The following is a 144,179-nucleotide window of genomic DNA, read 5'->3' as shown; positions in this document are numbered from 1 at the left end:
ACCTGGGCTTGCCCACGCAGAACACTGTTGCTCAAGCTGATTCCACCTCCTGGATTTCCATCCTCACTCTCTTTGGTGCCTTGAGCAGTAAGAAAGCTTCCAACACAATCCCAGGGCTAAGTTAACGCCAGTTAGGTTGTCAAACCATGATTAATTTGTTCTAAAGTAGTGGGACCACAGAATTGGAGTTATTAATTTAGTTAACAGTTCTGTGTTGGGTAGTGTTATGAAAAACACTAAAAGTATAAAGAGTATGAGAATGTATTGGAACACCCAATGAAATTAGAATATATTAGACCAAAAGGGAGAGTAAAAATGTAATATTTCTATGTAGAAAAAAATATACATCAAATGTTACACCTCTCCAGTTTTATCAGAGTTAAGGAGCAGCGTGAATACACTTTAAGTAGGTAAAGAGGAAAGGTGTATCACACACTATAAAATATTATTAAACACAAAAGGAATAGAACCTTTTACAGCTTCCCCATTTATAAATTTGACCAACCCTTTTTGAACCCATTTCTATTTCCTGCCTATACTTCTCCTGTGGGTAATGAATTCAACAAATTTATTGCCTGCTGTGTGAAATAATACTCCCATCAGGTGCAAGGGAAGCCGTTTTTCCAGCATAGAAGGTGACTGAACTTTCTGCCAGTTATTTCTGCTCATTAAATGTGGCAGGACCATTTGTGAGGTGGAGGAATTTTCTGACAAATTGTGTCATTGTGATGCATCATTTTCATAAATTATGTTACCATGCAGATTTAGGGAGCTTATGCAATTGGTATAATTTCATCTTACGGACACTGAATTGTGTTTCCATCTTTGGAATGACTTGGAGGGAGTGTGGAGAGAAATTTATGTCCCTCCTGGCTTTGTGAATAGGACTTCCTACTGTGCATATTTCTGTTGGTCTCACTGCTGCCCTTTGTGTCTTTCCTTGGTTTTCCTTTCCTTTCTTGCCTACTAGGCATCTACATTCTTTTGTTATCCTGTATAAACATCTGGGAGGGAGATGAGGAACAATGATGAAGAGACAGAGCCTAATCAAGGTACATGGTATGCGTAGGTGGGTATGTCAAAAATGAAATTCCCTTGTAAAACTAATGGGTGCTAATAACAATGTGGGGCACCCAGCTATAAGATGGAATAAGCCTTTTTGAATATGAGAGGATGAATTGGTAAAGAAGAAATGGGCATACAAGAATACATTCACACACACACAGGGAAACCCACACAGAAATGACACTAGGAGTCAGGTAGAGATGGAAAGGAATCCGGGAATAACTAATACAGTGCAACTTCCCTTGGAGGCTTATGGAATTCCTGTAACTACCAACCTCATAAGCCTCCTTAGCATAGCAGTCTTTAATTGGTCCAAAGTTTCAAGTTTCAATAAATCTATCTCCAAGTAATGGCCACAGCAAGCAATTAAATGCATTCATTACTCAATGAAATGGCAAAGCCTGTGGTTAGAAGCAGAATGTATGTTCAGATTCTTTTAAAACGAAGTCACATTTACATGGGCCCTGCTTTTAGTTGGAATCCATTTTAGCAAATAATAGCAAATCTTATCAAAAAGCTGTTTTGCTGGTTAGAGGTAAGAGACTCAGAGACTTTTTCTGCCCAGGGCTGGTTTTGAACTGTGACCCTCAGATGTCAGTCTTCTGAATAGCTCAGATTGCAGGTGAGGGCCACCTATTCCCAGCTTCTAAAAAATCACATAGAAGGATTGCAAAAATAATTTTGATTTTTTAAATTAGTATAGAGGGATTTCAACATGCCAGTGTCTGAGTACAATGTATCTTGTCCCATTTCACCCCCTCTCATAATTCTCCCCCATCTCTCCCAACCCTATCCGTGCTAGTCTACCCTACCTGTTTTCAAGTTGAAAATAATTTCTTTTTTGGTTGGTCATGGATGGAGCTTGTACTCGGGGCCTGAGCGCTGTTCCTCAAGCTCAAGGCGAGCGCACTACCACTTGAGCCACAGCGCCACTTCCGGTTTTCTGGTGGTTTATTGGAGATAAGAGTCTCACGGATTTTTCTGCCTGGGATGGCTTTGAACTACAATCCTCAGATCTCAGCCTCCTGAGTAGCTAGGATTATAGGTGTGAGCCACTGGCACTGGCTTGAAAATAATTTTGATGACCTAAAAACGACAGCTATAGGAACAGTTTTCATGAGTCAAAACAGGCCTCTGGGTACCCATCCTGGGAACAAAGCCATTTCTGTCAGCCTCAGAGTGATGCCTCATGGTGGGCACTCAATAAATCATTGCTATGTGTTGAGGACAACAGAGACGGCCTATCTCCCATGGAAAACCACGTTTACAAATAAAGTCATCTCTTCCCTTCAGGTGATAGTAAGGGGTATTCATTCACCTTCTCCTACGCGTTACCCTCTTGTAGCGACAACTGTGCTTTTCTCTGCAGATAACAACCATTTATTCACACTATCTCCCCTCACCCTTTAAAGCCGGCATCATCTCTACCGTGGATGATTGCAGTCGCCCGCCTGCTATCTTCCTTGTTCCTAGTCTTGCTTACCCCTTCACTCCATTAGTCAGAGTAATCTTAAAATGTATAGATTAGATAATGTCATCCTCTGGTTTAAAAATCCTCCAGTGGCTCTCCATGTCCCATCTGCTAGAGAAAGAAACAGACATTTCCTCCTGCAGCCGATCAGCCTCGCCTGGTGTGTTCCTCTCTGCCCCCTCTTCTCTGTGCCTCTTTTCTGCTCAGCTCAGGAGCCTCTCTCAGGGTTAGGTCTACCAAGTTCCTGTCTATTTCAGGGACTTGGCACTTGGGTTCCTCTGCCAGGAATCTTCTTCTCCCACCTCGGTGTGGCTGATTCCTTTCCAGCTTTTAGGTCTCAGATTAACTCCTTACAGTCTTCTCTGACTTTGTTTCAGAGAACCTGCTCTGTCTGTTCCGGATCTATGTTCTCTATACTGTACTTAGCCATTATTTTGCTTATTTATCTGTCACTTCATTTTCTACTTCCTATGAGGCCGTAACAAGGCGAACTAGCTTGTAAAGAGTACTTTCTATGTGCCAGGTAATGGTGTTTCACACGATTTAGCATGTGAAGTAGCTACTGCATCATGATTGGTTTACAGATGGAAAGACTAGGGATGAAACCATAAAGTACCTTGTTCATGGTAACGCAGCTACAAAGTGGCAGAGCCAGGATGTAAACCAACTCTTTTAGCTCTCGCGCCCTGGCTTTCCCCTTCTTGGTCATTTGTTCCATGGTGATGCACTCATCTTGTGCATCCTTGTGTGCCCACCATTCTTTCTGCTGGGTGTAGGTGAAAATAACTGGATGCAGTGAAACACCAGGGAAAGCCAGGCAGGGTGGGGTGCTGAGCACTAGGACAGAAGGAGAAAGGAGCAGGCAGACCAGCTTCACTTGGAAGAATACTGTGATTGTTGAAAAGAAAATGAATTGAGTGAGCTCGCTCTCCATCATTACCATTTCTCTTATCTCTTCCAGGACCCCATGTTGAGCAAAGATATATACGTTTATCAGATCTAAGAGGTGTGTGTGTGTGTGTGTGTGTGTGTGTGTGTGTGTGTGTGTGTGTGTGTGTGTGTGTGTGTGTGATTCCTGGGGCTTGAACTCTGGGCCTGAGTGATGTCTCTCAGCTCTTCAGCTCAAGGCAGGTGCTCTACCACTTGAACCACAGTGCCACTTCCGGTTTTCTGAGTGGTTTATTAGAAATAAGTCTCCTATGAGACTCTTCCCTGCTCAGGCTGGGTTTGAACCATGATCCTCAGATCTCAGCCTCCTGAGTAGCGAGGATTACAGGCCTGAGTCATCAGGGCTGACTTCTTTTTTCTTTTTGATGGATTCTTGACAGTGAAGTATAGGATCCTATCATCTGCAAAGAGGGACAGTTTGACTTGAACTTCCTTTCCTATTTGTAGGAATAAACATCATTTTTTAACTTGCCATATTGTTCTGGCTGAGCATTCAAGCACTATACTGAATGAGAGTGGGGAGAGTAGACACCTTTGCGATTACTTTCCTTCTACTATGAGTTCCCCCAACTGGGGATATGAGGGTGGAGGAATCCCGCGTGCCACACCTGCAGCCATTTAGATTCCTAACTGCCAGGATAACCCTGTGCCTTACGGGTCTCGTATAGTTTTCCTGCGTACAGTACATACGGTGGAAGAGGATGAAGGCTCAGATTGAGGCAGAGGTGGTAGACCTCAGAAGAAAGGGCAACTCTAGAGAATTCTAGAGAATTGGAGAGCTAGCATCTATTGGGTTTTCAAAATCTTAAGATGGTTACTACATTTATGAATTGGCCCAGTTGGTAGATAAGTATTATTATTTGCTTAAGAAAAAAAGAATGTGTGTTTGTGTGTAAGTGTGCCGGGAAATAACTTAAATTTTAGACAAGCTGAGTTTCGATGATTGTGGATCATTTCCTTGGAGCCGTCCAGTGAGGTGGAATAGAACTGGCACATAGTAGGAACTCACAGTGTAGTTGTGACTTAGCTAGTACATGCTAGGAACCAGTTAAGAAACTCTGCAAGCTCTTTGGGCAATTGGGGTAGGGATTTATGATTTCATGACTTTAATGCTATTCTGGGCTATGTGTTGTATTTCATCACCTCATTTAATGGGAGTATACACTGACTTAACATTTTAGAGCTGGAAGGGGTCTATGTGCATTTGTATGCCAGGGTATGAGCGGAAGACAGCTTCATTTGCATTTTGTTGCATTTGGGGCCTGACTGCTGATCCCTCATCAAACTTCCTGTCAGTAATTGGTGGAACCCCTTGGTGAGCCTGTCTGACTCACCAGGTCTCATTGCTTTCTAGCAACCAGACTGAGCTTAAACTATTCTGCCTTGCCTGGAATGTACAAATGTCTCCTTCCTGCAGCATGGGAGATCACCTTATGTGTAGCGGCAATGTGTTCCTCACCCAGGCGTGAATTTCCATGTCAGATAAAGGATGAAAATAAGATTTCCTCCAGGGGAGTGGGTAAGAGTTTGAAGAAGTAGCAGCAGCAAACACCAAAAGGACCAGAAGGCTTAGAGCTAGCATTTCTAGTTTTTCTAACTCTGCACTCCTCAACAGAGAATTGAGCAGATGATGTCGGTTTCTCTTATAAATGCCAAGAAACTGACACTTGTATCTGACTCTCTAGTAAAATGACTTCCATCAATCATTAACCTCGACTAATAGCATTACATTGTTAATAACAAATAGTTCTCACCAAAGGCTTGGGAATCTTAATAGAGTTAAGTGTTGGCCTGTGGCCAGAAGTTCTTGTCCTTCCAACTCCCAGCTGAAATCTTGTTGATTCTCACAAACTGGCTTGAGCCAGAGCAATCAAGTGGAAGGCATCTGGGGAGGCCCAGAGCTCTGTCAGGTCTGGGTGGCCTGGCGGTAGATGGCGCTCTTTCCCTCTGACTCTGAGTCCTTCCTCATTCCATCTGCAAGAGCAAAATGTCACATTCCGGGCAGCGGCATTCAAAAGCAAGAGATGAAATGAGGGCCGCCTTCTCATCTATCAAAAAGCCAGATTTCACCTCCAGCCCCATCATATGGATATTTGAGTTTCAAGGAATGATTAGATGTGTGGGGAGATTAAAATAAGATCTAGGTAGCTTCTACATGCATAATTTCAAGCTTCAATTTTGGCCAGAGTGAAAGTTTAGTTCCTTCGTTCTTCTTTTCTTTCATTATTCTTTTCTTTTTTTGGTGGGTGGGGGAATGTAAGACAATTTATTTAATAAATATATAAATTTGCTTGCTTTGTTACCATCCCTTACTAATGGGTATTTAGGTTCTAGTTTTTTTTTTTTTTTTAAAGAAACTCCGTAATTCTTGATAGCAGTGTAATCCCTTTCTCTATTTTTTAATTTTGACTGTGTGTACCTCAGGGTCTCTAGCTCTCTCTTAGCTTTTGCACTTAAGGCTTCTTTTTTTTTTTTTTTTTTTTTTTTACCACATCTCCACTTCTGGTTTTTTGCTGGTTAATTGGATATAGCAATATATTGGATTTGGCTTCCCATGCTAGCTTTGAACCATGATCCTCAGATCTCAGCCTCCTGAGTAGCTAGGATTACAGGCATGAGCCTCCAGCACCAAGTTTTCATTGTTAAAAAGATGATTTTTTTTATTGTAAAGATATTGTACAGAGGGGTTACAGTTATGTGAGTAGGTAATGAGTACATTTCCTATCGAGCATTGTTACCTCCTCCTTTGTTATCTGTTTTTAACCTTTTTAAGTTCGAGTTTTTACTTCTATATACATGAAGCATATAATATAACATAGGGTTTTTTTTTGTTTTTTTTTTGGTCCGGTGGTGGGGCCTGAACTCTGGGCCTGGGCACTGTCCCTCAGCTCTTCAGCTCAAGGCTAGTGTTCTACCACTTGAGCCACAGCGCCACTTCCGGCTTTTTTCTTTTTGCTTATGTGGTGCTGAGGAATCGAACCCAGGGCCTCATGCATGCAAGGCAAGCGCTCTACCACTGAGCCACCTTCCCAGCCCTAACATAGGTTTTATAGACATTTTTAGTACCTTTCATGGGCCTGAATGCCAGCCCTATAAACCTGGCCATGCATTATTTAGGTGATTATATTTTACTGAGATTAAACAAGGATACACACACATACACAAACAAAACAAAACAAAAACCTTCCTTATGATTCACTATTGACAAACCATTGCCAAAGGCCTGCTTTGATTTATGCTTCTACTTCATACATCAGGCAGGGATTCTGGTTAGTAATGATGCTAGCCAGTCTAACAGTGAATGGATTAATTAGGAATTCATGATATATTTTTTTTTTTTGGTCCAGTCATGGGGCCTGAACTCTGGGCCTGGGCGCTGTCCCTCAGATCTTCAGCTCAAGGCGAGTGCTCTACCACTTGAGCCACAGCACCACTTCTGGTTGTTTTCCTTTTTTTTTTTTGCTTATGTGGTGCTGAGGAATTGAACCCATGGCCTAATGCATGCAAGGCAAGCGCCCTACCACTGAGCCACCTTCCCAGCCCAGTGTGCAGATATCTTTATTGTTATTGTGCCTTCTATTCTTGTGGATATGGGTCTAGGAATGATATAGCTGGATTATATGGCAATTCTACTTTTAGTTTTTTGAGGACTCTCCATGCTATGTCTCAAGTAGGCATTGACCCTGGGCTCCTGAAAAATCAATAAATTTGCTCATTTGTTCTGTTTTGTAATACATTTAGAATAGGATCAGAAGTGCTTTGCCAATACCTCTAGAAGAAACCGATGTAGTAAAAAATGCTTGGGTTTGTTTACTTTTTTCTCTACCCTAAAACTACTCAAGACTGATAGTCAAATATGATGTCCTTATAATAATAGTTTATTTTGTTTTTTCCTTCATTGTATTTAGAATAGTCACTTAAAATATAATTGAATAATTTGGTTTAGTTTGTTTTAGGCTTTTTCTTTTACTCTTCTTTTTTATTTTTATTTTTTATTTTTATTTTTTTTTGGGGGTCCGGTTGTGGGGCCTGAACTCTGGGCCTGGGCGCTGTCCCTCAGCTCTTCAGCTCAAGGCTAGCGCTCTACCACTTGAGCCACAGCGCCACTTCCAGCTTTTTTCTTTTTTCTTATGTGGTGCTGAGGAATCGAACCTAGGGCCTTGAGCATGCAAGGCAAGCACTCTACCACTGAGCCACCTTCCCAGCACCTCTTTTACTCTTTTTGCCATTGTTACTTTTCTTTTTAGAAAAACTATATTGGACTGGGAAGGTGGCTTAGTGGTAGAGTGCTTGCCTAGCATGCATGAAGCCTTGGGTTCCATTCCTCAGTACCACATACACAGAAAAATCCAGAAGTGATGTGCCTTACATGATAGAACGCTAGCCTTGAGCAAAAGAAGCTCAGGGACAGTGTCCTGGCCTGGAGTTCAAGCCCTAGCACTGACAAAATAATAATAATAACAACAACAACAACAACAACAATAATATCAACTTTAACATGTCTTCATAAGTCAAAATGCACTAATAGGAGAAGTATGAGCTGATTCCTGTTTTTCTTCTGCCCATTCTTTTTTTTTTTTTGTCAGTTCTGGGGCTGAACTCTAGGCCTGGGTGCTGTCCCTCAGCTTTTCAGCTCAAGGCTAGCATCTTACCACTCGAGACAGTGCCACTTCTGGCTTTTTTTCTGCTTATGTGGTGCTGAGCAATTGAACCCAGGGCCTCATGCATGTAAGGCAAGCACTCCACCACTGAGCCACCTTCCCAGCCCTCTGCCCATTCTTCACTCATACAAGTAATCAGATTTATCACTTCCTTGTTTACCCGCTCTGTATTTCTTTATTTAAAAGAAATACTGAGCAGCTAGGCACTGGTGGCTCATGCCTTTAATCCTAGCTGCTCAGGAGGCTGAGATCTGAGGATCACAGTTCAAAGCCAGTCCAAGCAGGAAACTTTGTGAGACTTTTATCTCCAATAAACCACCAGAAAACGGGAAGTGGCACTGTGGCTCAAGTGATAGAGGGCTAGCCTTGAGCTGAAGAGCTCAGGGGCAAGCGCCCAGGCCCAGAGTTCAAGCCCCACGAGTGAGGAAAAAAAATGCTGACCAAACATCTGTATGCTTTTTAATTTCTATTCATTTTTAAAATTCTATTTATTTCTATGCATGATACGTTCTTTTGTATTCTTGAGAAGATTCTTTCTTGATGGCAAAGCAAGATGTGGAGGGAGCAACGACACTTTTACTACTCTGGGGATTTTTCTGTCTTAAGTTCTCCCTGTTTCTCTTTCTTAGTTCTTTTAAGGGGTGAGGACGGTTCATCTGAGTTTGGTGTGAATCATTCAGATCCTATATGAATCACTAGCACAAGGCAGATGTAGCGGGCCTTGGGTGTGGCCTGAGGATTGCTATTTGCTGATCTGAGACCACGCTGAGAACTGGACCTCACATGACTACTGTACGTGTGTGAGCAGCACAATGGACAGCGCCAAGGCTTCCTTGGTTCTGAATGAAAGAACTTTCCAACCTTGGTTGAAAAAAAATACCTACTCTTGTCTAAACTGGTCTGCTTAGTTCATAAAAAAAGAGCTGTCTCCATGCGACTGATGCTTTATTTCAGGATGATGACGATGGTATGCTAGAGGAGATAGATAAACATGAAGTTCTGTTGTCTCCTCCTGACCCCTCCTCCCCCCGCTTTACTTCTCTCCACAGCTGCTTCATAGAATGTTTGCAAAGATATTCAAGTCATTTGAGCAGAGATGTTACGTAGAGAGCAAACACACCGACTTTGCCCCAAAGGGCATGGCCTGCCTTTTAAAAAAAAGTCATGCTAAGAATCAGGTACTTTTTCCCCCCAAGTCTTGGGCTTTGAACTCAGGGCCTGGGCACTGTCCCTGAACGTCTTTTGCTCAAGGCTAGCACTCTACCACTTGAGCCACAGCACCACTTCTGGCTTTTTCTGTTTATGTGGTACTGAGGAATGGAAGACAGGGCTTCACACATGCTAGGCAAGCACTCTACCACATTCCCAGCCCATGAACCAGCATTTATGCTAACCTGTTTCCCCAGCCTTCTAGTCCTTGAGTAAAACATGGTAATATTCTCACACCACCCTTTCCACATATCACTCTTCTTCTCATACACATACCCAGTTTTTCCTCAGTCTCATTTTTGGGCTTCCTAGAATCCTTTCAATTGTGCTCAGTTCACGTCTGTCCTTGCTTTTCTGCTCTATTTCTTTGAGGACTGACACCTGCATCCCTTCCATTGTTTTCCTTTTTCCTGGGCAGGCTCACGCAAATTCTACTCCCCCACAAACTGAACAAAACCCAAATCAGGCCTATAAATTAATATCTGCAGGAGGTCAGTTGCTCACTGGTCCTACATAGAGTAAAAATTTCAGATGCTAATTTGAGTTTCATCTATGTAAAAATTTGCGATCACAATATTGAAAGAAATGAGCATTTCATTTGTTAGGAGCTTAAAATTGGAGAAGAATCATATTTAAAACTCTTGAGCCTTGTCAGTTTCACTTCAGGAATGAATGGCAGTGGATACTGTGGACCTGCAGTTTCTAATTAGCTAAATTACTCTGCTACTTAACCACATTCCCCCCCTCTCCCCAATGAAAAGGTCAAGTTGTAATAAGACCAGCTTATTCCTTTTTACTCTGGAATGAAGATAACCAAACAGAGCCCCTTCCTACTACATGGGGCTCTTGAGTCCCCAGAGGACAATAGTCATAATCTAAAATCTATTACATGTAATTTCAACATCATTTAGCACAGCTGTCAGTCTGCCAAAGCAGATTCCACAAACTGAGCTTCCATGGGAGCCCAAACATCTTCTTTCAAACATGTCACCTGCATCGTGGGCTGGAGGTCATTTGGAAGAAAGCAGAGGTGAACTCTGCTTTGTGTCCTGTTGTTCCCAACTACTTTACCTTCTCACAAGAAATATATGTATATATTCAATTTACAGACACATCAGCATAAGCTCCTCCAGCAAGTGCAAATATTTACTCCGGAGAGGAAAACAAAACAATGTTTGAACCACTGCTTTCATTTTCTGTTAGACTTTGATGCTGCCTTTTTTTTTTCTTTAAAAATGTGAAGTCTAAGGAGAATAATAAATGGGATTCTTTTGTAAAAGTGAGGCATGGCAAATGTTGGATAAAAATTCAAGCTCGGTTTGTACGTTAGTCAAGAGGGGGGGGAATGCTGCCTTTCACTAAAACACATGTGATCGAGACATTATTTCCTCCACATCATCTTTAAGGGTATTTTATTTGGAGGGGGCATTGGGGAGAAAGTGCTTTATGTATTTATAGAGTGAGTTGCGGACTGACAGAGTTCATGGATGGCTCTTTTGAAGTGAGAACAATTTCATCCTGGACCCACAGAACCACCCACAGATGTCACACAGGATCTCAGCTGTCAATAAGCCACTTTATTTTATTGCTCTTTTCTTTCGCTCTTGACTTTCACCCGCCATTGTTCCTTAAATAGTTGGACCAAACTGTAGCATGTGGTGATGAATATATATATACATATATATATATATATATACACACACATATATATATATCTCCTTTCACCACAATTAAAGGCTAAGGACGGACATTGTATGTCCATTTAAGTTTCTTTTTTTTTTAAAGGGAAATTAGCCTTTTGAAAATATGCCTGGTAAAACTCCTTGCTCATGATGCACAGGCCTTGGAAGAATAAGAACAAAACATTAGGGAATGCCATGACTAAAAGCTACTAAGGACATCTGGTCGGATTTTATTGTATAGCAAAACAAATGCACACACACACACACACACACACACACACACACACACACAGAGCAACCTTGGGAGCTTTTGAGGGTCAATAGTGTGCATCCTTGAGGCTCTCAGCCACATGCACCCCTCAGTAGCCTGGAGGAACTCAGACTGGGCCTGCTGTGGGCTTGCGTGTACTGCTGGGATGGACAGTGAGCTGCTGCCTTTGTTTGTTTGTTTGTTCATTTGCATGAAGGTGTAGATTTTTGTTTAGAGGAGGAAGGAGCTCCTGGGACTAGGGTTGAAGCTGAAGGGGCTGTGGTCATGGCTGTGTCTGTGTTCACAAGTAGGCTACTTGTCTGCTCTCTGGTAAAACTGACCTGGGGGGACAGACTATTCCCCCTGTGAGCCAACAGAATGGCTCTAGTGTAGGAAAATGAAAAGAAATGTATCGTCTGGGCACTGGGCCTGGAGGTTGTTGACTTTGGGAGCAAGGTGAGCCTGGGCCTCAGAGGCCTCATTCAGTGGGAGAGGAAGGACACGATGGTGTGTTTGAGGCGCCCCCTGGAGGTCTGTCTGGAGATGTAACTGGAAAAGCTTGCAAGACACTCAGAAGAGAAGACCTTGGCAAGTAATTCGGAAGAGACTTAGAGAGAATTTGCAAACACGTTGGAAGAGAAGTTTGCAAGGAATTTGGCGGAGACCCAAACTGAAGAGCCAGTGCCACTGAAATGTGAGCGTTTATACCCATAGGTTTCCCAGGCTTGGGGAAAACACTAGTCCTATTACTGACATTTTCTTTTTTCTTTTCTTTATTTATGTCTTTTTGCTAACAGGTTAACAATTATAATCCTAAGAGTAGTGGGGTTTATTCTCGAAGGTGTATAAAAAATTCACAGGAGGCTGATAAAATGTATAGTTCGGTGTGTGTACCGGATCCTTCTTATGCCCCATCCCATATTCCCTTGGTCGACCTTTCTCATCTAGTTTTGTAGCATGCAGCTGAGCTCAGCTATAACCTGATGGCACCTTAACCCCTCTGCACCGTTTGTTACTTGCTTTCTGTCTTGGAGCATCTCTGCCACCGTCACCAGCGATACCCGCAGGAAATTTCAATGGCTATTCATAATAGTTCTCACCTCAAATTGAGAAAGGGAAGAACGGCAGGAATCCTTCACCAATGGATAAGCCAAGCAGATGAACAAATTCTCATCTCATAATTTTTGTGCTCAGAGTCCCCAGTGAGAGGGAATTTCAGTTTTCCATCATGGGACTGGTTTGATACCAGCCCATAATCATTTCTCTCTCTCTTTTTCTTCTTTCATACTGTTCAACACCATTCTTACTCCTATGCCCAGGATCCCTCAGGCTCAACGATTTCTTTTTCTTTTCACAAGCCAGGTTAGGACAAGGTAAAACAAGTTATACATTCACTGCAGACTCTTATTTCCTTACCGGCATTGCATTTGGACAAATTGAAGGGTTGTGTAGGGGAAAGGGGCTGTCCACTGTCTGGCTGATAGCTACCATCTGTCACTGACAAACTCAGAGAACATTTAATACTGTGCTTGGATCCAGGCCCTCTTTTTCTTTGGAAATCACTAAGACAGATCCTTTCCGATGGTAAGCTCACATGTCGTTTCGGGGAAGCAAAGGTACACATATCTCACAAAGCCTGAAATATAAAAGTATGGGTTAACATCCTTTAAGAGTGTAGAGAAAGGAACAGTTAATTTTTCCCCCCCTGGGAGAGAGAATCCTCCACAGAGCACAAGGTATTTGATCTGGACCTGGAGAGATGAAAAAGGCTATTGAAGGCAGTGAATTGAAGAGTTGGAGAAGCTTAAAAAGAGTCTTACTGAATTGGAATCGGGGTGAGCTTTACTGTTCTTCCTGCTTAAGGGCCAGAAGCCTGCAGCCCTAATTCCTCTTCCTTTTGTTCCACTAAATAGTGTTTGATTGCTCACCTCGCAGCCTGTCCCCTCAGAGGGATCCGGCCGTGCCATTCTCTCTGGGTGTTTCATCATCTTCTTTTGTGCGGGAGAGGGTCAGTGCTGGAGTTCTGCACTCGGCTTATTCTAACGATGGAGTCCAGATCCCTGGACACTGGTCACTGGTGTTGAGAGGTCTTCCTCCCGCCAGGAAGTGAGGGTTTGCAGGTGTGTTATCGAGCACAAGATCCACTAGGTCACTGGAAGAAACACTCACAACCAGGCTCTGTGATGCGGAAGGTGGAGATCACATTTCCAGGCTCACCTCTCATTTCTTGACTATGTTTAAACTGCTGACCACGTTAGGTGGGGGTTCTTTATTAGGTCACAGGAGAGGTGGTGAACAAGGGTGTACCCTTTTTTAAAAACAACAACAACAACAGTCAGTGTATTATTAGCTGTACAGGGGAGTTTCATTTTGATGTTTTTTATATATGCATAGAATATGCCCTGATCAACCTTAACCTCCATTGCTTTCCCCTAGCCTTCTCCTCCTCTTAAAACAGTCAGAAGTTTTTTTTTGTTTTTTTCAGTCATGAGACTTGAACTCTGGGCCTGAGCACTGACCATCAGCTCTTCAGCTCAAGGCTGGCGCTCTACCACTTGAGCCACAGCGCCACTTCCTGCTTTTTTTCTTTTTGCTTATGTGGTGCTGAGGAATGGAACCCAGGGCCTCATGCATGCAAGGCAAGCGCTCTACCAGAGCCACCTTTCCAGCCCCTCTCTTGCGACACTTCTGGTTTTCTGGTGGTTTATTGGAGATAAGAGTTTCACGGACTTTCCTGCCCAGGCTGGCTTTGAATCGCAATCCTCAGATCTCAGTCTCCTGAGTAGCTAGGATTACAGGCGTGAGCCACTAGTGCCTGGCTAGTCAGAAGTTTTTATGCTCTATTTCCTCCCTCCCTCCCTCCCTCCCTCCCTCCCTCCCTCCCTCCCTCCCTCCCTCCCTCCCTCCCTCCCTCCCTTCCTCCCTTCCTTCTTCCTCTCTCTCCTTTCTCTCCTTTCCTCACCCCCCACCCCTTGCCTTACGCCTTGAATTCTAGGTGCTGTCTCTAAGCTCCTGGTGTTACCCCTGAGTTCTTTTGCTCAAGGCTACTGCTTTACTACTTTATGCCACAGCGCTACTTCCGGTTTTCAGGTGAAGATGAGAGTCTCATGGACTTTCCTGTCAGGGCTGGCTTTGAGCCTGGATCCTCAGATCTCAGCCTCCTGAGTAGTTAGGATTACAGGCGTGAGCCTCTATACAGGCTTATTGCTCTGTTTTCACACATGTATATAAAATTCCTTTGACCGCCTCCATGGCTCTCTTTCTTCATCTGCTCCCTCCCTGTTACGCAATGGTGTTCAGTGAGATTCCGTATACCATCTCCATCCATTAGTGACAATGTGTGCAATATTTTTCATTTTCCATTCTCTTTTCCTCTTCTGCCTTCCCTTTGTCTCCCTAAATGGCCCCATGTTACAATCATGTCTGTGTGTGTCTTTTAGGTGTAGATTCCACAAATTAATATTTTTTAAAAAGCACTATTTGGCTTTTTAAGCCTAGCTTAACCTTCCTTAGCAGTATGATGTCTCAGTTCCGTTCATTTTCCAGCAAAGGACACAATTTCATCTTTCTTTAGGGCTGAGTAATATTCCATAAGATATATTCACCATATTTTCTTAATCTATTCATCATTGTTGGGCATCTTTGCTAACCCCACAGTTTAGCTAGTGTGAACAGGGCTGAATTAACTATGGGTATGTACTTTATGTTTCTGGTCTATTGATTCATACTCCTTCAGATATATGTTCAAAAATGATATGGTAGGGTTGTAAGATATGCTTCTTTTAAAAAATAAGGTTCAGTATGGAGACCTAGAATGATCTGTGCAGGAAGGGATGCTTGGTGGGACAGGTGTGCCACGGGAAGCATTAGACCATGTTGTTCACACCCTTCTTTGCGGTTTTCCTAGCCCAGACTCCTTTTGCATGCCTACATTTCTGTGTCTCACTGACACACAGATGATGAAATTTTGAGTTTGAGTTTTCTTATCAAGAAAAAAACAGAACTGTCCCACAGGTCAAACCAGATTGCTAATGTCTGGACCTATCTGTGCTCAACCAGTCAGCCAAGAAGGGCCCTGATTATGGATGGGCAGTTTTACAGTGGTTAAGGAAGTGGGCGTGGTATACATCCTTTTGCTACCTCCCATCTATTTCACCCCTTGTTGCTATGGATACACCCCTCTTCCCGTGTGTGCAAAGATTCCTACCTGGCATGTCCTAGCATGAACAAGTCTATGGATATTCACTTCCAACATAGAACCAATACAAAGGCCCAGTATATCAGGGTTCTAACAAGAAGTAGTTGATCCTTTCAAAACAATATAGCTTGATGAAGCTCATTTAATAAAGGGTGGTCAAAGAAGCTCATTTATTAAAAGAAAGTGTGGTCAAAAGAAGCCACTAGGGATAGTGCAGCACCTCTCTTTTCCAAAGAGATGGGAAGAAGGGAATTTTTTTGGGGGGAGGGGGTAACATAGAACAGAGAAATGACAATAGAAGCAGCCACATTTGACAAGATCAAACAATCTTTAATCAAGGGACACAGTCAGCCTGAGGCAGCCCTGCGGGAAGATCTTGAGAGAAAGACTTCCTTTGCTCTCTCTCCTCACACATATTACCTGTAGGGGAATTTCCACTGGTGAAAGCCGGAGCCAGAGGGGCACAGAAGCCAGGCCAATAAATAGAGGAGGCCAGGAGGAGGGCCGAGGAGGCTACAGCAGGTAGAGGCAAGTGGCAGGGACACACTTCAACTGGGTGGAACAGCAGGCGTTAAGTCTCTGCTCCTATAGTCTGCCATTGCTGGCCATCCCATCTTTCATTCAGTTATGAATGAAAAAGATTCCACCATAAAAGGTGAGACTTAGGTTTGGTTGGCTGGTGTGGGAGGATAAGAATGAGAGGAAATTAGTAATGCAACCTGCCTTATAACCAACCATCTGGTAGAAGTCTGGGGAATCCTGGGCTATTTATTATTCCAGAACTCATCAACTGTGGGAATGATTTGGCACAGATTAAGTTAGGGTTTTTATTTATTATATACTTCTTTGGGGAATAACTAGGCATCCATTAATTTTATAAGACTCACCCTTGAATATTTTCTACAATTAGCTATTTGCCTCTTAGATGCTTATTTTCCATTCTGTCTTTACTGTGGCCCTATGGCTATTAAATTTTTGCCTTCCAGGTATATTCCTAACACATTTTGTTTCTGTGTACTATTTAGGTATTGGGGAATTCTAAAGTTTTATGGTTTTAACTTATGTCTTTGTTGTTACATTGACCAGACAAGCAATTATTTCAATTAATTGGTTATCTTAATTTGGGCATATCTATCTATCTATCTATCTATCTATCTATCTATCTATCTATCTATCTATCTATCTATCTATCTATCTATCTATCTATCTATCTATCTGGGTTGTGCGGCTTGAACTCAAGGCCTGGGTGTTGTCCCTGAGCTCTTTTGCTCAAGGCTAGCCCTGTACCTCTTTGAGCCACAGCACCACTTCTGGTTTTTGAGTGGTTAAATGGAGATAAGAGTCTCATGAACTTCCCTGACTGGACTGGCTTTGAACCTTGATTATCAGATCTCAGATACTCAGATCCTGAGTAGCTAGGATTATAGTCGTGAACCACCAGTGCCTGGCTTTTTTTTTTTTAATTAGGGAAATTTGGACTTATTTTGCGCTGATAATGATGTTTTAAAATTAATAGTTAAGATATTGAGGGATTAAGCTTTGCTTGGAGATTTAACAGTTGTGTTTATTTTCCTATTATTTTTGTTCCTTGTGCTATGGGTACTGGAACTTTGACTGTTTATATGAACTTGGGGAGAAAAAAGGGAAAACCTCATAAGACTTACTTTTGTTAACCAAGGAATTAATGTGCCATGAGAAGACCTTTGCTCCTAGACTGTATTCACGTTGAGCCAATTCTTTTTTATTTTTTTTAATGCAAGACAATTCACTAGAACCAAGCACTGAATATATACTATTAAATTGCAGATGAAAAGAAAGTTGCTCAGCTATCAATGCAAGGAGAACTGGACATTCTTAAGCTGTGATTTCCAGTGATAAATTCTGAGAATTGCTCCATGAACAAGCAGTGTTCTAGACTATGATACAGGGACAGAATCCATGCTATTGCTAAAAAATGATTTTCAAAATGCTGGACAAAACTGAAAGGGGGAAGTGTAGCTGTGACTCAAGTGGTAGAGTACTAGCCTTGAGTAGAAAGCCCCAAGTTTAAGCCCCAGTTTTTTTTTAAATCAAAAGAAGAGTAATATTTTATGAGATGTGAAAATTATATAAAATCTATATTTCTTTTTTCTTTTTTAATGACATGTTTATAATATGAGGTGTTTCACTGTGATATTTCCAAATTTCAGTGTCCATAAAACATTTATTGAAACATGATCACCTGTATTCCTTTCCACATTGTCTACCACAGGATAGAGCTGAGCAGTTGGATAAGAAACCTTATTATTCCTGGTCTATGTAATAGCATTGCATAAGAACAAGTTTACAAAAAAATCTCTTAGTCTATAATCCTACCTACTTGCGAGGCAGAGAAGTTGGGATCATGATTTGAGGCCAATCTGATTAAAACACTCACAAAATATCTCAACCATTGGTTAGGGATGGTGGCAGGGCATTATGCCATGTATCTGTCATCTCCAACAAGAGGAAACACAAATAGGATGAGACTCTGGACTGGCCTGGCCATAAGGTGAGATTCTATATATGTTTGGCAGTAACTAGGGATTAAACTCAGGGCTTTGTGCTTGTTGGGCAGGTCTTCTCTGGCTGAGTCATAACTCCAGCCCTGTTTTACACTGGTTATTTTGAGATGGGTATTGCTTTCCCCCCCCAAGTGTATGCCTAGATTGCAGTCTTGCCATAGCTGTAATGAACCACCATGCACCACCACCATGCAGAGCTTCTTTTAATCAAATGGAGTCTCACAAATGTTTACTCAGAGCCTGAAATGGAATTACAGCTCCTCCTGCTCCCAGCCTCTCATGTAGTTGGGATGGTAGGCTCCAGTTAGTGGTTGAGAAAGGATCTTTCAAACTTCTCTTCTTAGCTGGGTGTTAGACCATGATCCTCCTGACCTAAACCTCCAACTAGCTAGGATTTGTTCTAATTTTGTGTTGGAGAGTATTTTTGATATATTTTGTTTTATAGATCAGCCCAGAGAAGACTTGACACATTGAATAGTTTTTGTTGATGTTGTTTAAGAGGTACATTTTCCATTTGTGATATTGCTCTTTGCTGCTTTTATGAAAAAAAAATCGTATTCTGAATCCCTGTCATCCATTTTCTTCCTCTCCATTGTTTTGCACATAACCAGGTTTATGTGCAATTTAGCTCTTAGGTTTCTGGGAAGTGAGTATTTTTTGGATTAAAGATATTGATGTTCAGGGATGTACAGGGATGTACAGGGAGAAAAGGAAGATGGGATAGAAATGCAAAGGTCTAAAGGGCAAGAGAAAGGAGGTAGAAGTCCTTAATAGAGTCATGGTGATTTTTTTTTGTTTTTGTTGTTGGCAAGTGCAGACCAGCAAAATGCTGCTATTTGAAATTTCAAGGAAGTGCTTGGGTTGCAGTTTACATTGCAGTAGGGAGAGAAGCTAAAGTAACCAAGCAGAAAATACCTCATTTTTTTCCTCTCCATTTCTTAGGTCACTGACAGAATGAATTAATCTTTGGTTCCGGGTAGACTCAAAGAAGAGAATCTGAGTTCTGGAGAAGCAATGTTTGTTTCCTTGTTTGCTGCAAGAGATCAAGAATTCACAAGAAGACAACTCAATTTCCAGATGAAAGCCCTCCCCAGGGACAAGAATTCTAAGTGAAGGGGTATATTTTACATTAGCTGGCTCATTCCATCTGTCCTTTCTAATCATGCTTATTATTTCCTGTGGAATATGTGTGGTGATGGTAATAGGAGAACAGGAACCATCTGCCTCATGGAATCTTAGCAAACTTATGGACCCCATAATGCTGGTTATAATCGAGGAAGAACCATCAGAAGACCAGCTCAATAATCCACATGTGGAACGAGATTTATGGAAACTATCCTAACCTCCTCACGGATTTTTCACTTTCCTCTTGGTTTCACCCTGTCATACCACTCCTAAAAACCCCACTGAATAAGACACATCTGGTTATCTACCACAAGCCTCAGAGCCATTGTGCTGCTATTATTTCCCAAATCCTGCTTTCTTATGCTCACTCTGGTCTGTCAGTTTTGAACATTTGTTGATCGAGTGAAGATGGAACATTGTATGTGATTGACTTTATGGTCAGTAGGCTTCATATTTCTGGTGAAAATAGGTGATCACACTCAGTTCTCCTTCACAGAGGCGTGGGCTGAAATCGAGTGCACGCTGAGAATGTTGCTGCATTTTTCTTGTGATACGTTCTGATTGTCGTCATGAAGATACCGTTGGCCTGTTTCATGAATTTAGAAAGTTTCCTCATTTCTCGGCCATTAACAATGGCTTTCTTGTTACTGAAGATGTCTAAAGAAAATAAAACATAACAATTCAATCACAGAAACAGAAGATAAGATGGGACAATATTTCTGTCATCATTTTCTAAGCAAACCTGCAAAGGATGGGAGAGTCAAAAATCATGTACCTGAGAACACCGTTTTCTAACTATGCACGTTTTGGGGGCAAAACAATTGCTTGTTGTGTAAGGCTGAGCACTCTAGAAGGTTTAGGATTATCCCTGGCCTCTGCTTAGATACTAGTGGTATCTAGTGCTAGATACTACTCTGTTAGGTACTGGTGGTAATCTTCTATTCCTGTCCCCAAAGCGTTTCTAGACATTGTCAAATGTTCTCTGGGGAGGTGAAGGGAAAAATTAAAACAATCACCATTGCTCTAGTATTTTTGTTTGGAAGGTACAAAATATGTTTTGAATTGACCACTTTTCTTGTATTGGGAGCTCATGTGTTTCCAGGAGGCCTGACAAGCAGACACAGGGACTGACTAGCTTTGAACTCTCCGTTCTATGGCAGAGTTTCTGGGGTGTCACTCAGGGCAGTGCTGGCTTAATCCAATGCCTGTCCTCTGTCTTCTTTTTCCTGTTAGATTTCCTGTTGACTTTGTTTCTTATCCTACCTCCTTCAGCTGCCCCATCCCATTGTTTTGCTGTCTTCTTGTAATTTTCTTCTTTCAGACCCTGTCTTGAGGCTGTGAGATGGGAATTGAGCCCTGTTAATAATCTGCGGCTCTTCTGTTATGTTGTGGTCTATTGTAGGCCTAGGCTGTACATCAGCCTCTAGAGCAGCGTTCTCTGGGTCAGTTGTATACCCCTTGATCCAAAGGTGAGACTGAGTGGAAGGAGAGGCTCAGTTGATGTAAAATACAGGTGCTAAGCAGTAGGAGACATGGCATGCTGATTTACTCAAAATCTGGCACACAGGTTCTGATTGAAATCTCTAGTCTAAAGGGAAAACTTAACATTTCGTCGACTCTCTCCACATTTCCGTAAGCATAACTAATGTGCATGAGATAAACAGAGAAGAAAATTCAATGTGCCTCCTGAGATTAACATAAAAATGATGCTGGAAATCACATAAAAATGAGGAACATTGTCGGGCACTGGTGGCTCACACTTGTAATCCTAGCTACTCAGGAGGCTGAGATCTGAGAATCGCTGTTCAAAGCTAACCCAGGCAGGAAAGTCTGTGAGACTCTTATCTCACCAGAAAACCAGAAGTGGCACTGTGGCTCAAACAGTAGAGCACTCACCTTGAGCTGAAGAGCACAGGGACAGTGCCCAAGCCCAGAGTTCAAGCCCCATGACCGACAAAAAAATAAAAATTGAGGAACACTCCAAGAAGGCAACGTGCAAATATTAGGAATGAACAAAAGTCAAGACACAAGAACTACAATGACCACAAACATTTGAAAATGTAGGCATACTCACCAAACATCAAAGAAGTGCGAATCATCACAAAACAAATGTAGAGATTTGTCTTTTCAAGTACCAAAGGAAAATTGCTGATGTTCCTATGAATCAGTTCAGCACCAAAGCTGTTCGTGTTTTTGAGCTGGTCTTTTCTTTCTAGGAATTTACCCAAAGTAAATATTCAGAGATGTGAGTCAAGAATTACATATGAAGATGAAATGTTCATCAGAGTATGTTTTATTCTAACAAAAATATAGGAATTAAGCATCTAGAAAGGGATTGATTAAAGTATTTTCAAAACATATTTAACGACACAGGAATGCTAAGAATGTTATGCTTGGTGAAATTAACAGATTACAAAGCGATTTCTAGTATGATTCAAATTTTTCATATCTTTACAGAGACATACAGAATTAAAAGTAGAAGGAAATGTTTAACTGTACTTATCTAAAGTTGGTCGCATGGCTGATTTTTCTCTCCATTTAGCATCTTCTAAACTTCCTGTAAAAGGCTAAAAATGCATCTTTGCAAATGTGAAGTTTTGAAATGGCTTGTAGGCTGTTTTCCAAGAAGTCCCACCAAGTGAGAACTCATCAGTTCAGGGTCTAGCCTGTATGTTTGTTTGTTTTTACAGATTATTATTGCTTCTCAGGAGGCATGTGCATATTAACTAAGAGAGTGATATATAAAATCAGAAGGCCAGTGAGTTAATTCGCAGTAAGAATGCATCTGTGGGCAACCTTATTTTCTCTTTTGTTCAATGTATGGGAAACTACGTTACAACAAATTATGGTTTGGTGGGTAGGAGAATTACAAACAAATAATGTGTTAATTGTACAGTGTTGGTGTTTCATCACATGAAGTTTTAATTGCTTGCACAAGGCAGCCTGATCCATCCAGGGCATAGATTTCTTCCTGTTGCATTGGGCTTGAACAATGTTGCCAAAGTTTGCCTTGATTGACTGCATTCCTTTGTGATGCTCACTTTTCTTTATGTCATTGTTTCAGGTGGACTTCCTGTTGGTGGATGCCAGGACACACACACACACACACACACACACACACACACACACACACACACACACACACACACACACACACACACACACACACACACACACACACACACACACACACACACACACACACACACACACACACACACACACACACACACACACACACACACACACACACACACACACACACCCCTGCAAAAATTTTCAGGTAAGGTTGTTATAGGTTTACTTAGTGAAGGATTTAGAAAAAAGTTGAAGAAAGAAAGAAGGAAAAAGGAAGAGGAAAGAAGAAAGGAAGAAGGGAAGGAAGGAAGAAATCAAGAGTATCCCTGTTCTAGAGTCTCTACTAATCTCCAGTTTGGTGGGTTTTTACCCCAATGTTGTGTAAGTGTCAGGCACCAGAGTCCACAAGCCAGAGCCTGTGGATTATACAGAATGTTCATGTCTAGAACTTGGAGTGCATGGCACAAGTATGTGTTTTGAGTATTAGCTCAGTCACCCTCAGAAGAGCAATTGTAATTTTCAAGTGCCCTGCCTCGGGACTTATTCCTACAATACACATGTATTTTCCATATTCTCTCAGGTAGATGAAAGTGGTTTCCTCAAGTGTACCTAGATAACCATGGAGAGCCAACCTACCGGTCTCCTCTCTGGACAATATTCTTTGCACAGAGCCTATTCAAACTTCAAGCCGAGGGAGAGCGGCGTAACACAACCCAGAGAAGTTTCTTTTTAATATCAGTGGTAGAACTCAGGCATTTATTTTTTCAATTATAGGTGTGGGAGGAAAAAGAAAAAAGGAAAATTACCAGACCAGAGAGATGAAAGAGATTCCCCACAAGACACCTTTATTTATTTATTCAAGCTTTTCTCATCTCCTTTCTCCGCCTAGCTCTCCCTCCATACCACCACTTCAGCCCGGAAAGTAATTATAGACAACACCACAGAGCATATAAACAGTTCCAAAGCCAATTCCTATTATAAACGAGCCTTTAGGAAGTAAAGAGCCTTGTAGCAGTTTAAACATTTTCTGAGTCTGGCTGGGATGTCAGGAGGAAGGATTGGATCCATAAAAAATGTCCTAAACAGCTCCACAGAAATTGTAACCATATGTTTACAACTTGAAAACGCAGAGCTGAATTGAGGCAGGCCTGGCACCCAATGTATATGATGTTGATGCAAATAAAGCACTTGTTCACAACTACCATTTACCTTAACGAGGAAAGCAAGCGAGGCACAGCGCAGCTTCCATGTTTCATCCCCGCAAATTGCCTTGAAGAGATGCGATGATTTGCAAATCGGCTTGCCTGTCCTGCTGAGCCCTGTTTCTGCATGAAAGCGGCCGTTTCAATGACTGTCACCCAGTGGGAGCATCTTCCTTCTTTTGTCCCTTTGACTCTTTTAATTACCGGGTGATATCTATTTTCCAGACATCTAGGGTGAAAGATCAGGTGTGGTCTCCAATAGAATGAATACACGGTTGCATTATCTTGCGATTGGATCTTCTCTGTGGGAGAATGCATCCTGTGATGTGTTTCTCTGAGTTCAGAACTTGGCTTATGTACTTCGGAGCTCATGGGCTGGTGTGAATACTGATGTCCACACTGGAGGTTTTTGTCCACAGCCCATTGTGGTACCCTGAACCTCGATGGGGGCCATCATATGGCACCTCAGGGGGGAAGAGCTTTTCTAAGTAACAGCTTCTGATGATCTAACAATGTTTACTTTTTTCTTCCTCCCTTCCCCCAACCATTCTCTTTGTTCCCCAATGCCTTTTGGGAATGAAAGATAAGCTTGTTTCCTGGGCATTTTCCTTGCTTCTCAAATGAAACATGAATACATCATTCTGACTACCTGACCACTGACATTCTACTTCAGAATTGTTGGGATTGGACAGTTGGGTTCAATGGGAGAAAGAAATGATCACAAGGATGGTATTTTCAGAAGGAACAGCTGGCTGGGTATGGTGGTATACACCTGTGATCCCAGTACTTGGGGGGGGGTGCGGGCTGAGAAAGAAGTTTGCCAAGTGAAGGCCAAGCTGGGATACATAGCTAAGTATACACATAGTGAACACTTCCTTTTCTCAAAAGAGAAAGAAGGAAAGAAAGAAAGAGAGAGAGAAAGAAAAAGAAAGAACAAAAGAAAGAAAGAAAGGAAGGAAGAAAGAAAGAAAGAAAGGAAGAAAGAAAGAAAGAAAGAAAGAAGGAAAGAAAGAAAGACCAGACAGGACAGAACAGCTGTGGCACTTTGACAAACTTGTTTTTCAGTGTTCTAACAGTATAGGCTCCTCCTCTGCGCATGCTCAGGAGTAACTGCTTTGGGATTACAATGTTTCACTGATCTGATTACAAGGAATTCACCTCAGTGAATAATCAGGACAATAGACCTTGTTTCCAATAACTACATATTCAGTAATCACTCTTCCTGATGAGAGTACCAGATTGTTTTGAAAACTAGTGAGCTCAGCTCTGTAGACACAGAACATACATTTAAAACAGCTAGTATCCCTCTCAATTTCATTTTCTATATAGTAATACTTTTTTAAACAAGGGTTAAGGAATCCCTCCTCCCCCCACCTCCTAGTTTCTGGAGAGGACTTCTTTAACCTAGTTCTTCAGAAGGCATAAAAAAAAAAAAAATCAATGAGCCAAAACCAGACCAGCGTCCTCTCTATAAGGAGAACAAGAAATGATCTTGGCACCTAGCATTTGAATTTATCCCTGACGATGAGGCCGTTAGTTCTGAGAGGTGGTGTGTGAAGAGCCCTTGGGATATGGAAAGGTGCTTTCTTGTCTTGCTAGAATGGAAACATTTGAAAACCCCTTGCCCATGACTACAGATCTAATCTCTTTTAAGGTTCACAAGTCAGTATTAAAGCCCACTTTTTTTTTTGCTTTCGCTAAGGGGGTGAATTGTAGCGAACAATGATTGCCTATGGAAGCCCACTTCCTTCATCAAGCATCAGCGTAGCTTAGAAATTCAAAATAGGACATTTGTTTTGGCAAAATCAGGAAAGCTAAGGAGTCAAAAGGAATGGAAAATTAATCCGTTTTTTGCCTCTCAGGAAAGAAAAAAAAAAACTACTCTTGGCAGTTGATGCCTTCCTCTTTTTTTTTTTTTTTTTTCTTTTTGTTAGTCATGGGGCTTGAACTCTGGGCCTGGGCGCTGTCCCTCAGCTCTTTAGCTCAAGGCGAGAGCTCTACCGCTTGAGCCACAGCGCCACTTCTGGTTTTCTGGTGGTTTATTGAAGATAAGAGTCTTATAGATTTTCCAGCCTGGTCTGGCTTTGAACCATGATCCTCAGATCTCAGCCTCCTGAGTAGCTAGGATTACAGGGTGAGCCACTGTTGCCCGGCCTCCTTTTTCTATTTTTGTTCCATCCATCCACCCATCCAAGCTGACCATATGTCCAGTTTTCCACCCACCATCTGCTCTTCGCTCACTCATTGGTCCATCCTTCCACCCACCCATCCACCTAGCTAGTCACCTACTCACACCTTCAGAATGGTCACACAACTACGCACAGAGTTGTGTAATTTACTGTTGTGTCACTGCTGTGCGTTGCCTTGCTGTTGTCCTTATAGAGAAGTTGATCTGGGCACCTTAGTATATACCTCAATTCTCCACTGCTTTTTAAATTAGCTCAGAGATACTTTCAGATATAAAACCTTTATATTTGACATTCTAGCATTTGTTTTCCTCCTGATCCTTATTAATTCATTCATTCATTTTAAATTTCAGTACTGAAGTTTGACCTCAGGGCACTGGATTTCCAGGTAGGTGCTTCGACCACTTGAGCTATCCCATGTTAATTTCTAAATAAGATCTCCCTCACATTTACGCCCAGGCCATCCTGGCACATGATCTATTTGCACTTTCTATAGCGCTGGGTAGGATGTCTAGCTTTTTATTAGTTGAGATGGTGGTGGGATGGGGGATGTCTCATGAGCTTTTTTGCTCCAGCTGGCTTTGAACCACAATCCTCCTGATACCCAGAATCGGTAATCTTATCTATCCTTCTGGGTTTAAAGGGAAATAGTCCACAACCGTTTTTATTCAAATTCCACACAATCATTCACTCTCTCAAGTTGATGGAGGAACTAGGCTACCTCCCATAGCATGGAATTCTGTGTCTGAAATCCAGGCTATCGTGGAAAACTACAGCAACAAACGCACACTTTTCAGGATACCATTATTATCCCTGCAAACTGTCCTCAGACATGGATGCTATTTAGAAGTGGCAGCCAACATTGGTTCTTGTCTCTATCTTTATTTGGATTCATAAAATGTGACATTATAAATTCAGGAATTAAACAGCATTGCTAATACAGAACTACTTCTGGAGGTGGTGCATGAATGCTAATTACCATCCTTAAAATAATCCCCTAGACACCAAACATTTTCAGAAATAGCTCTGTTACAATAAATACACCTGCAAATCATCCTTCATGAGCATGATTCATGTGGGTATACTTTTTTTTTTTTGACACTGTGGTAAGATGTAGGAACTTATTTCACTCTTCCAAAACTTTCCTGGCCTTAGTCAGAACTTAGGCAGGCATGGTGAAGGTTAGTTTGCCTACATCTTTTGTATTTTATTGTAGAAAAGAAGTAGGTTTGGGATGGAGTAACTTTATTTCTCTAAAGCATACAGTGTTTTCCCCTGACCAAAAAAAATATAGATACACTGGATTTATTTAGGGCATGGATATGATATATATCTAAACATAGCTTTGTAGAGAAGGCCATATTCTACCTTTTGTTGTACTTCCTATGTTAGCATATTAAGATTACTTTTTTTTTTTTTGTCATGCATTGAGCTTGACCTCTAGGCTTGGTCACTGCCCCTGAGCTCTTCAGCTCAAGACTAGTGCTCTACTACTTGAGCCACAGCACCATTTCTGGCTTTTTCTGCTTATGTGGTGCTGAGGAATCGAACCCATGGCCTCATGCATGCAAAGCAAGCACTCTACCACTGAGCCACCTTCCCAGCCCAAGATTATTTCTCTTAAATAGCTGCATGGAACTTCATTGTTTATGCTGAAATTCATTCAATTGACCCTCAAGTGGTTGGCATTTGAGTTTCTTCCAATCTTTGACTCACCTCATAGTGGCTGAGGGAAGGGGCTAGAGGCCCAGAGCCACCTTTAAGGCCATGCCCCCATGACTCAACTTCCTTCTTTGAGGCTCCACCTCTTAAATGTTCAACTACTCCCTAATAGCACTACAGGCTGGGGAATCAATCCTCCAATAAGTTTTGGGGGGACATTTAGGATTCAGATTATAGCACCATGAAATTCCTTCACACATGGATATCCTTTTGTGTTTACATACTGTTTTTCTTTTGTTCTCCTCCCTTCCTCCCTCCCTCCCTGTACTGGGACTTGAAATCAGGGCCTTATACTCTTACTCAGCTTTTATACTCATGTTTGGTACTCTACCACTTGAGCTACCTTTCTAGTCCTGTTCCCTGCCTCTCCCCATATAATTGGAGACAGAGTCTCTTGTACTTTTCTACTTATACTGTTTTTGAACCAAGATCCTTATATCTCAACCTCTGGAGTAGCTAGGATTTTTATAGCATGAGCCACCTGGTGCTCAGAACATAGCTTCTTAAAAAGGGTAAATTATTATCACTGTAATTGCTCAAAGGGCATGACATCTTAAACTTCTGATAGACACTGCCAAATTACCACTTAAAATGGTTCTACCAATTTGTTCTTCCACAAAGAGCACACGACAGTGCGCATACCCCCAGTGCTGTACCGACCCTGGGCATTGTCATTCTCCCGTCATTTTGACAATCAGATGAGTGAAAAATAGCACGTAGGCTTTAAATAACACACCCCGGAAGGAGAAGTTCTAATATCCACACTTCTTGAGAGCTTTCTCTTGGCAGTACATGTACTAATCTCCCCCTCCCCCTCCCCACGTATCTACAGCCTCTTTTGTGGTTCTCTTGGATTTCGAACTTTCAGCTCTGAAGACAGAAAGCAAACTGATGTGAATTCCTCACCAAATATCAACCACAAACTCTAAAAAGATGACAGAATATCTTTTGAAATATGAGAAAGCTTCAAAATCCAGAGACTTCTATTAAAGTGAAAATACACTTTTTGACCCCCTAGATATAACCAGGCAGCTGTGTTTTAGAGATGTAAAAACTAAATTCATTCCTAGAGTTTGCTCCGCCAGGTAATGACAGATTTCAGACTAAGACCAGGTTTTCTGACTTCTAGTCCTCACAGTATCAGAGGATAAATAGCAGTTAGTTTATTATTATAGTCAGAAATGCTGGTGTTAGCAAACCTCATGAAATGATCAAGGTCCAAGGAAAATGAAATCTAAAAGCATCAACAATATCTAAGGAAAATCAAATTTATGTATTCACATCACCATCTAGCATGATATTGAATCAAATCTTGTGGCTACAGTAAAAAGAGGAATATGTTTATAACTTATTTTTTTTTTAGGAAATACCTATGATACTTTGACTTTCTGACAAGTAACATTTCATGTAGTTATTGTACTTATGGAAGTGTATAATAATGGCAATTTTCTTGGTACAGACAATTTAAGTCATTGTCCACAGACCTTCATAATTTCCAGTTTAACTCAATAATGTGAATCCCTAGTAGTCACTCTGAGCAGGGTGGCAATCCTCTCAGAGCTGGCTGATAGCATTGCTTTAACTTGAGATGTAATTTATTTATAAATGGAAATCTGAACTCTTAGGGAATAAGTACTATCTCTGAATTGTGTGTGTGTGTGTGTGTGTGTGTGTGTGTGTGTGTGTGTGTGTGTGTGTGTGTGTGTGTGTGTGTGTGTGTGTGTGTGTGTGTGTGTGTGTGTGTGCTGATCCTGGGGCTTGAAATCAGAGCTTGGGCACTGTCCCTAAGTGTTTTTGCTCAGGTTAGCTCTCTACCACTTGAGTTCTGTCTTCTTTGGTAGTTGAGTGGAGATAAAAGTCTCACAGACTTTCTTGCATTGGCTGACTTTGAACCAGGATCCTCAGATCTCAGCCTTCTGGGTAGCTAGGATTATAAGCCTGAGCCACCAGCACTGGGCTGTACTTGTGATTTTTTTTTTATTAACAGTTTTGAAACAAGCTAAAAAGAAGGACCAGTTCTGGTCAAGAAGAATGAAAGATGGCATTCATTAAGTGAAGGTAGACATCTCTCACCCTGCTATCCTAGGAACCTGTAATCATTAATCTTTCTGCCTTAAGTGGTCATCCATTTTTTTCTTCTTTATATTTTAATTTATTCTGAGCTCTCCTTCGGGACTTTTTTGTTAAGACCTACTTTTGGTCAAGCCTCCATTTTCCTGCTTGTATATTCTTTTCATTTTGAGTGTTGAGATTTGAGACCACCTTGATTTTTTAAAAATTAAAATGAAAATATAGGTGTTCTGCTTTTGGTAGAAAGTGACTTTTAAGAAAGCAGATTTGGTGTGAGATAGATGGGGTTTAAAACCTTGGCAATCTGTTTTTCTTTTAGCAATTTAATTAATAGGAGTCTCAGTTCTACTATCTAAGAAATAGAGGCAATTACATCTATTCATTTTTCAGCAAATATGGTGAGAAGGAAATATTTACTGAATGATTTTAAATTTGTAGGCATTGTTCTAGGTGCTAGGAATACAAATGGACTAAAACTTAGTCTTTGAGGAACTTGCATTCCACACTCTCATCAAGGACCCTGAAAGTTAAATAACATCTAACATAAAACACTTAGTTCAGAGCTGGGAAATGGTAATTGTGCTATAAATGTTGATTACTTCCTGCCTCCTTGTAATAGATGTTTTCTATCACTTTGAAAATTGATACTTTTAATTTTTTGTAGCTCTCCAGCATTGTCATTTCAGTAGTCAGTGGTTTCCTAAGCAACAATAGCCTAAGCAATATAATTGAGGCATAAATCATTGTTAACAATTTTTTTTTCCTGATGCACAGCAGTTACCAATACAGGCTCTATGGTCATTGTTCCCGGCTATCACCCCGAGATCCTTTTATGCCTGATTTACCAGACTGGCTCATGGTACTGTTGATACTGGTGGTTTTTTCCATGGGGTGGTGTCATTCTTCCGTCTCTCACATGCTTCACACTTGACATTATCCGTAGTGGGATGGCGGAAACCTTGATCTACTCTCAAATTCCCTGAGTACCAATTTTTCACCTTATACCTTCATTTATTTTTATTTTTTTTGTCGGTCGTGGGGCTTGAATTCTGGGCCTGGGCACTGTCCCTCAGCTCTTCAGCTCAAGGCTAGTCTGCTACCACATGAGCCACAGCGCCACTTCTGGTTTTCTGGTGGTTTATTGGAGATAAGAGTTTCATGGACTTTCCTGCCCCGGCTGGCTTTGAACCATGATCTTCCCATCTCAGCCTCCTGAGTAGCTAGGATTCCAGGCCTGAGCCACCAGTGCCCGACCCACCTTACACCTTTCTCAACTAGGACACAAGGTGCCATTATTTTATGCATTTAGTTCCTTCAATGACCTCCACTTTTTATTTTGCTGAAGATTTCATTTTTTCCCCCCTACACAGTACAACTATTGTTTTACTTGTCTGAAATTCCTTCTGTCCTCTTCTCAGATATGTAGAGACTTCTTCCTTTGGAAATGCTCATCTCCTCCTTTCCTATGGCCTGATTTATGCTGGCAGGGTCAACTTTGTCCTTATATGTCTCAGGCTCCTGGGCTTGAATCACAGCCTCACAGGGCATAGGTCCAGCTGTGTCTGTAAGAGTCAGGATTCTGGAGTTTTTGCCCAGGATTTTGAAGGTATAACTGACAAAAAGAGGGAAGAGGGACCTACTGAAAGGGAAACTATGGGATTGATTGGAAATGTTACTTTCTCCCATTCAATGCATTGCCTGAGGGCTTAAGTGACTCTTCAGGAGGTATTAACTCCTAAAGTGAAAAAAGAAAATTTCCTACAGATTTAGAAAGACATTTACCGATCTTTCAGCTTCATTGGAGATATGTCAATTAGGTTCTTGTTACATCTTACTTGCTGTTGAGAAAATTAGGACAGATTCTCTCTCTCTTGCACATGCGTGCACGCGCGCGTGCGCACACACACACACACACACACACACACACACACACACACTGTCTTACTCTTTTTTTTTTCTTTTTCCAATCTTTGGGCTTGGACTCAGGGCTTGGGTGCTGTCCCTGAGCTTTTTTTACTCAAGGTTAGCACTCTACCACTTGAGCCACAGCACCACTTCTGGCTTTTTCTGTTTTGTTTTTTGTTTTTTGTTTTTGGTAGTGGGGCCTGAACTCTGGGCCTGGGTGCCGTCCCTCAGCTCTTCAGCTCAAGGCTAGTGCTCTACCACTTGAGCCACAGTGCCACTTCCATTTTCTATTGGTATTAATTGCAAGCAAGAGTCTCAGACTTTCTTGCCCAGGTTGGCTTCTAACCTTGATCTAAAAATCTCAGCTTCAGTGGAACTTCTGGTTTTCTGGTGGTTTATTGGAGATAGGAGTCTCACGGTCTTTCCTGCCCAGGCTGGCTTTGAACCGCGATCCTTAGATCTCAGCCTCCTGAATAGCTAGGATTACAGGCCTGAGCCACCAGCGCCCATCGGGTCTTTCCTTTGACTTGTAGATTTTTCCAGTAGATTTTTCAATCCATTGCTCTGCCTCTCACCAATCCTTGATGATACCATGGAAGTTCTGTTTTCTGTGTGTGTGTGTGTGTGTGTGTGTGTGTGTGTGTAATATATATAATATATAACATAATATATATTTTATATATGTATATATATATTTATTTACAGGTTTTTATTGGCCATAGGCCTTGCTTCATAGATGCCTGAGGTGTTCAGGTTATTCTTGGGCTGCTTCAAGTTAAGTTTCCTTATAGGAAGTCATATTCAGTGAAAACAATTTAGGCCTCCATGGAATGGGAAACAGTACAGAAAAGGAAACTGGGAAGTTGACAGTACAATCTACTGTTAGAAAGAAGATAGCTCTAGTCACTGCCTGTGCTTTACCTGCTCACTGGTTGGTTGGTCCTGCTGGTCTAGGCTATTCATAAAGTCAAGTTGCAAATAGAATTCCTACATCATAGCCACATAGCCATCTTCTCTGTGTCTCAAGGTCATAGACACTTACCCTGACTGGCCAGACCCAGACTTGGCTAAGTAAAGGTAGAATAGCGTTAGTGATAGAACCTGAGTGTTGTGTCACACTAGGGCTTTGGGATCCTCTCTCTGTCTACTGCTTTTTATACTACTGTTCTTTGCACCATGGAGAATAATATTCTTATAGGAAAGTATTCTTGAGTGAAATAATGCCCTGTAAAGACGACTGTCTTGGTAATGTGAGGGTCTTAAAAATATATCTTCGCATTGTTTGATGCGAGGTCCAATGTTGTGAATGGCAACAAAGCAAATATGGCAGAAGTGATGGTCTGAGACTGGAGCATGAAAGGCACTGTGACTCCCTCCTGTTTTCTTTCTTGAATCATTTACTCAGGGGAGATTCCCCCTCTTTCCCCCCTTCAGGTAGCTCTATGGAAAGACCCATGTGGCCTCTTATCGATAGCCAAGAAGCAATGGAGGCCTCCTTCCAAGGTTGCTGTGAGGAGCTCACGTGGGGAGTGGATTGTTGGATTGTGTGGTTGCTGCCAGGCCCTACTGCCATCTTGACAAGACTTTCCAAGCTAGAGCTGCCCAGCTCAGCGGCTCCTGAATTCCTTCCTCACTGCTGAAACTAGAGTGATGAATGCTGTTAGTTTTAAGTCACTGAAATGTGAGGGCACTTTGTCCTTCAGCAGTAGAGAGTTAAACAGATTTTTTTTTTTTTTTGGTCATAGACATTTGGATTTGGCTTCCATGTCAAGATTCTGGATTTCAAATCGGTGATATCAAGGGATGAGACCTTTGGAAGGTCCGGCGAGGAGAATCCATTTGGCATCTGGGAGGAATAGAAATAATTTATGACAGGAGGCCACTGTGGAAGTTTTAAAATATGTCTGCAAATCTTTAATGCTCCCTTCTGTTGATGTGGGGTCTTATGAACTTTTGTTTCAGCCTGGACTGGCAGGGAACAATGATCCTTTTGGTCTCAGCAGCCTGAGTCAATGTAACGTCAGGCCTAGGCCACAGTACTCAGCTGTTGGTAGAGATAGAGTCTTGTGAACTTTGTTTCCCTGGGCTGACCTTGAACCTAGATTCTCCTGATCTCAGATCCCAAAGTAGCTAGGATTATAGGCATGAGCCACTGGTGCCTGGCTTAAGTTCTTAATCATTTTTAATGAGGAGCATCATCATTTTGCACCCTTACTATGGTTAGTCCTGATTGGCATCTGCCATAGCCTTGGGGTCACTGCCTTTTGGGATAGATAGGCTTATTTCTATTCCCAGTGCCCCCAAGAGCTCTCTCTGCATGGCTCACAAGAATGCTGGTAACAACTATGCATTCTGTGTCTCCTCAGAACAAAGCTAATGCTCTCCCGATCCTTTGAACCATCAGCTTAGTTGGTGACTCAGAGTTCTGAGGTAAACAGATGGTGGTGGTCAGTGCTGTGCCCAGTTCTCGGCACATTCGGATTCTCTTCTGGTCCTTTATGGGGCCATAACAAATACAAAAATTTTCTGTGTTTATGCTTTTGTCCAGTTCATCTTCTTTTCTGGGGATTACTGTACCTTCTTTCCTTCCTTCCTTCCTTCCTTCCTTCCTTCCTTCCTTCCTTCCTTCCTTCCTTCCTTCCTTCCTTCCTTCCTTTCTCCTTTTTTTAAATTTTTGGTCATTTGTGGGTCTTGAACTCTAGGCCTGGGTGCTGTCCCTGAGCTCTTCAGCTCAAGGCTAGTGCTCTACCATTTAAGCCAGAGCTCCACTTCCAGTTTTCTGGAGTGGTTTATTGGAGACAAGAGTGTGGTGGATGTTGCTGCCTGGGCTGGCTTTCAACTATGATGCTCAGATCTCAGTTTCTTGAGTAGCTAGGATTATAGGCATGAGCCATTGGCGCCCGGCTTGTATTTTTTTTTCTTCCTAGTTTGGGAAGCTTCTGTACTAGTTCATTCTTTGATAATATCAGGTTTTAATTTAATTACTATTTAGCACTTTCTATCCAGATTGAGCACTTTTTTTGGGTGGGGGGGACATGGGATTTATGTAGTCTAGGTTGTCCTTGAACTTGTAATCCTTCGTCCTTAGCTTCCTGATTGGATTACAGGTATGCATCATCATCCAAGGACCAAACTCATCCTACATCAACAGCAGTTCTCCTTGAGAAGAGACTGAAGTGTGCAGACTAGAAATTTATTCTTTTTGAAAATGTCCATCCATACCTTCTTTAAAATGGCAACAAATGGGGTGGTTCTTGGAAATTATATTCTTTTTTTTTTCTTTTTCTTAAATCTAAGGAGCTGCTCCAACAAGCAATAGATCTCAAGCAAGGACTTGGATGAATTTGTCCTCTCTATTTTGGTCTCAGTATTGTAGTATTTTCTATACACTCTTAGAAATCCTGGAAACATGATAAAGGTAGAGCTTACACTGTTATTTTATCTTGAGCGCTTTCTGCTAAGACAAATGTGTACCTTGCAAGATGTTTGCTTGAGAAGCTCTTGAATGTGATTGGAGAGCTTTTGGCCATGGTTGGTTTCTTTGGTTGACTGAGGTATAGGTTTGTATAGTTGACTCAACTGACATCCTTTTCAGAGAAACTAATTAGAAAATAAGAGAGTTTCAAAGGCAAGTGTGCTGATTTTTTTTTCTTTTTTAAGGTTATGCCCAATCTGTTTTAAGATGGAGATTTTGAAGATATATTTGGACACATACTAAGAAACAAGATGAGCTGAGAGGAGTGAAAGTTGAAGGACTCATTAAATCATGCAGAATTTGTCCAGCTACTCAGTAGGGGCAGCTAGGCTTCAAGTGTGTGTGTGTGTGTGTGTGTGTGTGTGTGTGTGTGTGTGTGTGTGTGTGTGTGTGTGTGTGTGTGTGTGTGTGTGTGTGTGTGTGTGTGTGTGTGTGTGTGTGTGTGTGTGTGTGTTCATGTCCACATATAAGATAAAATCTTATTCATTTAAATCACAATGGCAGACACAGAGATGTGTTACTCAGACTTCCCTTCCATGAAGGGCTTCTTATGTGTTTGCAATGAGTGTGTTTCCCTGGCAGCTTTCTGTGCTTTCTTCAAGTCTACCTCAGCTCCCGAGCGGGGTTTTCCCTAATGAGCAATCTTTGCTCTCAAGTTTCCAGGGCTGTAGAAACTTGGTCCACTGGCATAGAGTTTGCCATATCTCCCACTCAGCTCTACTTCCTCTCTTTTTTCTTCACAGGTGTTACTTTTCAATCTGCTATTTGTTCTCTTAACTGTGTCTCAACATCTGCTTCCCAGGGGATCCAACTGACAGTGGTTCAGTTCCAGGAATGCTTGGAGGAAACAGGTGGTAAGATGAGGTCTGGGGCCTGGATCACTCACAGGCTGGCTGGCAATCAGAGCTCGATCCCAGGTGGCTTGTGGGGTGGGCACAGATAGTCTTTGGCACGAAGTATTGGACATATTGCACACAACTTTCACTGGTGACTTGAGAGAATATTTCAAAGCAATAATTTAGGCACTTGAAAATATAGAGGAAACAGTGCATACAAGAAAAAGGGAATTAGTTATTATTAAGTCGTATTATTAACTGCTAGAAGAATAATGAAAACCTGAAGACAGATTAAGAATTAAAAACGAAGGTCACAAGTCCTCTTTGGTAGTTTACAAAGAGGTCTTCATCTTCAGCATTTGATAATAGGAGGGAAAAACCCTGAAGTTTGTATTAAATACAGTCCTGAGCTTCAAAGACAGTTGCTTATGCAGATGCTGTGGCATGAGAGTCTGGGTATTTCCATCTAGCAGATAACTTCGGATCTCCTCACTAGATGGGCTATTGTGGATCGTAGGGTGCCATGACTACGCAAGCGATCTTGCTTCAGCTGTTTTTCCCTCCACTTGTGTTATTCCCTACTAACAAACTTTCACATTCCTGACTCCAGCTCTGTTCCAGCTTCCCAGAGGAACTACCTTCCACTGACTTGGAAGTTAGGAAGATAGACTGAAATGTATTATTTTAATGGTTTCTTTCAAAAGTGAGAAGATTAAATGAAGCAAATTAATGGCTAAAAATGACATGTTGAAGCTCTTGTAGAGCATCTTGAATGCTTCCCAAATAGAGAAATAATAAATACTTAAGGTATGCTCATTACTTAGACCTGAGCATTGCAGATTGTATATATATGTATTGAAATACGCTGGGTTGCAATTACATTTTTAAAAAAGTGACTGTTTATGATATATTCCTGGTATCACTGGAGTACTACATTTGCATATATATCTTTTTTTCATGCTTGGTCATGGGGCTTGAACTCAGGGCCTGGGCGCTGTCCCTGAGCTGTTTTGCTCAAGGCTGGCACGCTATCATTTTGAGCCACAGTGTCACTTCCAGTTTTCTGGTGGTTAATTGGAGATGGGAGTCTCATGTACTTTCTTCCCGCTGGGCTTGCCTTGAACTGTGATCCTCAGAACTCAGCCTCCTGAGTAGCTAGGATTACCAGTGTGAGCCACCGGTGCCTGTTACATACATATCTTTTATAATGTTTTAGGATGTTAAGGAATCACTTGTAAGGATCTCTTTTCATGTTCTCTCAGTGGTGCAAGCCTTTAATCATTTTTATATATTTATATATGAGCTCCCAAGAAAAAGTGCTCATTTTTGAGAAAAATTTAAGTATCATCTGTTTTTACCCTCAATAATTTGAACCTCACTGTGGTCTTTTTTCCAGTATTTGGCCAAATGTAAGTACTCTTAAGAGACTCCCAAGAGACTGTTGCTTCATCTCTGGATGAAGTTTCTCACGAAGAGGAACACTGACATTAAACTTCTCTATAGCACTTTTTGGTACAGCCTCAACAATATCATCTCCACACAAATGGTGACAGAAAATAATCGCCACAGAAGCAGGTATGTGGGATTCGTAATCAGCACTAATAATATATATATTTTTTAGCTGCTCTCAGGTTAAGGAAAAACCTTGTTTGTCAGTGAAAATTCCAAGTATTGTCAACTGTGCAATGAAACGTAAATCTAGTCTTGGTAATTTAGGGTTTTCTCTTTTTGTCTTGCTTCAGGGTGCTTTTTCTAGACTTGGAGAAGTGAGAGGTCAAAATCAGCACAACACTAAATTGGGGTGAAGGGTAGTGGGAAGAGGGGAAGGACAGGTACCCAGTCCAGTTCACACCAGAGTTTTCCCATTTAGTTTCCAGAATGGATGCTATAGTTTCTGACATATATTTGCTTAAAGTTAGCTATTGGAACCATGGAAAAAGTAGTCACTCTCTCTCTTGAATAGTTTTTAGTTTGTTAACAAAAGCAAAGCTTTTTCAAACTCAAATCTAAATGGCTAAAGAAATTTTCCTTGGGTTAGCTGTCGGGAACTTTTGATTTTTGGTATGTAGTTCCTTTTTTTTTTTTAAATTACTTTTTGTGTCATTCCTGGGGCTGGAACTCAGGGTCAGGACACTGTCTCTGAGCTTTTTTGATCAAGGCTAGTAGTGTTCTACCACTTGAGCAAAAGCTCTAGTTCTGGCTTTTGTGTAATTTAATTGGAAATGAAAGTCTCATGGACTTTCCTGTCTGGGCTGGCTTTGAACTGAGATCTTCAGATCCTCAGCCTCTGTAGGCTAGGATTACAGTCATGAGCCACCAGTACCTGGCTTAAAGTTGCTTGTTTAATTGTTTTTTTTTCCCCCAACTTTCCTGATGGGGTGGAAGGGATTCCTTTTCTGTTTTAACCTGGCTGCTGCTTCTTGCTGTCATCTTTGCTTCCTTTCTGGCTTTTCTCTCGTCTTCATGTTTCTTTCTTCTTCCTCTGCCTTCACCTTTTTTTTTTCTAATTGGGATCCTTGTCACCTTTTCTTTCTTTTATCTCCCATAGCTTCTTTTTGTCTTCAGGAATTTTACTGATCCTTGGTAGTGATTTGGAGACCTCTTTGTTTCTTTTTGCTGCTCTCTGGTGCTTTACAGAGCAGACCTTTTTGTTAAATGAAGATTCTTTCTCATTGAGAAATGTGGAATGCTCAGTTGGAATGATGTGAGCAGGAACAGTTTTGAACTGTTTTCAACATCAGCCCTGGGTTTGCTAACATTGACACTAGCACTTGGCCAGGTCCTTCCCTCCTGCTCCTCATCGCCCTGCGCACAGCACCCCTTCCTGCAGCTCCCTGTCTTCTCTTCCAAGCAAGAAAACATTTAGCCCACACCAGCACAGGCTTAGTCTGATTGCAGCTGTAGGAGGGTTATTCAAGACCCTCAGACTAGGCAGGAAGACAATACATACTTACATGTGCACATGTATTATGTATCTATATGCTTCTGTACAAATAAGTGAAATATCCTAGTGTTCCATAAAGCCAGTTTTTGACAATTAATGAAATATGAGTTCTGAACAGAGTGACATTAATAAGATTCAGGACATCCTGAGTACTTAGGCCAACCATCCCAGTTCTTAGCTATTTCTCTTGGCATTTCTAGCACCTTCTTCTTCTTCCTGCACCCTGCAGGGTTAGAAGGAGCAGAAACACTTGGCACATTTCCTCTTAGGAAAACCTAATTTTTTGTGCAATATAAAGTTTCAGTGAAATAGGCATGGTAGCTGGGGAAGAACCAAAATGATAATGGCAATGCTGAGATTAGCTAATGTTTAGGCATTGCTTCTGAGCAGTTTAAATGCATTAGTAATTATAGTATTTCTAACAAATCTATGAGGTGGTAATCACAACAACAATAAAATCAACAATGACTGTCTCAGCCTTTCTTAGTTCCCAAGGAAACAGCTCCCATGCTATTATTTTATTAGAAAGTACCATCTCACTACATCAAGTGAGTTATTGAGGTACATGAGAGAGAGAGAGAGAGAGAGAGAGAGAGAGAGAGAGAGAGAGAGAGAGAGAGAGAGAGAGAGATTGGTCACATCAAATTCTTAAATCATGGATCTACATCTTAAAAGTTTTAAAATTGTGTCTCAGTACTGTCCATAGGAAAGTGGACATAGAGGAAGAATTTAGCTACTGATGATTACCTCCTATTAGTATTTACCCCATGGGGTGCTAACTTCCCAAAATTTTTTTTTAATTTGCCAGTCCTGGGGCTTGAACTCAGGGCCTGAGCTTCTTTTGCTCAAGGCAAGCACTCTATCATTTGAGCCACAGCACCACTTCTGGGGTTTTCTGTGTATGTGGTACTGAGGAATCAAACCCAGGGCTTCATGCATGCTAGGCAAGCACTCTACCACTGAGCCACATTCCCAGCCCCCCCCCCCACCTCCCACTCCCATTCTAATTGTGCATTTGTGTAGCAGATCTGAGAGAGCAGCAGTTATTTTATCTGAGATGGCAGAGGTGTGAGGCTAGAGATTTGTAAAGGAGGCACCGGCAGAGGGTAGCTCAGACTTCTTGAGTAAGGCAACTTGTGTCACAATCTGCAGTTCATTCAAGCCAAGTCACTTGATCTAAGGGGCAGGTATGAAATACACAACTACTATTTTCCAGTATGACATATATGACCTTCACAAATCCAAAGAGACCATGAAGTATTAGAGGAGGAAGCAAGTATGGAAACAATCTGCTCTCTTACTTTAGATATCATGGCTTATCTCAGGCTACTCGTAGTCCTTACGTATCAGTGATGTAGAAGGTCCCTGCATCCCCACAATGTTTTTCTTGCGTTTTCCACCATAATTGTGTCTTTATAGGGCATCCATACCACATTAGTCCAATCAGTAGGATGTCATCAATTTAGAGGAACACTAACATGTTCTGTATAATGTTAGGATGTTTATTATATTCTGTCAGAGAACAGGAAAGTTAACTTGGTCATTGGTCAGGGCAGTTAAAATATATTGCTGTTCCTGCCATATGAAGTCAAGTAATGTTTTATCCTAGCTCTTGAAGTGGACAACAAAGAACATATTAGTTCTGCAGGTGTATAGCAAGGGCTTCAGGCTGTATTGTTTTGATCCAATAGGGACATCACATCTGGAAATAGCATCTGTGCTTGGGGGTTCCCACCTGGTTGAGTGAATGGCAGTTTACTGTCATCAACCATGTTTCATTTGCCAAAACAGTGAAAAAACATGACAGAGAATCTCAACCCTGCTTCTTTGTAGAATTACAGGGCAGTGTTGATCTCTGAATGTTTTAGGATATAATAGTGTTTCTGACATTATTTTTACTGTAACTGGATCCATTTTAGATGCTTCCACTTAGAACCAGAATGCTTCTCATTCCGCAAGCTAGCAACAACTATGAGGATTCTTCTAGCTATTAAGTGTTATTTATACAGTTAAATGTTTGGGATTCTATCTGAAATAGTCTTGTGGCAAAACCATATTTATCCTTTGTTTTCTATTGACATTCACTTTATTCAGACTCACGGTGACAGTTTGTATTATTTCTTATCATTAGTGTCAGCTCAGTTTCTGTATCTTACGATCCTCAAAAAATAGCTTTCAGCCCACCGATTGGGAGAAGATCTTTACTAGCCATACAACGGACAAGGGTCTCATATCTAAAATATACTTGGAACTCAAAAAATTAAACCACCCAACAACAAATCCTCAAACAAACAACTGCCCAATAAATAAGTGGGCGAAAGACTTAAAGAGAAGCTTCTCTGAAGAAGAAAGAAGGATGGCCAATAGACACATGAAGAAATGTTCAACATCCCTAGCCATAAAAGAAATGCAAATCAAAACAACATTGAGATATCACCTCACTCCAGTTAGAACAGCAAAAATCAAGAACTCTAACAACAACAGATGCTGGAGGGGATGTGGACAGAAAGGAAGCTTACTTCATTGTTGGTGGGAATGTAAACTTGTTCAACCACTTTGGAAAGCAGTATGGAGGTTCCTCAAAAGACTTCACATAGATCTCCCCTATGACCCAGCAATCCCACTTTTGGGCATTTACCCAAATGTTTACAAACAAGACCACACTAAAGCTACCAGCACAACTATGTTTATTGCAGCATTATTTACCATAGCTAAGATATGGAACCAACCCAGATGCCCCTCAGTAGATGAATGGATCAAGAAAATGTGGTATATATACACAATGGAATTCTATGCCTCCATCAGAAAGAATGACATTTCCCCATTTGTTAGGAAATGGAAAGGCTTGGAAAAAATTATATTAAGTGAAGTAAGCCAGGCCCAAAGAAGCATAGGTCCCATGGTTTCCCTTATTTGCAATATCTAGTATAGGTATGAGTCAAGCAGAAAAGGTCAGATAATGTGATGTTAGGAAAATGAACCCTTAAATATGTATTTTAATGTTTTCGTTTCTTTCATGCATATGTTTCTAACGCATTTATAAGATTATTTCTTTGTTGCTTTGTATGTCCCTCCCCCACGGTGTAACCCCCGCTTTCACTATATTTGATGTCAGTATAACATGTGGAGGAGATGGGGGCAAACAAGTCGTTTAAGGATTCAGGTGGACCTGTTGCAACAATGAGAAGTACAAAATGTCATGTCAAAACCAGCTTTACAATGTCGGTGGGGGGGGGGGAGGGGGGTATAATTGGGTGGGGGGAGGGGGGAGGCTGGGAAGGGAGGTGAAGAGTAAACAAAGGAGGAGGCTGCAATGCTTGGTAAGAAATGTATGCATTATCCTGCCCATGTAATTGTAGCCCCTCTGTACAGTATGTTCTCAAATAAAATAAAATAATATTAAAAAAATAGCTTTCAGATCTTTTCTTGGGGAAGAATTGGGAAATATTAATTGAATTAAATTGTGTGTGTGTGTGTGTGTGTGTGTGTGTGTGTGTGTGTGTTTGTGTGTGTGTGTGTGCGTGTGTGCGCGCTGGCAGTGGGGCTTGAACTCAGGGCCAGGGTGCAGTCCTTTTTTTTCCCCTCAAGGCTTAGCATTCAATGTCTTTGAGCTCTACTTCTGGATTTTTGGTGGTTAATTGGAGATCAAAGTTCCATGGACTTTCCTGTCAGGGCTGGCTTTAAACTGCAATCGTAAGTTCTCAACCTCCTGAGTAGCTAGATTTATAGGTGTGAGTCACCAGTGCCTAGCTGAGTTACATGGTTTTTAACCTAGGAAAAAGCATTTCTCCTTAATGAATGGTAGAAATGAGATAACAAGAAAATAAAAATATGACAAAAGCCAAAGGGCTGGAAACTTTCAGACTATGATTTTGCCCCAACAGATTTCCTTTGCTTCCTCATGCTATAGCTAAGAATTTTCCTGTGGTAATTACATGAGGCTCATGTAACTGAGTTTTGACCAATAGAACACAGACAGCAAATTGTACACCACTGCAACACTTCATTCCACAGAGTCCTCCAACATTTCATCATTTTCCTGGTTAGAGGGAACAGAAGAGAAGCGCGAATACTTAAGACATTTTTTCCCCTGATTTCTTTTTCTCCTCTTCTCTCAGATATTAGTGGTTCACTCTCTTTAAATGAAGAAGGATTGAACTTGGAGTTAGAAACACTGGGTCTGTTCCCTGGTTCTATAACGTGCTAGCAAATTAGCCCCAGACAAGGCATATAATTTCTCAGAGCTTAGTTTCTCTATCAAATAATACATTGAGTAAAGGGATCTCTTTAGAACTTTTTATTTCCCCAAGATTGTATGGCTACTGAGTATATAGTTAACCCTCTCTACCTGTAGATACCATATCCTCAGGTTCAACCAACTACTGGGAAAATTGCATCTGTTCTGAACATTTTTATCATTATTCCATAAACAATACAGCCTAACAGCTACTTGCATAGCATGTCATTGAATTAGCTATTAAAAAAAGTAGAGTTCAAGGTATACAGGAGCATGTATGTAGCTGATTTAAAATACTTTTGGATATTCATAGATTTCGGTCTCTGCTGGGGTCTAATAATCAATGGCCTAAAAAGCAACAAGGGACAACTGGAATCTGAAACTGATTTATGCTAAGGATGCAATGTCTCACTTGGGAACTTATCCATCCCAGGGGTCTTTTAACAAATGCAAGAGCCACTTTTTGGCTTGACTGGTTTGTCTGGGATATTAGAACAGTCATAGCCCTGACTGTAATAAATCCTACCCCTTTTTGAACTTTAAATTCTACAGATTGATGTTGGTAGTGAAGATTTGCTTGGGCCCTTGTATCCCTAGGGAACTACAGCAAGGCAGCATGCTAGGATGTTCTTAATCTGTTCGAGAGCACACAGCAGGCTCTGTGTACTTCGGCTCTCCAGAGAATATGGTTCAACCCTCAACTAAAATTTCCATGAATGGAACTTCTGCACTTAATATCTACCAAAATAACATTTTCTTCTCTGCTCTTAAAAGAAATTCTCTGAGGAACAAGTGTTCACACCAAGGAAGAACATTTTATAATTATAATTGTTACGCTAAAAGGCTATAATAAACTTTAAGCAAGTGCTTCCTATTTTATTTTTGCTGCAAACAATTTATAACCAGAACTGTCCTCTTGACATGATAATGAAGGTGCAGTCACACATGTCAGCTGGGGCAATTATGTTCTTCAGATGTCTGCTGGTAAGTATTATATGATCTCTTCCTGCTGACACCTTATCAACGGAGACATGAATATTAAAAAGAACACCCAAGAGAGCTAACTTAAAATCCAAGTACTTTCAAGAAGTTCCATATGTGTTGAAAAGCCTGTACGTCATCTTCAAGATAATCTTCATTTTGCTACCCATTTTTCTTTGGCTTCAAGTAGAAAGAAAGCCCAAGGATATGTAAGTTAGTAGTCAACACAGGATAATGAGTAACGTCCTTAAAAATATACCCAAATGGCCCGGCACTGGTGGCTCAACCCTGTAATCCTAGCTACTCAGGAGGCTGAGATCTGAGGATCTTGGTTCAAAGCCAGCCAGGGCAGGAGAGTCCATGAGACTCTAATCTCCAATTAACCATCAGAAAACAGAAAGTGGCTCTGTGGCTCAAGTGTAGATTGCCCACCTTGAGCTAAAGAGCTGAGGGACGGTGCCCAGGCCGAGTTCAAGCCCCATAACTGATGGGGGGGGGAATACACACACACACACACACACACACACACACACACACACACACACACACACACACACACACGCAATGTATCTTAGTGAGTATAGATATGGCTGCAGATTTTTGCTCTATTATGTTTTAGCTTTTGACTTTGGTCATAGGAGAAACTTAGAGTGCCAAGTATAAAAAGGTAAAAATGCAGATGATATTTCTGGGATCGTAGGGAGACAAGAAATGCTGGAGCACTAAGCTTAGGGTCTGTCATAAGAGCAGAAACAGATGTTCCTCCTCCTCCCCATCTGATTCAGCTGGATCCATAGGGCACGTGTTCTGAGTGTGCCTTGGAAGTTACTTGCGTGAGCTCCAAGATCCATGATTATCCCCTTGAGGAGGGTTGAGAAGTTTGCCCCCATTTACTCTAAAACTTCTTGGCTTGTCTGCTATACATCTGCCTGTTCTTCTTTCCCCTTCTATCTCTCCTCTCACAGGACCCAAGCTGTTGTCAGCATTACCTGCTCATTGCTTTCTGAGATGTTTGTCCTTATCAGATACTTTCTTCCTAGAAGGGCAGCTCAACTGACCATTCTGTGTGATTCTTCACTGGTGACCAATTCCTTGGGTGTCTCAGGAAATACCAGCTAGACTTTCTCTTTTCCAGCCCGTACAAGTCCTGTAATATTGTACTTGAAGATGCTAGGGCTCATCTGCAGGCCTTCCCAGAGCATTGTTTCTGGATGGTCAAGGTGCTTTGTTGTAAATAACCCAATTCTTGTTGACATCCCAGATCTTGCCTCTCCTCATTCAGCTCACTTTTGGCACCAAAATCTATCAGTTACTGAAGCCATGCTTTCCCTAGCTTTGATGTAGTTTTACAGGAAGGAAAGTCGATCTTACATGAAAGGTTAATCATTTCTGTTATTCTATTGAGTTCTCTCAAGCTTGACTGCCTCTTCTTTTTAAAGCTTGAGGAATAAAATACAATCTTCTAAGGAGGATTTTGCTGTATGAAGGAAAGAAAAAATGTATTTGGGTCTGTTCACCATATTACTTGGTGGTATTTCTGAAACTTGATTTTTTTTTTTACCTTTTTCTACTGCCAAAGCATTGTCCTATTGATAGGTATTCAAAAATCTCTTGGCTAACAGCTAATAATCTCATTAGTAATCGTGATATTATTGTGAGTTTATTAATTTTTATTCATTGTGTAAGAGAGAGTCAGAAAAAGGGGGAATGAAGGTGGTAATACAAACACTATGTATGTACTATTTTCCCTAAAGTATTTTTCTTATCCCTTGGGTACAATAAAGAAAGCATTAAGTTATCAACAATAATGTAGAGTACTGGGATCCTTGTTCTGATTAAATTTAATTTCCTGTGTGATCTTGGGCAAATAGTGACTCTGTCTCTTGGGGTGCGGAATCTTTACCTGAAAAATTAAAAGGTAGCATTAGATCCACAGATCCCTTCTAATGTTACTATTCTAGGAGGCTACTCTGTTTTTCATTTTATAAGTTTACCAAGGCTTCTGTATCAGGACCTTCCCCTGGATATGACAAATGGGAATGTGGGTCTCAGAGTGTGTGTGTGTGTGTGCGCGCGCGCGCGCGCGCGTGTGTGTGTGTGTGTGTGTGTGTGTGTGTGTGTGTGTTGGTTAATCACTGGAGAAACAGGAGGTGAGAATACAAGTGCCATTCATATTCCCTGAAATTGGTACGTAAGCTTTCTTGCATCCTACCCTTCTGCCCTCTCACCACTGAAAGATGAGGACATCATGACACATACAATCCCCTTCCTTATGTGTAGGCTGCATATTTTTTTCTTTAAGCCATTGCCCTTCTTTAAGGTTGACGGTGCCTGTCATCTTAAATGAATTTCTGTAAAGCATGAGAATAAGTACACTATTGAGCTTTACTCTTCCAGGGAAGGCACTCAGGATTACTGGATATCAATTGTGGTTCTGACTATTTGTATTGGCCCAGGTTTGGAGACTAAAACTTGGCTATGTCTGATTCTTAGCAGAACTTCTTACATCTATAAAACGAGCTTCAGTAACTCCATTCTTCTCTCAAGACATGTTTTTACGTTTGACAGGTGAAGGAAATAGCTACTTTAAAGTGTTGTTGAAGAAGTGGGGAAGGGAGGAAATTATAGCCTCTGTGTGTGTGTGTGTGTGTGTGTGTGTGTGTGTGTGTGTGTGTGTAATTACCAGTTTGCAGTGGCTACTACTCTGTTATTCTTATTCTTTTGTTCAGCTATACCTATAAAGGATGAAAATAGGCTTTAAGGCTCTTCCTAGAAATGATCCAAGAAGTCACCTCTGCCAATTCTGTAGTCTATACCAAGTTTGGAAGTTTGTCTCTAAAAATCTCCAGACATTCAGAAGTTAAAGCTGCACTGAGCTCAAGGAGAGCTGGCTTTCCCATCCCTGCTGTCCTTGTTTAGATAACCAGCCTTTCTGTCAAATGAACTCGGCATGAGTTGTAGCTCTTGAGGATATTTGATTACACTTGCTAGCTCTTAATTGTCTCAGTGATTATAAATTGGTCATTTGATCTATTTTAGAACCATGCAGGGTTAGCGATATTAAGCTAAGTTACCTGTCATTTTTTTTAACCTGTCATTTTTAAAGACAGTCATCCTCCTTTTGTTCTTTCTGAGTTGGTCCTAATGTATGCTTTTTTCTAAAATGTGGAAACTTTTCTACTAGATATCTTATTTAAAAACTCATAAAGTGGGGGGAGGGAAAGAGGGAGAAAAAATGAGGGAGGGGTAACAATTTCAACAAGAAACGTACTCACTACCTTACATACCTGTAACCCTTCTGTACATCACTTTGACAATAAAATTAAGACTCCTAAAATGTAAAATACGTATACATATCTCAATGCTAAGATCTAAATTTAAGTAAATACTCCCATTATTAATAAAATAAAAACAAATAAATAATAAAAACAAAAACTCCCATTATTACTGGCTTGTTTCTTGGAGAGACCTGGCATGTAGGAACACCACCTTTCCTTGCCAATCTGAAGGCTTGCAGCAAGCTGGGGAGAAACTCAACCATCTCTTATTGATTCAGCAATGGCTAGTATTTACCAAGCATTCCTCTGTGTCACTGTGCTAGGCATTTTATGTGGGTGATTTCATTAGATGCCAAAGCACTGATAAGAGGTAAGGTTTTATTGTTAAGAATATTTTACTCTTGAGGGCTGGGAAGGTGGCTCAGTGGTAGAGTGCTGGCCTTGCATGCATGAGGCTCTGGGTTCAATTCCTAAGCACCACATAATCAGAAAACCAGAAGTAGCACTTGTGGCTCAAGTGGTAGAGTCCTCGCCTTGAGCTGAAGAGCTGAGGGAGTGTGCCCAGGCCCAGAGTTCAAGCCCCACAACCGACAAAAAAAAAAAAAAAGAGAATATTTTTATCTTGAACCTGGAATCAGCACCAGGTTTCATGTAGACCCCAAACATCACCGAGATAAGATGACTTTATTGTACTACCACCAATTGTTATAATTTCTGGAAGTGGCCCCAAAAGTTATTGATGGAGTCAGAGAATCAGTGTCTTGGGTATTGACGTTACTTCTAGAGTTCACTTTGGTGTAAGGTGCATTTGACAGTATTAACCTGTTTAAGACTTCCAGATCCTCATTTGTAGGAGCCCTGTGGTTGGTCAGTCAAGGTAGGACCAGTAGGACATCAAGAGAAGCCAGGGTGGAGTAGCTTCAGATCTTGGGTAGGCTGTGATCAGTGTCAAGCAGCATTTAAGGTTTTATCTTATTTCGTCTGGGGCTGCCTCACATGTGAACATGCTTCACATGCATGAACATAAAAAGTATCCCAAGAAGGATGTAAATAAGGGAGATGGCACACGAAGATCCAATTAACATGGGAACCTAGAATTCAAAGGTAGGGACAAGGAAGATAGCATGGGGATACTTTGGTAAGAATTGACTCACTATCGTTAACTCAGAAAAGCAGATACCAGTGACTACAATACTGACACATTTGCAATCTACTGATAACACATAATATTCAAGTCAAACCTGTGTGTATAAATAAACATTTTTAATCCTCTTACATATTACCAAGTCTGGTATTCTTATTAGATGCTTTTCCTGTCAACATACAACTTGTCCTTCCTCTTAAGAGTTTCCATGAGTTCCTTTGTTTCTAGTTGATGATTCTCCTTGGTAAGTCCCAATAGTTTTTGTCTCCTGACTATAAAATATAACATCATAAACTAATAAATACTAACTCTATTTTCCCCATTGCCATTTTGGTTCTTGGTATGAAGAAGGTTTGGGGTTATAAATATTAAATAAAGAATTTAATTTTTAAGACACATATACTCACCGATTCTTTTTTTTTAAAAAGTCTTTATTGTTATTGTAAAGGTGATGTACAGAGGGGTTTTAGTTTCATAAGTGAGATAAAGTAGACTCACTAACTCTTTTTAACAAAAAATGGGCAGTTATGTGGACACACAAACTCAACTTAGGAGATTTTAATGTGTAATATTTTTATTTTTGTTTTATGATATGCTAGTGAATTCTTTAAAATAACTTAAACTCTATTTCCCACTATGCTATATTGAAAATTTATTTAATTACTAGAGAATGGCAATGAAGTTCTAGAACCTAGAATCTAGTGAGTTGAAAACCTAAAATTTACATTTATTTTTCTTTGTCAGTCATGGGGCCTGAACTCTGGACTTAGGTGCTGTCCCTCAGCTCTTCAGCGCAAGGCTAGTGCTCTACCACTTGAGCCACAGCATCACCTCTGACTTTTTCTGCTTATGTGGTGCTGAGGAATTGAACCCAGGGCTTCATGCATGAGAGGCGAGCATTCTACCACTGAGCCTCCTTCCCAGCCCCTGAAACTTACATTTTAAGCAATACTTGGGTCTAAAAGTTCAATATTTATGACCTTGGCCCAGGAAAGACTTGATTCTGAAAACAACTGAAAGAGATAAGGTACAAAGAGGATTCAGAAAATACTGGAGTTCATATGTGAGCCAAGAGCTTGGAGATATAGTCTGTGCAGACATGCTCTTTCTCTAAAGTGCCTCAAGTTAATGGGGCTGTTAAGATTTATTTATAGAAGTTAAATTAATTCCCTGTCTACCAAATACTTTTTCATGACTTTATACTCTCACAGATATTTGGCTCCAAGTCTTCTTTATAATTGTAAATTGACAAATTGTAGTCTTATATGTTTACAATGTACATAAAATGATTTCATGATTTATGAATACCAGGGGAATAATGAAAGCTAACATATATCACCTCAAATACTTACCATTTTTATAGTGAAAATATTTGAAATTTACTGTGAACAATTTTAAATGGGGCTGGGAATGTGGCTCACTGGTAGGGTGCTTGCCTTGCATGCATGAGGCCCTGGGTTCGATTCCTCAGCACCACATAAGCAGAAAAAGCCAGAAGTGGTGCTGTGGCTCAAGTGGTAGAGTGCTAGCCTTGAGCTGAAGAACTCAGGGTCAGTGGCCAGGCCAACATCTGACAAAAAAACAAACAAATCAAACAATTTAAAATGTACAATTCATTATTATTAACTATGCTTACCATATTGTAAAATATATCAACACAAAAGTAAATTTATTCTTCCTAACCAGTTTTTTTTTTTTTTTGTGGTGAACTCAAGGCCTCCTTCTTGATAGGTAAGCACTAAACCACTTGAGCCACACCCTAATATTATACAGTCTCCTATTCTTTTGGTATTTATTTTAGTATGACAGAGTTAAAGTAGGGAAGATGGAAACAAGAGATAAACATTTCTTTCTCCCCAGTGCAGGAAATGGGAGTTTTTGCTTGGCCAGGCAGGATTCTATCTTCCAAATTGATGAAGTTACAGGTATGCTTACTATGCTCAGGCAAGGGAATTGCAAAAAACCATTAATTACAAAAAAAATGTCCAATGTAAGTACTGAATTTGAGTTAATAATTTTAAGTCTGTCCTATGTATAAGTAAATATTTTGGGTGGCACACTAGTGTATTAACTGAAATGAGCAGATTCAAGAGAGAACTCAAATAATGTAACCCCATAGGCTAAATCAAAGTTGAAAGTAAATGCGTATTTCAAAGGGGTATTTGGTGGGAATCAAGGGGAGACAGTAGGTGAATGAAGAGAACAGAGGAAGATGAAGTAAAAATAAAAATCCAGTGCATATCATACACAATTAGAAAAGCGAGGGGAAGGGTAGAATGTTGAAAGGGGTGACACTGGTTAGGAGATATCGTACTCATAAACTGCTTTGTTGAATGGCAACTCCTCTGTATAACTACTTAAAGATTAAAGCAGCAACAAAACTACAAGCTGGGCGCTGGTGGCTCATGCCTATGATCTTAGCTACTCAGGAGGCTGATATCTGAGAATCACGGTTCGAAGTCAGGGAAGCCCAGGAGACTCTCATCGCCAATAAACTTCCCAGAAAAAGCTGGAAGTGGTGATGTCACTCAAGTGGTAGAGTGCCAGCCTTGAACACCAAGGGGCTCTGGGACAGCGCCCAGGCCCTGAGTTCAAGCCCTGCGTGGAACTAACAATAACAACCCCCCCAAAAGAAAACCCTATAGAAACATTCCAAGTTACTCCTTGAACCCTCTGTTAGGAATGATTCTCCCAAGGTGGAGATCTCCTTGAGTTGGGTTAAAAAAAAAATCAGGTCTTGCTGATGAAAAACACTGAACCTTAAAGGAGACGGAGGTGGGAAGAGTTTGGGGCGAACAGAGAGAAACCCATCCCCCGGAATAAACAAAATACAACGGAACAAGGAAAAGACAAGGAGAGGCAGGCGCTGGTGCGCACACCTGGAGTCCCAGCTACCCGAGGAGGCTGAGATCTGAGGATGGGGGTTCGAAGCCAGCCCGGGCAGGAGAGGCCGTGAGACTCTCATCTCCAATGAACCACCAAGGGGAGGGGAAGGACTCAGCATCACTTTTAGGACACCAAAGTCTTCCGCCTCGGCTTCCCACCGCCGGTCCTCCAGGGCTTCCCGCCGCCTCTCGGTGGTCTTCCAAATCTGCCTAGAGTGGCTCACCGGCATTGCAGGCGTCTCCGTGTCCTCTTCCGGGTGGCCCGCTTTCCGCACTTGACCTCAGAAGCTTTGAGAAGGAACCATGCCCGCGGTTGTCTCGCGAGACTGGCAGGCCAGACACGTGTTGTGGGAATGAGGCCAGCTCACGTGCGGGCGTGCCTAAGTGCGCATGCGTTTGGGTGTGTGTGTGTGGGGGGGGGGGAGGTGTTACGTGTGCATAAGTGCGCATGCGCTGTGCGCGTTTTGTATCCCGTGCGTGCGGGCGCGCCCTCCCAGGGAAGGCCTGCTAATTCGAGGAGCCCTGAGGTAACGCTCTGCGGCTGTCTTCTCTCCGTCTTCCACTTCGCTGTATAGTATCGCCCCCAACTCTATGTGCAGGAAGTCATGTCATCAGCGAAGGGTGACAATTGGAAAGAAAACACCTTTTCTCCTCTTAATGTGAACACGGCTTTGACTGAGGTAAGGAGCGCGGGCCTCCTCCGCGTCTTGCTCCAGAGCTTGGACGCCAGGCCCAGGCCCAGCCCCAGGCTCAGCCCCAGGCCCCAGGCCCCAGCCCCAGGCCCCAGCCCCAGGCCCCGCCCCCAGGCCACGGCCCCACCCCCAGGCCCCAGGTCCCGGCCCCGGGCCCCGCCCCAGGCCACGGCCCCGGGCCCAGGCCCCAGGCCCCGCCCCAGGCCCCAGCCCCGGCCCCAGGCCCAGCCCCAGGCCCCAGGCGCGCGTCTTCCACCAGCAATGCTGGCAAGGCAAAAGCCAGGCTGTAAAGGAAGGGAAGACTTGTTGTTTGCAACAAGGCCCAAGCATGTCTTTTCATTTGGTTCCTTTATATCATGGTAGGGGTAATGGAGATTATAGTAATATAACCAGCTGTGTGTGAGTGTGCGTGTGCGTGCGTGCGTGTGCTGGTGATGACACTTGAGCTCGGGGCCTTGCACTCCTGCTTTGACCTTTCTTTGTTCAAGGCTAGCTCTTTGGCCCTTGAGCCACAGCTCCATTCCTCAGTGTTTGCTGGTTCATTGGAGATAAAAAGTCTCACAGACTTTTCTTCCTGATATGGCTATCAACTGCAATGATCAGCCTCTGGGAGTAGTTAGGGTTACAGGCTAACCCTAATTTGTGTGTGGGGAGTAGGACCGGTTGGTTTGGGTGAGGGGGAGGGGGGTGTTAGTCCTGGAGCTTGAACTCAGGTCAGGGCCTGGGAACTGTCCCTGAGGCTTTTTATTTATTTATTTATTTATTTATTTATTGTTGAAGGTTGGTGTTCTACTCCTTGAAACACGCTCCATCTAAGGCGTTTGCTGGTTAATTGGAGATAAGAGTCTCATGGATTTTCCTACCTGGTCTGGTTTGAACTGGGAACCTCAGACCTCAATCCTGAGTTGCTAGGGTGGCAGTCTTAGCTTTCTTTAGCTGAAAGTTTGTCATGTGGAAGAGGTTTGGAGTTTTATTTAGTCTGAGACTGTGACAGTTAAGATTTGTGGGTAGAAATGGAAGACAGCAAGTCCTCTAATCTATGAGTTTCCTCTTCTAAATTTGAGGCCACTAAGGAATAGCTTGTCTTTACAGCCATAATCACATGACTTCATATGGCTTACTGCTTGTCTACAGAGGTCTTCTTGAGGGGCCAAAAATAGATATAAATTTCAAGCTTTTCTTTACATAATGATTACCGAGAAAACTTAATTGCACTGTTTATCTTTGTTAGGAACAGAAGGAGTATGAACTAAGGATTATATTTCTATATAAATTAAAATATTTCTATTTACTAGTTTTACAAGTAGTAGAACATTAACAAATGGTAAAATCCCTACTGTGCATACTTATAGGTAGAGATGAGGAGCTCACAGGAAAGGTCCAGATACATTGCTTCATGATGAATTGCTGCCTTTCTTTACAAATGATAACTTGGTTTATGAAGTATTTATGACAAGACTTAATTAGAATTATTATTTTAATATCATTGTTATATATTTACTTAACTGTGGATCACTACATTAACTGTAGACTTGTGGGGTTTATTTGTTTAAAAAGCATTTGACAGCTATAATTTTCCAGTAACTAGCCTTTGAAACCATATATTTAGCTCAAATGAAAGTTATTCTTAATCTCTTGATCTCTCTCTCTCTTTCTATCAAGATTCCATCTTACTACATGTGCCTCCCACTTCCAAATTGCTTTGCTTTGCTTATTCAATAGTTTAGTATCATTATTATTATTATTACCAAGTACTTCTCCAACTCTCTCCCCTCATAAAAGAGGGTAGATTCTGAGCATTTTGGTTCTCTAGTGTCTTCCATGTATGCACCTGATAAAAACGGCTACCTAATGTATTTTTTGTAGTGAAGGTTCAGATCATTCAGATGGATGGTACAATGATATGGGCTTTATTCATTCTCTTGATTCTGACGTTTTTGCAGCCTTCTCCAGTGAAACCTGTGACCATTTACCCCTCTATGGCTGTGTCATATTTCTCAGTATTTCTATGGTTTTCTTTCCACTCAATGAAGCTACACTGTAATTAGGAAGTGCATTAGATAGGGGTTCTGACAATCATCATGCTAAAAGGGTATCTCTTAGATACAAAGCACTGCAAATAAAGTTTCAAACAGAAGGAAGAAAAGGATGTGTACTTTGTTCTGTAAAAATCAATTTAATTTTTTGTTGTTATTAGCAATTATCTTTTACAAACAGTCCCTCAAGATCAACTCATGCTGTGACAGAGTAGTTTCTAAAAGGAATGACTACGGATGCAGATAGCAAAGAGGTATTCCAACAGAGATTTATTTCCTACTATTATAGGCTTTCCCTAAAAGAAACAGTAATCTTTGTGATGGGCAAGGGGAACAGTTTCTTCAATACAAATCCAATTTATTATGGCCAACTGATTGGTGCTTGCAGCCAGATCATTGAACATGATATTAATTATTCATTAAGATACTTGGAAGAAGAGAATTTGTATTCTCATGCCATTAGAATTGATGAGGTTTTGCAACTGTGTTATAGGAATAGCTTACAACTTAGCACTAAAACTCAATATAACGTTAATAAAAATTTTGAAAAAGGTAGGAATAATTTGGACTTTTTCCCATTTTCAGAATATTTATTTTATTGGGCCCTCATGTCCTATTAAAAGTGTATTAAAATATTCTTTTTACATTTAATCATATGGATATGGCTTTTCGAAAACTCTCAGAAATGTTTTCAATGAAAGGTCATAATCACTAAAATGGAGATTTAAAAACTTGTGATTTGGAGAACAAAATTGCAACTCATAATCTTTATGAGACATTTATTCTAGCACATCTTCAGCATTTTGTGTCTCAGATAAGAAAATATTGAGACTGTAACCATTTTTAGTAGAGAGGCAAGTACTATTCCCTTAGATAAGTAATACTGAGCACAAAACAGAATTGCCTTAAATCTAGAATGTGGTTAGAGATGTAGCATAAAACCAGGCTTCATGAGATAGACTTAGACTGAGATTGTGTCTGTAAATACAAGTAGATTCACGAAGAATATACTTCCTTCACTTCATTTGTGTCATCCACAGAAACATAAGGTCAAGTTTGTATTTTACCTACTGAAAATGGAGATTAATGTCAAGTGCTGGTAGCTCATGCCTGTAATCTTAACTACTCTGAAGGCTGAGATCTGAGGATCTTAGTTGGAAGCCAGCCCAGGCAGACAAATCCAAGAGACTCTTATTTCCAACTAGCAAACAAAAAGCCAGAAGTAGAGATATGATTTAAGTGGTAGAGCACCAATCTTGAGCACAAAAGGGCTAGTGAATTCAGGCCTCAGTACTGGTACCAAAAAAAAAGTGCTTACAAAAGTGAAGTTTTGAAAAAAAAAATCGATCACTGGTTAAGTGGTGGGTCTCATTTTGCACCCCATAGAGCCCACGAGGTGCTGAGGCCAAGAAGTGTCTCAGGAAGTATCACAGAGGAGATCATTGCTAGTCAGAGCAGGCTGATCCTTCCCTCCTGAATCTTACCAAGGCCATGGATGATGCATTGGGAGGAGTTAGTGGGTATTTGTGAGAGAATTAGAGGGCTCGGCCAACCAGTAAGCAGCCTGAATATAACCCGGAGAGTATTACCAAAGGGAATGCTTTAGGAGCTTTGCATAGCTCTGGTGTCAGAAGCATTAATTTTTAAAGAAAATAAGTGATAAAATAATTTTCCTCCATCATCTGAAATTGGTGTCAGAATCCTATTAAAAAATCTGAGGATGCTTGAAGACTGGGCACTCAAGAGGAAACATAGTTTCTAGCTTTTGTATTGCACATGTCAAGTATTTACTTTCCATTGCAGTGATAATGGTATTCTACTATATCTCATAGTTAGTTGAGAGGGGGAAGAAGAAGCACTTGTATAATTTTAATAAAATAAATTATGATGCCAAATATTTCTTACAACAATTTTGAGTCAGTTCCTGAGCAGGTCTATAGAGGCTGTTAAAATGGGAGATTACAGCAGAAAACCAATTTCAGATAATCCTATGGAGATCCCATTACAATATAAAATTGAAGCATTGCCAATATATGTAGCACTCTATACCCAGAAATATCTAGCAAGCAATAAAAACTCCTCACGCTTGTGTTAGATTTTTGGTTCAGACATAGAACCATTGAATAAACAGCATTTTCTGAAAGGAAGCTGACATAGCTTCTTTACCTTAGAGTCGTTACTATACTGCAGATAATTTTTTTTAAAAAATAGATTTGCTTCAAGTCACCTGGGTAAATTTCAAAGAAGCTGAATTCAATGTATAGGTCTGTATCTAGACAATTCATAACTAGACATTAATTGAGAGATTCAGACACTCATGGTATTTAGTATACTAAGCATTCCCAGATCACATGCGAATCTTAAAAGATGCACCTTCCAAGTTTTATCCCACAAAGTCTAATTTAATCTATGTGCTGTGGTTCAGTGGCATCAGTATTCTAATGTGCAGTGCTGATTTACATAAACCCCCGAAGCTGGATTCAGAAAGGGTCTGTTATGTGTACCACCCCCAAAATTGAAGGAGCTCTGCCAACTACAAGTAGAAATCACATGCAGTTGGCCCAATGACAGTATGTCAGTTTTTTCCTCACTCCAGCTGCTCTATTATTTTGGATGTTTGAGGGAGAAAATGTGAGACAGGAGTGAGGTAGAGGTGAGAGCATTTACAGAGAACTTAGGATAGCTTAGATTTTTGGCTGACCCAGAAATCAAGGTAAGTCCATTACCCAATCGTAGGTAGATAATAGCTATCTGAATTATGATATATTATCCTTCCCATGTTGAAACAGGGATATTTATTGATTATGTTTGAAACCATTCAAATTGTGACATTTTCCTGTGTGCTGTAATTGGTACAGGATCAAGAAAGCATAAGATCTAAGTTTAACAAATTGGCAAACTTGTATTTTTATTTCTGTCTCCCAAAATGTCAATAATTAAACAGGCAATTATCATGTTCCCTTAAAATCCTGAAGGGATCTGACTTAGAAGAAAATTACCTAGAAGAGGGAGTGGAAAAAATGGAAAGAACCTAGGTCCTTAATGATATTATTATTGCTCATCTTGTGTACCTGAAGATACCCTGCCTCTGAACGTGCTATAGAAACACAGTTCTTCGTTTTTATCAGCTAGAGTAAGGGAGTTCAGTTACCTCCTGCGAAGAGCACACTAATGAATATAAATCTACAGCATAATATCTACCAGCAAATAGTCTCTATGACTGTGGAATATATGAAAAGTTGATGAGAGAAAAAGAGATAAGCACTACAGAGTGAAATTAGGTTTCCAAAGAACAAAACATGTTTTCAAGGGAGAAAATAGAGTTAAGGATCTTTTTTCCTTGCGTTTCTTTTTAATTAAATTTGTTTGGTCTCTTCTTAATGTTTTTGAAATCTCAAGTGGATCTTGTTTGTGCTGTTGCTCTCATTAAACAAGAGATGTTAGTAAATAAGAGTCAGTCATGAAAATCACTACTTCTCCTTTATTCTTAAGAAGCAACTTTTAAATTATCAGAGGATGAAGAGATAATTATGTTTCAAGTGGTTTGTTATTTAACTAAAATTTTAAAAGTCCAAAAGGTTACTCATAGAACATCAGATACTAATGAATCTGACAATTGTACATAGCTTTGTAATGTTAAAATAATGATGGATGTTACCTATTATTGGCTTTTAGAATAACTACATCTAATAAATTCAATATTTTATGTCAAAAATGGAAACATTCATAAGGTTGGCTTACAAGATCATTATGTTTAGTTCAATTCATTTTATAAACAACATAATTTCATTCCTCTTTGTGGCAGAATAATACTCCGAAGTATATATAAACCACATTTTCTTTATCCATTCATCAGTTGATAGGCACCTACATTGACTTCATAACTTGACTAGTGTGAATAGTACTTCAGTGAGCATGGTTATACAGGTATCTCTAGTATATGTTGACCTACATTTCTTCAGATACATGCCCAAGAGTGGTATAGTGGGATCATATGGTAACTTTATTTTTAGGTTTTAGAGGAGCCATCATGCTGATTTCTGTAATGGCTGGACTGATTTATTTTCTGACCAGTAAGTGTATAAAGATTCCTCTCCTCTTGCCTTCCCACCAGCTTTTGTAGGTGTTTATTGATGATAGTCGTTCTAACTGGGATGAGACAGAATCTTGTTATTTTGATTTACATCTTCTTTATAGCTAAGGCTGTTGAACCTTTCTCTGTGTGTTCATTGGCTAGTTGTACTTTTTCTCTTGAAAACTGTTCAATTCACTTGCTCATTTATTAATTTGATTATTCTTTTCTGAGCTCTTTATACATTCAGAGCTCTTTATATAGTTTGGGCATTAATTTCCTGTCAGATGAATAGCTAGCAAAGACTTTGTCCCAGTCTGATGAAAAAGGATGAACATAGTCAAAGCAGATCATTTGTATCAAGATGGTGTATATTCATAATTTATCCCTGTTTGGTGAAGGAAACACATATTTCTGAATAGAATGTAATGCTCTCCATATAAAAGGAAAGAAAATAACACTTTTTTTTTTGGTCGGTCATGGGGCTTGAACTCGGCCTGGGTGCTGTCCCTCAGCTCGTCAGCTCAAGGCGAGCACTCTACCACTTGAGCCAGAGCACCAGTTCTGGTTTTCTAGTGGTTTATTGGAGATAAAGTCTTATGGACTTCTTGCCCTGGCTGGCTTTGAACCGCAGTCCTCAGATCTTAGCCTCCTGAATAGCTAGGATTACAGGTGTGAGCCACTGGTGCCTGGAGAAAATACACTTCTTTAAAGCTGTGTTCCACACTTGTGAAACCTTTCAGAATGGTCCTGGCAAATCTAAAAACATATCTGGAGGTCTCTACCAGGATACCTAATCTGTGTTTACATGTGACAACTTGACCCTTCACTTTATCCCTAAGGTACTTCTTGTTTATAAGATCTGAACAAAGTTCATTTGTAACAGTCCTGTCTTGCTTCTCTCTCTCACCCTACAAGCATCTCTCAACCACCAAACAATGAACCAATCAGAATCTACAACCTTTCAGTCTAGAAAAGATACTTTTTTTTCTTTTTATAGACTTTTTTTGAAACTGAACAATTGATGGTTCTTGCATTAGCAACTCTTACTCACTTTTAAGCATATGGTCTTTATGGTAGGATGCCCAGCTATTTAAGTTTGCCCAAAATGGATTCTAATTATGTAATAGATGTACAGATGGTGCTGGAACGAACCACTGGCGGACCCTGAAGTTATCTTCCATACTTCTCCATTGCATTTTAATTTGTTTTGTGACTTATTTACAATGGATTTGATTAGAAATACACTAGGCAGTTTTCAGATCTCATGTGTTATTTTAGGGTTTAAAGTCTTGTCTTTAATGCTTTAGCAAGTGTGAAAATTTTCCATGTCAAATAACTGAATAAAATGGTAGCTGATGCTCAGTCAAGAAACAGATAGCCAACACATAGACCTTTTTGTTCTGATAGAAATAACTACAGATATTATTCACTTCACACAAAGCATTTTGTATGTAGGATTTACATACTTATGGTTTTGGATCTTAATTACTTGGGCAAACTCATCTAATCTAATTAGCATCATGTACCTCATGTGTAAAATAAGATCTTCTTGGTGGTACTAAACATTGAACTCAGGGCCTCATGTTTGCTAGGCAGGTGCTCTGTCACTTGACATCCCCCAGCTCATGTGTGAAATAAGAATTACACTAAGTCAGAATGCTTTTTTCGGTTAATAAATTTGGAAGTATGCTTTTAAAAAAAACTATAGGGGAAAATAAATTATATAAAAGAGACACAGCTGGATCTGTATTTGAAACAGGAATGTCCAAGAACTATAAATGAAACATTGCAGAGAAACCTCACAGAGTAGCAGCTTCCAGGCAGTAAATGATTTCTCTTTTGTACTGGTGATAAAATCTTCAGTATAGAATAATGTGATATGCAGACTATGAAGCTTCTGAAATGTCAAATCAGGGGACTTGGTGTACAGGTGTGTTGTCTATATAATGTTTGAAAAAAATCTGTTCTCACAGAATTTTTTGGATAGCTCCTTTAATATTCAACATTGTGCCACCTTCAAACTATGAAATTAGATTTTAATTCTTTTAAGTACAGAAAGATGCATCACAAGGAAACATCATCCTCTGAGATAATCAGTTTTTTTCTCAAGTGATGGCAAATTTGAAAAAAAATCACTGAAATCCAGAAGCTGGTTTTTTGTAATTTAGGGGGGATAACAGTATTAGTTTCTGAACTTGGGGACTTGCCCTTGATAGGCAGACACGCTACCAGTTGAGCCATCCCTCCAGCCAGCATTTTGTATTTTCAAGCAGAGGTGTCAATGTAATTCCTGGTTGGTTTCATTTAGCACTTACAGGGCTTTTCTTGACCCAGAAGTGATTTCCATTCAAACTGGGGAGTCCCCCCATCCTTTCAGAGAAGAAAACTCGGTATTCCCAAAACTAAGGAGCAGAGAGGGAGATGGCTTCCAAGGCAACAATTCCAGTACTGAATCCTACTGAGGACCGATGGGGAGCTAATAGAAGAATAAGTGAACAAACAGCCCAGGGGGGTCTTAGGCGAAGACTAAGCTGAGGCAGAGATAGGAGGAGGTAAACACAATGGATGAAAACAGCATGGGGGAAATAGAGCAACAAGAAGCAGTAACAAGAATTGAAGATCTTCTGAGTAGTGTAGCCTGGAAAAAGGAAAGGTGAGGTGGGAAGAATCTTTTTCATGTGTTCTGATCATGAGTTCCCTATTTAGTCTGACACCTATGGGAAATCTCTAATGGAGTGTAAGTAGAGGAACTACAAAATATAGATGGATGTGTTAGGAAGTTCACTCTGTTAACAAAGTGATAGAGGCTGTTGGGAGAGACTGGGGAGAATGAACTTAGAACATAGGGGATCTACTACACTGATCTAGAACTGACATGATCAGTATCAGATGGATGGCCATGCCCTTCAATTATTGTTGAAACAACAATCCATTTCTCTCACAGTAAGTTGCATTTAGTCATTATATAGGATACCATATGCACATATACATACACATAAACAGTTTTCAGTTGTAGGACTTGAACGCAGGGCCTGGGTGCTGTCCATGAACTTTTTTTTTTTTGTCGGTTGTGGGGCTTGAACTCTGGGCTTGGGCGCTGTCCCTCAGCTCTTCAGCTCAAGGCAAGCACTCTACCTCTTGAGCCACAGCACCACTTACGATTCTAGTGGTTTATTGGAGATAAGAGTCTCATAGACTTTCCTGCCCTGGCTGGCTTTGAACCATGATCCTCAGATCTCAGCCTCCTGAGTAGCTAGGATTACAGGCGTGAGCCACCGGCACCCGGCCTATCCATGAACTCTTTTTGTTCAAAGCTAGCACTCTGCCACTTGAGCCACAGTGCCACTTCTGGTTTTCTGGTGGTTAATTGGAGATAAGAGTCTCATGGATTTTCCTGCCCTGGCTGACTTTGAACCACGATCCTCAGATCTCAGCCTCCTGAGTAGCTAGGATTACAGGCATGAGCCACCAACACCCGGAACATACATTTTTTTTACATTTTGTATTTACTTATATTAACTTAGAGCTGTTTGCATTGGCATTAATTGGTAAGACTGATTTAAACTAGAAAGCTGATTTCTCTGCATGGAAAGGTTTTTGAGATAGAGGCACATGATTTGTTCCCATAAGGTTAGGAAAAATAGGTTTATGCAACTCTTTTGATCTCGTTTTTTTCTTTTAGGTGGTAGGTGGATGAGTAGTTGATTCCAGAAGGGACTGATGATAAATATATAATTATAAAATGCTTTTAATTTTGATAATGTATTACTTCTTAGAAAATATCTATGCCATCTAGGGATTTAAAATGTTTTCATATATATTTTTTAAAGTACCCATAAGTATTTTTAATGCCTTATCCATATGAGCTTTATTTTCCTTATTGTTAGTTACCTGTGTTTCTGCTTTTTGTAATTTAAACTAGTTCCTAATTTATATTACTCTCAGAATTATTGACTTATTTTATGATGTATCAATTTCTACATTTTGTTTTAGAAAACTTGTTCCTTCTGGTCTTTTTTTTTTTCTTTTAATGTATTTGAGCTGGATTCTTATTCAGCAATGCAAATATATAGAATTTCATGTTTTCACCAGTTTACTGCTTTAGATGTCTCTCATGGGTTTTATTACTGTAGTGTTTCCAATATTATTAGTTCCTAGATAGGCTCCTACTTTGAGGCTAATAATAGGCTCATGATCTGAACTACTAAAGGATGTGCTATAACATTTTCAATAGTTGGTTGTATTTCTCATTTCTGCACTTATTGCAGTATAGGCAGAAATATTATGATAGCTGCTATTTATTTTTAGCCTTTTCTTGTGCCTATTATGTGGTCAGTTTTTACAATTTTTTTACAAGTATTTAAAAACTGGTGTGTATTTTCAGGGTAAGGAACTATGAAATTTTTAATGAATGAAGCCTAGATTCTTTATATTCCCACTTATTTTTGATTACCTGACCTGCTTTGGATTGAAGAAGTAATAAAATCCTTCATTATTTGGATATTTCCCCTTAAATTTCTTGCATTTTAAACTTTATGTGTTCTTATGCTATGATTATTGGATTATTAAATAATAGAAATTATTGTACATTGTACATTGTTTTATGATGACAAATTGTTATTTTTGCCTAGTTTTAATGCCTTTTGTCTTGAATTTAAATGCAAAAACAATCAGAATGACTCTTAATGTCAACCATTTTTACTTTTAATATTTATTTATACAAAGTCTTGCTCCCTTCTTGCCTCCACTTCTGACTTTTTCCTGGTTTATTGGAGAAAGAAGTATCTTTTTCCTTCTAGACAGTCTCTCTTTTACATTTATGTTTTGTCATGATTATTGTCATCATCATTAGTGATTAATTTCATTCAACAAGTGAGCAAGAGCATGTCCTATATGGCTTTTTGAGTTTGTCTTATCTTGTTTGACAGATATCCAATCTCATCCATTTTCCTACAAATTGTAATTTTTTATGGCTGAGTAGTATTCAGTTTTATTTATAGATATGCTTTTGTTTATCTGTTCATTGGTTGTTGGGCACTATGGTTACCAGTTCAGTTATTCCACATTTTGATTGTTGTGAACAGAGCTTTTATAAGCATAGTTATATTTCTTGTTAATTGATTTACTCTCCATCAGATATATGCCTGAGTGTTATGCCAGAGTCATAAAACATATTTTTTGGTTTTTGAATAACCTTCATGTTAATTTCCATTGTGGATGTACTAATTTATTTATTTATTTTTTAAATTTTATTTTATTTTATTTGAGAACATACTGTACAGAGGGGTTACAATTACATGGGCAGGATAATGCATACATTTCTTACCAAGCATTGCAGCCTCCTCCTTTGTTTACCCTTCACCTCCCTTCCCAGCCTCCCCCCTCCCCCCCACCCAATCATACCCCCCTCCCCCCCCCCCCACACTGACATTGTAAAGCTGGTTTTGAGATGACATTTTGTACTTCTCATTGTTGCAACAGGTCCACCTGAATCCTTAAACCACTTGTTTGTCCCCATCTCCTCCACATGTTATACTGACATCAAATATAGTGAAAGTGGGGGTTACACTGTGGGGGAGGGACATACAAAGCAACAAAGAAATAATCTTATAAATGCGTTAGAAACACATGCATGAAAGAAACGAAAACATTAAAATACATATTTAAGGGTTCATTTTCCTAACATCACATTATCTGACCTTTTCCGCTTGACTCATACCTATACTAGATATTGTAAATAAGGGAAACCATGGGACCTATGCTTCTTTGGGCCTGGCTTACTTCACTTAATATAATTTTTTCCAAACCTTTCCATTTCCTAACAAATGGGGAAATGTCATTCTTTCTGATGGAGGCATAGAATTCCATTGTGTATATATACCACATTTTCTTGATTCATTCATCTACTGAGGGGCATCTGGGTTGGTTCCATATCTTAGCTATGGTAAATAATGCTGCAATAAACATAGTTGTGCTGGTAGCTTTAGTGTGGTCTTGTTTGTAAACATTTGGGTAAATGCCCCAAAGTGGGATTGCTGGATCATAGGGGAGATCTATGTGAAGTCTTCTGAGGAACCTCCATACTGCTTTCCAAAGTGGTTGAACAAGTTTACATTCCCACCAGCAATGAAGTAAGGTTCCTTTCTGTCCACATCCCCTCCAGCATCTGTTGTTGTTAGAGTTCTTGATTTTTGCTGTTCTAACTGGAGTGAGGTGATATCTCAATGTTGTTTTGATTTGCATTTCTTTTATGGCTAGGGATGTCGAACATTTCTTCATGTGTCTATTGGCCATCCTTGTTTCTTCTTCAGAGAAGCTTCTCTTTAAGTCTTTTGCCCACTTATTTATTGGGCAGTTGATTCTTTGAGGATTTGTTGTTGGGTGGTTTAATTTTTTGAGTTCCAAGTATATTTTAGATATGAGACCCTTGTCCGTTGTATGGCTAGTAAAGATCTTCTCCCAATCGGTGGGCTTTCTATTGATCTTGCCAGCTATGTCATTTGCCCTGCAGAAGCTCTGCAATCTTATGCAATCCCATTTGTCCAACCTTTCTTTGATTTGTTGTGCTTCCGGGTCTCTATTCAGAAAATTTCGACCTGAGCCAAGGAGACCTAGGGTTTCTCCTATTCCATCCTGTAATGTTTTCAGAGTGTCTGCTTTGAGTTCAAGGTCTTTGATCCATTTGGAGTTGATTCTGGTGCAGGGTGATATATAAGGATCTAGCTTTAGTTTTCTACATGTAGTTAACCAATTTTGCCAGCACCATTTACTGAAGAGGCTGTCTTTCTTCCATTCTATTGTTTTAGCTTCCTTATTGAAGATTAGATGGCTATAGGTCTGTAGGTTCATTTCTGGGTTTTCAATTCTATTCCATTGGTCCTGAGGTCTGTTCTTATGCCAATACCAAGCTGTTTTGATTACTATGGCTTTATAGTAGAGTTTGAAATTTGGTATTGATATTCCTCCAGCAGTGTTCTTTCCGTTGAGGAGCGTTTTTGCTATTCAGGGTCTTTTATTGTTCCATATGAATTTTTGGATTGCCTCCTCTATTTCCTTGAAGAATGAGGGTGGAATTTTGATAGGTATGGCGTTGAATTTGTAGATAGCCTTGGGAAGTATTGCCATTTTCACGATGTTAATCTTGCCAATCCAGGAGCATGGGAGGTTTTGCCATTTTTTAAGTTCTGTGTTGATTTCCTTTTTCAAGATTTTAAAGTTTTCATCATAGAGGTCCTTTACTTCTTTGGTTAAGTTAATTCCTAGGTATTTTATTTTTTGTGGGGCTATTACAAATGGAGTTGCTTTCCTAATTTCAGCCACACTTTTCTCATTGTTGGCATATAGAAAAGCCATTGATTTTTGGGGGTTAATTTTATAACCTGCTACTTTGCCAAAGTTTTGAATCAGCTTGAGTAATTTGGGAGTGGAGTCTATGGGATTCTTTAAATACAAGATCATGTCATCTGCAAAGAGGGAGAGTTTTATTTCTTCTTTCCCTATTTGGATCCCCTTTATGTCTGCATCTTGTCTTATTGCTGTAGCTAGGCATTCTAATACTAGATTGAAGAGAAGTGGAGAGAGTGGGCATCCTTGTCTTGTTCCTGAGTTAAGAGGAAATGGCTTTAGTTTTTCACCATTGAGTATAATGCTGGCTGTAGGTTTGTCATATACAGCCTTTATTGTATTGAGGAATGTTCCGTGGATTCCTAATTTTTCCAGAACCTTCATCATAAAGGGGTGTTGGATCTTGTCAAATGCTTTTTCTGCATCTATTGAGATAACCATGTGGTTCTTATTCTTGCTCCTGTTGATGTGGTGAATAATATTAATTGATTTGCGTATATTGAACCAGCTTTGCATCCCTGAAATGAATCCTGTTTGATCATGGTGTATGATTTTTTGGATGAATTGTTGAAGTCGATTGGCCAAAATTTTGTTGAGAAGTTTTGCATCAATGTTCATCAAAGAAATGGGTCTATAGTTCTCTTTCTTTGATGAGTCCCTGCCTGGTTTTGGGATGAGGGTTATGATGGCTTCATAGAATGTGTTCGGTAGTGAGCTTTCTCTTTCAATTTCATTGGAGAGTTGGAGGAGTATTGGTGTGAGCTCTGCTTTGAAGGCCTTGTAAAATTCCGCTGTAAAACCATCTGGTCCTGGACTTTTCTTAGCTGGGAGGTCTCTTATTGCTGTTTCTATTTCAATGCTTGATATGGGCCTGTTAAGCTGGTTTAACTCATCTTGGTTTAGTTTTGGCATGTCAATATTTGCTAGGAAAAGGTCCATTTCTGTCAAGTTCTCAAACTTATTAGCATAAAGTTTTGAGAAGTATCCCCTAATAATGTTCTGAATCTTGGTTGTTTCCGTGGTGATGTTTCCATTCTCATCTCTGAGTTTATTAATTTGGGTGTGTTCTCTCCTTTTTCTGATAAGGTTTGCTAAGGGTCTGTCAATTTTGTTAAGTTTTTCGAAGAACCAACTCTTTGTTTTGTTGATTCTTTCTATAGTTTTTTTGGATTCTAATTCATTTAATTCTGATTTAATTTTGATTATTTCTTTCCATCTACTGGATTGGGGTTTATCTTGCTGCTCTTTTTCAAGGAGGTTTAGATGTGTCATTAAATTGTTAGTTTCCGATCTCTCCAATTTGTTGATGTAGGAGCTCAGAGCTATAAACTTGCCTCTGAGTACTGCCTTTGCTGTGTCCCAGAGGAGCTGGTAATTTGTGTGTTCATTTTTGTTGAATAGCATGAACATTTGAATTTCCTTTCTAATCTCTTCCATGACCCACTCATGATTCAGCAGTGTGTTGTTCAGCCTCCATGTGATACCGGACTTTCTTTGGTGGCTTTTGGTGTTGAGATCTAATTTTATTCCCTTGTGGTCAGAGAGAATGCAAGGTATAACTTCAATGTTTCTGAATTTAGACAAGTTTGCTTTGTGGCCTAAAATGTGGTCTATTTTAGAAAACGTTCCATGTGCTGCTGAGAAGAACGTGTATTCTGTTGCTGCTGGGTGAAATGTTCGGTAAATGTCTGTTAAGTCTAGTTGATCTATGCAGCTGTTTAGATCTGCGGTTTCTCTGTTGAGTTTTTGCCGAGTTGATCTATCTAGTGGGGAGAGTGGTGTGTTAAAATCCCCAACAATTAATGTCTTTGGATCTATATGGGATTTGAGGGAAAGTAGTGTTTCTTTGATAAATTTGGGTGCTCCATTGTTTGGCGAATAGATATTTAGAATTGTAATATCCTCCTGAAGGAGAGATCCTTTAATTAGTATGTAGCGACCTTCTTTATCTCTTCTCACGAATTTTAGTTTGAAGTCTATTTTATCTGATATTAGGATTGCAACTCCCGCCTGTTTATGAGGGCCGTTTGCTTGGTAGATTTTGTTCCAGCCTTTAACTTTGAAAATATGTTTGTTTTTACGGGCAAGATGTGACTCCTGCAGGCAGCAGATAAAGGGGTCTTGTTTTTTAATCCAACTAGACAGTCTATATCGCTTAATTGGAGAGTTCAGTCCGTTAACGTTAAGAGATAGGACTGAGAGGTATTTGGGGGTTCCTGCCATGTTATCCACCTTCTTGGGGGCTGTGAAAACTGGGTTCTTCCTAAGGTTCTTGGATTCTCAGTTTGGGTGCAGTTTCTTGGCCTTTGTTGCGTTCTTGTTGGTTTTCTATGTGTAGGACATCTTTAAGAATCTTTTGCAGGGCTGGTTTGGTGGAGATGTATTGTTTCAATTTTTCTTTGCTATGGAAGGTTTTTATTTGGCCTTCAGTTATGAAGGAGAGTTTAGCTGGGTACAGTATTCTTGGTTGATAGTTGTTTGTTTTTAGGGCATGGCATATGTCATTCCAGGCTCTTCTTGCTTTGATTGTCTCTGCTGAGAAATCTGAGGTAATTCTAATTGGTTTCCCTTTATAGGTGATTACCCTTTTCTCCTTGACAGCTTTAAGGATCTTTTCCTTGGTCTGGGTTGATCCTGTGTGGATTATAATGTGACAGTGGGATGTCCTATTCTGCTCTGGTCTATTTGGGGTTCTAAAAGCTTCTTGTATCTGAATAGGCCTATCTTTTTGTATGTTTGGGAAGTTCTCTGCTAGGATCCTGTTAAACAAATTTCCTAGACCATTAACTTCTGTTTCTAGGTGCTCCTCTACACCCATTATCCTTAGATTGGGCCTTCTGATGGTGTCTTCCAGGTGTTGGATAGACCTATCATATTTCTTGGACTTGTCTTGGTTGGTTGTATGTTCTTTCTCTATAATATCTAGGCTGTCTTCAATCCCTGAGATTCGATCTTCTGCATGGTCTAACCTGCTGTCAAGACTCTCTACTTTGTTTTTTATCTCTTTTCCTTCTAATTGGCCAGCTTTGATGGCTTCAAGTTCTTTGTTGAAGCTCTGTTTTAGGTCTTGTATGAATTTCTTTACTTCCTTAATTTGGTGTTCAGTGTTTGTTCTCAAATCACTTAGTTGATTGGTTATGGTTTCTTTGGACTCCCATTCTTTCTGTTGGGTTCCATTCAGCATTCCCTTTGTGGTCTCCCTGACTTCCTTCAGCTCTTTGTTAATGGATTCCATGAATGCCTTTAGTGATCTTTGTGTATTCTCTACCTGGTCTCTCAATTCCTGAATTACTCTTTGATTAGCTTCCTCCCGTCTGTGGGATTCCTGCAGTTCTCTTTCTTCCCGTTCTGGGATTCCTGCAGTTCTCTTTGAGTGTTCTCTGCCTGCTCACGCCATTCCTCCCTTTCTCTTTGAGTATTCTCAAGTTGTTCACGCAAATCCTGTATCAGTTTTTGAGTAGCTTCCTCACGCTTATGATATTCCTGTATAAACTTCTGGGATGCCTCCTCTCTCTCCCTATCACGCTCATACAGAGTCCTTTGTACATTGTCAAACTTCTCATTTATCATGTTTGCTATTAGTGTTTGTAGAGCTATTTGGGAACTCTCCTCTGGATTATTCTTTATCTGTTCTAATCCCTGATTATCAAGATTGGGAATTGAGATACCCGAATTTGCCATTTTTCTTGTGTTTTTCCGGCTTACTCTGCCCATTTGAGATGAAGATTGCACCAGTTTTGTGTTAGAACACTATCTTAAGGCAACCATCAACCAAAGTTTGCGTTTTTACAGTCAATAGTCTACAGATACAATCTAGTTCAACAGATACATCTATTCAACATCAAACAACTATATGTTAAAGGACTTCGAACCGCAGAAAAGAATTTGGAAAACCAGAAATTATTAGGATTAGGGAGAGATGTGGGTAAAAAATAGGAATAGATTGGTGTGGGGAGGCACGGGGAGAGTTAACTATGTCCTAATCACAATGCAGGAAATGGGTTGGGTAGGATGCAAGTAGAGAGAGAGAGAAAAAGAAGAGACGGAAAGGGGAATGAAGAGAGACCAGAAAAAAAAATAGAAACGAAAAAATTAATGTTATTATAGAGGTTAAAAGACCGTCTATTTAGAGAGGGATGTGAATATGTTCAGAGAAGGAGAGGGACATAGAGGAGATGTGAAAAACTTTAAGGATAGGAAAGGGAGAAGAAAAGATCAGAAGTTCAGTAGAGCTAGACAAAAAACCAAAAGATAATTAAGAAAGAAAAAGAGAAAGAAGACAAGAAAAGAAAGGAAAACGCTCATTCACATATTCCTAAAATAAAAATTATAAGAGGAGAAGAAAAAAAAAGTTACTGGAAAACAATTATTTTTTCAGAAGAGGCAAAAATTAAAGATTAATAAAAGTTTTAGAAGGGAAAAAATTTATATATATATATATATATATATATATAAGGTAACAAAAAACAAAAAACAAGCAAAAAAAAGAAAAGAAGAAGAAGGAAAAAAAAAAGAAAAAAAGAAAAAAAAGTCTTTTGATTTTTTTTTTTTGGGGGGGGGAGGAGTGGGAAGAATCCTGTATCTCCCTTTTGTCTGTAACCAGTCTCTTGTTGGAGTCTCTGGTCAGCTTGAGGTCCTGTGGCTTGATTGGTTTCTTAAGTCGGTTGGTTGGAGGAGGCAGAAAAATGCTCTGCTTTACCCAAGATTTTGAGATCCCCCTCCCAGGTTAGTTTTCTGGGAGGGTGATCTGCTTTGAGAATCACCAAAAGAGGGGGATGTGGTGATGAGGCTAGGTTCTGGGTAGAGTTGAGGCCTTTCAACAAACAGTAGCTTTTCCCTGGGGCTATTTTGTGATAAAGCTCACAGCGCCCAGCCTGGAGCCATTCTCAGGGTTTCTGTTTTTCAATTGATTGTGGTGGCTGCTAGAGGGAGGGGCAGCCTCTGGCTCTGGTTACCCAGTGAGGCAAGGCACTCCAATGGCTGGCGCCTGAGCTGGGTGACTTTTCCCTGGATGGAGCTGAGTCTGGCAGGTCACTTCGCCGTTAAGTTCTTGTGACCTGCTAAATGACTCGTTTTATTCCAAGGCCTGAGCTGGAGCTAGCAGCTCCTCCGAGCTTTGTCGGTATCCAAGATGGAGATCACCGGTGCTGGGGGGGGAGGGGTGGCCTTCCCTCCTCTGCTCCCTGAGAAGGAGTGAGGACATCGGGCTTGTACTCACGCCGAGTCTTGGATCCTGGGTCGTCTCTGGTCTGCAAACAGCAGGATGAAGATGTCTGCTCCTTGTCGGTTCTTGTTGGTGTTGAGTAGAATCCGCTCATCCGCTGCGTCTGGCTCCTTCGTCCTGGACTCTCTGTGTCTCAGGTATGACCCCGCGGCGGTGGTCGCCGCCGCGACCCTGCCGCCGCAGCGGCAGCTGATGTGTTTCCTTGGCTTCCCCTCTCTTGTCTAACTCTCTGTCCTGTGATGGCACACTTGGTGTGATTCTCTGGCTTAGGACTGTTCACTGGAACTCTAAAACTGCTTTCTATGAGAGAGCTTGTTCAGATTCCAGCTTCTCCTCCGCCATCTTCCCGGAAATCAGCTTTGGAGATCTTATAAAATATTTTGAGGATCCAACTATAATATAATAACAATAAAAATATTATAGTTAAGAAAAACCATACAAACAACTCAGAATAAAGGGAAAATCAATTTGTTATTGTTTTCTATAAGAGAAATGAGAAAGTAGATAGAAGCAAAGCCAATCAAAAAAAGAAGTTTTGTTTTAATGATAACAAGGGAAACAGATGAACTGAGGACATTATGAATTGCCTTAGGAACTGTAACTCTAGATTAGGGACACGGGAATGGCCTACAAGTACCCTAACATCTAATATCCTTGTTTGCTCTAAGAAAGCAGAGGGAAAAAAAAAAACTCAGTATCTAGAGAGCCCTCCAAGAAGGGAACACACACACACACACACACACACACACACACACACACACACACACACACACACACACACACACACACACACACACACACACACACACGAAATAACCACAGACATTGTAACTGAGTGCTCCCAGAGCTCTTATTGTAGGAAATACCAATTATAACAACACTCTTTACAACACCAGTGATGATCAACAGCTTGGAGAACTTGTTGATGGCTCCCACGAAAATGTAGTTGAAGGCTAGAAGCCCACAGTAGGAACTCAACCAAAGTTAAAAGTTAAAATGCTGAAGTTCCCTGCACAAGGCTCAAATGCTCTATATGGTAGACAGCTCACTACTATTCAGAGAAAACCAGACAGAAAGAAGAGTGCTATTCTGGATCAGTGACATCTGCTATGAGTACAGAAGAGGTATTTAATGTGATTTTTCCTCAATAAATATGATATTGAGTTTCAATATATTAACTGTCAGGTAAGTGGGAATATTTAGTTTAAATGTCAGGATATGTCATTTTTTGCTAGTCGACTCCATTAAATAACACAGAAAAGAGTTCATGAAAAGTTTTTCATGTAGTGGCCTATCTCCTCTCATACCTGTCCAATCAGGAGTGCCCTGTTGGTTCACTCTTTCATGTGATTCCTTTCCCAGACTTATGGTTTTACTTGGAACCTAAAGGAATAAAAGAGGTAAAAGGAAGAGGAAGGGATGAAAAGGATGTGAAACGAAGGAGGATAGAAGGAAATACTGTGAATACATTCATACATCTCAATTCATTCTACATAATATACTTATATGCAAATTAAGGTCACATGAGAAGAGGATGCACAAGTTTCAGAATAAAGGCTTAGCTTAAATTTTAAAATTATCTGATATTAAACTACAACTACATCTAACAATTGATAGGAATGTGGGCTATATTAATTAGAATATTTAGCAGGGGAAGCAAGAAATTTTGATGTATAGTCTGACAATGGCTGAGGACTTACTCTTAAGAGGAAGAGGGAGAAAGTAAAATCCATTTAAGCTGACGGGATGAGAGACTTTGAATCCATCTCATATATGATAAAAATGGAATAACAGCTCAAAGGATTTTTAAGCCAGAATGGCAAGATCATAATAAGAAAAATCAGGATCTGAAATAATCTCAAGGAGGAAAAGGGGTAAACTTTTTCTCTTATACTGTACCAGAGACTGTAATATAAATTGTGACTAGAATAATAAAATTTCTGTGGTATCTGGGGTTAAAACAATCCCTTGTTAAGCAGACAGCATCCTCACCCAACAAGAGCATTCAACCATAGACTATCTAGACTAGTGATCACCCTTGCTGCTGTAAAAGGGGATTCCAAGCCTAAGTATGTGAAGGTGGTTGTACCAGATGGCCAACAGGTGTCCCTTTGTTTGCTAAGATATCAGGGAGTTTTTAGGGACTAGTTAATGTCAGTATTTCTTGAGAGAGCAACTCTTCCCAGTATAAGGTTAGAAAAAAAAACTGAAAGCATTTGTATCTATCCTGATTACTTAATAGAATCCTGCCTACAGTAGGAACTCAACCAAAGTTAAAAGTTAAAATGCTGAAGTTCCCTGCACAAGGCTCAAATGCTCTATATGGTAGACAGCTCACTACTATTCAGAGAAAACCACTTGATTACCTGGCAGTAGATTAAGCTGTCCAATGGGACTCTCTCCTGCTGAGTTCCCTGACTCCCTGACAGCTCTTGGTGAGAATAAAGAATTATTATTATCCAAATAAAGAAAGTCCACAAACCTAGTGCGTTTCTCAGCATGCTAAGCACCTGGAGATTAGCTCTGCTTAAGGAGGACTTGCATTTCCCTCATTTGCCTCACACTTAGGCCTTTTCCTGACGCACTATACAGCTAAGGAAAAAATACATTTCTTCCTCCAAAATCTTCCTTCCCACTGGGCTAAGATCAGGGAGAAAAGTGAACAGCCATATGAAGGGAATGACACTTAAGACAGAAATTGTAATGTAGGGAAGGAGGAGAAAACCAGTTCACCCAGGCTTACAGATTTCTTTCATGTGCAATTTTCATCTTACCTGCCAGGAGTTTTCTGAAGGTATATATTCAGCTTCCAGTATAAATATGAAGATTGAAATTGTGAGTCTGTACTGAGGCTACTGTTACTGTGGCATAAATTAAATAAAGAAAAAATGGAAAACAAAGGAAGAGGCAACAATGCTTGATAAGAAATATACTCATTATCTTGCCCATGTAATTGTAACTCCTCTGCACGGTATTTTCACAATTAAATTAAAAAAAAAAAAAAAGAAAAAATGGAGCCAGGCGCCATTGGCTCACACCTGTAATCCTTGCTACAAAGGAGGCTGAGATCTGAGGATTGTGGTTCAAAGCCAGATGGGGCAGGAAAGTCCGTGAAACTCTTATCTCCAATAAACCAACAGAAAACCACACATGGTGCTGTAGCTCAAGTGCTAGAGCGCTAGCCTTGAACTAAAGAGCTGAAGGACAGCGCTCAGGCCCAGAGTTCAAGCCCCATGACCAACCAAAAAGAAAAAAAATGGAGAGGACTTGTTTACCTGTGATACAAATACATGTGATGAATGATGTGATCTTGCCTTAAGATGCTTGTATAATAAATAAGACTCATTATAAAAGGATGTCATTGTTACATTCATTAAACAAGATTTCATCCTCTCACTTCTTCCCATTAAAGAATGGATGCAGGAGGATTATCTTCAAAGTGGTGTCCATTTAAGGCAGTAATGGCAACACTGTTCTTTGAAGTGTAATGCGCCATGGAGAAAGTGTGCAGGGATCTTCAGACTTGAAGAGTCTCTCTCCTTTACCCTTCTACCTGGCTGTGAAGTTGGCACAGACCCTTATCTCACATCCGTCCTCCCTCCTCTACTTTACAACCAGAGTATTTTACCAATAGTGATAATAGGGCTGAGTTCTCCCAACAACCTTTTGGTGCCACCATACAAGATAAACTGCAAGATCCTTAAAATGGCCACAAGTCTGCTCTATACCCTGGCTCTCCACTCTTAATTTCCCATGCTTTTAACTGCACATTTCATATAGTAGCTACAGACTACTCAAACCCTTTTGATTAAATCATTGTTTCTCTCTGAATTTCTATTATCTTGTCTCTAAAGACTCTTTCCTTTCCTAATCCTCAAGAAATATCTGCATTAAACCTTTAGGAAAATGCAGGCATTGCTTATTTCTACCTCCCTACATCACCCTCTCTTCCTTCCTCCTCACTGCATCAACTGTCCCTAAGTTTCCAGCGTGACACTAGAAGCAATCCATCAGATTATATCTTCCCTGTTATTACTAGCATTGTCTTGGTTCCTTATTATATGTTCCTTGAGAACAGGTAAGAACTTGATGAGTACCTGGTCTATATTAGTATTTAGAGACACTAAGCCTAGGTACTCATCAAATTCTTATCTGATGAATAAAGTAAAACTTTTTTTTTGTCAGTCGTGGAGCCTGAACTCAGGGCCTGGGCGCTGTCCCTCAGCTCTTCAGCTCAAGACCAGTGCTCTACACTTGAGCCACAGCACCACTTCCAGCTTTTTCTGCTTATGTGGTGCTGAGGAATCGAACCCAGGGCCTCATGAATGCAAGGCAAGCACTCTACCACTGAGCCACCTTCCCAGCTCAGTAAAACTCTTTCATTACTTCAAAAATGTCATAGCAAAGTATATCTTACCAAATATTGTTTTACCTAAAGATCTTACCAACTATTCAAACAAGGTAAGGGTAAATAAATCACACATTCGCACACAGGGAGTGTTTTTAGGATAAAATATCACTAACAACTAAATAGTTGACTGTTAAGCTTACCTGTGTGGCAAAAATAGGTATACTTTAATTCCATGTAGAGCAAGGTCATTTTCAGAGACTGGAATGCCAAAGTATCTATTGCAGTGAACATAAGTAACGTGACAGCTCCTGCCATTTTTGGATTTAGTTTGATTCTGTTAATCATTGTCTTATTATCAAGTACATTTCTTTCTTTTTTTATTGTGAAAATACTGTACAGAGGGGTTACAATTACATGAGCAAGGTAATGAGTACATTTCTTATCAAGCATTGTTGCCTCCTCCTTTGTTTCCCCTTCCCATCCCTTCCCATGTCACCCATCCTCCCCCTCCCCCCACCCATGCCAAAGTTGTAAATTCGTTTTTTGACATAACGTCTTGTACATCTCATTGTTGCAATGGATCCACTTGTATCCCTATTTAAACAATTTGTTTTTTCCCTTCCCCTCTATAAATTATACCAACATCAAATACAGTGAAAATAGGGGTTATATCGTGGGGGAGGGACATACAAAGCAACAAAGAACTCATCTTATAAATATGTTAGAAACAATCGCATGAAAGAAAAAACATTTGAGTCCTTATCTTGGAGTTCATTTCGCCTAACATCAACTTATCTTACCTTTTCTGCTCATCTCAGACATATACTAGTTATTTCAAATAAGGGAAACCATGGGACCTATGTTTCTTTGGGCCTGGCTTACTTCACTTAATATAATTTTTTCCAAGTCTTTCCATTTCCTAACAAATGGGGCAATGTCATTCTTTCTGATGGAAGCATAGAATTCAATTGTGTATATATACCACATTTTCTTGATCCATTCATCTACTGAGGGGCATCTGGATTGGTTCCATATCGTATCTGTGGTAAATAATGCTGCAATAAACATAGTCGTGTTGGTAGCTTTAGTGTGGTCTTGTTTGTGATCATTTGGGTAAATGCCCAAAAGTGGGATTGCTGGGTCATAGGGGAGCTCTAAGTGGAGCCTTGTGAGGAACCTCCATCCTGCTTTCCAAAGTGGTTGAACAAGTTTACACTTGTTCAATGTAGTAGGGTCCACTAACAATGTAGCAGGGTCCCTTCTTCCACATAGAGTTCTGCTTATTGTAGATATTTTTCATGCTTTCAGGAATTTTAATTTTGTTTCATGTTTCCTTATTTTACATTGTTCTATTTTCTTTTTCATACCAAACTCAGGTATCTGACCTGAGAGCATCAGAGGAAGCCTGTGAGTCCCTACTCACAAGCCATGTAGATAAATCATCTACCACCAGTCTAGGCAATGTCCTGAGCAAATTCTTGTATGATATAGAAACTTAGAAAAAAATAGCCACAATTCAAAAATGTGCAAGTCTCTGAAGGAAAATAAAATTCAACAAATAAAAATATTAACCTGCAGAAAGCTAACATAGATCTAGATCAATCAAACCAACAAAGCTATAGAAAAGTAAAATGAGAAAGCAAATAAAGGCCTACATGTTTTGTAGGAGACTGGTATTTTAAAATAAAAAATACTGGAAATTAAATATATGAGAATAGAGGCCAAGAAATAATAGGAAAAATTGATTTAACCTTGAACTTTCATAAAGTTTTGAAGCAAAGAGATTAATCCTACAAAAGCAATATAGTAATAATAGCTACACACATCGTGTTCCTGCCACCAGGCTTGGAAGACTGTCCAAATGTATTCTTATCTTATTTAACTGTCTTCAGAACCCCACAGGGTAGACTCTCTTATTATGGCTGGATTGCTAGAAAAGGATACAAGCAAAATACAATTTAATCAGCACTTAAAACCCCTAAGGATGAAGAATCTACATTTTCTTCAAATACTCCTCTCTAAAACTTTGTAATGAAAGTTAAGAATAATTCACTTAATTACTATATTGAAAAGGCACATTCTTAAAAAGTATTATACGTATCATTTAATTTTTATCACAAGACTGTGAGTCAGGGTTACTATTATTTTCATTTTATTGTTGAAGTAACTGAGGGTTCATGAGTTTAAGAAACAGTCAATGGGGGGTGGGGAGGCTTGGGTGGGGGGACAGGGGGGAGGATGGGAAGGGATGGGAAGGGGAAACAAAGGAGGAGGCTACAATGCTTGATAAGAAATGTACTCATTATCTTGCCCATGTAATTGTGACTCCTCTGTACAGTATTTTCACAATAAAAAAGAAATGTATATAAAAAAAAGAAACAGTGAAAAGTCACCCAACCAGTAAGAAACACAAGCACAACCCAAAGCCTTCCTTATGGCAGTTGGTTTATTCCTAGTTTTACATTATATATTTAAAAGATTATTCTGTTGTGCAAAATTTCTTTAGTTATATATCTATAACTGGTATTGATGGATCATAAAAATACATGTGTTGAATTCTAATATGAGGTGATAAGTCTGCATTTCATAAAATCATTTATACTGCCATCAAAAATTAATAAGTAATCTGACTTGTGGAATTAAAACTCCTTTTAAAATAACTTTAAAAAATTTTAAAGAATGAGTTCTTGTATCTCCACATTCTTGCAAATATCTGATGTATCCTGGAAGATTAATTTTCTCTAGATGCTGTAGTTTTAATTTGCTTCCTCTTGGTTAGTAATAAGATTGAATATCATTATAAATATTGGTGAAGATTTTTTGTTTTGTCATCTTTAAGTTTTCTACCACATGATTTCTCCCTATTTTTCTGTTGAATTTTCTTTCTTTTTATTCAGAGGGGTCTTTCAACATACCACACATATATCCAAGTTAAAACAAAGATTAGTGTATTATAAGTTAAAAGACCCCTGTGAATAGATGTAGGAAAGAGGGAAGGAGGGAGAGAAGGAGAGAGAGAAGGAGGGAAGGAGGGAGGGAGGGAGGAAGGAGGGAGGGAGGGAAGAAGGGAGGAAGGAGGGAGGGAAGGAGGACATATGTATGTATCTGTCCAATATATTCTACCATTATGTGGTATTTTCATGCACTCTCTAGTATCTAAGTAAAGAGAGAACATTGGATATTTCCTTCATGCATTATGCTATTGCATCTTTTGAAAAAATACTTCTCTACTCCATGGTCTACCTACAAAGTTGTTCTCTAATCCTTTTACTGTTTCCTTTCACATTTCAACATTTTTTTCTTCCTGAACTTGATTTTTGTGGAGCTGTGAAGCAGGAATCTGTAGTGGCTATTTTCAGAACGTAGCCTGTGTGTCTTAGCCTTACCTGTATGTAGTTCACTCTGTTATCAAGGGAAGAATAATCCTAGACTGGGCTTCTAACTTCAAGCATCTGCATGAAGCTACTAGAGTAGACTTTGCCCATACATAGGGCTGACTCAAAAAGAACCAATATTCATCCAATGAAGAAAGCATGTCTGAACCTCTTCATCCCTAAATACCATGATGCTAAAGCAAGTTTCACAAACTCTTGGAGATTTCACAGCAGACTTGAGCCAGAGTTGCCAATATTGAGTTGCCAATATATTATTAACAAATTCTCTATTAGCTTCTTTTTCTTTCCCTAGGTCATTCCCCTTCCCTACTATTGACCTGTTTCATGAGGTTACTTCCCACATAGTTTCTGTCCATCAGAATGAGATTCTACAATTATTGACACTTGTTGGTCAGATGGCAGAATTGTGCATTAGTGAAAAAGTGGGGTGAACACAGTATGTCACAGCATCATGTTCACTAATTACCGATAATGGACTGGGAAGAAGCACACATGAAAGAGGAGACAATGGCTCATACAGATTTCCAGCATATATATGGTAATGATAATGAGGATACTGAATTTGAGGAGTTTGAGATCTGAAGATTGTTCAAAGCCACCAAGGCAGGAAAGTCTGTGAGACTCCTATCTTAAAGTAACCACCAGAAAAGCAGAAGTAGTGCTGTGGCTCAAAGTGGTAGAGTGCTAGCCTTGAGTAAAAACAGGTCAGGGCAGCGCCCAGTCCCTGACTCAAGCCCCACAACTGAGGGGAAAAAAAAAAAAGAATACTGCATTTGTCTGTTTTTGAAAGCATGAAAGAAGAATATTAATATAACATAAATATTAGACTAGGGCATGCTATAAAAGTCAAAAGGTCTCCACTGCATCTAAAACAGATTCTCATATCCTACAGTAAAAGGGTAGAAAGCAGCGACAATCTAGATTAACATTTGATTAAAAAGATCTCAGGAACCCTTAGATATGTATTTTAATGTTTTTTTTTCTTTCACGAATGTGTGTCTAACGCATTTATAAGATTATTTCTTTGTTGCTTTGTATGTCCCTCCCCCACAGTATAACCCCCGCCTTCACTATATTTGATGTCAGTATAACTTGTGGAGGAGATGGGGAAAAACAAGTCGTTTAAGGATTCAGGTAGACCTGTTGCAACAATGAGAAGTACAAATTGTCATGTCAAAAACGAGCTTTACAATGTCGGTGGCGGGGGGAGGGGGAAGGAAGGATTGGGTTGGGGGGAGGGGGGAGGCTGGGAAGGGAGGTGAAGGGTAAACAAAGGAGGAGGCTGCAATGCTTGGTAAGAAATGTATGCATTATCCTGCCCATGTAATTGTAACCCCTCTGTACAGTATGTTTACAAATAAAATAAATATAAAAAAATAAAAATAAAAAGATCTCAGGACTTACATAAAAGTTGAACCTATATCCACGGCCAGTCTCTTAACCTAAAAATAAGATTCTAATAAAGAAGAGATGAGGCCATGAGGTCTTTGAAAAATCCTGATATTCTGGATCACTCTGAACCCCCTGGAGCAACAAAATAACTCCTGTTTCTTAAGAAGAGTAGTCTTCCATTGCTTAGAAACTATGAAAGGTGTGTTTGTTCTCCTCAAACAGAGGAATTATACAAACATAATATGATTTAGTAATTTCAATGTCTCTCGTAGTTGATTATGGCTAGATTGCTGGGGCCGGTACTGACTTCCTCCTGGAATGGCATCTGGGAACTAGGTTCTGAAACCTTCATTACTGCATAGCAGCATTTCTCAGTGTGTTTTACAAGCCCTCAGGGACCCTAGATTCCTTCCAGGGAGTCCACAGATCAAAGCATCTTTAAAATGTTTTCACTGATACTACTTCGTTTACATTTCCACTGATTATAACAAAGCAATGATACATTTTTTGCCTTAACAAAAACTTATCAGTGGTGTCAAATCGTACTAATATCCATCACTGTTAAATTTTAAGTAAGTTTTCCTAGGGATGCTCTTGACAAAGCAATCAAAATTATTAATTTGTAAAGTTGATTCTTGAAAACATGTCTTTTTAATAATCTATGTGACAAAGTAGGAAATATTCATAAAGATTTTACTGAATACTCAAGTAATAATAATATATAGGGATAACACTTCAGAAATAATTTCCATTAAAAGTGGAACAAGCCCCTTTAATGGAAGAACTATTTTCCTCATAATAACAACTGATAGGCAAATGGTAGTTTAAACTTTGTTGTTTGGCAATCATTGCCTCAAAATTGAACAAAGTAAGCTCATTTCAAGAAAAAAAAAATACCTGATAGTATTTGTTTGTAATGATAAAACTTGAGGTTTTACTTAAAAATAAGAACTGTAAAAAATCTGTATATTATACCTTAAGTATAAAATAAGGATCAGCACTGGTGGTTCATGGCTATAAACCTAGCTATGTAGAGGCTGACATGATCTAAAAGAGCACAGTTCAATATGGGCAGAAAAGTCCATGTGGCCTCAGCTCTGAAATAACCAGCAAAAATCTAGGCTAGAGGCGTGATTAAAGTGGCAGAGAGCCAACCAAGCAAGCAAGCTGAGCAATCACAAGGCCCTGAGTTCAAACCTCAGTAACAACAAAACAAAATAAAAGGAAAGGAAGGTAGGAAGGAAGGGAGAAAGGGAAGGAAAAACAAGGGTGGGAGAGAAGAGGGAAGGGAAGGAGAGAGGAAGGAAAAGAAGACTGGTATATTTGTTAAACAATGGGATTTTTAAAATACTATATAGTCAAATGCATCAAAGACTGGCTTAACATAGTAAACTAATTTTTTTCCAAATGATTATTGTATAACATAACAAGATCATGAATAACAGATTTATTTAAAGTCCATGATTCCATTGGGTTTGATATAACACATAATGAAAAAAAGTTATTAGGCTGGGAAGGTGGCTCAGTGGTAGAATGCTAGCCTTGCATGCATGAGGCCCTGGGTTTGATTCCTCAGCACCACATAAGCAAAAAGAAAAAAAAAGCCGGAAGTGGCACTGTGGCTCAAGTGTAGAGCACTAGCCTTGAGCTGAAGAGCTGAGGGACAGCACACAGAGTTCAGGCTCCATGACAGGACCCCCCCCCCAAAAAAAAGTTACATGATTCCACATATAACTTATGCGAAACTTAAGGCTAGGCCTTAACAGATTAATATTTGTCAGATTTTGGAGTACTACTAAAGAAGATTCACAGCTATCTCAAAATTGGTTTTTTTTTCTGCATATCCTTCAACTAAAATAACATGTAAGGATAGACTAAGCCCAAACATAGGAAATCCAATTATCCTCTGGTAGATACTTTTTTAAACTTGCAAAACATAAAACAGTAACTGGCTGTATGCTGGTGGCTCACACCTGTAATCCTAGCTTCTCAGGAGGTTGAGCTCTGAGGATCGTAGTACAAGGCCAGCCCAAGAAGGAAAACCTGTGTGACTCTTATATCCAACTGACCACCAAAAAAAAAAAAAAAAGCCAGCAATAGTGATGTGGCTCAACTAGTAACTAGTAGAGTGTTAAGTAAAAAAGCTCAGGTATAGTGCAAAGCCCTGAATTCAAGCCCAATGAGCCGCACAAAATTTTTTTTTTTAAATGTTCTCAAAATGGAAAGCAGGAGCTTGCTATCACCTGATCAATGGAAAAGCATACACACTTCGTTTTCAGACTTAGGACAGTTCTAAGAAACAAGTCTATCGACTGAAAGTGACTACGCATGTACAAAATATTTTCTCAATCCTTAATCAAAAGGACCTACATCTGTTTATTCAGGTAAAGCTGTGAAATAGAAATGCTCACATCTTCTGAGAGTTATTGAATGCAGTGTCTTAAGTATAGAAATATCAGCAATCCTAAGATACTCAAACTGTCTCCCATTTTAGAGGGTAGAATAAAGAATAAATAATAAATGGAATCCCATGCTAGGTCTACAGCTTAATAATATATGTCTTCCTCTATGACTGTCTCACAGTAGGTCCAATGGGTGAGCAGATCACTTTGTGTTCACTTCTCTAGACCCTGAATAGGATAAATATAACTTAAGAACTGAGAAAACCCTCAGCTTTATTTTCCAATCAGCAAAGTAAAGAAAAAGGGCCAAATTGAAGAGATTGAAACTACATTCCCCATTGCCAGTATTTTGGATTGTACTCAGTATCACAGCCCAGCTGGAAATGCAGAGAACAGGATTGAGGTCTGAAATATATCCTTGTTTAATTTTCTAGTATGGCCCTAACCAAAAAAAAAAAAAAAAAAAAACAGATGGATATGGCAGATGGTGATAGACTACAGTAAACTTAATGAGGGCCCTAATCTAAATGCTATGCAAAAGACAGCATCTTTCCTACAGTAGATAAGCATCCTCTGGTTTGTAGTAGGCTTTTGATTTTCTCAACATATTATTTTCCATACAGAAAGAGAGTCAAATACATTTTGCATACACCTAGGGGAGATTACAGTATATTTTCATGGTCTCATCCCTCTTACCTATCACAATATAAAACAAGGGCAGCTACATCATTTCAACACCTTATAGGCCATTACTCAGGCCCTTGATATTGAACACATGTAAAATCAGACCTAGTAGCATAACTCTGTATGGTATATAATACGGCCTGCTATGGCCCATGTACACAAGAATGATGGAAAAGTAATTCCCAAGAGATTAAAGAAACCCAATGAATATTTCTAAGGATCTTGTATGAATGTCCTCTGGGATCTCCTTGAAGAGAACTGACTAATAGCACCAGCTGCCAAACTTTAGCCACAAGTGCATCTGTGACAAGGCCATGTTTCCTCCAGGTAGTTCCTGGCCAGCAACTGAGCACCATGGAGTTGCAAATGCTAACCTATTCTATGGGATAGGGGCTAAGTGCTCTTATGCAAGTTACTCTGACTTACAACTTCTCTAAGTCTAGCCAAAGTTTTCTTAGAACTGTTGTGCAATATTACAGTTCTTCTGTCTAATCCTCTTTTCTTATCCAAGTGTCATACACCACAATCTGAAGGCTGACTTTGACTGCTTCTGCTTATTGTCCTTTATCCTTCACCGGTATTTCCCTTAATAAGTCTTTTGTGTATTTAATCCCCTCTTGGATAGCTGCTTCTCAGAAGACATAGAATAACATAACATCCAGAGGCCTGTAGTATATAAAGGATAATTTATTACAATCTACTATTATTAAGAAAGGACATATTTTTCAGGGCTCTTTTATTTTTGAGAGTATTTATCATACATAAGAATGTTCTTCCAACTCAGTTGAAAGGCAAAAAGTTTTCAACAGAACTCCAAGGAAGCAGTGAGTGGTCATCTATAATTATTGGTTATAACTGAGGTTTTAATTCAGAAAGTATTATTATTAAGCAATCCTCTGCCACATATTAATAACAGAACATCTTCATTTCCAAGGGAACCAAATATGTTCTACAAAGAGGCACATTAGTCACCCAGAGTTACTTAAGTGCATTTGAACTTTACTTATATTCCCTATTATTAGACATTCGCCTTTAAAATTATTTCTTGGTTAGTATAATCTATTTCTTTGCCAAGCATCAGTTTCCCGATAAAACAAAGAACTGTCTTTTTATTAAAAGAAAAAAAGCTAAAAACAAACTTCCCTGTGGCTACTTGTTAAGCTTTTTGATGGTGTGAGTACAAAGTAGTATTGTCTACTCTTACCAGAAAATTGAACAGCTTCACAGAGTTACCCAATTCAGCTTCTTTGTCTTTAAAACTGGAACACAAAAGAGACTTTTGAACTCCATTTTGCAAAGTACCAAAGTTTTTTTTAAAGGCCTTCAGTTACCACAGCACAGGCAGAGTCCCAGGGAACACCTGATGAAGACAGCTCTGCTTGTATTAATTTTCATAAGTTGGATTATAACAGCATTTAACAACATGATCCCCTTACTCAAAACTAAAGTTTGAAAATATTAGATTAGGAGATCCCTAGTGTTTTAACAGTTTGGTATTCTTTAGTTCTACTAATTAATTGGAGATGTTTAACCAGAGAACAGAAGTCTAAGGTATGACTTAATTCGTATTTTCAATAGTGCTAGCAGTTTTATGAAAGGAAACTTATTGGGCTTTTTCATGTCTACAGGAGGCCAACTTGAAAGACAGAGGCTTAGATTAAAAGGGGTGTACTTCTACTCAACTTTAAGAAAAAGACTTTGACCATCACAATAACGAACAAGAAAAATAGAGTTGATAATCATCAGCCTGGGAGAATTTGGAAACTTTTCCTCAGTTGTAGAGTCAATTAGCTTAAGAAAGAAGTACATCCTGGCCACCTGAAGAGAAAGGTCAATAACTTTTAAGGAACTGGTGGGGTACAGAGATTGCTCATATTTGATGCAAGGATCAATCTAAAAGCTAACTGCAGAGCCAGCTTACTGTGGTCTGATCTCTGTGGAGTTCATTAAGGTTGTTTAGATGTGAAGAACTTGAGTACATTTGCTCCATATGTAAAACAGGAATAAGTAGTGGTTCTCAACCTTGGCTGCATATTAAAACTGCCTAGAGAAACTTTAAAAACTACCTGTGCTGTGTTCCACCTAAGACCACTTAAAAGAGAATCTTTATAGAAAGTAACTTGTGGGAGGAAGTTCATAGCTATCACAAGAAAGAGTATGTTTTTAGTATCTAGGAGAGATGTTGGGCTGGCTGTGTATCAAAGAGCAGGATATGAAGCTCCGGGGAAAGGTACCTGCTTAAGGAGGAAACAAAATGTAAGAAGGGCTGGTTTAGTTGAAGGTTGGGGAAGTCTGTAGGGAAATGGTAGGAAGTTATAGGAAAGATGATCAGAAAATACAATAGACAAATGTCTTTGGTGTGATGGTAAAAACCTGTTGTGAAAAAGCTATTTGATTAGAGAGTGGCAAAGGAGGCAAAACAAGTACTTGAAGAGAAAGGAAAATGATCTACAAAAGTAGATTTACCCAAGAAGAAGCCAGGTTACTAGGGATTAAATGAGAAGCCAAGTGAAGGGGAAGATCACCTTGCCATAAACTAAAGCCAGTAAAGGAAGTAAAAGCTGCAGTAAATAATGCTGCCCAGAGCAATAAGGCTGACCTCGCCAGGCAGGAGGCGACCAGACTGCCTTATGAGTCAACCTGACTATGAATCAAGAGATTTGTAAAGAAGGGAAAGATGGGATAAAATGCCTCCTTAGGAACCAGAACCTAATGTAAAGGAAATAAAGAGTAATGCCTATTGAGTCAATTTGTTATGTTTAACAGTAAACTAAAAGGAACATTCAGTAGGATCAAGTACATTTATTCCCAGATACAACTGATTCAACATGCACAAATGAATGTGACACATTAACAAAACGCAAGATGAAAATTGGGAAGTCATCACTTGACAAAGTTCAAAGTCCTCTCATAATAAAACTCTAAGCAGATTAGTTACATAATATAGAAGAAAGCTTGCTAAAAATAATAAAGACAATATATGATAAGCCTATTCCACAGATAACATCATGTATAGTGGTCCAGATGTGTCACCTCAATCTCAGCTACAATCTCAGCTAGTTTAGAGCCAGGACAGAAGAACTATTCAAGGCTAGTCCAGGCCAAAAAAAAAGGGGGGGGGAACAGTGATGCTATCTCAAAAAATACAAGCTGGGTAGTCCTGCCTATAATCCCAGCATTACAGAAAGTAGAGATAGAAAGTTTGTGATCTAAAGAAATGTGTGAGACAACAAACTAAAAGCAAAAGAGCATGGGGCCTGTGTTAAGGAGCACAGAGCCTATTCAAGAAGCCCTGAGTTCAATCCCCACTCCTCCAAATGAAGACAGAAGGAGCTATCATGCATAGAATTCATTACTTTTGATTCTAGAATTGGGCATTTCTAGTGTATCACTACCTGAACAGTGAAATCAAATTAGTCTGTAGCTTAACAGGTGCCCTTCTTCATTTGTCCTTGGACTGCAACCTGAGAAAGCTTCTCTAGAATGACTCCAAGGTCTGCTCTTTATCTTCCAAGAACTTTTCTTCCTTTGTTTCCCCACAAAATTTTATTTAAATGTATACAAACCCAAAAACCTTTTGTTGAAAGTCTTTATTTTCTACAAAATTATTTATTAATCATTTAGATTAGTTTGGATTAATGTGTTAATTACACATTACACATTAATAGAGTCCAGTATAGTATTTCCACATATGTACAGAGCATGCATTGGTCAGTCTAACGTCTTGTCATGCAACCTCTTGTTATCTACCCTCTTTTTTTTATTCTACAATCTCCAAGTGCCTAACATCTTTATTCTTTTTTAATTAATTTATTTTATTATAAATGTGTGTTACAAAGGGATTACAGCAACATGAGTCAAGTAATGAGTATATTTCTTTTCCTAGTGTCTTCTGTTCCTTCTCTCTCTGGAAGTCCCTCTCCTCCCATCTCCACCCACGTGTTGTATACTTCACTTTCTAATATAAAATAGGTTTTAAAATAAATAAAATTGCTTAAAAATTTTTAATATTGTTTTAAAATATAATCTTTAATGAGAATCACATAAGTTTTTTAAGTAACAAAGGGGACATATCATCTAAGTATTAGACCATAGAGACACTACCTAGTCCCTGACTTAATTGCTTTTAGTGTCTATTAAGGAAACATTACTAACTGCAAGAAAGATTAAAAAAACTGATTTTTAAAGAACATAAGGAACACTATGGAAAGGCTACCATTACACTGAGACCTCTTGAGTAAGTTCCTTGTTGCTAAACTGGTGTATTTTTTTAAAACAAAATGCCTCACCCCCACCCCATGTTCTTACTTTAAATGAAATGCCTGATTTTTGCCTGTGGAATCCTGAACTAATTAGAAATGATAAGCATTTGTTAACTATACTTCTTGCTTTTTCTGAAGAGTTGAGTTTAGGGGTTAAAGGAGGCATAAGACAAAAATTCTGGAAGTCTGTTTAATTCTCCCGAAAAGAGTAGGTGACTCAAATCTTCTTAGATGAGACAGAATGACTTCCTGGTGTATTCCAGGCTTGTCCTGGCTTATTCCAGGATTTTATTTCTTTGCAACTTTCTTTTGCACTACTGACTGACTTGGGTCAGAGGGAAGGCATAGCATTCATTATTTGAAGATGCTATGTCTGAGGTAACCAGTTTTCTTAATCCAGTTTGGACCTTCAGATGGCATCCACAGTTTGCCTCCTTCCAAGTGCCTATCCATATTAGAAAGGGACATCATTGGTTTGGAGTGGAAAGACTTGAGATCCTTGCCTGTAAATAACCACCGCTATTCATCCACAATGACACAGTAGTGATTCTTGGGGACTTTCATCACTTCCTTTTGCTTACAAGCTATCAACAACTTCAAGGAGAGCACTAACTGATGTGTAGACTTTCTATTGCTAGTACAGGCTCTTCCTTTATCATCTGTGGTCACTTAAGTAAGATTTTGTAAGGGGTGGGGAAAGAATTTTATCCCTTAGCTCCAGTCTTTTCTCCCAAGAGACTCTGAGGTGTAGTTGGGATGATTGTACAAGTCGGATTCAGTTTACCACACTCCTTTTCTTCTGTGTTATACATTCCTGTTGGGGCCTTTTAAAGAGCGTTGAACAAATTCAACCATTCATCCACACAAAAGTACAATAGATCAGCTCTCCCCCTTTACCACCCACAATGGTATAGTTAGGAAAGTAGAGAGTGCACTTAACCCTGTCCACACTCTTGGCCCCACACTGTAGGCACACTTTCAAACATTACTGCTCTTGCTCTCTAACCACACAGCTGGCTACCGCAGTCAATTTCTGGAAGGATGACTGACCTATTTTTTTCTCTGCCAGTCAGACTTCCTTTACACAAGCATATCCTTCTCAGTCAAGTTGCCTGAGAATTCAGGTACTTAAATGTCTAAGTTAATTATGATATGGGGTAGGGGACAGAGATGTGGCTACTATAATACAAGTCACATAGTAAGCACTTATGTCCCATTTGGATCTTGCACACTTTGGTCTTGTACTCTCTAAGTCATCCTCACAGTCAAAGGTTCATATCTAAGGTTAGGGTCTCATATCTAAAATATACTTGGAACTCAAAAAATTAACCCCCCCAAAACAAATACTCAAATAAACAACTGCCCAATAAATAAGTGGGCTAAAGACTTAGAGAAACTTCTCTGAAGAGGAAAGAAGGATGGCCAATAGACACATGAAAAAATGCTCAACCTCCCTAGCATAAAAGAAGTGCAAATCAAAACAACATTGAGATTTCACCTACCCCAGTTAGAATGGCTGTAATCAAGAATTCTAATAAAACAACAGATGCTGGAGGGGATGTGGCCAGAAGGGAACCCTACTGCATTGTTGGTGGTAGTGTGAATTTGTTCAACCACTTTGGAAAGTAGTAGGGAGGTTCCTCAAAAGACTCCACATAGAGCTCCTCTATGACCCAGCAATCCCACTTTTGGGCATTTACCCAAACGATCACAAACAAGACCATACTGAAGCTACCAGCACAACTATGTTTACTGCAGCATTATTTACCATAGCTAAGATATGGAACCAACCCAGATGGCCCTCAGCAGATGAATGGATCAAGAAAATGTGGTGTAGATACACACACACACACACACACACACACACACACACACACACACACACACACACACACACACACACACACACACACACACACACACACACACACACACACACACACACACACACACACACACACACACACACACACACACACACACACACACACACACACAGGAATTCTATGCTTCCATCAGAAAGAATGACATTGCCCCATTTGTTAGGAAATGGAAAGACTTGGAAAAAATTATATTAAGTGAAGTAAGCCAGGCCCAAAGAAACATTAGGTCCCATGGTTTCCCTTATTTGCAATAACTAGTACATGTGTAGAACAAGCAGAAAAGTTCAAAAGGTATGTACATATGACCAAATAAGATGATGTTAAGTGAAATGAACCCCAAGATAGGGACACAAATATCTTTTTTCTTTCTTGCTATTGTTTCTAATGTATTTCTAATGTACCATTGTGATTTTTTTGTTGCTTTGTATGTTCCTCCCCCACAGTATAACCCCTATGTTCACTGTATTTGATGTCAGTGCCCTGCATCTTGTATATACACTTCTCTAATTTGGGGAAGGGAAGGGAATAAACAAAATGCTTAACTAAGGATACAGGTTGACCCATTGTAACAATGAGATGTACAAAGCACTATGTTGAAAACGAACTTTACAAGTTCGGTTGGGGGGGGGGGGATAAGATATAAAATGGCCTATAAGGAAACGTGTCTTTAAAAAAAAAAAAAAGGAAACTTGTCTTCTTTACTCCTTTATAACCTAAACTGAAAAAAATGTATGAATTCTCAGCCGGACGCCGGTGGCTCACGCCTGTAACCCTAGCTATTCAGGAGGCTGAGATATGAGGATTTCGGTTCAAAGCCAGCAGGGGCAGGAAAACTGTGAGACTCTTATCTCCAATAAATCACTAGAAAACCGCAAGTGGCGCTGTGGTTCAAGTGGGAGAGCGCTCGCCTTGAGCTGAAGAGCTGAGGGACAGCGCCCAGGCCCAGAGTTCAAGCCCCATGACCGACAAAAAAAAAGTATGAATTCTCTTCTTTAATATGATATATCCTATAGGAGAAGCACAGCTGATATTTAAATCTTTTCAGGTTCTATTAGCTTTGGAGCCTCTTGGACTAATTCTTTCAGCTATAACTTAAAACTGTAACAGAAAGACACATAGATCAAAGTAGAATTTTCCCTCAGTAACCCTGGCACACTTACTGATGTATTGACCAATATAAAACCTGGACTTCTACTTCATATAATTCTTGAATAAGTTCTGAAACAATAATAATTTCTGAAAGTGAAAGGATCAGTAGCAGTACAAGTTAACACATATTTGCTAATGATTATGAGTATACATGGTATGACTGAGTCAGATATTTCAGTCCATGTATAATCTTGGTGATGACAGTCCAAAAATGGAAGAGATAAGCCAGGGTTTTATATCATCTTGGAATAAATTACTGATCTCAGAACTTCAAAACTGAGCATGCTAGAATATTATTCTCCTACAAATCTCAGTCTGCTAGGATGTCACTTTAAAATTGAAGCCAAAATTATGAGGAAATTTAAAAATCGTGTCACTGACTAGTAAGATCAATTTATTAAAGTGACCAAGTTTTCACCAGGAAGTAGCCTACAAAGCCACAGCAAGTATACCTAGCAACAACTCCTATTCCCAACGTGCCTTTTGTTCATTTCCTCAAGTAAAATCTACATTGAGAAAGAATCCAGACATTTTCAGATTGATTGCACAAGATGTATGAACTGATAATTTTACCTAAAGACCCAAAGCATTATGATATCTCCTCTGACAAACATGAAACATACAGAGCTGGGTCATAAATGGAATCCTACAGTGAGACTAAAGGAGGATATCCTTAGGAGAGGATCACAAAGGCTCAATAGCTATGTGCATATGATCAGATAAAATGGTGCTTATCAAAAGGAACTCCAAGAAATGGAAACAAGAGGATTTTTGTTATTTTACTTTTACTCTGTGTGTGTGTGTGTGTGTGCGCGCATGTGTGTGTGTGTTTCGCCCTTTGTCTCTGTTTCTGACTTCTGTACTTTTTGTCTTGTATGTAAGTTTATCTGTTTGGGGGAGAATAAGGGAGCACAGAAATGGTGGGACAAAGAGTGAATTAATGCAGCAGTGATACTCACTAGACACTATGTTGAAAATGAACTATATCATTATACAACCTGTGGGGAGGAAGGCCAGGAAGGACAAAAAACCTGGAAGAAAACAAGGGAAGAGGTGAATACTGTTCAAAAAGAAATATACTCATTTCCTGATTTAAGTAACTATAACCTCTCTGTATATCATACCTACAATAAAAATAATAAATACATGGAATCCTGGCTAAAGCCTATTTTACAAGGGGTCATCTTGATACACAGACCTCTATAGTAGTTATTTGTACATTCCCAGAATGCATTATTGGAATTAGAATGCTTGAGAAATGGTACAACTGCCGCGGACCGGGTTCTGTCGGGACGACGGAGGACACCTAAGGGAGGAACCTGGAATAGGTGGGGAGATGGCAAACAGACAACTCACACACATTAGGAGTGGATGCTGAGTGCTGAGTGCGATTTAATGCAGAGGATAGCAAACTTTTATAACAGAAGTCTCATGAGAAAGGGCAAAAGGTTACACAATCTTGCTGCATGGCTTCATTCTTGGGTGGTCACCAGCTGGGCACCTGATAGGCATTTGTCTCCAGCTTATCTCTAAGGAATACAATGGGTTTGGGTTTCGATGTTTGTCACCAATTAACCATTACCTATTTTTATAGAGGCCTTAACTTTCCCATAAGATCTTTCCTGTCTCTTCTTTAATAGTAAACTTTAAGGAGACCTAGCAATTCTCTTAGTAAATAGCAGGAAATTCTCTCTCCTAAATAATTATCTCAGCAATTGCCATACATTCTTTCTGTTTTAGCTGAGCCTATAGCTTCTTGTAAATCCCTTACAAATAATTCCTTCTGCTGAAGTGACTTTGTGAAACCCCCAATACTTTTATATTTACTTATAACTTGTCTATTAGCCTTCATAAGAGGGGTTTCAGGGTAGCACTTAACTCTGGTGAGTCCGTCATATTTTTTAAGACACTCATCAGATATTGGAGTCGTCAACATTCTTAAGAAAGAGCTTTGAATAAGGGAACGTTGATAATGAGCAAGTACAAAAAGCAGTAGAAGCAGTAAAAGATTAACAGGCACTCTTATGAGGGAAGAAAGACAGAAACACATCTTTTCCCAGGGGTTTGCCAGCCTTTTTCCAGGAGTAGGCCTCTTAGAAGCCCTATTCTCCAAGGTAGACTTCGGTGAAGTCCCAAAACTTGGAGATAGGTCTCTGAAGCCCCTATCATGGTCTGATAGATGGTTTCCCATGCTAAGCAGACTCCACTGGAGTCAGCGTGGCAGACAACAGATGTGTATTACCAATATAAGACAAATCATTGTAAAACATTGGCAAAGCCAGATGCTGGTGGCTCATGCCTGTAATCCTAGCTACTCAGAAGGCTGAGATCTGAGGATCATGGTTCAAAGCCAGCCCAGGCAGGAAAGTCCGTGAGACTCTTATCTGCAATAAACCACTAGAAAAACCAGAAGTGGTACTGTGGCTCAAGCGGTAGAGCACGCACCTTGAGCTGAAGAGCTGAGGGATAGCGCCCAGGCCCACAGTTCAAGCCCCACAACCAACCAAAAAAAAAAAAAAAAGGCAAAACTAGACACATTCTTAATTTTAACGTTTTTTGTTATAAAGTAAAAAAAAAAATCAAAGCAGATAAAAAAACAAGGGTACAAATGATTCCAGTAATTAGCAGATTTGGCTTATTATAAAACTTAATTAAGCAAACAAAAAAAAAAAAAAAGTTCAAATCACACTGTCACATTCTGAGTATATTACAATAAATTGCTAGTTAACAAACAGGTAAAAAAAAAGTTTGTTGAATATTAAATCCTGTTCTAAATAATTAAGGCTTATTTGTTTTAATTTTTTTATAAATCCATTCAGGACTTTAAAATGAAGATATGCTTTTTAAAGATGCAGTGAAAGTATTATAGTGAAGGAAATTTCATAAAATTTTGTTCTCTTACTACAAATAATTCAAATGGAGAATGGATGAATGTACAATGGAAGAATCTGGGAATGGGGAGTTAATCCAGAATAAGTGAATGTAAGAACTAATATCAACAAAAACAGAGGTTCCTGAAGTTGAAGAGATGAACGAACAATCTACAAGCAGTAAAACCATAACAGTTACTTTTTTTTTTATACTATTGGAGTGTGAACTCAGGGCTTTATACTTGCTAGGCAGGTACTCTATCACTTGGGCCTTTTGGTTTTAGTTATTTTTCAGGTAGGGTTCACATTCTTGCAGAAAGCTAGCTTCAGCTGGAGATTCTCCTATCTATGCCTCCATCAGTAGCTAGTATGGCAGATTACAGATGTATGTCTCAGTGTCTGAGATGAGGTCTCATTAGTTTGTTCGTTGGTTATTATTTGCTGCTCTTGAATTATTATCATCCTTATCTCTACCTCCTGAGTAGCGGAGAAAAAATTGAGATCTCTCTGAAAAACAACTAGCAAATTTCAAAGTCCTGAGTTCAAATCCCAGTATTACCAAGAAAAAAAAAGAGTAAAACTTTTTCTGAGGACACAAGGGTAGGGATTCCTGACATCAGGAACAGTGCTGCTATTTCTGTTGTTCACCCTGACAATCTAGAGGAGGAATCTGTTTATGGGCACTGACACTTGGGGCTGGCAGAGCACATGATAAATTCTATTTGAGATACATTGTTTTTATTCTGACAGCAACATCTATTCATCTAATCACATAGTTGACATTTTCACTCACATATTTATAGGCATTTTAGAACTTAGCATGCAGCCTGTCTGGAAAGACCTAAAGAAATGTGTGAGAAGCCTAGGGCAGACACCTGGGACATTTTAACTCATAACAGAGATCAAATAGAACAGCGAAATTCCTAGAAGGTGGTCCTTCCCCTGAAAGTTCCTTCCAGCAATTTTGGCAACTAAAGAGACATACAGTAACAGCAATGAGACTTGCTTCATGGCAAACTGGGTAGTTGAGATTAAAGCCTGTACGTTCTGGACTGAGGCAGGGAAGAAAGGGTAAATAGAGTCTACAGGGTTGTTCAACATAGTCTACTGCTCAACAGAACTGAGATTAACACTGTTGTCTTACATTTTACCAAAGGTCCTGAATAATTTTTCATCACCTACCTAACCCTTATTTTGAATTATTTAGTTGTTTCTATCTCTCCATCTCTTTTTATTCAACCTCCTGACTATATCCACATGATTCTAGAAAAAAATTCAAGTTGCAAATTTTCTTTCAGTTTTAAAATCCATCTATCTTCTAATCTGTCTGGTATCTTCTTTCTCAGTAATGTGTGAAACTCTTGTGTTTGCAACTTTTAACACTGTCAGTATATGACAAATTGTTCATAGACAGGTATTTAAATAGAATATACAAAATGTGACAGAAATACAGTTTTCAATTTAATTCTAGAGACTTTATACTGTGTTCTGGTGGGCTTTGTAATTCTCACAGTTTTGCCTAAAGAACAGTTCAGATCATTAGTACTCTTCTTCACAATAGGGGAAAGTTTTGCCTAAGTTATCAGAACTTTCATAAACCTTTTTGAACGAGGACTCTTTTAAGTTTTTAAAAGATGCTTCTACCAATTATAAAGGGTGCAGAGCCTGGTTAAGACAAATTGTGCACTACAAATGTAGATCCTAGAGAGGGCCTGCCAGATCAATGTTGTTAGACTGCCTAAATCTCACCACAGTGACGTTGTTATCTTTCTTCTTTAGTGTCATCACACAATTATATGTTGTCCTTTATCAAGAGTTTTAGGCCCTTTGCTCTTTCTCATGAACAACATTTTAGTCAAAATGTACTGGAGCTCCAATTGCTTAGTGAAAAATAGGTCACTGCTAGTCATGTTTAGCATTCTTCTTTCCTCCCCTTCGGGATAGAATCTGCCTCAGACTATTTTTCATGGAGAATAAGGATTAGTGCCTCTTTATCAATGTTGTCCACATTCCCCTTAGTTCACTTGATTATCACTGCTGGAAGGTACTTCTCAGAAGTTGAGTTGTAGAACTGTTAAAAAAAAAAAAGTCAAGCTCCCCAGAGCCAGGGGAAATTGAAATGTCACTCTTTACAAGGAGTTTTAGAGGGAGACTAAGCATTTACCTCAGTACACACCATCTATTCTATAGTCTAGTTTAGGAACTTTCAAAATCAATTTTAAATCTTTTCTTTATAGCCTTCCTATCGCCTCAGTATCATACCTTGTCTATTTTGACATTGTGTGGGCCAAACTAAAAGGCTGGAGTGGGAGGGACTGGGAATTGATTGATGTATTGTCTTGGCTCCACCCCATTCCACTACTCCCAGCATGCACTTAGTCTGGCTGTTGCTGTCTGTGCTCCAGCCTTAAGTGCACTAAACCTGCCTGCTGTTTGGCAGACATTTCCCTTTGTTTGTGCTCCGTGGGATGCTCTAATAACCCTCCTCAAGGCCAAATTAGATTTATAAGGGAGGGGAAGCCCGCTAGAGGCCTCAGAATGACTATGCTAATTAGAAAGCAAAATATAAACAGCAACTCCACATGGATGTATTAAATAGGCCAGCATTCTCTATAGCAAATCAAATTAAGAGAAATCCCATTATCTTGCTCAGGGTTTTCTGCCTTTTATCTGACTGCTTGCTTTACTGTTTGAGCAAAATGAGAATACTGAAATATTTCATAATAGGTCTGTTCTAAACTATAGCCTTTTTCTCTCGTGCCCTAAATTATACTACTACCAAGATATTTTTCACAATTAAACTAAACTGTTCTTTTATCCACTGTTAAGTTTCTATCACCCTCTAAAGATTTTAGATTTGACTGCAGCTTCAGATATTTCATTTATACACACCAGCTTGGCTTCTGTGTAAACTAGTTCCCACAAAATAATTTTGATCAGCTCTTTGTAAAGCCCCATGTATCCTATGAGAGTTCATGTTTTTAGATATCTGCTACAGGAAGTAAATATTCCACCCATTCATCTCTAACCTTGTGCAGAGAGGCTGATTCTGCAGAAGATACAAAACAAAGTTTACCTGTCTCCTTTAAATAAAGGTCAGGGAGTCTCAGGAAATTCCAGGTGGAGGCTGGGAAGCAGCTGGGAGGTGGGTAGCTTTTGCCGCTCACTGGAGCTTAAAGGGTGGAGTAAAGAGGCAAATTCTGATAGTTGTTCTTCAAAATTTCCCAGTGGTCACTATTCAGTACTGTTGCTTAAAAAGCAGCCATGAATGGGATGGAAAACTTCTTAGCTACAAACATTTGACCTTATCACTGTAAGCTTAAGGATAGTGGAGAGCAAGATGGCTGTCAATGAGGGAAGAGTAGGACCTTGCAGACAAGCTCCAAGGCAAACCAGCAGGCCCTGGAGACTTGAGCTTCAAGGCTCAGTTGTTTGAGTTGGTTGAGGAGCAAGTACACATGTAGACTTGTCTATCTGACTCTGAATGTTGTATGGTTTACTGATTCTCTGCTGCTTCCCTATGAAAAGAAATGATGTCCTAAGACACTTGGTTCCTTAGTTAAAATTTTTTATTGGGATATGGAAGGGAGAAATCTAGTTGATATTTCACGCAAATATTTTAATTTAAAACACTATTTTTGAACCAGCTAAGTATTTGTGAGCCATCAATGGAAGCTGTACTTTTAATTCAGTGCACTTACTTAGGTAAAGCTTTATTGTAAAACATGTATCCACATTAGATACAGATAATGTTACATTATGGCCGGAACTGCCAAAAGTAAAATAATAGCTCCAAATTAGTCTCTTAAACTTTTGAAATGGGGCAACAGTAAAATTCTTATAGACACAGTCATTGTATAAAGTCTCTGCAATGCTATAGATGTTTCTCTTCTCAGTTTGCAAAATTCATGAGGTTAATAAGTATTAAAATTCTCATTACTATATCATATCAGGTAGGGATGTAGCTCATGGGTGTAATAAACTTGTTCTATTGTTGCAACTCCATCAAATGTCAAGACTACACTTACCTAGCATGATAAAAACTCCCATACCTCTCTGCATACAAACTAATGTGATGAAAAATATTACATATGGGGTTTCTGAGAGCTCACAATTTAAATCCTGATACCCATTGACTTCCCACATAAGGTTTTAGTAGGTGGCAATTAGGTTTTGAAAGAGAATCACTGTTAGCAACATACTATTGGTTGAACTGTAGACATATACTGGACAGTTACATCATTCACCACCGTTGTCGTCCTTTTTTCGATTTTGAGTGACTTTTCCAAAGCATCACTAGTTCCAAGTACTTACATAGCACAACTCTTTCCCTTCATTTTTGTAAGCCTTATAGGCTAGTATTGATGGCCATAATAGCTGACCCTTTCAGCAAGAAGTGAAAGAAGTTTCTCTGGCTGTCTTCTACACAGGCTCCTCTGACTCCCCTCCCCTTCCTGTGATTTTCTATCTCTGATCTTCTCTGTTCATTTCTGGAGACCACATCAGTTTCAGCTACCTCTCACAACATCACCCTTCTCAAATACCACTCTTCTTTTTTTTTTTTTTGGTCAGTCATGGGGCTTGAACTCTGGGCCTGGGGACTGTCCCTCAGCTCTTCAGCTCAAGGCGAGCACTCTACCACTTGAGCCACAACACCACTTCTGGTTTTCTAGTGGTTTATTGGAGATAAGAGTCTCACGGACTTTTTTCTGCCTGGGCTGTCTTTGAACCATGATCCTCAGATCTCAGCCTCCTGAGTAGCTAGGATTATAGGTGTGAGCCACTGGCGCCCAGCAGATACCACTCTTGTAATAAACAGCTTAAGACAAATTACCATTAGCGATTCATTTGGGGACCCGTAAAGAAAAATGGAATAAGGAAAATTCTACCTAGAAATTTAAACCGTTGTCATAGGATGAGGAATTTTGTCCCTCAGCTCTTAGGTAGAGGAGGGGATGGAAGATAGATCACCTCCTACCCACATCTTTTTCCCTTTTAAGTATGCTCAGTGTTCATGAAACAGATAGGCTTCTGGCTGTGAGCTAGGCATTAGGTTCTTTCCCCAGCAATAAATCATGATTTGTCTAAGCCAAACACAGACCCATTTCCTAAGATTAATGTGAATACAAGGGAGGAGGTGGGGACCATGACTCACTCACTTAGGCCAAAGGAGCCAGAGGAATCCTGGCCAGAAAAATTTCATTCAGAAAACCTTTTCCTCGGTCAAACCTTAAGAATCATAGGTCTTTTCTTCTTCCCCATTCCTTTTGCCTGGAATTCAGATCAGCTGCCTGGCAGCCATCTTCCTATCACAAATTGAAAATTGGGGGACAAGATGCAACATTTTAAAGATAGATGACTTATAAGCCTGGTCCCATAACCTCAATGTTGAGCTTATTTCTAGAATTCTTATTCCTCAAAGAAAAAAACCTGCATTTTAAAGTTTCTGTTACCTGGATCTTGTAGCAGAAAGCATTGCAAAGTAACAGCAGCTGGTAGGCATTAGTACTCAGGCCACATTTTATTTTTCATGGCTAGGACAGTATTTTAATAACTGGAATTCAGTGCTTTTCAGCATGGTTGGCTGTGAATAGATAATGATCAGTCTTAGTTTAATCATGTGTCAATAATAATTTTACTTCTCAGCCTTTCAGAGGGCCTTGTGTTCATGAACTTTGTCTGAGGACACTTAGACACATATCATTAAAATGGGAAGCTATGCTGGCTTCCTGGGCTTGTTAGGGCTTGTATGATATGAAACCATATGCTTTCCAGGTTTGCACTGGTTTAGGTCATTATTAGGCACTAATAGTGTTAAACACTCCAAACTCAAAGCAACTGTTCAATCAGTTGGTCACTCCCGGTTGCAACAAGGATAAACCCAGGATTTTATCTTCTACTCTTGCTCTCTGAGGTTTCTAAGACTGATGGCAAGCATTCCAAGAAATGCTTTGAGATACTGGCTAGATGAAGTTGGCTATGTGTGGCTCTGTGTTCCACATCTGTCTCCTGTAAAATGTAATGGTATCCTTATGGGTCTCCTCATGGACTGATATTTACCACATACATAATCGGTATATTCAAGCAGTAGAAAAAGATTAGAAAATATGAATTTTAAGTTTTTCTAGCTTCAACCCTATCAAGCAGGCAATAACTTAACATTAATTCTATTGTTTGCATCATAACTTTAAAGCTGATAAGTCAAGAAATAAAATTAGTATTTAGACAAGATTTATTGTCTCTGCTGGAAAAGATGAGGAATTTCCTAAATTTACCCAACATCTTACCTCTTCTACTAAATCTCTTAATTATAATTACAGAAAAGATTGTAAATGTCATAGCTTGATTGAAAATAAGTTGCAAGTAAGTCTCCCATGCTTTGCTTTATAGATTCAACTCTCAGATAATGAGTGGCATTTATCATATTATGTAAATGTTCTTTTAAAGCCAATTAAATGAATGGATTCTTACAGGAGACAATCCTATATTATTGAAACATTGCTCTTTGGAGTAGAATTTTCCAAGTATTACGGGAAAAAATGCCCTATGAATCTCATTTTACCTACCTTTTTGGGTTCTCATGTTTTCATAACCCTTTATGTCTCAAGGTGGAATATCCACTTATGGAGCTGAAGTTTTTTTTTAGCTAAAAACAAATATTTGAAAGTAGTTTAATGAAGATTATTCATAAAAGAGCTCACTTGATGAGCTGAGTTTTCACTCTAGGACATCAGTTTTCCCATCTATTACTTACTCAAAGAAGTACTCACATGTAAAAGTATTAAGTTTAAAATTTCTTTCCTTCTATCCTCCCTCCCTCCCTCCCTCCCTCCCTCCCTCCTCCTTCTTTCCTTCCGCCCCCTTCTTTCCTTCCTTCCTTTTCTTCCTACTGTGTTTGAACTCAGGGCCTCATATTTGCTTGGTGTGGTAGGCAGGTGCTCTACCACGTGAGCTATGTCCCCAGTCCTTTTCTGCTTTAGTTATTTTTTTGGATAGGGTCTTGCGTTTTTGCTCAGGGATAGCTATAGATGCCGATCCGACTACCTATGTCTTTTTCATAGGACTATTTAAGTGTGCAAAACCATACCTGATTTTTGCCTCTGTTGACTTCAAATTGCAATCCTTTCAATTTCAGCCTATTAGCTAGGATTGCAGATATGAGCCACTGTACCTGGCCCCAAATCCTAAATTCACAAATAGAAAAACAAAACAAACCACAGTGGATAACATCATAGGTAAAATGTTTGGCATCAGTATGATTGTTCCAGAGAAATTGATCCCCCCACCCCACTCGCACCTCCTTCCTACTCTCTTCTTTCTTGTACTTAGGGTCAAACCCAGAGTCTTGTCTGTGCTGGGAAAGTGCTCTAACACTGAGATACATCCTCATAACAGACATTTTCCTTCTGAAACCTGATGCAAGTGAGCAGTTTCAAAAATGACCAAGTTTTCAATGTATACTTAGGTATGAGTTGAATTTTGTTTATCCTGTTCAGTAATTGGTAGTTTCTTTTTATCAGAAATTCTTAAAACTAATTTATAAGACATTGGTCAAATCAACAGTCATCAAATGAAACCAAATAGTGAGAAAAGAATTAAGGAAAAACATACAAAAGAAACAAAAAAAATCACATAGTACATTATAAATACATTAAATACAACAGCAAGAAAGATAAAAACACTTGTGTCCTTATCTTGGGGTTCATTTCGCTTAGCATCATCTTATATAGTCATGTGTACATAGCTTTTGACCATTTTTGCTTGTCCTAGACATATACTAGTTATTGCAAATAAGGGAAACTATGGGACCTATGTTTCTTGGGGCCTGGCTTACTTCATTTAATATATTTATATATTTATATATATTTAATATATTTTTCCTAACAAATGGGGTGGTGTCATTCTTTCTTCCCCCATGGTAAACCCCTGTTTTCACTGTATTTGATTCTTGTGCCCTACATCTTGTATGTACATTTTTCTAATTTGGGGAAGGGAAGGGAAATAACAAAATGCTGAAGTAAGGATACAGGTTGACCTATTGTAACAATGACATGTGCAAGACACTGTTGAAAACGAACTTTACAACTTCGGGTGGGGGATAGAGGGTGGAGGGAGGATTTGAAGTAGGGTGGAAAGGAATGGTAGGGGAAAAACAAAGGAGGAGGTAACAATTCTTGATAGGAAAGGTACTCATTACCTCACTCATGTAACTGTAACCCCTCTGTACAGTATCTTTATAATGAAAATATATATTTAAAAAGAATTAAGGAACCCCCTCCCCATAGATCCTTTAACCCATCACACTATATCCATGATTCACTTGGAGAACATTTTCAACTTTTAGCTTTATCTGGAATTCACTTCTACACAGGTAAATAACACATATACTCTTTTGTTTATTGATCATCCATTGGTATATTATATCCAATAGCAGACATTGATGATTATTCCAATTTGATATCCCAGCATTAATCTATTCCCGTGATTTTCTCAGCTTACTTTTTATAATTTTCATAGTGAAGCTAGTATTTTCAATCAGACTACACCAGTATGGCTCTATATAGTATATTATAATTGAGATTGTTTTGTACAACGGTTAGTTTTCGAGTATCTTTTATAAAAATACTTCAGATGAGCTATGAAATACTGATGTTTTTCTAAATACCAAAATTTAAATTGATCCATGCTTTCTGTTTCCTAGCTAGCTTCCCTGTGTAGATTTGTATTCTCTATCCCCAGGCAGGATTGATTATTCTCAGGGCATGACTTATTACTCATTTGGGAGTTTTTCTGCTCCAATATTCAGTTTCTCCTTTTAGAATCATATATCTTATTGTTGTTGTCATCATTGTTTATAATCTTGGTTTGATGGAATTCATCTTTCAGTACCATCTGAGAAAAGGTGTATGAGAAGTATATTTTAGTTACAGGTCTGAAAATACCTTTTTCAACTTAGATTTCTCTGCCTGCATAAATCATTAATAAAATATATGCATTGGACAACATTTTTTCTTTATAATTTTGAAGCCATTATTCTATTGCTTTCAGATGTCCTGTGTTGATGTTTCAAACACATTCTTCTTTCTCCTGACTTGTTTTCCTCCTCTGGAAAATTTTAGGGTCTTATTGTCTCTGTGATATAACTTTGATATAACTTTGGAGCTTATGTACTTTATAGGCTGAGATTTTAAATGACAGTTAAATATATTGATTTTTTTCCTTACTGACATTAAAAATTAACACCTTAAGGGTAGAACATTAATTTTGATGCCCAAATAAAAAGAAGGAACTTCTGTGTACAATACATATCACACCTATATTTCAAATAAATGTGTTGGCTCAATACTATATTTTATGTACAAATATATAATATTATAAGGCATTGGATTTACAATGTATTCATATCGAGAATCAAATTTATTGTTATTTTTCCCATAGAATTTCATCATACTCAATTCTGAAAAGATGAGTCAAGTAGAAACTTTTCTTTCTTTTTTGGCCATACATGGGTTTGAAATAAGTCCCCTGGATGACTAGGTTTGAGTGATAGCCCTGGTCTGTGCCTCTAGGCCTGGTTTTCTCTGGCTGGTTCTTGAGCCTGCCTTGGTACTGCCCAAATGAGCTGTGATCTTCTTGCTTCTAGGTTTCCTGTTGTGGCTTGGATCATAATATCCAGCTTCTCTCTATGTAAATGGACTTTGCAGAGTTTTCTGTCGAAGGTTGGCCTGACATCATGATCTTTCCAATCTCAGCCTCACAAATATCTTGAAAGACAGACATGCAGACCCAAAGAAACATAGGCTCCATGGTTTCCCTCATTTGTAATAATTAGTGTATGCCTTGGATAGTCCTAGCAGAGGATCATAATAGCTCCCTATGACCACATAAAATGATGCTAATTGAGGTGAACTCTAAGATAAGAGGTTTTCTTGGTTGTTCTCTTTATATTTCTTTTTTTTTTTTTCATTTTTCCCCCTTTGGCTTATCTCTGGTCAACACTTTTTATTTTGGTCCTCTGTGTCTTTGTATATATGTTTATCTGATTTGGGGTAGGGAAGGGTAATAACAAAATGACGATACAAAGGACAAATGCAACAGCGATACTGATAAGACACTATGTTGGAAATGAACTTTACAACATGGGCAGTGGGGTGGCGAGGGAGTGTGGGAGAAAAATGAGGGAAGGAGTAACAATATTTGACAGAAAATGTACACACTACCTTACCTATGCAACTGTAACTCCTCTGTACATCATCTTTATAATAAAATTAATATAAAAAAGCAGGATAAAAGTTATACTTCCTCACCACAACCAAAAAGAAAAGAAAAGAAAAGCTAGGCATATGCTACCATGCCCAGCTATGGGTTGAAAAAAGATCTTACAAAGTTTTCTTCTCCTACTGAACTTGAACTCGCTTCCTGTTCTCAGTCCTTCAAATAGCTAGGATTACAGGTATAAGCCACCAGCTCTTGGCTTGAAAATTTTCAAAATGTGATTAATAATGAAATGCTTTTTAGCAAATAGTCATATTAGATCAGTGTTATTAGACTTTATTACATAGTAATATGGATACACAGTAGTCATTTAACAAATACTTGTATTTATCATCAAATTCCAAGTACACAGCATAAAAATCTGAAGTTTATATGTGCTATATTGTAACCATTATGAGGAAGAATGTTTACAATTAATTCTTAGGATATTGTATTATCATGTACAGATTTAACAAGAAAATATCAATGTATATAAATTAACTGGGTTACTGCCAGACTTTTTCCTGCCAATGAAATCCTCTGAAATTTGAGATGTATTTCATTCCTTAGACTTTCAAAAGGACTTTCTTCAAACTTTCTCATATTCTCTTTTTTGATGTACAATAGAGAAAACCATGGGCAGTGGGCCAACAGCCTATCGTATCATTATTCCTTTAGATGTAAGTTTCTTAATCTATTAAATGAGAAGAAGCAGATTCATTCACTTCCATAGTGATGGGTCACACTTATGAGAGAGAGATTCTCAGTGTCATGGACAGTTTCTTCTTGCTTTTACTATTTGCTTAAGAAAGGGATGGAGGCATTGTCCTGAATGAAATGTCCACTATAACTCCCCTGGGTGATATGTCAGAGTATACAGTCACGTGCACCTGGGAGCCCCAGGACACAGAGGGTAGGCATCCTTCAGCAAGACCAAATCATGGCAAAGGACTTGGTTCCTGTGACAAGTGCTGCTTTCTTACAGACTTGTTTGACCTAAGTTTTTAAATTTTTCCTACCTATAGATCCAAGAATTGATACAAAGTCTCACCTGCTTGCCACAAAGAACTTTCAGGGGTTAGTGTGATGGGAATATAGTATTTTTTTGTCACAGGAAGGGAGCTAGCTAATGTACACATAGTCTGAATGAAATGTATCACACATTTCTTAAAATGGGAAGGACATCTACCAGTTTCTTACTTGTGTATGCCTCCCCTCACTTCAATGCTTAGAGGACCTTTGAGAAGTGTGATTTAGACTATTAAGGCTCCTAACTGGCTGTCCTACAGAGAGTTAATGACTAATGTGGAGGGAGGCAGTGACCAGCCTCTGTTTCATCTTTTCATTGTCTGCCAGAGTAGCATGTAATCTCTTCCAGGCATCTGCAACTAAAGGCAAAACATGCCAATTATTTTTATTGATCTAAAACCTTCATAGGTGAAACACCTTGCCAGGGCAGCATATGGAAATTTAGATAAGGAAATGATTGCAGAGACACAGAAAAGGTTTTGCTATTTGGAAGAGAATGTGTAGACCTTTAAAAAATGAGGAGGTACTTGGTATTATAGAGCTTACGAGTGCCAAAGACGAATCATGCAGTTGCTGCAATGGAAATTGATTACCAAGGCTTCGATGAGTCACATGCCTTTGGAATTAAGTACTCCAATCTGTTATTGTCAGTATCCTGATGGGTCAACCAGGCTGTGAATGGGAATTTGCATTAAACTGATTTGAGTGTTTTTTCTTGAACTAACATCACTCAATCAAGAAACATATTCAGACAGAGTGAGATAAGCCTGACTGTATTTGATTTGGAAAAGCAGAGGGGCAAAGGATTAGCAGGCAGAATTTAAAAGTACCATAAAGCTGGCTCTCCAAGCTGGTCTAGGGAAAAGCAGGTAAGAATTCTCTGTGCCATAAACAGTGTGCACAACCAAAGCAAATTCGTTTCTCAGCTCTGTAGCATGTTGATGTAGTCATGGATTACAAACCCATCTGGCAATGCAGAAGGCTTCTTCTTAGATGATTCCATATCTGACTGCAAAAGGACAAGTATTTTCCATCTGTCTCAGGGTCAAGCACCTATATTTCCACTGTACCTTTGCCATGTACTCTACTTCTTTTTCATACTTTGTATTTTCTCATTCACTGATCTTTTGACTTCAGGAAAGCTACTTGCTTAATATGGAAAGAAGCATTTATGTAAAGAGCATAAGTAGGCTAGACAATCTCAGGTTCACTCAGGTCTGACATTGTGTGAGTAGAAAATATCATACAGGCCACATTTCATTTTGACAGTGGATGGTGGATACTTTTTGCAGATTAGGTGCTGTGACTCACAAGGTACCTTCTCTGCGTATTGTTCTCATGACACATACTAACTGATGTTTTCAAGCATGCACAAATCCTCAGGGGCTATGCTGTGTTTTCAGTGTACATGATGGATTTTGGTAGTTATTGAGAATTGACAACATTTAATTGTTGAGTGAATAAATGCCTTCAGTTTAAGAAGCAGCATCTATTAATGATAAAAATGATTCTGACTCACTAAACTATGCATAAAGCAAAGGAGTCCCTGTTATCTACTATTAATCACCCATATAGATATGCTAAAAAGGGTTTTGAAGGGTGAGGAAAGAGCATCAAAAACTTGTTAGTTAGGATGGATGTTGCTGATCTTGCCTTTAAAACCAGTTAATGTGGAGACAGAAGTGGAAGAATTTTTGAAGCCAGTCTAGGTAAGTTAAAGGGACCTTGTCCCCAGAATAAAAGGTCTGAGATAGAGATGTGGGAGAGTTCTTGGCTGACATGCCTGAGAACCCTAGGCTAAGTGTTTACTACTGCAAAACAAACAAAACCAACATTATGTGCTGGACAGTCCTTTACAGGATGCAAAAAAGGCAAAATATATAGCTTGGCATTATAACACATTCTAAATAATGCCAAGTTCAAGCTGTATTCCTTCAATTAACAATAAAAACAAAAGCTATCTAACATCTAAGTATTGTTTTTACCTGGTTCAAGGATTACTTACAAGTATCACAGCTGACTAATGTCTACCTTACTAAGCAATAAAATAAAAATTTGGTGAAGACGTAAGTTTTCTGGTTTACAGATCAACCAGGACTTTTTGGAGTAATAGCTGACCTCTTATCAGTGCCAAGAGTCCCTTACGTTTCCATTCTGTCTACTCCCAGGGTTGCCATGGTAACACTATCAGAGTGTTCTTACTGATGATTACTGCCTGCCAGAAGTCTAAGAGATATTTTACTCTGTAGGAGACTTCACTGCCATACATCCCTTCCATGACTGTCTGCCACTACCAGATATAGGAATCATGAACACTAGTTTTGTCTGTAATCATGCTGGGACTTAGTATTCACAGGATATGCACCTTCAGTTGTTTTTTTAGGTCATGTCTTTGCTTGGTTTTAAAATACAGGAAGTGTTTCTTAAAAATCAACATATTTATCTTAAAACTTGCTGAATTTGTCTCTTGAACTTCCTTTCTTAAGCAGAAGTCAGTGAAGTTTTGGAAACAAGCCATTAGCACGAGGAGCACTCATTGTTTGAAAGTGTTACCATTTGAGCAATCAATATTTCTTTCCTCAGTGTGAGTCTGGGTTTGTTCTGAAATAACCTCAGAGTTGAGAAAATCCCTGGAGACATGGTCAAAGGTGACAAAAGGAGTTTTATTAGCCAGTGTCATGCCACCCTGCAACTCAAAGACTGTCAGGGCTGTCAACTGTTAAACTGGTTCAGAGTCCAAAGAGCCAACTGCCAGGTGATTCTGATTGGCTGAGCCCTGTGGCCACCTAAAAACCTATGTAGCAGTTGCTGGTCATCAACTATGGTTAAAACTAGGCAGACAGAACTGAAAGTGGGGGCCAACAAGAAAACTGGGTTCTCACAGTTCAGTCAAACACCATTCAGCTTGAACTACAGGTTCTGTTGTTGACTTCTTGTTTGAACTGGAGGTCTAGCTATTAAAAATCCTGAAACAGTGCACTGAAGGTAATGTCTGGGATATCTTGAAGTCTAGAATGATAAAAATTAGTAGAACACTTATGACCTCAAAAGAGCAAGACCACTGGTTATTACAGAGCCAGGCACTGATGGTTCATACCTACAATCCTAGCTTCTCAAGCAGATCAAGCAGGAATGTCCACGAGATGTTTATCTTTAATCAACCATCAAAAGCCAGAAGTGGAGCTGTGATTCAAGTAGTAGACTTGAGCACAAAAGCTCAGGGACAGTGCCCAGACCCTGAGTTCAAGCCCAAAGACTGGCAATAAAATAAATAAAAGGTAGAAATCAGGCAAAAATTTCAGAATCTAATTTTGAGAAGTAATTTCAGGAAGTAATTTTGTAATAGGGTTAAATAAGAGCCTGAGAAAATAAATCTAGAAAGAACATTGTGCAAAGGGAAGACAATTTAGGACTTCATCATTTAATGGTATAAGGCATAACTTTCGGGAAACTAAGAAGTATTTAGAGGGTTGTGCTACAAGAGGAGGAAGTAGGATGGAAGTGTGTGTTAAAGGTCTAAGGAATTCACCACAGGAAAGACGGCTGTATTCCCATCCAACTTCTGTTAAAATCGAGAAAAATTGGCTGGGAAGAATAAGGCTTAGCCTATTCCAGCCACCGGGGGGCTTAATTTAATGTTTCTTGTTTACCTAAAAGTCCTTTTCCCAAATTCTTCACCCCTCCCTCTTCTGACTCTAGAGAAGAATAAACAATTGATCAATGTTTATACACATATCACAGTCTTGAGTTTTCAATTGTAGTTATATGACCTTCAGAGAGCAGAGACAGAAACTTGTTTTTGTAGTTTCCCTACTTGAAGAGGTATCAGGTTTCTAAACAATCATATTGTACAATCTTCCTTCAAGTTCTATGATATGAAAAGTTATGAAGTTGACAAATACATAAAACTGTGTCATTAACATCATGGAAACAGATATCAGTATTAAAACTAAATTTCAGCCAAAAAAGTCAATATAATATTATGTTCTAGAATATGTAATAACCAGACCTGTGTCATAGGCATTCATTCTTACATAATTTTCGTAAACATCAGTCTGTCCAGATATTTTTCTTTTGAGGTGTTTGAGTGCTTGCTGTGCCTATCTTTCTCAGTACCTATTACTTAGTACCTATTCATATATAGTTATAAATAAACAACTGGGTCCAAAGAAGTGCCCAAGGGAGTCACTTGCAAATGACCCTAACTCCTCCTTATGATTAAGGTCAACATTCCCTAATTTTTCTTCTTTATTTACTAAATACAGGTTGGCTAAAATACCCATGGACCAACCAACTGTAGCTTACAGTTCTTGCTATGTTGTTTTTAAAAGTGTTCAGCTTTGGGGCACTAGGGGCTTTCCATACTGGTGTTTTGCAAGGTGTTTTAGAGAATGCAAGTATGTAAGTCCTTATGATTGAAGTTATTACTTGGTCAAGCTTTTAGTAGTCCATAACCATCCATAGAGTACTGTCTGTTTTTTTCCTAGAGACCATATAGTAAAATATACAAAGCCACAATAGAAATCACTGTTTTGGCATCCTTAAAATCTTTAGAGGAGGCTCTGTCATTCCCCATCCCCCTTCCTAAAATAAGATGTTGTTGTTAGTTTGCTACTTTGTGGATGGGGCAGTTATAATTTCCACTTAGCTTATAGGATTTACATTTAAATAGGATCTGATCATGACTCTAAGATGGGAGTTGTATGCCACGCTGACTCCAGTGGAGTCTGCTTAGCATGGGAAACCATCTATCAGACCATGATAGGGGCTTCAGAGACCTATCTCCAAGTTTTGGGACTTCACCGAAGTCTACCTTGGAGAATAGGGCTTCTAAGAGGCCTACTCCTGGAAAAAGGCTGGCAAACCCCTGGGAAAAGATGTGTTTCTGTCTTTCTTCCCTCATAAGAGTGCCTGTTAATCTTTTACTGCTTCTACTGCTTTTTGTACTTGCTCATTATCAACGTTCCCTTATTCAAAGCTCTTTCTTAAGAATGTTGACGACTCCAATATCTGATGAGTGTCTTAAAAAATATGACGGACTCACCAGAGTTAAGTGCTACCCTGAAACCCCTCTTATGAAGGCTAGTAGACAAGTTATAAGTAAATATAAAAGTATTGGGGGTTTCACAAAGTCACTTCAGCAGAAGGAATTATTTGTAAGGGATTTACAAGAAGCTATAGGCTCAGCTAAAACAGAAAGAATGTATGGCAATTGCTGAGATAATTATTTAGGAGAGAGAATTTCCTGCTATTTACTAAGAGAATTGCTAGGTCTCCTTAAAGTTTACTATTAAAGAAGAGACAGGAAAGATCTTATGGGAAAGTTAAGGCCTCTATAAAAATAGGTAATGGTTAATTGGTGACAAACATCGAAACCCAAACCCATTGTATTCCTTAGAGATAAGCTGGAGACAAATGCCTATCAGGTGCCCAGCTGGTGACCACCCAAGAATGAAGCCATGCAGCAAGATTGTGTAACCTTTTGCCCTTTCTCATGAGACTTCTGTTATAAAAGTTTGCTATCCTCTGCATTAAATCGCACTCAGCACTCAGCATCCACTCCTAATGTGTGTGAGTTGTCTGTTTGCCATCTCCCCACCTATTCCAGGTTCCTCCCTTAGGTGTCCTCCGTCGTCCCGACAGAACCTGGTCCGCGGCAGTTGTCAATATCCAATTTCCTTTGGAGAACACTTAAATATTTATATACCTGTGATAGCATTAGTATTGAAAATTAAAATGTTTTATTCTCTTATCTGAAATGTTTTTCTTCATCCATTTACTTTGTTTTTTTCTTTTTTATTTTAAAGGCTTTTATATTATTTGTCTTTTTCATGTTTAGGTCTACTGTTTTAAGAATTCTTTTATAATGATGGTATTACCTTCACAGCCATATTATTCACAGGTATTGTAATATGCAGTTCCATATTTTCCTTTACTACTGAGAAACTTTAGGTATATAATATATATCTATATATATATGCACATATACACACTTACATCTTTCAGGCATGTGATAAAGTCATATTTCTGAAATAATCTATACTGCCTTGATACTTAAAATAATTTTTGTACAGAATTACACATTCAATTATTTTCTCAGAAGTTTTCTTAGAATTCTGTTTTCTAATATGTTTTGATTGCTTTAGAGAAAATACATACTACCTTCATTTTCATTCTCTAGAAATCAAGGTTTTATCATTTAAGAGATGACATTTTATGGAAGGGACAAGACCAGGGGAAGAAAAATGAGGGAAGGAAAAAAAGAATGGAGACACATAAAGATCCACTGTGATAGGTTTCTGTGCAAACCACCACCTTGAAACATGTCATGAAGAATAGCAGGTACAACCTAAGAATGATGATGACAATAATGATAATGGGGAATGTATATGAAAGAGGGACTGTCTAGGAAGGAACAAGTAGAAGGGCGAGAGGGGAAAGGAAGGGATAATGAGAGGTAAAAAGAATCAAAGGGTATTACATATGTGTATGTGATATGCAGAAGAATGCGTACTGCATACATATATGTATTTTTGTGCATGAGGGAAGGAATGGGAATATGGTGAAGAGTAAATTTGTTCATTGTGCCCTGTTTACGTGTATGGAAATGTCACAAAGAAGCCATCTGCTTATCATGCATATCACAACATGATACACTATTTGAAGATGATATCAATGAAGGACTTCTTTTTTTCTTTTGTATTTCTGGCTCTTGTTTTGAAAAACTGTATGACATTCTTATGTGAGTATACCATAGTATGGTAATCAATCCTGTGGAATCATTTGGAGATGTAGCTACTCCTATCTAAATTCATACATGCATGGCAATGCATTTCCCATTAAGTAAATTCACACATTTCCACAAGTATTTCCTACTGAGGTGTTGGCTGCTGTTGTTTTTGAAACTTAAGAAAAACTATTAGCAAGTCACCTCAAAGACAGCTAATGCGCACTACCAATGCATATATATTCCCATCATCTTGACCTTATAAGATACTGTGGCTACCTCAGAAACTTCTTTATTTTTATTCCTTAAAAGATAAAACACTGGGAACATCAGAAACAGAACAGCAATTAACTCTTATCTGAAGATGTTGAATGACACATTGACAAGCAGAATTCTAAGATTCCCAAACCCTGGCTTGCAACTCCCTCCCTTTGTTGTAGAGAGAAGTGAATATGATGGGATTTTACTTCCATAATTAGGTTATATTATATGGCACTGGTGATAGAATTTTAATGGAAATAATTAGTGTTTCTAATAAGTTGATTTTTGAATTAATCAAAAGGGAGAGTTTTCTGAGTGTTTACCCTAATCAGTGAATCTTTTCTCAGATCAAGACATTGGAGGCAGAATAATCAGAGGTTCCAAGCAGGAAATATGCTCACTTGTCAGCTATGAAGATACCAACTGCCATATTTTAGAGGATCACATAGTAGGAAAGAGCAAGCAGCATCTATCAACTATAGCTTGATTTCTACAGCCACAGGGACTGAATTCTGCCATTAGCCAATAAGCCTTGACAAGGACACCAAGCCTCAGATAACATCACAGCTCTTACTAGCACTTTCATTTCAGACTAAGAGGACCCTACTAACTTGCATCCGGAATCTTGACATATGTAAATTCTGAGATAATAAATTTGCGTCCTTTTAAGCCTCTAAATTTCTCCTATTTAGCTATGTAAACATATACAATTGATACCATTAATTCATGTAGAACTAATCTATAACTTCAGGGTTATGTTCACCTTCAATGCTTCTACCTCATTTGTGACTACATGTGGCAGAGGACAAATCTGTCTCTTTTAATAAAGACCCACATCCCACAGAGCTATCCAAGCAACCAGAAATCAATGGGAAAGTGAAATAATCAATAATGACGACTGCACTGAGGTCACAGTTCTGCCACAACCAGAAAGCCCTGTGAGAGAAGGGAATATGGTGAGTATCTGCCTTTATTTGCTATCCATGGGCCACAGACTCAGGGATGCATTATGTTACTACTTGGCAGAAAGGCAAAATGCAAATGGATTTAACAGTTGTTTTCCAGTAGAGTTTGGAAGCTTATTTGCATTAAAAAAAATTCTGTAAAGCTTAGCGACAGAAAAAAAAATGTTTGAGAGTCATGAATCCAGAAATGGTTTAGCTAAGTGTTTCTGGTGCAGGATCTCCCACAAGTTTGCAATCAAGCTAAAACAGGGCTTCACTGAGCTGAAGACCATTGAGACAGTAAGATTTGCTTCTCAGTTCACTAATGTGGCTTCTGTTAGGAAGAGATCAGTGTAGATCTCACCATAACACTGTTCACAAAAGACAGTGGCTTCCCCAGAGCAACTGAGAAGGAAGAGGAAGAAGAAGAAGAAGAAAGAAACTTCCCCAGAGCAACTGAGAAGGAAGAGGAAGAAGAAGAAAGAAAGGGAGAGAAATTAAGTTGAAATCACAGCATCATTTATAACCAAATGCTGAAAGCAATACACAATGATCATCAAGACATACTAGCATGAAATGGAAGACAAATAACTATATGAAGGTATAAATATCAAGAGGCAGAGATCAAAGAGTCATCCTTGGGCTGTATACTAACTACAGTGGGGAGTTTGGTCCAAGCCTTGAATTTGGTCCATATTCCTCTTGTGACCTAGGATACGACCAAAAGTTGACCATGTATCTAAGAATAAAAGTATTTCACAATGTGGGTGCTTTAGGAATCCTACTACCTTAGGATAATGTCCAAGCTACCACCAACTATAGATTTCCAGTGCCTACTTTATCCTACCATTGACCTCTGTGCTCTCTATTTAATAACCTCCGAACTACATGTTCATTTAGAGCCTTTCAGCTTGGAGACATGACCTGATCCTCACAAGTGATGACTTGAGCTGTTCTCATCACCTTCTCAAACACTGGTATTACCCATCCTTAGTAACTGACTCATATTACCTGACTTAGCTATGGCTCTCTTTAAAAGCAGATCCCGACAATGCATTGAAAAGGCACAATTCCAGGGACTCAAGAGAAAAGAGAATGGAAAATGAGACCTAGAAAAATGTGTGTAATTATAATGCTGGCTGCTGTGTCAAGAAAAGTCACAGATGGCTGCTCATCAGCATAACCAACTAGGAAAATCAGCAGAGAAATCATACCTGAGTGGATGGGAGATATGAGTTGTCACAAGTGAGTGCAGGGAAAAGTTCTGGGAGATGAGAAACACCAAGATAATATGAGGAGGTCATGGGACGCATGACAGTTACACCCATGTTCTGTCTTCTTTGCCCTTCTTTGACTTGGGGAAGAAATAACAAAAATTAAGTATATGATTCTCATAGTCATAATCACCACCAAAAGCTTTCCAATGTGAGACCGGATTTACTATACCTTCCCCTCTGACTTGTACTAACCTATGCTTTCATCTCTTGGACAGGGTAACCCTAATGCATGACCCCCTAAAGCTAGGTGATTGAAGGACAAACTCTAACTTCAGGATGAGACCAGCAGGTGATAGCTGAGATATGAAAAGGATGAAGTTTACAGAGATGATTCCCTGGTCATGATTCCATTCTCAACAATTCCATGAGGTTGGTTTAATACAGACAGATTGGCTCATTTTCGAACCTTCTTAATGGCAAATGTAAAACTCTTGTCCAACCGTTTTCCCTGCATCTTCTTGACCTTAGATACTATCTCATAAGCAATAATAGGAATGAAAACATTCTTCTCTGAGTTCTTACAATGCAATGTATAAAGTAGGAAATAATTATCTAAAAAAATCAAAACATCAAAATTACCTATGACTACATCAGAAACAAGTTATTTTGTCCTAATTTATTATTACACACACAGATTCTGGCCTTTAGGAATCATACTTCTCAATCATTTTCCATTTCATCAGTTAGTCTTCTGAAACAAAATTCCTTATCAGCATTCACAAGTCACCGGAAAAGCCAACCCTAAAAATCTATTTGGACAATTGTCTCTTGAAATTGACATTGGTCCCTTTGAAATAACTTCCAAGAATTCAACCAATATATCAAGTCTTATTTTCAGAATAAAAAAAAAACCCCGAAGTCCCCATTGATAAAGTTGTCCTAATTCTACAGACAGCACACTAGGTCAAGGTACAAAACAATTGCACTCCTTTCCAAAAACTGGCTCTGTCATCACAATTTACTCAAGTTTCTATAACTGGACAAGATTCCTGGCATTCTCAATTATTATGGTATGCCAAAGTATACATAAGAAATAAAGCAGGTGGTACACAATGTGATTTGGGGTCTGAATACTCACTGAATGAATGTTAAAAGGACCCAATTCAGGTGATATGTGACAGACAATCCCTGAAACAAGATGGTAGCACGAATTCGCTTTCATAGCTTGAGAGAATATTTTGGTAGAGAAGAATATCCTACAGTTACAATGAGTCATTTAAAAGGGGAAGGAGAGCCATTCATACTAGGACAATAGGATTAGCTCATTATTAAACTGTATCACTGCCCTGTGAAGAGATAATGAAAAACTGAAGGCATTGAAAAAATAAGTGTGAAGAACTGAAGAAGCTCTTTGTTAGATTTCAAAGAGGTCTTATCCTGTACAGTGGGAGAGTAAAAGAAGCCGAAGATCAAACTTAGGATTTGACAGTAAAAGTTACAGAGCTTCAACAATGACTGTTCCACCAGGAAGCAAAGCTGTTGGGCAAGTGTGCAATATATGAGGGGAAGAAGTCTCAGAGGTCCTGAAGGTCTTGACTCACCAGAATTCTATGAACACTTCGAAGTTATAGGGGTGTTCATCCTCCCTGCTAAGTAATCTCCTGGTACAGAAAGACACTTCAGAGACCTTTCCCACAAAAATCTATTGTCACCTCCTTTGGCTAGCTGCCTGATCAATTGCTTGAGGTAAATTAATACAGCTGGAGATGTACAGGGCCTGTTAAGGGAGGAAGGAAAGGAATTATATCTCAAGGAAGCTACAAAAATTAACCAAAATATATTAGCATATATTAAATATAAGAAAGAAGTTACAAACTCAGAAAGAAAGAACTCTCTCTGGATATTACATATACACCTCAATGAGAACTTCAAGGACTATTATAAATCACTGCTAAAGTTGCCTCAAGAATTCTGAAGAAAATGATAATCCATGCTGAGTGAAGTTGTGGTACCTAAATTTCTAGGTAGATTGTGGAGGGAAAAAAGAAGGCTCAGATACATGTATTAAAATTGAGGTTGTATTTAAAAACTCTGTAATGTAGGCTTAAATTTTTTAAGAAAGGTTAAATCTCATATTAGGTGTTCTCGCTACAACAACAAAAATGAAAAAAATATTAAAGGTTCAGGAAAGCGGACACTGCTGCAATGAACATATTATGATGAGTGCCAAAGACCTGCCAAGAAACTACATTGTACAACAGGCTTGAAAAACAGAGCTCAGAAATGTGCTAGTGAAGGGACACCACCATTACTTGGCAGTAGAAGATGGCAATGACAGAATGGGGCTCCAAAGCAATACAGGCCAGCTGAAAACATTTGTAACTCCCAGCAGCTGGGTCATTTCAACAGTCACAGTGATAAGTAATCTCTTAGTGACAGCCAAGTTTTGGGGGAGTATGGGTGGAAGAAGGGCAACCACATGAAAAATATACAATCCAAAGAAAGAACAAATGGGTGACTGGAAGGCCAAGAATGATCATCCCAATTGAAAAAGTAAATCTTTGCCAAGCTTCTAGACTAGTTTTCAAACTAAATCCATAATCTGATGACAAAACTAGTGGCCAGGCCATAAGGACAAAAGACTGAAACATCACAGTATGCAACAACTGAAATGATTCCTTAAGTCTGTTTCCAAAGAGACCAAAACTATTTACTCAAATAACTGTATGGAAAAGAGAACTGGCTGACAATATGGTTCTCAAATGTCCCTAATGTCAGAAACATAGAACATTGTTATGGATACCAGTCAGAATAAAGCAATAAAGAGTTGCGCAAGGTAACAAGAAGAGTCCTAGAAAAACTTCCGTTTATGCTGAATTTCCTGGACCCATGGATAGACTTGGTGGTCAATTTCACTGTTATTTATTTGAAGTGATACACTTGGAAAATGAAGTAACCATCATACTGGATCTTTGTTCCTTCCTACTATGCGACCTATTCCTCAACACAGCAAGGGATGCTGCCCATCCAATTTCCTGGATGAGAAAACAAGCCTTTCATATGAGTGGTTTCTGAATTAAAGATATAAAGGATGTAAGAGTGGCTGTTGAAATAATATCTTCATTATATTGCCCAATATCCTACCTGCAATTACTCTGGAAAGCAGTAAGGTGGTTCCTCAAAAAATTAAACATAGAGTGGGCTGGGAAGGTGGCTCAGTGGTAGAGTGCTTGCCTTGCATGCATGAGGTCCTGGGTTCAATTCCTCAGCACCACATAAGCAGAAAAAGCCAGGAGTGGCGCTGTGGCTCAAGTGGTAGAGCACTAACCTTGAGCTGAAGAGCTGAGGGACAGCGCCCAGACCCAGATTCAAGCCCAAAACTGGCAAAAAAAAAAAAAAAAAAAAAATTAAACATAGAACTACCTTACCACCTATCAATTCCACCTCTGGGCATGTATCCAAAAGACCACAAACAGGTTACAACTAAGTTTTATTCACCATTATTCACCACAACCAAAGTATGGAGCCCAACTAGATGCTCCTCAATGGACAAATGGGTCAGGAAAATGTGATATATATGTATGTATGTATATGTATATATGTATGTATGTATGAATGAATGTATGTATACACACACACACACACACACACACACACACACACAATGGAATTTTACTCATCCATTAGAAATAATATTGTACTAAGGGCTGGGAAGGTGGCTCAATGGTAGAGTGCTTGCCTTGCATGCATGAGGCCCTAGGTTCGATTCCTCAGTACCACATAAGCAGAAAAAGCCAGAAGTGGTGCTATGGCTCAAGTGGTAGACTGCTAGCCTTGAGCTGAAGAGCTGAGGGACAGTGCCCAGGCCCAGAGTTCAGACCCCACGACCGGGAAAAGAAAAAAAAAATATATATATATATATATTTATATATAGTACCATTCACTTTTAAAAAAAAGGAAAGACTTCAAAAATAGGTTAAATGAAGTAAGTGAAGCCCAGAATGACAAAGGCTACCTGTTTTCCCTCATACATGGAAGTTAGAATTAGCTTATAAACTAATAAGTGAATACATTAGTACATTAGTAGTATGCAAGTATATACAAATGTATTAGCTGAAATACAGTAGATTCAAGGGACACCTTATAGTGTAATTCCTTAGAAAGGTGAGGTCAAAGTTCAATAAAATGAATACCAAGAAACAGGTACTTGAAGCAGGGGGAGTCATGAGGAGAGGGACGAATGAATAGAGGATGGAGGAAGAATGCAATCAAGAATTCAATGCATAGCCTAAAAATTGAAGAAAAATGAGGGAAGGGACAGACGGATAAGAATGTTGAAATGGGTGGCACTGATCAAGATGCATTGTATGTATTCACATACTGCTTTGTAAAAAGGACAACTTCTGTGTATAACTACCTAAAGATAATAAGCATATTTGTGAAATTTTCCTGAGATGAAAACACTCAAATGAGATTCCAAAGGGTCTCTAAATTCTAAGTAAAATTAAATACTCTACTCTAGCAAGATTTGAAACTAAAATCCTGGACAATTCTACAATAAAAGAAATACATTATTCTGTAAATGTTCATTGTATCTACTTACTACTAGTATAATTAAATTTAAGTGATCAGATTTTGTTTACTAATTAGCTGTTTTGTCTGGGTAGTTTCTCTGAGCCTATTTAACATCTTTAGTAACCCTCTATATATCATCTTTATAATAACCATAAAAAGTTGTGTTTTCAAGATAATCTCCAAATGTAAGACAATTAAACAGTAAACTAACCCTTCTAAATTCAGTGCAACCAAGATATCTTTAAACATACAGACAATAAAATATTATTCAGAGCTAAAATTAAATGAGATATGAAGCCATGAAAAGGCATGGAAGAAGCTTACACATATGTTAAGTGCAGTAAGCCAGTCTGAAGAGGTTATTTACTTTACTACCCCAGCTGTACAAAGCTGGCCTACAGCCTACCTGACTTTGTTCAGAACAAAGTCACAAGACCTTACCTGAAAAACAAACTAAAAACAAGAGAAAACAGAATCATGGCTCCAGAGTAAAACACTAGCAGGTATAAGACCCTAAATTCAATCTCCAATACTTCCAAAAAATAAAATCTTCCAAGATGTATACCTAAAAGAAGTATACAATATTGCGGACAGTGAATCTAGAGGATTGTCCCTCTAGATAACAAGACACATGGTCCCACACTAACATCAGAACGCCCAAGTAGGAAGCAAGAGATTCACAAAACAAGGTTGGAAGAGAGTATATTGGTGCAAAGCAGATTACAATCAATGTTAAAGTGTTCCATAGATATTGGTGAAATTGATGAGGCAGAAATGCATGAGATTTTCCATGAAGATGGTCCAATATAGGAATCCTTGCACATTTCACAGTTCTAACTGAATAGTATTTATGCAGACATTATATATGTCTGTTAAATACAAGAACTAAACACACTGTAATAAGTTGGCTGTTACTAAGCCCTGAGTTGATATGATATCCCTTATAGTTCCATAAAATATATCTTCAAAATAGTTCCCTTATAGATAAACCTTCCTTTGTCTTATTTTGGGTGTGCCATCTGTTTCTTTTGGGGACACAAACTTAAAAATGTACATAACACTGTTTTGATGAGGCTAGATTAAGCACATTGCTCACATATCCCATTGACCTACAACTGCTTCCTATAAATTATGTAATCTGTAGCTCTGATTCAAGCTGGACTTCATCATCTAATAGCACTCTACTGTGTTATTCTCATAACTGGTCTTTTGTCAAGACTGGACCCATTGCACCATTTTTCCCCCTCTTAGTTATTGTTGAAAAGATGTCTCCTTGATATCACAGATCACAAAACAAGTTCTTACTGATTAATGAGACAAAAAGCAATGCTTGGTACTTCTTCCTCATGATGCCCCATGTATGCTGAATTGATTTTGTCCAACTATAAAGGCAAATTATCTGCCAGCATGTAGGTGACAGTAATTTCTTTTCCACATTGTATGCCACTGACATAGGAAATGTTCACACTCTCTCTTTAATAAAGAAACGATGCATGTAGCTTGTCTTTCTCTGTGAGCTTTATTTGTTAACTTTATGGGTGTTTTTATGTGCTTTTCAGCAAAAGTGGGTACTATATTCATGTTTTCTATAAGTATTATAGCTTTGAATGATGCTTCTGATGTTTTTGTCTCTTTTTCTTAGTGACAGCTTTTGTAATGGAAAGCATTATTTTATTATCTTTCAAAAAAACTAACATTTATTGTGTTAATTTGGTCATTGGATTTACTTAGAATATCATGTGAAAAGCTGTAAGTTTTATAGCGATTTCATGAGCCTTCTTTGTGGTTCCCACCAATAAAATAATAAAAATTCAAATTCTTCCTTATTTCTCCTTAGTCATCTATCAAAAATACATTCTGCAAGCCAAATCACATTTTTAAGTAGATGCTTATTTCTGTATATTCACTGAAGTAGTTATATATTCAACATTACTTAGCATTATAGTATTTATTATTTTTCATTACTTATCTGCTTCAGTTTATTATGAACTATGCTATAGTTTGTTTATGGATTGTCTTCCAAAGGCCTGTGCATTAAATAGTGGTATTAATGAAAGATTGGTGAATCTTAAAGTGGCCTTATTAGAGGTCCTTAGAGGTGTAATAGAGGCCTGTAGGTCATTAGGGGCATCCAATGGAGGGGGGAAGTGTGTCTCCAGCTCTTCTCCTCTTTCTTTCTTTCACTTCCTTTCCACAAAGGGAACAGTTCTGGCTGTCCTTGTATTCCTACCAGAATAAATCGCCTTGCCACAGATCCAAAAGCAACACGTACTGGAACCTCAATAACTATGTTCCAAATGTATCAGTTATTTGTCACAGTAGTAGAGAGCTAACATAAATTACTTTTGCACTGCTAAAGAACTGCAACTGTTTGTAAATTACCATTCAAACAACAATACAGAGAAATTACTATTTATTTTCATAGATTAAGTTCTTCACAATTGTATTCTTAAATGCAGTCTATCTTAGCACATGTGCAATTTATTATCAAGTAAGTCTGTTAATGGATGTATTTTTATCATTTATATTGCTTCTTACAGTTAATATGACATGGTATTTGTGGAAAATATCAGGTAAGTAATTAAAAACACAAAACTTCATATGTAATACTTAGTAGGACACCAGGGATCACCAGTCATGTGAAACTACATCAAGAAACTTTAGTCCAAAGGTTAGAAATAAGAGTTCTCAAGTTTGAACTCTAGCCTCTCTCTCAAGAGTTATGGTAAGTTCTACAAGTTGTGAAGTCTCTTAAGTGTAGTAATCTATTATGAGCCCTATTTTACAATTAATAAGTTTACTTTACGTGATTCTACATTAACATTATTTTATTGTTTAGTTTTCATCCTTAGAGTAATGCTTACATCACAGAGCATGCATGCATGCATTATGACACAACCAGGCTCATCCTATTCTGACCCATAAACCTAAATGGACAACTGTTTTCCATTACAGTTTATTCCTTGCCAATGTCACATGTTCAATGCAGGTCACCAGGTAGAATATTTTCATCATTGTTATTGTATATGTTTTTATTGTAAAAATACTGTACAGAGGGGTTACAGTTACATGAGTAAGGTAATGAGTACATTTCCTATCCTCTGTTTCCCCTACCATCCTTTCCCACCCCACCTTCCCAACTCCTCCCTCACTGCCCCAAGTTGTAAAGTTCGATTTCAACATAGTGTCTTATACATCTCACTGTCACAATGGGTCAAACTGTATCCCTATTTCAACATTTTGTTATTTCTCTAACCTTCCCCAAATTAGAAAAATGTATACACAAGATACAGGGCTCCGACATCAAATACAGTGAAAACAAAATGCACTATGTGATCTCTTTGTCTCTCTTGTATGTTCATCATTGTTATTTTGTACTTCTGGTTAGTGAAAAAAATTAGTACTTCATAATCATTATCGTAAGATGGCAAAAACAGAAAAAGTATACCTTGCCTCATAAAACTTGTGTCTGATTCTTCTCACCTCTACCCACTTCTCAGGTGCTAACATAAATCTGTGCCTAGGACTAATGTCAAAGATCACTGAGTATAACCCAACCAAGTCATAGGGGGTAAAAGTCACACTATTTGTGAATCCTATGGTAGATCCACCAAATGACAAATGTGTATATGTAAAAAGAATTGGTCATCAATGATAGCCATGATTTTACAGAAAAGGGTTCATCCCGGTAATATTTATGTTGACATGTTTCCATTTTCCTCAATATCCAGTATTTTCCATAAAGACTGCACCAGTATTAGCACAGTCACATAAACTAAAATTATACCATCATTAAACAAGGCTTTCTTCTCTTCCACACTGTTTCTCTCAGAGAGCTACTTAGGTGCAGAACACTAAAATTAAGATCTATGATCCCAGGGAGTGTACAGTCTGGACAAAAGAATGAAACAAGGGAATGGGTGAAGCCAATACAAGACTATCTTAGCCAACACTACAGGACAGTTGATATTTCAATTCATGCAATGTTTACAACTACCCATTAGCATTGCAAAAATTTCTCCTCTTATCTCATCTGAGGTATTCTTCTAGTGAAGAGGACATGGCTTTTGTACTTACAGCTGGTCTTGAATCCTTGATCATTTTTTAGTTATGTAACCTTAAACAAGTTACATATCTTCTCAACGGTCTATGCCTATCCTGACTACTGTACGAAATGGGGTAATGAGAGAAATCAGTTGTAAAGGTGTATGTGAAGCAGAGGGCACAGAGGAATTTAAGGATCTAATATCCTCAGTGAACTTCTAAGTAGAAATGAATAGAAACATATACTCTCCTTCCCTCTCCCTTTCTCCCAACATATAGCCTCCTAAAGTCTCCAGGACACAATAAATATTGTTGACTGAATTTTCACTCACCAGCACTCAGGAGAAAGCCAGACTCTGAGGTGCTATCTCTTTGAAGTATTATAGCAATTATCCCCTTCAACTGTGAGCATCCTTGATTCACTCTGCAGTCCCAGGGCTTACCTCTAAGCAGGTCTCTTCTCTGAACCCACAGACAGAGCTTTGAATAGAATCATTTATCCAGTAGTTGCCCCTGAATTTGACTTTCAGGGCAGCCCTATGCATGTTTAAGCCTCCCAATTACTTTATCCTTACTGTAACTGAACTAGGCTTGGGATCAACTCTTGGTCCCTTTACTGAATTTCTCTATGGCTCATCTTAATTATAGTTGAACAAAGCAGAATTTTCCAGGCCCAGAAGAGCAAATACTTCTTGTACATATGCATGGATTCTGGTTAATACTGAATAATGCCTTCTTCTGCAACTGGTTTCAGATTAGCATTCTGACCCAATCCTATAAAATACGAAATTTTGAGTTTGGAAGCTCTGAGCTCCATCCTAATGTACACAGTGCCGAGACACCATGATGATATGTTTATTGCTGTGCTAAATCTTGAGTTCTTGGCCAACATTTGTGCTTTTAACATGAGAATAAACCCCATGGCCTGGAAGGGAACCATGCAGTTAACTCAGCTAACAGGGAGGACTTATGAAACCTAAGTGTTCCTTAATAGACCAACATTTTTGGCAAATACATCTCAACTTGATATTTTATTTATAAATTAACTTCAATTAGCAAACCAGTAAAGGAGTGCTTCAAAGGCATTATGAATAAAATCAACTTCTAAATGTTATTACCACCCTCTCTCTAGTCACTTCAAAAATTTTATTCAGGAACAAAAATATTTCGTATGATTTTTGAACTTAGAATTGTTTCCTCATTTTTCACATAGCTAATACACTTTAAAGATATTATTTCCATTTGCTTTTTAAAGGTTATCTTTTAGTGATTACATCCTTCTTTGGAGCCAGAATGTTCATTACCCATGGTAATTTTACCATGATGAATGTAAACCAGGTAGCTGTTAAGTCCATTTGCCAAGGGTGGAAATAACTGTTCATTTACAAAACATGGTTTGAATTCAAGGAACTAGGGAGCATAGTATGGCTAGATTAGCATTGTGCACCAAACCATCCTAAAAACACTAATGTTCAAAAAGTATCATATTTTATATTATTCATGTTATTAGGGATTAGCTTGATTTTTTTCTGATGGATTTATGAATGTTCACACACTAGCTATAACTTGAATGAGAAGTTCTGCTAACCTTGGCTTGGTTCTCTTACTTGTTTGGGGATCAGCTGATATCAGCTTATCTAAAATGGCTTTAGGTCTTCTCTTTATGGTCTGCCCCATAGTTTGAGTAAAATATGCCCAGGCTAATTTAATGAAAACTAGAGCAAAACCATTCAAAATCTCTGAAAGCCTAGCTTAAGAATTAACATATTGTCTTTTATATGAGCCAAAAGTCAACCCTGTTTCAAGAGGTAGAGGGAATGTTTATGTTTTTCCACTAAGAAGTAGTCTCTAAGTAATTGTGCAAAGGGTATAGATATAAGAAAGCGAGAACACTGGATATACATTCATATGAGGTCACAAAATATCAAAATAAGACAGCATATTGTGTCATAAATTGTGAGGAAATCAGTAACACAACTCTAGTGATACCTGTCATGGTAACAAAGGAAGCATAAGTTAGCAGAGAATCACAGAAGACTTCAAAGAATGCAATTCTTATGGCTCTTCGCCTACAAAGGATTGGTAAAATTTCAGCCTGCTGAGTGAAGCAAAGAACAAAGACAAGAGACATGTGACATATTTAGGAAATTCCCAGAGTCTTAAGTGTATGGAGGGTGGAAACGAACACGAGAGCATACAAAAATCTCCCTGGAGACCTTCAATTTCTTCCTAGCTGTTTTTCCCAGTCATTTTTCACAGAGAAACATAACTTTGAGATCTCCAGTCACACATATAAACACATACATACAAACACACAGGGAGGAGGAAATTAACAAAACTAACTTTTAGAGAAAAGTTTAGAGAATACTAACATATATATTAGGGGTGAGTTTTGTTTTCATCAATAAATTACTTATATTATCAAAACTCATGCTGAATTTTATGAAAACCATTATTACATCATTCATGTTATTAGGGGGATTCGATTTTTTTTCTGGTTTCTGATGGATTATGAATATTCCCACAGCTGACTTGAGTGAGCAGTTCTGCTAATCTTGTCATGGCTCTGTCACTATAATCAAGCTTTTAATAAGAACTCAGATTGGTCCATTTCACTAAGCATCAGGTCCCTTTGGTTGCCTATTCTCCAGCAATCCTCTATTAGAGAGAGTATAAAGACTGTGGATAAAGTAGAGAAATATCAAACATGTAATGCCTTACTCCTGCCTTACTTTCCTGCCTGGGCTGAGATCTAAGGATCGTGGTTCAAAACCAGCCCAGGCAGGAAAGTCTGTGAGACTCTTATTTCCAGTAAACCACTAGAAAACCAGAAGTGGCGCTGTGGCTCAAGCAGTAGAGTGCTCGCATTGAGCTGAAGAGCGCAGGGACAGCGTCCAGGCCCAGAGTGTATATATATAAAGTGTATATATATATATATAAAGTGTATATATATATATATATATATATATATATATATATATATACACTTAGAAAAATCCACATGGGTCAGGGTACTTACTTACACTCTCTGGAATTATGGCAGCCATCTAATAGCCATGAAGGGAGAAACCTGAAGACCAAGTTGCCATGCTAAAAACAGTCATAGGAGGGCTGAAGGCAAGGCTCAAGTATAGCACTTGCCTAGCAAGCTTGAGACCCTCAAGTCAGACCCTAGTACCACCAAATAACTAAAACAAAAAATAAAATCAGAATATTTTTTAAAATAGTCATAGGAAAAGTACAGATTTTCATGGGCAAAGCTAAGGATAAATGAATGATCTGGGGTAACAGCTCATAGACTTAGTTTGTGTGTAAAGCTCATTATTGGAAAGTCCATGTCCTACATTCTCCACATGGGTGAATTTCTAACTCAATTGCTTCTACCCCTACAGTCCACAAAGCTCTAGAGTATATTAAAAAACAGATGATAGAGTCAAAAAGTGATCCCAGGGGGAATGGTATTAAGTGTGTTACTGGGTTGGGATTGGGTGGAGGGGGGAGGCTGGGAAGGGATGTGAAGGGTAAACAAAGGAGGAGGCTGCAATGCTTGGTAAGAAATGTACGCATTATCCTGCCCACGTAATTGTAACTCCTCTGTACAGTATGTTCACAAATAAAATTAAATTTAAAAAAAGTGTGTTACTGGGTAACAGTTACTCAGTTTAAGATTAGCATATTATGTACAAAGTGGAGATACCTTAATATGTGTACAGAAATAGAAATTAACATAAGACTTTGACAAAGTGTCATAAGTTTTAAATTTATTTGGTATCTAGTCAGACAGTCTCCTTCCTATTTCAAGCTACCTTACCTAGCCCAAATGCCTCTGTTTTACTCTCACTTGTCCTTGTTTTCACATCTAATAAATTTAGCTCTGGCTTTCATTTATATTTGGACCCTAGAGATCAAGTTAAAGGCACAAACAACAAATGCCTATTTTTCCAATGAGCTCTGAAATTTCATCAGTCTCCATTATGTAGGAAACACTCAACTGTGGAAAATGAATGAGATTGTAGTTCAAATCTCAACAAAATAGGTGAACGAAGGTAGGAACATTTATCATGGAAGTTCTACTAAGAAGCCCATATTTTTCCATGTCTGAAACAGAGAAATACCTTTGCTTCTTGACCACTGAAGTATTATTTGATTCATTTTTAAAGCTCTCACATGTGTAAAGTATATCTAGTCTGGTCCAGCTAGACTTGAAAGCTTGAAGCTGTATCTCTTACTGGAATGAGAGATGATTGGGGATTATTTAGGAGGATCCTGATCCTGAGCTACTAGTTTAATTGACCAGAAAATATCCCTCCATAAGCCAGGAGGGGAGTAAGATATCATATGAGGGATTTTTGAGCCATATCCTATGGCAGCAGGTAAGTAAGATAATGAAATGATCACTTTATATTTTAGGAGATAATGCTTCCTGCACTTAAATCTTTTGTCTTGAGGTCTGTTTGGGGGGTAATGTAGTTTGAGGCAGGACCCTAAGAAGCCAGGAATAGGGAAATGATACACAAAAATGACACGGGAGTAAAGAAGTAAAACAGGGAAGGGTATCAACAAATGGTGAATTATCATAAGGGTTACAACTATAAGTACTTCAAATCCACAGGTGATTTCTGAGTGACACATGTAGACAGATACATCTATAGTATTTATCTAATAACTCTCCATTCGCCTCTTCTACATTAGGCTACTTCAGAGAGAGTTAACTCCTGAAAACTTCCAGTCTACCCATGGCACAAATTCAGAAGTCTCCAGAGGACAGAAAAAGCCCTGAGAGGGGCTGGGAAGTTGGCTCAGTGGTAGAGCGCTTGCCTTGCATGCCTGAGGCCCTGGGTTCGATTCCTCAACACCACATAAGCAAAAAGAAAAAAGCTGGAAGTGGCGCTGTGGCTCAAGTGGTAGAGCACTAGCCTTGAGCTGAAGAGCTGAGGGACAGCACCCAGGCCCAGAATTCAGGCCCCACGACTGGAATCCCCCAAAAAAAAGAAAAAAGAAAAAGCCCTGAGACAGAAAGTTACAGTGCTTGCTGGAACAGTACTAAACAGTGAGGTCCAGGGGGACATAGAAAAATACAGAGAAGCTACAAGTGACTAATCTATTATATAACATCAAAAGGCATGTTATAAGGCTGACGTTCTTGTTAGATGAGAAATAATAATGATCTGACCCATACCAGCAACAACGGGCATGTAAAGAACATGGAATATTTCAGGGTGATTTGGAGAAAATAAACAACTAAAACAAAAAATAAAAATAAAAATGATGATGTAAAGAATCCAGAGTAACTCCCAAGTCCCTATCCACCTGGCTTAGGAGCCAGAGTGAAAGCTCTCCTCTTCTTCCCAGAATGAATTAAACTGTAGGCATACTGGAGTTGTCAGTATCACAAAACAGGTCTCCCAGAAAGTTAACTCTGAGATGGAGATTAATGTGTAGGAGGGTTGTTAGAAAGTATACTTGGAATCAACTCTTAATGAAAGAAGGGAATGTAGAAGGATTAGATAAAGAATTTAGGCAGCAATGCCATCTCAATGGAAACCAGTCATATGAAGAGTTCTGAAGATGGAATTACCCTCAAGGATGTCCATTTGAGTGGTAAGTTTGTTTCTCTTCTTTCATCATTTCCTCATTATAATGCTCCAACGAGAGGAATATGATATTAGGTGATGTGCCTCTCTTCAGCACACATAATCCCTAAAGAGGATTGATAGTTTGATGGCTGTGGACACTCCCATAGCTGAATATGAAGTATGTTATTTCTAAAGAGGGTTTCTGAAGAGACAGCACATCACAGCATCCTCCACGGGCAGTATCAGAATCAGAATGTCAAGTTGATAACAGACTCATAGAGCCAGTACACAGAAGAAAAATCCTGGCTTGTAATGTATTTGGAGAGTTCTCAGATTAAAATAACATGTAAATACATATCATGAGCAGATGGTCTAGAACAAGCATTGATTTATGAAACATTCCAATGGTAGAATTTCCTCCTTGGAAAAGATACAAATCAGACCACTATTACACTCTATAGCAGGTTATAGATTATCTGTTGAAAATGTACAGACAGGAAACCCAATTGCTTCATTTTAAAGGTGAGCAAGTAATATAGTAGAAATGTTTTGAGGAGCATAAACATATAGGTCATATGTCTAGCTTGGTGTATATGGAGTCATAGCCAAGAATTTTTTTCCATTAATTACATCTATAAATGGGTGATACAGAAGCATTTTGATAAGCCTAAAATGTATCTGTAAAGCTATATTTATCCAAGATATGGGTTCCATAGCCACCATTTAGGATAGAGGATCAGAGATGCATGCAAACTATGCATTCTTGCCACTTCCATTTTCTCACTTCAACACAGGGCATGAGCTGTGATTCTAGGAGGTACAAAAGGGCCAAGTCCCAACCCAAGGACCACCACCAAAAATATCTACTTCTTTTCTTCTAGATTGAGTATAAATAATTCACAGCACCGCTTTATATTGTCTGATATATTTATTCATTCAATTTCAATAGTCATTAGCAAGAGATAATTTTAATATTTACCCAAAAAAGAAAAAGATATGTTTTTAAACCTCATGACAAGAATAACACTTCCCTATCTATACAACAGGCAAAGGCCTCATATCTAAAATATACTTAGAACTCAAAAAATTAACCCCGCCCCCAAAAAATCCTCAGAGAAACAACCACCCTAATAAGAAGTGGGCTAAAGACTTAAAGAGAGAAACAACATTGAGATTCCACCTCATCCCATTTAGAATGGCCATTATCAACAAAAATAACAGATCCTGGTGGGGATATGGTCTGTTGGTAGAAATGTAAACTTGTTCAACCACTCTGGAAAGCAGTATGGAGATTCCTCAAAAGGCTAAAATAGAGCTGCCCTACGACCCAGCAATTCCACTCCTGGGTATTTACTTAAATGACCACAAACAAGGACCAGCACATCTATGTTCTCTGCAACATTATTTACCATAGCCAAGACATGGAATCAATTCAGATGCCCATGCCCCTCAGTGGATGAATTGATCAAGAAAATGTGGTATATATACACAATGAAATTCTATGCTTCCATCAGAAAGATTGACATCACCCCATTCATAAGGAAATGGAAAGACTTGAAAAAAAAATATATTAAGTAAGCCAGACCCAAAGAAACATAGGATGTCTGGTTTCCCTCATTTGTAATAATTAGTATATGTCTAGGACAGTTCTAGCAGGGGAATACAACAACTCAGTAGCTATGTACATATGATCTTATAAAATGATTAATCAAAATGAACTACAGATGTGGAAACAAGAGGTTTGAGCGTTTTTTTCTTTCTTTTTTTTTTGGTTTTTTTTTTTTGGGGGGGGGGTCCAGTCGTGGGGCCTGAACTCTGGGCCTGGGTGCTGTCCCTCAGCTCTTCAGCTCAAGGCTAGCGCTCTACCACTTGAGCCACAGCGACACTTCCGGCTTTTTTTTCTGCTTATGCGGTGCTGAGGAATCGAACCCAGGGCTCATGCATGTAAGGCAAGCGCTCTACCACTGAGCCACCTTCCTAGCTCTTTTCTCTTTTTTTTTTGTATACTGTGTGAAGTTATTTCTTTTTTCTTTCTCCCCCCGCCCTTAGGTTTATCCTCTTGTCACTGTTTTGTTTTTTTTTTTAATTTCAGTATCTTTTGTATTGTACATTAAGTGTATCTGGTTTGGGGATGGGAAAGAGAATCACAAGAAATGGTGAGACAAAGGACAAAGGGTGAACCAATTCAACAGTGTTACTCACAAGACACTGTTGGAAATCAAATCAAAACCACAATCAGAAAGTACTGCATATCAAATAGGATGGGCATAATCAAAACAACAGATAATAAACTGTTGACGAGTATAGGAAGAAATAAAAACCCTCATGAATTGCTGGTGCTAATGTCAAATGCTGTAACCACTCTGGAAAACAACTTAATAGTTTTATAACATGGTGATCATTGAGTTGTCACATGACTTAGCAACTCCACTCTCAGGAATAACCCAAGAGAAGTAAAAACATATGTCCATACAAAATGTTGAGTGCAAATGTTCATATAAATACTATTCATAATAGTTAAGATGTATAAACAACTGAAATGCCATATTTATCCATGTGTTAGGATTTTACATACTAAGGAGAAATAAAGTACTGATACTTGATAAAACTTGGAAGCAGTAAAGAAAGAATTCACTTATATAAGATTATATATCTTATGATTGATTCCATTTATATGAAAAAGTCTATAACTAGCAGATACATAGAGGCCAAATGTAGATTAGTATTGCCTTGGGCTAGGAGGAAATATAATGCAGGGACCAGAAAGCAACTAGTAATATGTATGGGATTTCCTTTTAGGGTTTTAAAAGTGTCCTAAAATTAATCATGGTTATGATTATGTGACAGATATGTTCATATTCTCATTCTCTCCTCCCCTCTCCTTCCTTCCCCCTCTGTCTCATAAGAGTCATCTGAACATTTAATAGAAAAAAAGACACACAATACAAATTAACAAATCATGTGATATGTGAATTTTATCTCCATAAAGCTGCTTTGAAAAGCAGTTTTTTGTTTTAAAAAAATTCTGCTAAAATTTGAATCTTAGGTTGGATTTTCCTAGAAGCTTATCCTAAAAGAAGGATTTGAGTAGAAGTGAGAAAGGACTTCATTGCACATTGCAGAAATCTGAAGTAGGAAAATAAGTCCCAAGAAAGAAGATAAGACAATCTAGACATACTTTCTGTCTTAATGAGCAAGTTACCACTAGGAGTACCTGAATCTCACTCCCATTAAGGATCTTTTTTTTTAACATAGGGAAATTTTTTCTTTACTTTTTTTTAATTGTCAAAGTGATGTACAGGGGGGATACAAGAAGATAATAAGTACATTTCTTGTCAAACTTGTTACTTCCTCCCTCATTTTTCTCCTACTTTCCCTCCCCTACCCTGCCCACCCCCAAGTTGTACAGATAATTTCCAACATATTGTCTTGTATATATCGCTGTTGCATTGGTTCTATTCTGTTGTTCCCCTTCCCTTCCCTAATTCAGATAAACGTATATTTGATTTTGGTACCCTGATATTGTATATATGTTTATCTTTTTTTTAACCTGATGTCAACTTGACAGTATTTCTTTCTGGAACTTAGTCTGCTCTTCCAAGTTCTAATGTGTAATAGCAGAATTAAGTTCCTTCAGGCTACAGAACTGAAGTTCTGGGTTCCTAGAGACCCTCTCACTACATCGGCTAAGATGTAGCCTATATAACATAAACACAAGAGTGACTATCTCATCATATATACTATATTTGTTGGGAGAGGTAAGTTACAGGCTGTTTGCAACTTCCATCTTTTAATCTGTTGTGTAATACCCTGCTGTGTTCATTGGGTTTCTCTTTCACTTCAGTATTCACTGCACTTTGTTGCTGAGTCTTCTCATCAATGTACCTATTGTGCCCCCTGGATTTCTAGTACAGAAGCACTTGTGACCAAAGCTTTGGTTAGTAGCAGGTCCTGATTGGCTTCCTCCTATTGCCATTAACAGGAGCAGTGTGATCAGCATTCATGAACTAGATAAAAATGCACTACTTTGTGTCCTGACTCTCTCATTTGTAAACTGAGTGATCATGAGCCAAGTCCCTAACTGCTTTGGTACATAGTTTTTCAAATGGAAATAAAGATACTGAACGAGACAATTCATTAGTTCTTGTCTAATTCTAAAATGTCCTGAGCTTTTTAACAGTAGTTATCAGTTCTTTCTAGACCAGCATTGACTTACACAAGTCTCTGAGGTTAGGGAAATGGTTTATACCCACACTGCCCAATACGATAGCCACTAGTCATTAGGCTACTAAGCAATTAGATGAGACCTGTTTAAATGAGGAGCTAAATTTTAATCTAATTAATTTAAAATAACCACATATGGCTAGGGGCTACTTGTACTGGACAGCCCAATTCCAGGGACATTAACCAAATAGGTAGAGAAGAGAATTACTTCCTTGCTATTGTGTAATTCACTATTCCATTTTTTTGGGGGGGGGGGTCCGGTAGTGGGGCCTGAACTCTGGGCCTGGGCGCTGTCCCTCAGCTCTTCACCTCGAGGCTAGCGCTCTACCACTTGAGCCACAGTGCCACTTCTGGCTTTTTTTCCTGCTTATGTGGTGCTGAGGAATCGAACCCAGGGCCTCATGTATGCAAGGCAAGTGTTCTAACACTGAGCCATCTTTCCAGCCCCACTATTCCATTTTTTATTCCATAGACTTGTTATAAGGATTAAATGAGTATCACCTAAAAACTCCAAACAATACCTGGCCTATGGTAAGCACAAAATAAATACTAGCTTTTTATTAATACTCTTATTCTATGAGACTAGCTTAAATAGGTATTGCATTCCAAGCTATCCCAGGCAAAAAGCAAGGTCCTATCTCTAGGAGAGTAGTTCAAGTAGCAGAGTACCTACCAAGTAAGCATGACTGCAAAGTAACTAGTACAGCCAAAACCAAGACAATAGGTTTATACAATTCTGACAACTATCTGGAAAAAAGGAAAACTAAGGCTTGGAAGGATAATAGAGCTCATTAATGAATTTCTGAAAATGTTCCATATACTCCAACAGAATCCTCAAAATTCAGACTTGAATTTTCTCTTTTTGTGGAAGTTGCCATTTGTGATGGTAATTTTTTTCTCATTTCAGCTCCATTTCCTCTGAGCCCTTAAAGGGTCTTGACCTCCTTTTCTGTGGCTCAGTAGTTTTACAACCATTGAAAATAGCTCATTTTACCTCTTGTTAGGTGCCCTTCCAAGCAAGATAAGATGGCTAATTACATATGCCATTAACCAAACGCAATTCCAACTAATTGACAAAAAGTATCATCCAGCAGCAGTTTTTGAAGAACAAAGTTACATGAAACACAAGGTCATTCTTCAGAAGTGTGTTTCCAGGAACAAAGAATTCTAAACATTTACTATCTTTACTGTGAATTCTGCTTTTAAAAAAATTTGTGCCTGTTAAATCACATGCCAAAATTGTGGAGCTTTCATCATTTATCCAAAATGCACAGCGCGCCTCTTACACCTAAGCAGCTCTCCAGGGCTTCACAAAGAAAACAAATGTGCACAAGATGTGGTCCCTGACCCTCAGAAGCAGTCCCTCTCGCTCTCTCTAGTTAAGGTACTACAGTGGTTCTCTTTGTCCACAGTATATTATCTTTTTGGGGGGAGGCGGACTTTGTGCTTGCTAATCAAGTACTCTTATCTCTTTGCCACACATCCTGGTCCTTTTTGCTCTTAGTTTCTTTTCAGATAGGGTTTTGCACTTCAGCCTGGGACAAGACTTAAATCACAAGTCTACCTCTAAGTCTCACATAGCTAGGATTACAAATATGTACTACTATGCCCCTCATTTTTTTATGATATCTCAGTAAGATTCTTGCCTGGGCTGGACTCAAGTTTTAACCTTCCTATCTACCTCCAAAAGTAGTCGGAATACAGACATGATCCAATACGCCCAGCTATAGCACCAGCTTCAATACATCATGCTCTGGCTTCAGCTTTCCGACACAGTCTGTGTCTGTTTTTCTCTTGTGTTCTATGCTTCACCTTCATGAGAACACACTGTGTTGTCCTCCATCAGTGCACTCTGTGGCACATGTGACACTGCCCCCCCCCACAAAACTATACAAGTCTTGTTAACCTCTAAGCTCTTTATGCCCTAACGCACACAAACATATGAATATATGCATATACACACATACACAACATGCATTCAAGCCTTGCTTTTAAACTTACCATGGTTTCCTCTGTGAAAACTATCTAAAGAGCCCTGATTAATTCTGCAATACTTTAGCATGAGCAATGTGATAGGTTTAGTGTTTTATGAGCAACCACCTCGAATCATCAACTCCTTGAAGACAATAGAAGAGTTTTTTTTCACATATATAACCACTGGCCCTAAACATAGGAAGTTTCCAAAGCTTACTGAGTGAATAAATAAGGTTAAAAAAAAAAAAGAAAGAAACTAAAGTGCTGGGGAGGGAAGGGGGGAGGCTGGGAAGGGATGTGAAGGGTAAACAAAGGAGGAGGCTGCAATGCTTGGTAAGAAATCTATGCATTATCCTGTCCATGTAATTGTAACCCCTCTGTACAATATGTTCACAAATAAAATAAATAAATAAATAAATAAATAAAAAACTAAAGTGCACATTCAACTAAATTGCAAGGCAAAATATTACAGGATGCATTTAGATTGTCATAGAAACTTAAAGGAAGGATAGCCTATGTAATGAGATCTAGCAAGAATGCTTCATCATTTTTGATTGAGGTGACAATTGAACCAGTCCCTAATGTGCCAGGCAGACATGAGAAGGAAATCACGTCATATATGGCAGACAGGTGATTTGTTACCAACAACTATTTATGCATCCCATGCCCATCCAGTTGCTGCCTTTGAGAAATTCAGAATGATGATGCATGGTTCCTGGCCTCAGGTAACTTAAGATGTAAAAGGAAACACTTTTGTATATTCTTATATTGAGAGATATACTTCAACTCGGGGAAGATTAAAACATGACATTCATAAAAAGAAAATTCAGTTTCTTCCTTCAGAAAGTTCAATGAGTCAAAAAGAAGATATGCATGAGATGGGGGAAATAGGTGACAGATAGTCTCACTCAAGGACTGAGACTTCAAGACACAGTCATTTGTGCTTTGTGCAGCCAAAGTGAAATACAAGGTGCATGCAAATCCATCAGGAAACACTGAAAGATTCTCTGTTCAAACTGTGAATATAGAAGCTAACTTCCTGGCACAGAACTTTTCTTTCTCTGAGTTAGCCATAAAAGATTTCCTCTTTACTTCTGTATTCCAATGAAAAGCTACAGTGCAGAACACAATCTGTCCCTCTGAACAGCTGTTAATAGACTACAGATGCAAGAGAGCTTGTACCCACAGCAGACCAATAAGACGCAAAAGACAAAGAAAGCAAAGAGATCAAAATTTCCCCTTTTTCTCTCTCCTATGCGTTTGTCTGAGGTGTAGCTCTTACCTGGAGAAAATGCATGGGCTTAGTGAATACAACTACCTTAATGTTCTATTGTATCCACTAGAAAAGAAGATGTCCTTTGAACTGAACATCTTTCCTTGTCTCTCTTACCTCATCCTCTCATTCTCATTGCCCTCTGCTGGCACCTCTCAAAGTTGCAGTACCTTAAGCCAGGTCAGGCTCTGGTTTCCAAAGGACACAGGTTAAGTTACTGTCTTATTCTTTGTGACCCAAGAACAGTATTTGGTTCCAGACATATTTCGTGAAAAACTCAATCAGAACTCTATTTTGGAAACATTGTATAATCCAGAGGTAGCTAGTAGTAATTTATCAATTTACCTGAACCTGATGCACCCCTGCAGCAAAAACTATTCTGTAAAAATAGAAATAGGTAATTGTTAATGCTCAAGCAATTCTTAATGTTTGCATTATTCCAAATACCTAACAGTGATTAACATACTTAATCCTCTCAAAGACACATACGTTAGTATGACTGTCATTCTCAACTTTTACCAAGTAAATATGCGTGCTAGAAAATCTGCTCTGTCCCTAGCTCACTGTGTAAATATTAATCATCTCTGTAGCATGCAGAATATTACATAATGCTTCTCTGCGTTTCTTAGTGTCATTTATTCCTCACACCTCCCTATTCCTGGAACACTAGTGTCAGTACCTTACAATATTCTGCTTCTTAGATGACCAAGGAAGACGCATACTGTGCTCAGGGACCCACTTTAAAATTGTATAATCACTCAATTTCAGTAAGAATGAGGTGCTGATCTGACCTGCCCTACTTCCAACCTTGGCTGGTTCACTTCTTAAGCAAGCTGGTGGTCCTCTGCTCCCAAGAGGTTACCATATTGATGCCAAACTTAGTGCAGACACATGACTGGCATAGTGCACTGTAGCCTAGGACCCAAGCCATCCTTTTACCAACCTCCTGAGCAGATTTGCTGCAATGTGCAAAGTACTGTGCCTGGCTCTTCACTGAAACGGTTTTATTAACTTCAGTCTTCTGGGTAAACAGACTGTCAAGTATGACCAATACAAAAGGTGAGGGACTTTGCCAGACTGGCTACAGTATTATCAAAAAATCATGTACTACAGACTTATTGTAGACATAGTGTGACCTTCACACCATGGGTTTTGTATACGAAGGTTTAACCAACCTTAGATGGAATACATTTCAAAAGCTTCATCCCTTTTTTCTTATCATTATCATTTGAACAATACAGTTTAACAACTATTTGCACAGCATGTAGATTGTATCAGGTAGTATAAGCAATCTGGAGGTGATTTTAAATACATGAAAGGATATGCACAAGTAATCTAAAGACAATTATATGAAAGCTGGTACATAAATTATATGCAAATAGCGTGTCATTTCATGTAAGGAACAGGAGCCTTTGCAGATTTTGGTATCTGAGAAGGGTCCTAGAACAGATCCCCTGTGAACACCAAATGACAATTATATAACTTAATCCCACTTAATCAGACTGGGAGAGGAAAATGATAGTTCTCAACTAACTATCACATTATCCCCCAAAAGAGTGAAATAGTTCTCATTTGTTATAAAAAAAAATAAACTTACCCAATCCAATTTACTTGTTAAATAGAACACAGTTAGTACTTTCCTTTATTATGCTTATCTTGGCTTAACAAAAATTTAAAGTAGTCTATAAAAAATCTATGTAATATCTTATTCAAATATAAAGTATTTGATGTTTTTACACATGACTGTTCAATGTTAATCTATATTCCTCACTGTTTTAAAATTCTGCAATTTTTATTTTTTTGTTACAAAATTCCATTAAATTACTCAATTTTTATGCTATGAAAATTAAAAATATATATATAAAGTATTAATTCCACAGAAAATATGAATGAATAAAAGATAGGTACCTAAACATAGATGTTTAGTTTCTGTCTTTAAGAGAAAAAAAAACACTGAAGAATGGAATTACTTTCATCCAGTCTACTGTTCTTACACTTTGTAATAGTCACTACTAAATATAGACAATATAATGATGTCTAAGGCATTTTCTTCCATCATGAAAGTAGCCATGTAATTGGAAAACTGTGATTTGAGAATTCATGTTCATTTGAATTTCTCAAACATGATTTGATTATTGGAATAAAAATAAACCTATGGCCATAAACAATGGTTTGGACAAGGACTCTACACTTAATTCTCAGGCCACTTCCAAGAATTATGTGATTTGTTTGGGTTTAGATGAACATCATAGTAAAAGCTATTCCAAGTATACAAATGAAAAAACTGTGAAGTTGAATCAGAAAACTGTTAGTGATGTAAATGAAAATAAAGGTAGACTTGAGTCTCAATGTTCACTGACATTTGATTTCTAAAAGACCATTGAGGGTCCACGTACTGATGCACTAAACTTCAGCGATTCAATGTCTGATGTCAACAAAAGAAAAATTATCAAAAAGCAATCTTCATTGGGTAATGAGAAGGGAACTATGTAGGCACACATTACATGCAGTTAAGTGAAACAGACATATAAAATACTTAAGTCTTTGAGCGTTACTTTAATAATCTGTAAAAATGGAAACAAAAGTTTCAACCTCCCCATAACTAAAAATTGGTGCTAAGAGTATATTCAAACCTGGTGTCTCAGATGACAAACCTGCCATATTTCTGTTAGTCAGGCTTCTTCCCTTATGCTGGGTATGGAAATTCCTGGTACTGTCACTTGCTGTGTCACTTTGGACCTGTCACTAGAAAGCAGAGCTCTAAAGCAGAAAAAGACCTTCGAGTATTCCATGAGCCCTCATTTTGTAGGTGAGGAAACAAAACAGCAGAAAAGGTCCTGCAAGTATTATCTAATTCTTCCATTTTGTAGGTGAGAAATACAACACTGAAAGCATTTGGCCAGTATTGTTGTCGGCGTTATTGATTTTTACTATCTACTGAGCTGAGGGGGATTCTACTTATGTGCCTAATGCCTCCAGCTAAACTTGGTTATATCTTTGCCTGAAACATCTGTGCAATATTTGTAAGGAAAGCAATCAATTTCAAATAACTATCATTTTTGCTTTAATGCATCTCAGGTAAGAAAGAAACATAGTAAATTTTGCAAAACAATACCCAAAGGGGTCTTCTTTAAAGATTTTTACACAAATGCCAAAATCAGCAGAGAGAGTATCTTTACTTGGAGTGAAATTGCTGCATTATTTATTATCTCATTATGAGCCTACATGTTTTAATGAGTTCTTTTCCCCCTGAGGCCCATTCACTGGAGGGTGAGAAAAAGAAAAAAAAGTCATGAGGAAAATCACAGAGTATATGCTCATGCTGAGGGAAACATGAAAACTCTTCTTGGTAGCACTTCTATTCATATGACTTTATTCTCTTGAAAAAAATAAAGAGCAGAAAATACAAACTCCAAAAGTACTCACCACACCCTCTCAGTTTCATTTTTTTAGTGAGATATAAAGGATCTTTTACTGTCCTCCTTTCTTTTGGGGGGCTAAGTAATGCTGTTAAACATATTTTAGCATCCTTATTCAAATTCTGAAATAAGATTCCACTTTAAAATATGGACATGATATATATTTGAAGAAAATCTCAACCCCAGCCTATCTGCTGAATAATATTTCTAGTTGCCCCAAGCAATTTTCTTTAATTTTATCATGACTTTCTCCATCAGATCCAGACATATTCAAAAATGAATCCTCCAAATCTACATTGATTCTCAGCCATCGCTGGTTTACCAGTTTCCATAGTTATTTTAATAATGGTGTACTAATATCATAATGTACTTTCAAGTACTATGTTTCTTATCTTGGTTCAATAACCTCTCATTTTCTATCTACCTTCCACATTCAGCTACCAATCCTGTAGCTGCTGTCATACTGAATACCTTCATCTCTTCCCAAGATTCTCAACTGTACCAATTGCCCAGCCATCCTTTATAACTGGCCTATTCTAACTCGTCTTATCTCACCTCCCATCACATCAAGTATCAATGGATAGACCCTATTCATTTTCCTAGAACACAAGAAGCATCAAGACTGCTGGTGGCTCAGATCTGTAATTCTTGCTCTGGAGGAGGTGAGATCTGAGGATTTCAGTTTGAAGCCACTCCAGCAGCCAGGCAGAAAAGCCTATGAGTCTTCTCTCCAGTTAACCACCAAAAAGTTAGAAGGAGAGGTGTGGCTCAAGTGGTAGAGCACTAAATAGCCTTGAGAGAGAAAAAAAAAGTTCAGGAACAATGGCACACATTACAGATAAAATTTAAGTTACTTCTGTATGTATGTATAGGATCAGAGAATTAGAAAAAAATCCATAACAATTTCTTAACACTTCACAGAAAGAAGTATCAGGGTTATATCACAGTAGGACATACCAGGAGGTAGTTTCCAAAAAGGTCACCACCCTCCTTAGCAGTATTTATTTACAAAGAGGGGAATTAGAAGGAAACAGGAATACACAGACAATGTATAGATAATGATTATCTGAAAATGGGAGTCAGAAAGCCTCACACAAAACTCTATCCCTTTTGTAAGGAAATGGAAAGACTTGGAAAAAAAATCATATTAAGTGAGGTAAGCCAGACCCAAACATAGGTCCCCTGGTTTCCCTTATTTGCAATAATTAGTATACATCTAGGATAACCTAAGCAGATGAGCAGAACAGCTCAATAGCTATGTACATATGACCATATAAGATGATGCTAAGTAAAATGAACTCCAAGACATGGACACCAGAGGTTTTTCTTGGTGGTGGTGGTGTGTGATTTTTTTTTTGTTTCTTTTGTATGTTCTTCCCCTCATGGTGTATCCTCTGTTGTTACTGTATTTGATTTTGGTACCCTGCTATTGTATATATGTTTATTGGAATTAAGGAAGGGAAGGGGACCAACAGAATGGTGAGATAAAGGACAAGGGGGGAACCAATGCAACGGCGACATACACAAGACAATCTGTTGGAAACCATCTGCACAACTTGGGGGAGGGGAACTGGGGAGGAGAGAAAATAGGAGAAAATTGAGGGAAGGAGTAGCAAGGTGGACAAGAAACATATCCATTACCTTACTATGTAACTGAAACCCCTCTGTACATCAGCTTGACAAGAAAAAAAAAACTGAAAAAAGAGAGGAAAAAAAAAAAACCAAGAGGAAATACCTTGCTGGTAAGAGAAACATCGGGTCTAGGTAGTCATCACCCAGGACATGGCAGACCTTCTCTGGTACCAACCTGATCACCTTCTTGCTGAGCCATTTATTCTTGTTACCTAAGAGGAGCCTCTTGGACCAGCCAGCAGACAAAGTAGTCTTGTTTCAAATCACTCATTTTCAAAGCTCTTTTCAAAACTCTACTAATTCCTCACTGCCTACAAAAGGAAAGATAATTTCTCTAGCTTTCTAAGCAAAAATATATTTCCAAAATATCATTTCCTCACTCCTCAATATGTATCCAATATTATTTCACCAACTGGTTCTTTGTTCTTGCCAAGGTGACTCAATCTTCTTGGTTCCTCAGCATATTTTCCTCCTGGAAAATATCTATCTGCTTATTATCCACCATGCTTCCTACAAATATATCCTTCCATTGAATGAAGACATAACCCAGAGTTTGCCTAGCAAGCATGAAGCCCAGGGTTTAATTTCTAGTACCATAAAAAAGATGAAAATATATCCTTCCCCAAGTACTAGCTCAAAAAATGCTGTTTCTGGGGCTGGGAAGGTGGCTCAGTGGTAGAGCGCTTGCCTTGCATGCCTGAGGCCCTGGGTTCGATTCCTCAGCACCAGATAAGCAAAAAGAAAAAAGCCGGAAGTGGCACTGTGGCTCAAGTGGTGGAGCGCTAGCCTTGAGCTGAAGAGCTGAGGGACAGCGCCCAGGCCCAAAGTTCAGGCCCCATGACCGGACCCCCCCCCCCAAAAAAAATGCTGTTTCTCTGAAGATGCACCTGCTTCCCTCTTCATCATCCCAGCTCCAAAGAATTTCCTTCCCCCTCTGAACCCTCACTGCGTTTGCTTTACCACTGTTACTTGCATAGTCTTCCTCATATTGTAATCATCTGTTCATCTTCCTCTTTACAAACTACTTGAGATACCTCCACAGTGAACTATGAAGGGAAAACATGTCTTAATTCTAATTTAAAACAAATTGCATTATATATCAGAGTCCATAGTAAAAGTGCATTTTATTTATTGATGAAACCTCTTATCCTGTTTGGAAATGCACAGATCTGCATATGTACTATGTATAACTTGGGAAATAACCATCAACTATTTTGTTTTAAGACATACTGAACTAGGGGCTGGGGGGTTAGCCCAGCAGAAGGGCACCCGCCCGGCATGCGCAAGGCCCTGGGTTCGGTCCTCAGCCCTGGGGGGAAAAAAAGACATACTGAACTAAAGAAACAGAATTTATTATATGGTCATATGAACCAGAAAGGGACTAGGACTTGAAGAGTATGGTCATATATTGATTAGCCATGATCCCACCAGGAAACAGATAGTTCCTTCAGAAGGCATAATTATATATTTACACAGGGTCTAGAGAGAAGTTAAGGGAAGACAACAAAACAAGGAAAATCTCTTTTTCATTTTATCTAAGTATGACAGAGCTTGCCTGATCCTAGACCTTGAATGTACTGATTAAAATGTAGAGATTTCTAGCCTTTGCCAAAGTAGAAAAACATCCCACAGAAGCTTCAACCGTAATAAAAAGAAGCAGCACTAAAAATCCGTATCAGAGAAGGAGAAGCCAAGGAATAAATTCTCCACCTCACTTCCTGCCTTTCTGTTTTGTTTTGTTTTTGGGTCTGGTCGTGGGGCCTGAACTCTGGGCCTGAGTGCTGTCCCTCAGCTCTTCAGCTCAAGGCTAGCGCTCTACCACTTGAGCCACAGCGCCACTTCCAGCTTTTTTCTTTTTGCTTATGTGGTGCTGAGGAATCAAACCCAGGGCCTCATGCATACAAGGCAAGCGCTCTACCACTGAGCCACCTTCCCAGTCCCACTTCCTGCCTTTTGATCTCCTGATGATTTCTCCCATTGGCCAAACTCACTTGAAGCCAGAGGGCAAGTGAATCACTTGAATTGATGGATGAAGATTGGTCTTCTTGGAAATCAAGCGGAGAGGATAAAAGTGAATAGTGAATCCAGAGGGAAAATAACAACTATGCATACTAACATTCTCTTTTTATAATGTATTTCTTTTTTTTTTTTTTTTTGTCGGTCATGGGCTTGAACTCTGGGCCTGGGCGCTGTCCTTCAGCTCTTCAGCTCAAGGGGAGCGCTCTACCACTTGAGCTACAGCGCCACTTCCGGTTTTCTGGTGGTTTATTGGAGATAGGAGTCTCATGGTCTCTCCTGCCCGGGCTGGCTTTGAACCGCGATCCTCAGATCTCAGCCTCCTAAGTAGCTAGGATTACAGGCGTGAGCCACCAGCGCCCGGCTTTTATAATGTATTTCTATAAATGAGGAAGAATAACAAAAATCACATACACACACTTACAAAAATTACATGGACTTTTTTGGCTTTTCTTTGTAGACAGCAGAGGGAAAGATGGGTACTTTGTGCTCCCACATTTACATAACATCTCTTCAAGTCATCAGCCATTATAGTATTGGTGATCTCCAATTCAACTCCATTTTTGGAGATAGAATGCTTGCTTGTCTAAGCATCAGTCAGGAATTTGTTTCTTGATCACCTGCGACTTGGAGACCATTGGAGGTATGAATGCAACTTCAAACGACTTGACTCAGATTGTTAGGAAAAAGCTCAAAGAACCAGGACAGCAGAGACATCCCCCAAGGAATATGCAACAGAATCTTGAGGACAAACATTTCCAAGCAATGTTGTTATCTCACAGTCATTATCACCAAGTTTCTTGTCCTCAAGTTCTTAAGTAGAAAAAATAATTGGAAATGATAGTTTACCTGTTTTCTGGGCTCTGCTGTTAATTCAACGAAGTGTGATGCCCATTCTATTCAGCTCTAATGCACTGAACATATTAACCAATCTGAATGGAATATTTTCATTTACCAACAGAACTCACTCAGGTATTGTTTCTGTTTATTTGCCTCAAACTCTGCCTGAGGCTCACTGAACATTGCTCACCAAAGAAAGCTCTCAGAAACAGTTCAAGGCAAATTTCCAAGCCTAGGAAATATACTGACAACTCTAAAAAAATGAAAAAGGGTATACCTGAAATTCTGACTTCACCATGAAAAAACCAAGTGACCCTTTTATGATTTTATCTTACGATGTACATAAACAATGAACATTACAGGAATTGAGAATCATTTATGCTCTACAGTTTCTTGTTCCCAAATGTGTGTGGTTAATTAAGCAAATTGAAAGGCAGAATCTTTTTCTTCTAATAGATCAGCTCTATTTTGAATAACAAGATAATCTAGAGCCCTTACTCCATGTCATCTTAGGTGTCAGTAACTTTCTTCTGTGAAATAAAAGTGTTGGATTCATATTATACTTTGGATCCAGTCTTGGATTCAAATTCTAAATGTGTCACTTAATTTTTATGTGACTAATTTAGCCTACAATGTGCATGGAGAAATACAGGGGTAACACACTGAAGGGACAAGATAATCAAGATTGTTGTGGCAAGGAATGAAACAGAAAGAAAATCTGATTTGATACATTATCACTACTGACCAAGAAAAGACAAAACAAGTTAAACAAGAGATATAGAATACTCATGCTACCTAAAACTCCTTAAAAACTTCAGAGTGGTCCACTGAAGGTAGGGGGATAATTATTTCCCCTCTGCATTGTATAGTTTTTGTTTTCTTTCCAGATCTATGGTTCATCTTTCTCCTTGCTGTAGATTCAGGAAAAAGAAGTTTATAAATAGTATCAGCCTACTTCCTGTTTTTCTGATTTTAATTCATGCATAATGAAAGGGACATACTGGAGGCAATATCAGGATGGAGGAGGAGGAGTAGAAAGCCATTCAACTTATCACCCAGTATAGATCAATGTCTGCCAATGCTTGCCAGGCATGGCCTTTCCCTGTGACCTTCATGCCATGATGGTTCTAGCTAATGAGGGCCCAGTATCTAAGCTCTTATAATACTATCCCCTGCTATAACCCTGCAGCTTTTGCTAATCTCTGGGAGGATCCAAAATCCTCCTCTGCCCCCTTTTCTTGGCCTATGTAATATTTTGCTGTGTTTAAATCTCTCTATTAAAATGCCTACAATTGTTTCCATTCTCCTAACTAAACCATA

At 39.0% G+C, this 144,179-nt stretch overlaps 1 long non-coding RNA gene across 1 annotated transcript; it reads left to right on the top strand.

Annotated features, from left to right (window-relative positions):
* The first annotated feature begins 51,607 nt into the window (after window positions 1-51,607).
* LOC138804907 (uncharacterized) lies at window positions 51,608-111,763 on the top strand. The gene is made up of 3 exons (XR_011365378.1): window positions 51,608-51,775; window positions 110,319-110,479; window positions 111,473-111,763. It is a non-coding gene; the product is annotated as an uncharacterized lncRNA (long non-coding RNA).
* The last annotated feature ends 32,416 nt before the right edge of the window (window positions 111,764-144,179 follow it).

This window comes from Dipodomys merriami, unplaced genomic scaffold (genome assembly GCF_024711535.1).
Source record: "Dipodomys merriami isolate MVZ:Mamm:240054 unplaced genomic scaffold, mDipMer1.0.p SCAF_379, whole genome shotgun sequence".
Taxonomy (NCBI): domain Eukaryota; kingdom Metazoa; phylum Chordata; class Mammalia; order Rodentia; family Heteromyidae; genus Dipodomys; species Dipodomys merriami.
The sequence above is the reverse complement of the archived record's forward strand: the minus strand, read 5'-3'. Positions and strand labels throughout refer to the sequence as shown.